The sequence below is a fragment of the Ostrinia nubilalis genome, chromosome 1 (assembly GCF_963855985.1).
Source record: "Ostrinia nubilalis chromosome 1, ilOstNubi1.1, whole genome shotgun sequence".
NCBI lineage: Eukaryota > Metazoa > Arthropoda > Insecta > Lepidoptera > Crambidae > Ostrinia > Ostrinia nubilalis.
This window is the reverse complement of record NC_087088.1, coordinates 7,752,935-7,885,859: the sequence shown is the minus strand read 5'-3', so window position 1 is coordinate 7,885,859 and position 132,925 is coordinate 7,752,935. Positions and strand designations below refer to the sequence as shown.

The following is a 132,925-nucleotide window of genomic DNA, read 5'->3' as shown; positions in this document are numbered from 1 at the left end:
CGATTAAATAATAATTGGTTTGTTTTGAAATGATTGTTTGCAGTATTCGTTAAAAATATTGTTTCCTATTAAATTATTAGAGAGATTAAAGCTGATATGGCCTAAAAAAATAAAAATTAATAATACTATTTATTCTAGTCAATTACATAACGCCCGCAGTGTATTATTAATAATTTAATATTGTGTTTATTAATGTTAAGATATTCAGTATCTTATCATAGTAATATATTTACTAAGCTATTTATAAACAATGTCACAGCAAAGTAGACGACATTAATAGAAGGTTATGAAAGCTTACGCTATATTATATGCTGTGGTCGGTATATTAATAATACTACACTGAGTAATTATGATTCTCAATTTAGATCGACATAATTAATGGTACAATTTAAATACCGCATGTTCATTTATTTGTCGCTCAAAACACAAACTGCCGATGTGCCCGTTTAATTTTCTTTTTCGTTTATTCAACCGACTTTTATTGACACATGGCAGGTATTTTGTGTGGGAATATGGGTTTGATTGACGTTCAAAAATGTACCTTTAAAAGTATTATTTTGGAGCCTTCTTTCAGATATTTTTTGTGTTACAAGGAATTTTTGTATAGTATTATTCTGAAAGCTGTGGCGGTAGACAAAGTTCCATTCTATAGGGTAATTGACACCTAGATCCCAGGCACAACTTCTGAAAAACACTCTTTCATGTCCCTATAAACCGTAAGTTTACAAAGTGTTATAAAATTAGTTCTTTTACCTCAGGGGCACATTTTGACAGGTCTTAAAAGTATGTCAATTGACTAGTGGTGTCGTATTTTGTGATCGCTCTACAAACTCTACATAGCAAAATGGTGTACAAAAAAGACCTAGAGCGATCGCGAATTCTTAATCAGTCACGAACATTACTTTATCTAAAGACCCTGGTGACTCTTTAAGAAGGATAATTATAAGTCCTAGCCAATTAAATTAAAGGCAGAAACCAAAACCATTGAAACTTTTTGCTACTTGTTAAAAAAGAGTGGCCCACTCCCACACGTTAGTCTCGTTGTGTAACTCCGCCAAGTACCTTCTTATTTTCAACTTCTCGTATTTTCCTTTAAAGTGACTCGAATTGAGCTTCCTCAATCAAACTTGTAAATTGGGTAAGTTACTTGATACTTGCTAAATAAATAAGTACCTGTTATTTTTTAACTTAATGTAAAGCAATCAGAAGTTTTTATTGCCTCTTAGCATTGTGTAGAATCGGAGATTAAGTTACAATTAAGTTATATAACATTGATATTTGTGTATGTAATCGTTAAATTAATTATTATTATGCTCAAACGCAGTATTCTCGAAACTGTCAATTCGAGGAAAACTATTGGCTAGATATTTGATATGTTAAGATTTCGTCAAACTCTGGTATCTTTTAAACCATAGCCGAATATAATAGAACTGTGCCTGTAGACAATATGCCTGTAACGTTATCGATTCGAATCGATACCGATTATTTTGTCTAAGGTCCAGAACAGACGGTGAAACGCAACTGCAACGAAACTGCAACTGCTAATAGTTACTTTTGAGTTGCATCTAAGTTTCTGCCATAGCGTCCGTTGAGAGACCACACATGTGTGGTCTCTCAACTGGTCGCGTCATGACGCCACCAGTTTGAAACTTTCAGTTTCAGTTTCATCCATCAGAATCATCACAAAGTTGCAGTTTCGTTGCAGTTGCGTTTCACCGTCTGTTCTGGGCCTAACAGGCACTGTAGAAAGTTTATACGTACACGACAAATACTATATTAATGTACATACCTACTCGTCATTCACAATTCGTATAAAGCTATGTACCAAAATACACCGGATTTAGAAACACGAACTACATTTATATACCTAATTGATAAATAATCACATTACTAGGAGATAATGCACTTAAATCTAGTCAACAATAACAGTGTATTTTTGTTTTTTAATACACTATATTTTGAATTTTACTAGTCAATACTAAATTAGGTAATTAATCATCATTAAACTATGTTAATGCACTTACTAAAGTGATGACTGTGATATACTCGTAATATAAATTATTACTTATAGAAGAGAATAATTATGCATTAGTAAAAACATAATCATTTGTTTTGTGTTTTATTATAATCCTCTTTTTGTAAATAATTGTAATCAACGAATGAATGAAAGAATGGCCAACAAAATATCTCTTATTCTAATCATGGTATAATAATTAACCTCGTTAAGAAATTAATGTTGGTAATTACTGCAGTGAAATTTTATGTTTGTGACAAACCGTTATTTTTATATCCGACAGATAAGTTTTATTTCATATCTCATTAAAATAATATTTCGAATGATTTTCAGTATAAGCCATGTTAATTTCAACATTATCAATCTCGGGAGATACATTTACAGGTTGGTACGTGAATATACGAATTGATAACGTATGTTAGTGTGATGTCCTGCATATTTTATGTAACCTACCATTCAAACGCGTTGAGTTTGTATGTAACAAGCCTTTGTAATTTATTTTTTATTATTTAATTTCGTCTTTTGTTCTGAAACTAACAGCACACTCCTGGAAGGGGATTGTCAAGTCAAAATTTGTATAGTTTTCAGTACCTGTTTCAGGATTCAACAAGCATTGAATGAATTAATTGATAATGGCTGTATAAGAATGTTTATTATAAAACTACTCAGTGTATAACTAGTTGTCTCTCTCGTAGATATCTCCACGATGTCTGATGTAGGGGATGGCAGTGCGACCGCCGGCGCCGCCGCCGCCGCCCCCGCTCCCGCGGTCGTTCCTGGAACGCTTCGGCCTGAAGTCTTCTTCTACCGAATCTTTGCCGAACACTTAACATAGATTTTAATTAATTAAATTCCATTATTACTCTCCGGATACTTAGATGTCATGTACCAGGATTTTGTAACCCATAAACACCTGATGCTCACTGAGCAACACGTATCGATACGTAATGTTAAAATCCCATTGAAGGCGGAAAACAAATCAATATTATGAATTATATCCCGTACGTGACACGTTTGTGCTTTATTTATAGGTTTTTCATTGTAATTTCACAATCCTTTGTTAAGTTAAATTTATTTTGATACAAAATTTTCTTCATGAATGAGATTGTCCTATTTTCCTACTGACAAGTTTTAAACAATGATTAATACTTACTCTCCCGGGAGTCCCGCCTAGCCCTCCTCGACAAAAACCCTGGCTTCACAGAAAAGCCTTTGTATTTCTTTTTCCTGTTCTTTTTTTCTACTGTCGAAGACGAAGACGTCAAAGATAATATTTTTGCTAACCTTAAATATAAAATATTATTTTTAACACCGCACACACTCCAAAATAATATATTCGTCACAACACTTACAATTTGTTAAGTTTTTCCTTGTTAGGACTTTTCTCGGTTGCTTTTGGATTCAGAACAACATACACTTTTGAATATGCTCCAAGATTATCCCGATTTTCATCCCTGTAATTTTTTGACTCCTCTGACCCAGCTAAACTATTAGGTACGAGTTTGTGTCTTGGTTTATCTTTATATTTTCTGTCTAGAACGTTTTGTGTTAGCAATTGTTCCAATGCTTCCTCATTATAGCGGCTGTATTGATAACGATCATCGTCATCTTTATATTTATCCTTATTTTTAACATTAGACTGATAATTGTAGAGTAGACCATCATTTAGACTGTTCTCTTCCAATTCTTTGTACAGCTCTTTATAATACTGCCCCTTACTAGACTCCTTTTTCCTTTCGTCAGAGTCTTTGTCATCATATATTTTATTATTCCACTCCTTACCCTGAGTAGCTCTATGTACGAGCTCCACAATTTCTTGACTTTTCAATGAGCCATAATGGCTGTTGGACTCCTCTCGGGAGTCTACTTCATATTTGTCATACTCATCTTGTCTGTCCTTTTGAGCATTGTGATTTTGTACCAGTTCTATAAAACTTCGGAAGTCTAGTTCTTGTACTGGGGCTGGATTGCAGTAAACTTGTAAGATATGAAATATTATTGTAATCGCTGTGGACGTAAAATGGTTGAATCAGAAATATTCTCAAAAAGTTCAAACAAGGGCATTGTTTCAACTTTAGAAAGACAGATTTAGCCGTTCGGGAGGGATGAGAAAGGAGTTACAAGTTTTGAGGCCGTTCGAACGGTTGTCTCAAGTTACAAGTATCATCAAACTGGAAATTTTATACCAACTCCTTACCATTAAATAAAACCGCTGGGCTCAACATTATCAGTTGTTCGTTACGAAGTACCGCGTAAAAGAATACGTTCCGAATCGTTATCGAAGCAGTAAAATGTGTGTACATTTTACACGGTTATTTTCATTTTTCATTTCCGCTTATCGGTTTTGGGAATCATGCCTGTTTATACAAAGTAACGATGCCTTACCAGTTGCACGCGAGAGAATTACATGAAAGTAACTATGAAATCTAATTATCGTGAAATAAGTTTTACAAACGCGAAAATCATTATTATTGAACATTTCCAAACTTACTTGAGCATTTTCAATGTTGTTTAGATTTTTCATTCTTATTTTATTCCTTTTTGCCAGTGAACTTACTTTATTGAAGTTACAAGTGTAAAGCTAATAAAACTACGATGTTAGTTTTCTGATAATAGCCCATGCATAGAAAAATGCAACATCTTCGCGTGATAAGTAATAAATGTATATTAATGACATACCTACTTACGTTTAAGCCATTTAAATTTAAACTCGACAACTTCCTAGCTTTCAAATTAAAATGAATTACGACGTCATCTTACGCTCCGGCCTACGAAGCTAAAAGAGCAGCAGAAAATTTATGTTAAGATACACTAGTTGCATTTCATCAAGGTCTCGGTGAAAGGCTGGCATTCACGTAAATTCATTTTTTCTTCCGTTTGGTACCATCTGCATTGCAGCTCTTTCATTCGGAATAAGGAGAGCTTTAGGTATTGTTCACTCTTGGGACGAGAACTGAAATCAAAATAGAAACTATATTCAGTAGTCACAAAACGTACCGCAAATAAGTAAAATGGGCTGGTATTGAAGTTCATTGAATTTATTTTTCTAGAATTTCTTTCCGCGTATGAATACTGATTGGATCTTTTCATTTATTAACGAACTGGAGGAGTATAGGTAAACTTATTATTAAATATGTACATAATGCCAAAGTTTAATTACTTTTAAAATACAATGGTTACATCCTAACTACAATCGGAAAATCTGCGCTAAGTAGTTGTTTCAGAGATTTCTATTCTACTAATTAATAAATCATCCTTCACAGAGTACTAATTATTAAGCAAACTTTACCTATCACCAGGCTTGGGACAGATGTTACACATTAACGCTAGAGTCCCAAATGAATTTATTAAGCAGGCGCTATAAAAAAACTGACTTCAAATTTCAGCTCCTGTCACTAGCTTTCATAATTAATGTGCATGTATAAGTGAAGTGAGTGATTTTATTTATGTCTACTACTACTTTTGAATTATCATTTCAGTAGACATATGATGCATCATAGAAAATGACGCTGACTGACACATTGTGTGTGATGACTCTTTGAGAATATTCCATAAAAATCTCGAATGGAATCACAAGGTCAAAATAAACAAGTTTATATCTTCCACCAATGAAATTTCCTTTTACATTTATGACTGTAAGAAATGAGGGTAAAGAAACCACAAAAATGGCGTTTTCGTACTCACATTCTCAAAATAAGAAAAGCTTTCCAAATGATTCATTTTTAGGGTTACTTACAAGTTGTGGAAAAACGGGGTCGTTCTATCAGTATGTCTGTCTAATATTTATAATTATGTTGAAAGGAAATAGGTACTTTATGGATAAACTTCCAAATATATCATAATGATCAAAAGAAGACCGTAAAAGAATAGAATTTTTCAAAAACCAAAGAACACACAAAATAAGCTTAAATTATGGCTTAAATGATGAAGATAAGTATTGAAAAGTTCTTTACCAAAGCCAGCTAAATATTTTTAACTACTAAGTACACTTTATTCTGATAATCATGTTACGAAACCTTACTTACGCTTAGGTTTCTATGAATTTTCAGAACCCTCGAGTATAACTCGCACTTGGCAGGTTTTTAACTGTATTTCACTTTAATAACCCCTAATTACAGTTTGAGCAATATTTTACTATGCCGAGCTGTTTTTGATGATCGTTGCCGATAAAGCTCGTGGATTTTGTAAAACAACGTAAAGTTTCACAGAAATGTTTCAGATAAATGATTTTATTTCCCCGCATTAATTTAACCAAAATAATAAAACCATTAACTATTATTTTGTTTCATGGTGTTATATGCAACACAGCCTCCATGGTCCTGTGATAAATTACTTTATCGGAGTTTCTGGGTTCGGAAGAACCCTTAGAAACCCTAAAACTACATAGAAACGGGGCCGTGACTTCAGTTTTTATACAGAAGAAGAAGACAGTTTTTCATCTTCCTCAATCTTTAAGCTACTAGACCTAAAATGGACTACGTTTTTCAGGTGTAAATAAGATAAATAAACGTTTTTTGAGTCTATACTGAGCCAACTTGTCACTTGTCGACCAATCCGGGGTCCTAACCAAACAGAGTAATCCAGTGTCATCCATCTTCACATGCCACAGTTTTGACTATACCATTAATTATCAGGATTTCTGATTAGTCTCGGCTATTCCAGAATGTTCTGCTTCGGCAAGTCATCCGTGTCATATCTGATACAACATTGATTCCATTGGGCCAGAGTAATTATGGATATTGTGATACACAAAATCCTCAAGGAAACTATAAGTTAACATTAATATACGCATAGAAAGCGATATTTTTAATATCGAAAATAGCTATCTCTCAAAACAAAAGACCCCGTATCATGAAAGCCACTTAAAATAACTCTATAAGAACAAGAAGGCAAAACAATTTGGTAAAAGGCTGAATAATACCAGTTTAGCTTATAAGGGGCCATATTTGAAGGTGCTTGTAATTCATATTACAGTTTCATATGTAAATAGTACGAAGGTGAAAGAAGGCAGAATGTCGCCTTGCGTGTGTGTTTAATGGCTTCTACTAAATTTGTACTAACGGTCCTCTAACACGAAAAACTTGACTGCGATTAATTGTACATACGGATATTCAACAGAGCCGAATATAATATTGATAGGCGGCAGGTGGGTGCTTGCTAAAATATTGAAACTTTGTTCTGCATACGTAACTACGTGCCAATTGTAAGGTATTGTATTGCTCCTTATTGTATTGGGCGTTCATGGTTATAATATGAACTTCTATCCTTAGAAAGTTACAGGATTTGAAAGAGCTTAATAATGGTTTTGTGTGATTGTATGTCTCAATGTCACAACTCGCCAATTATCTTTGTGTCTCTTAACACCTTTGCTGCGGCAGTAACTTTCTAATACTTTCCATTCCTTCGGTACAAGGTCAGTAAACCTGGTATTAAAACTTACATTGTGGCGGCACAAGGCTTAAAGACCTTGTAATATTTAAGACATATTAATTTTATTTTTGCCTTCATGTTAATAGATATTGTGTTTTTTTTCTTTTAATATTAATAATAATGCATTTATTGACATACACCTGAAGGCGTTCGTGAATAACTTGTTTAGTATAAAAATTATAGTTATATTCAAAATACAAGGCTTATGCACCCTGTGCCGCACTGAAGTAGGGAAGTCTGGTGGGTATTCTAGGGATGTGAAATACAAATATCGATAGTTTAAATTAAGTTTTAATAAAAATTTAAAAAAGTAACAAACAAAGATGTTTTTACAAATAAGACATACGTGCATAAATACTTAAATAAGCTATATTTAAAGAAAACATATTATTTAATAACATTTAGTTACAACTTCAAATGTTTGTCACGAAAAACATTATTTAAATTAGCAATAAATCGTGTAGCAAATAAAATTATAATCAATTTGCAGTTTTTATTTTGTTTGTTTCTCTTGACGCCATGTCGACATGTACGTTTCTTACGAATGCGAGGCAACACTGGCTGCACGAAGCTAGCGTGGGGTGCGGTACCAGGTGCGCAGGGTACAAGGTGCTTCGACCTGGTTTCGCATTGTGAAGACATTTTATTACTTCCGTGCGGTACCAGGTCTAAAAACCTGGTATTAAGGTAGGTACATCATTGGATTCTATTTTAAGAATACATCATAGATATACAGTGTGAGTCACGTTAAAGTGTACATATGAAAATAGATGAAACTAGACCTATTTTTATCGACAAAAAAGAGGTCAAAAAATTTTTGAGATTTTTTTTAAATTTTTTATCGAATTTTTTTTCTTCCAATTACTTATTGTAAAGAAAACGTAATAACTTTTAAACTAAGCGGTATATCCTGATAAAATAAAAACAGTAATAATGCTAAATAACAGGCGATACTAAAAAAATACATAAAATACACAAAAAGGCCAACAAATAATAAAAAATGATACTTTTTGAAAAAAATCTGCTTTTAAATTCGTGTTTTTTTGGTTATTTGATAAATTTCTCCAAAAAATGCCCCTATGACCGGTGGTTTTTACTGCTTTGTATTATTCTCTATCGTATTACCTTCGTAAAACCAAAAATCACATGTCTCTATCCCTATCACAACATTTGCAATGATCGTTTGAACTAAGCCTCTCCGGGCGCGCTATTCAACGCTTCGTTAACAACGAAACTGAAAATGGCTCTAGATTTGTAATTTAAATAAAGACAAGTTAAATTTCAAATAAAAACAAAAGATTTCGAAGTAAAATAAGCATTTTAGTTAAAATTAAAATTTTCTCTACCTGCAGCGGAGAATAATGTTGTGGCAGGCATTTGTTCGGACGCTCATAGTAAATGTTGTGATAGGGATAGAGACATGCGATTTTTGGTTTTACAAAGATAATACGATAGAGAATAATACAAAGTAATAAAAACCACCGGTTATAGGGGCATTTTTTGGAGAAATTTATCAAATAACCAAAAAAACACGAATTTAAAAGCAGATTTTTTTCAAAACGTATAATTTTTTATTATTTGTTGGCATTTTTGGGGTATTTTATGTATTTTTTTAGTATCGCCTGTTATTTAGAATTATTACTGTTTTTATTTTATCAGGATATACCGCTTAGTTTAAAAGTTATTACGTTTTCTTTACAATAAGTAATTGGAAGAAAAAAAATTCGATAAAAAATTTAAAAAAAATCTCAAAAAATTTTTGACCTCTTTTTTGTCGATAAAAATAAGTCTAGTTTCATCTATTTTCATATGTACACTTTAACGTGACTCACACTGTATATTCATCACTTTCCTACACCGGACCCAATTGAAGTTATGCCTTTCGCACGACAAGGAAGACTATAATTTTCTTAGCCGCACGGTAAGCGAGACGTACACAAGGTCTATAGACCTGGTTTCGCACTCAACGTGTTAAAGTAATAAAAACAAAATTAGCTGTCAATTAGTGTTATGTCAACCTGTTGAGGAGGGTACCAATTAGGTAAGTAGGTACGGAAAGCACGGAAGACGTCTCGTGCGCGCTACAAATCGCGCGAGACATTACAAAGTCGTGCACTGAGGTTGACAGGAACCAGATATCGAAAGAGCCTAGAAAATATCAACGTCAAAAGGTTATGACACGACATGAACTCTCAAAGAGAGTTCCTGCGGGAATGTAAGCTACGATATCGAGATCACTCGTGCATTTCCAAGTTGCTAAGATGAAATGCAAATAAATTATGTTACATCTAGTCAAATACAAAAGTACCTAACTGTTTTCTGTACTAATTATAACCCAGATAATCTAATTATAGACCGTGTCTGAAACAGACACTCAAATTGTAAGTTTAGAATCAATCTTAGTCGGCCTTATTGATTTATAGGTAAATTTTAGTAAATTCTAGTAATTCTACCAGTCTTATTATAGAACAATTAAAAATATTAACTCTACCATCGTGTTGTAGAAAGAAAGTTTTTTGAAACTAAATCATCCAAATCATTAAAATATTATTTTACAGCTTTGATTAATTTTTTCCATACATATTTGTTATTTCATTACTTAATGGAACTTATCCATTAGGGGGAGATCCTACACGTAGGTACAACACAAAATATACAAAGCAACATCATAACATCATCAATGTAAATAACAAAGGCTTTTAGCTGCATTTGAAATAAAATGTTACTTTCGACCACTAACGAATAACGAATCGAATTTTCATGTTAACCTCGTAAACGTTATCGGTAAATTGAAAGCTAGTGAAATAATTTGGTAAAATAAAAGGTCTTTAACATCATTAGTGTATTTAACTAGGCATGATGAATCACGAACTCGCTCTATGATTATACAAAAGCTCAAATAATGTTTACTATACCCTGAAATGGAGCTCACTTCATTCAAGTCGCCCTAAGCTGTAATTAAGTCCGTGCTTAAAGTTAAGACTCGGTTCGCGCCCGAGAGCGTCAGCGTACTTACTAACTAGGTACTTAGTGCAATTTTTATGCAAACACACCGACTGAGAATAAGACTGATAAGACTTAAAAAAAGTATTTATCTTAAAACGTCGTTCGTTCTTTTCATTAGGACCATGCCACACAGCAAAAGAAACCCAGAACCTTCGAGAGTCGTCTACAATGAATACTAATATTTTTTTAAATAATCTATTTTGTCAACTAATATAGGCTGAAATTCGTAAAGGCGCGGAGCTTACCTATTCCTATTATTGTGATTTGTATAATGGGAGTCACATTCATGTAGGTATGTATTCCTACGATCGCACTGATTACCTAAGCGTAGCTCAATAGGTATGAATTGAACCTATCTTCAATCTAGAGATTAGCTAGAGCTAGATTAAAGCTAATCCACAATTTCTCTACCACTTAATAAATAATCAAATCTCATCTCAGCATTTAGCTGAAATGGTTGCGGAAATAATCTATCGAATGTAGATGGCTTAGATTTGCAGCAATTAAAAAGACAACTTCAGGCCCCAGCTGTATATTGCTTCCTCAGATTAACACCGAGCTTCCAGTTAATTTCCCGTGTTCCATTCCGGGGCGCTGAAACATCCTACCGAATATCTTAGCCGACGGGATCAGCAACTACACGAATGTATAGGCAATAAAAAGAGGACATTGCCATAGGGACCACTCCAACATACAGTAATATTCTTCATCTCTTTAAGGCGTGTTTGATATTTTGTGGGCAGCTCGCGCGCCTACATGGAAATATGAGGGTATCTCGCTCCCCTGTATTAATGGCCGCTCTTTCATTTGTTTGCTTTTGTCTCCGAGGCCCATTTACATACAATTGTTTATATGCTTTATGTTTGTGTAACTGTGATTAATGTGGCAAGCATTTAAGTTGTTTAAATTATTGTTATCAGTGCACGAACCGCGTTGGAAAATCCTGCTAAAGACGTGGAGAGTTGTTAATGACGTCTTAATGACGACGCTGGTTCCCATTCCCTTAAATACATTTACACAAGTCGAAGTGTTCTAAGCACTCTTGGATGTCGAGTTAAACCAATTTACGCAAGTCCTTAGGCGGATTATAATCGTACATATAATTTACATGAGCATATGTGAGCTAATTAGCATTAATTAATTTTCATAATCCATATCTGTAGCATAATGGATTAAGTAAGCGAGCTTTTGAGAAGAGTCACGTCTCGGCATACCTACGTAACGTAGGACTCCCCGTTTGATGGACAGACGACTTCAAGAAGATAGCTTGTACTTGTGACTGATAGGTAGTAAAGACAAAAAAATGTACTAGGGTCAAGAACAATCAAGATAAAAATGTAATGTACTCGAATGATACCGTCCATTTCTGATTTTCTGTCTATTGCTCATGTACTCTTATATGTATACGAGCTCTTAGTATTCATATTATAGGGTCTTTCGCATAGCCACAGGCATAGCTACGTTTTTATGTTGTCGAGTCTATAATATGCCGTATAAATAGCATTATCTATTCATGCCTAATGTAGATCAATTGATACAATAAGATATAACAATGTTCAATTTGTAGTAATCCGATATTAACGGCATTAGGCCTCGGATTGTGATCTCGGTCCTAAGTCAACAACCTCACTCAACTGCAAACGGTAAGCGCCTTTAATTAATTACAATCCTTTGTGCTATATCTATTAGAGAATTATAATGCACGAAGGTTCAATTTATTATGAACTGTGCCACGGTCTAGCTGAGGGTTCAAACAATAAGGTGTATAATTAATTTGTCTTTGGTGAAGTTTAGAGCTCAGTGCACACGATAAATCTATTGAAGCAATTACGAACGAATACCTAATATTTTTCCTGCTTGTATAAGCAACTTTAAAATAAGCTAAATACTGTGGCATCTTACAGAGCTGTTAGATAGACCTTACAAAAAATGTAAATCAATATATCGCCAATTCGCCAACTATACAAATCCATATTTATCTACCTTATGAAATGGAGGAAGAAAATTAATTTTAAATCAGATTCTAACGATATCCCACAAAATATAGTCAGTTTTATAATTTGGAAGCTTTGATAGTAAATTTTTCAGTAAAATTCTCTTAGCCCTGAAAATTCAGAATAATAAGAGTTTGCTAGTGTATTTTTATCATTTGTAACCACTATAAATCTCCTTTGTGGCTCTGCTGCGCTCACTTCAGTGTTACAATGATACTTAGTTATAGTTATCACCTATCCTTTCTTTCAAAACAAGTAGGCGTCTGGTTTAAAAAAGGCATTCTTCATTTTAGATTTTCAGTGATAGTATAATATTTAGTGTTTAGCTTAAATAAATGTGAACTCTATAAATTATTAATTTTGCAACAAAAAGGAAACAGGTATTTTTAAAGTAAAGTCGTATTTAAAATATTATTTGCATTTATTTAGTGATATAAAAGGAAAATTAACAACCGTATTCTTAGAAAATTTGAATTTAAAAAACTGAATCAAAAATATTCTGTGCAAACTCAAGGTTGGTAACAAACGATTAGAATTTTCCTGCTTCAAAAATACTACAAATGGTTGATTCATTAAACAATAAATTGTCATAATCTTAAAAGAACAGGATCTCCCATAATATTTTTATAAGTAAATAATTTAATGAATTGCTCTATATTTTTATGAAAAACTTATTATTTCACTCTCAATATTAATTCGTTTAGGGACCAACTACAAAATAAGTTTCTACAATAAAAGACAGATATTCATATTCGTACAAAAGTTTATTAATAGATATAAAAAATGACAAATATCAATTTTATTTTATTTTAGAAGTTTATAATTAAAATATTCTTATTAATCTTGCAAAGACTCGTATTGACTAAAATATATAATAAAAAGTAAAATGTAAAGGTATTATAAAAACTTATGAATTATTATTTTTGGGAATTCGTCAATTAATTTTGTTATTAACGTTCGGGTGCCATCAACATGTCGTCATAACCATGTCTGGCGCCGCATCTTTCACACAGCACGATGAAATTCTGTAACAATTGAATGAACAAAATTAGGCTTATAAAAGTAGTACATTAGGCGTCAAAATAATATTTCGTGACACACAAAGTGGCCAAAAAGTTGATAATACAACCTACAACCTTATTCCAATGTAGCAAAGATGTGTTGCGTAACTTGCGAACTTATTGGTTAGGTACTTTGGGTGTCATGAACTATTTAACGCTGACTGTACTTATGCTCTCGAACACACACTACAACCCTAATTTCTTCAAAGCAAGAATGAGCAGACATCTTCTGGGCAAGCTCGCTTTTCTATTATTAGATCGCATTTGCACTCTTCGGGTGATATAAAAAAAGTTCAAGCCATCTTTTAAAGTTACTATCACGAACAAAAAAATGCCTAAAAGTTACAATTAGAAAATTTATGTCTATGGCATTTAATTAATATCATGATGATAGATCATTTAATAATGATAAGTACAGGTATCAGCGCATAGGATTAGAACGCGAGTTCGTGATTGCAGTGGTAGTTTTACAATAGGTAGAAGTTGACTAAGCCGAACTCATGGGATTATGCAAGGAACTGATTTGAATTTTATCGAACAAATCTGTAATGATGTGATCCACAATAAGTATGAATCTAACAGTCATACTCTCTCATCTGTGCTAACAGCATAATGCAGTAGTTCGTAAAACACATTTCTTGAACAAAAATAAAATTTAAAATGCACGTCACACACAAAGTCTCACGAAACCCTGAAAAGTAGTAGTTACTTGGACTCTCATTAGTATCATTAGCGTAAGGATGTGACCCATTTTCGAAGAGTTTTTATTTTTGTTCCCCTTGGACTCGGATAATGAACATATTATACCTACGTATAAAAGTGTAGAGCGCTTTTTATGAACGTTTCTTTCTCTTGCATAAAACCGGATCACTCTAAGTGTAAACGCGAAATACGACATAAAGTCGTCTAGACTACATTATTGTTTTATAGCAATAGTTACGACTGTACACGTAGGTAATTAATTATAGTGATGAGCTATGCATTATTTTTGATGGTTTAATAATTGGCAACGTAATGGCAAAATTGTACCAGTGTTTTATTAGAAACTAGCGGCCGCCCGCGACTTCGTACGCGAGAATCCCGTTTTACCCCCTTCATCTAAGTATCTTACGCGATTTAGATTTTTTCATACAAATGTTTTTTCCCGCTAACTCCCGTTCCCGTAGGAATTTTGCAATATCCTGTTGTAACTAAACTTTAAGTTTACTAAGGTACCTGCATGACAAATTTCAAGCGTCTAACTTAAGCGGTTTAGATTTTTCATACAAAAGGATTTTCCCCTTAATTCCCGTTCCCGTGGGAATTCCTAAGTATACTATAACCTGCCCAGGAGTATGTAGAATATTTGTACCAAGTTTCGTTAAAATCCGTCGAGTAGTTTTTGTTTCTATAAGGAACATACAGACAGACAAAAATTTTACTGATTGCATTTTTGGCATCAGTAGGTACCTATCGATCACTAATCACCCCCTGATAGTTATTTTGAAAATATATTTCATGTACAGAATTGAGCTCTCTACAGATTTATTATAAGTATAGATATAGATTAATTCTAAATGGACAACGGTGTATTATTAATTAATATAATATACGATAAAATGCGAATTAATAATTATTATACATATACGAAATTACTTACCATGTTATACTGTAATCTCAAAAGTTCCATAGCGGTTTTGAAACTTTCAGCTACCGTCCTCCCTTTATTGGACTCTTGTTTTAACATTATCTCAACGGAGCGCCAGGCTAGCTCCTCGAGTTGGTGCAAGCTTGTGGGCTCGGCAATCCGCATCTCCTCGCGACGCCTCCCAAACCGGTGCCCCCACTGGCGGAAGCCCCGCTGAGCGCGCTCCCGACTCCTCTCACCCATTTCCCGTGCCGGCTGTTCATTCGGGCCTGGTAAGTTCACCATCACGATAATACAATAAAACACCGCACCCAAAAGTTTCTTAAATATATACGAATTCAAACAAACGCTTTTCTAATTACTTCAATACTTAATAACGATGCACTTAACAATGATCTCTCATAAACTAATCGATTACTAATTCAAATAAACTACGAGGAAAGTATGTAGGTAAGTACTATCCCCTTCCGTAATTCGCGATAGAATGATTTGAGAAGCATATTTTGTTGAAAAATTTTAAGAAACCCTAATATTACCACGTGCAAATAAAAGGGATCCAACCAACGTGTTTACAATAGAAACAAGTTTCGAAAATTACCACGGGTGAAAACAAAAGAGTGGTGTGAACTCAGGTACTTACTTGAACAATTAAACAAATGACTGCAAGTGCCTAATCCTTAAAAAGGTATTCCCAGTCTGGTATTTGAGGCAGGTAGGTGTTAGTTTCGGAGTGTCTCGGTCATTTCGAAGATGGTGCAGTTGCCTGAGGCCGCGTCCGGCGAGTCTCGCCCGAGGGTGGTGCTATTCCAGTACGACCACCACCAGGTGTTCCTCCAATACGGGCCGATGCGACTGCTGGAGCTGGAATACCTGGCGGACATGGTGGCCTTACTCTTGTCACCCTACACTACCCATGAAACTAACTTTCGTCAGACTGCAATGAATAGGTTGCGACATGAATTCAATTTAGTAAGTGTTTATTTTATTTAAGGGCTGCTTTTTCAATAGTCGGATAAGTTTTATCTGAAGAATAAGTTTAGCATATTGACAGTTTCAGTATGGGAAAAATGTCAAGTTTATTCTTCGGTTAAAAGATATCTGACGATTAAAAAATCAGCCCTAACCCAATGAAAATAGATGCACCTTTTTTTAATTTTGTTGAATTTGTATGTCTTGGACAAATAGTTGTTAGGTATGGGTATGGCGAATGAGATTAGTCCAACTTAATTTTACAAGGATCAAACTAATTTTCTCAAATAACTTACTTATTAGTGACACTTTGAGTTTTTAGTAAATATTTAAGGTTTTTATTTCCTTACAATTACAGTAAACAACACGTATTTACTTAATTTATTTCGTTTCTTGTTAAATTCTGATATCGTTAACATAGCGCTTTAATTCCAGGAGTTCAAGTTACTCTGCGATGAGTGTAATCACTCCCACTACCAGGATGAAATATCGGCTCCAGAACGATAGGTTTTTGATAGTCCTAAATGGCTTCCAGCCAAATCTGCTCTCCTAAATATTTCCAAAAAAAATATTTAAAAATATTGAAGCTGTAGTTAGAAAAACTATTCTATTATTGCAACATCCTACAGTCATATAAAACCGACTTTACATCGATAAAATAATACCTTTTAACTTTTAAAAAAAACTATAGTATCATTCTTCAATAGTTGTAATTAATAACAAATTGACCATCTAGAATTTAGGAGGTAGAAAATCAGCACCAATTATGTAAACTTAAGAACAAAATTGAGATAAACCAAAAATATACAAATTTTACCTACTTGAATGAATTTTTATTTTAACACCTTTTTGTATGGAAGTAAGTACTCGTAGGTATGTACAGTACCTCTAGTAGGAAAAACTTTATATAGGGGGCGCTGTTTAATTTTTCATACAAAATTTTTCGATGACACTTTGAATACGCAACGAAACGAACTCGAAAGTTTTTCCTACTAGAGGTACAGTACATTAATTTCTTTCATTTCAACCCCCAATTTTTAAAAGCCTACTCGTACAATACTTGTATGAGCGCAGCATTGCTTGCATAGTAGGTATTCCTATCTTGTTGTTTTCTTTATTTTTCCCTTCAAGTTAGTCTAACGGCCGAATACTGAAACACTACTCAAATCTGTCACTCAGCTGACGGGCTCCTAAATTTAAGTATCCTTCAATTTTAAATGGTATTCTCAAACGCTACTCAACGGATTTGAAGCCGTGATCAGCTAAGCAGCTCTCAAATGTTTACATAATGGCAACATTTACCAAAAAAAGTATGTTTTCATTTACACAAATGATAACTTTACGTTTTTTATCCATTACACGCAGCATCGTTTGGTTATGTATTGTCTTTTATGGAAATATTACTCAATCAACTTAACATACAACAGTTTATTTTTAGTTTCTATTATACATAAATCTCGTTTTATCATATAAAAAAATTAATGCTTGCATTTTTATTTAATTAAAAAATAATTTTAAAGGTGATACTTTTTATTGTTGAAATCTATTAAGTGGCGATCGTGGACCGAAACGTAACCACAATTGACATTTATCATTGTTGACAGACAGAGCATCAAATTGACAAATCAACAACTCTTGGAAATGCTACTATGCGATGTCCCCATATTATTCCTCAGAAATAAGCATGTTTATGTAAAGCGATTTCATAGCAGCTATTTTGGTTGTTACTTTGTGCACTATACGATGCACAGTTGGCTGTTCGATGTGGAAGATATCACCTAGTACACGTTCATAACTTCCCGTTGCGTAGAACAGTAGGGTTATAATAAGTATTTGGTCCACTGGTTGTATGGCGTTTGTTGCGGGGTTTCAAAGAGCTTCCAAATTATGAATCCAGACACAACACCGTTTCTTTAGAGATGCGGAACCTCGCTCGGAATTGCATGTCATTATAATAATATTTTTCAATAGCGTTCAGCATTATTGCGTTCCTGCGATTAGATCTAGGTATTTCCTCGAGCCTCGAAAGAAATGATAACGATGACACACATTATTTACCACTATTTAGGTCGATTTAGGTATAAGAATAGGATTTAAGATACCGCGCAAGCACTCTCAAATTTAACAGCTGCTTAAGACGATTTGACAGTTGTTTGAGTAATGCTTAGCGTTGAACGGCGTTTCAGTATGCGAAAATTCATTTAAGTGGCGTTTGAGTGCAACTTAATTTGAGAGGTGCTTAAAAATTGAGAACTGCTCAGATATTGTTTTGAGTATGCGAAATGTAAGTTTAGGAGCTGCTTAACTATTTGAGAAGCCGTCAAATATTTAAATGGCGTTTCAGTATTCGGCCGTAAGTGTCGTTGTTAAAAAATACAAAATTGATACAATGCTGCAATCGTCTATAACATCTATATACAGTGTGAGTCACGTTAAAGTGTACATGGGTATTTCGCCAAAAATGGTCAATTTTGCCTAATTTCCTTGGTACGAAATATTTTTTTGTTTTAAACTATTTTTAGTTTCCCATAGCATTAAGTAGCAAAAACTAAGCTAATATATCTAAAAGGGGTGTCATAATTCGTTTTAGAAACAAAGTTATAATGTCATGAACTTTTGGTAGCCAAGGAAATTATTATAAATATTTTTTTCTCTAAGTTTTCTTCTGTGATTTGCTTTTTTTTGTTCGACCCATTTTTGTGTACCTTCGCAAGCCAACATAGCAATAACTATTGTATCATTACGACCTTTTTACACAACTAAGGAATATAAATGCAGTAGATTGAGTTTAGAGTTAAAAACAAGTTGTTCTATATCTATTCTGATACCCATTTCTTAAAATGTCAATTTTAAACTTATTCCAGTAAAGAAATACTCAAAATTTTACTTTACGCCGAATTAAAAACGGTCTTTTATAATTTCCTAGGCCATTTTATGCCAAGGAAAACAAGGAAATTAGGGCCACAGAAATTAGATTTATGCCTAAAAGACTCCACAGACAAAAACCTATTTACCCTATGCATTTACTATTTAAATCATGGGTTTACCCCTATAGACACTACATCTGTGTAAATAAACAATAAAATTAATCCATTGTTTAGTGGCAAAAAGCCGTCCAAAGAAATTGACTTTTTAGTAAACAAAAACCCAAGGAGGGACCTACTTATGCTATTTGTCGCGAAACTGGTCAACGCAGTACTGTCCTGCCTCGATGGCCTTTTGGGACGAAATGGCCGAGTGTAACGGTGCTGTGCATTCCATTCTAAGTTCTTTCGTTTCGTTACTACAATGGTCGAAATGAAGACCCAGGGAAATTATACTTTTGACTCGGACAAGAACTTAACTTCACTTTATTTCCTTCCTTTAAGTATTTGGCATTTAATGTTTTTATTTTCCGATAGCCAAACGTTTCTCAAATATAAAGAGAGTGCTATTAGAATGAAATTACGCTTCAATTTGTTATAGTGTGCCTTCATTTTGGCAAACAACAGTAATGGACATAACAAGGAAATTAGAAAAACGACTTTTGATTAAGTTTTTCTACGCTATTATTTGTAGTATCTGCTATTGTAATAGCAAAAACAAATAAAACTTTTGATGAACTTTCCCATAAAAATAGTTTTATACGTATAGATATAAAAAAACATGTGTTCGCCTGCCTGGACACAGAAAATTTACTGTTTCGGCGAAATACCCACATATGAAAACAGATTAAAATAGACCTATTTTTATCGACAAAAAAGAGGTCAAATTTTTTTTGAGATTTTTTTTAAATTTTTTATAGAGTTCTTTTTCTTCCAATTACTTATTGTAAAAAAAACGTAATAACTTTTAAACTAAGCGGTATATCCTGATAAAATAAAAACAGTAATAATGCTAAATAACAGACGATACTGAAAAAATACATAAAATACCCAGAAAATGCCAACTGTAACACGGCGCGCCCTTTTATTTACTTCGAGCGACAAGCGCCGAGCCTGCCACTACGTCACAGCGAGGTCTACGCGCGCGCGCAGCCGGTTTACCCTGCCCCGAGACCCCGCACGCCGCCGCGTACGTCACACGCGCTCACCGGCTGGCTATAAAAGGCGTGCGAGCCGTACTAGCAGTCAGTTCGTCCGCGACGCTCCGCGCTTCCGTACCACGGAACACGATGCGTCCGCCGGATTGAACTCGCACACACCGCGATGGTAAGGTCTGCTTCCGTAACACGGAACTGGCTGGACATCGCGTTGTATCGTCCTATGCACGCTTCACGTGCTGATAGATAGATAGATCTATAGATATTTAAATGTTGCCTTGTTAATCAATTAACTTAGTTTCGCTAATTAGATGTTGCACATTATTTATATTCATGCTTGGTTCAAATGCATAATCCAATCCTGTTTTTAAGACTTAGATAATTATTCACGCTTCTTGCTATAAAATTTATTAAGTAAATGCTATTGTACTAAATATGGCCCTAATGCATACGCCGATCCTAGTTTTATGCTTTGCACATGCTTTTGTTATGAACTTTATTAATTAGACGCAATTGTTTAGTTTTCAATTAAGTTTAGATCATATGCATAAACCGATCCTTGTTTTGTGTTCTAATTGAATTACTCACGCTTTTGTAATAAAGTTTATCAAGTAAATACAATTGTATAGCTTACTATTGGATCCGGCTCAAATGCATATACCGATCCTCATGTTTCGCTTCGAATGTTTAATAAGTCAATGCAATCAAGTCATTAAGAATTGTTCATATGTACATGCCGATCCTAACTTTACTGTGATATTTTGTTTCTACCGACTACTAGCTCTGTAATTGAGAGGTTGTCTGCTTTGATCTTGTAATTTAGTCATAGGTTTGTTGGCAATAAACACGAGATAAAGCCCTATAAAATTGGTTTTGGTCATTTCTCTCTGTAGCTCAGGTTCCCCCTCTTATAAATTGGGCGTCCCAACGTGGTCCCCTCTCACAAATAGGGCGACCCAACGCGGCGCCCTCTTACAATCTGGCGTCCCAACGTGTTGCCCTCTTATAAATTGGGCGTCCCAACGTGGCGCCCTCTTACAATCTGGCGTCCCAACGTGTGGGGCCCTCTAATAAACTGGGTCCCATCGAGGCACGAACCTAAACTTATAATTTAAGACCAAAACCGCACAGACAACCTGCTCTCTAAGTTTCGCGAGTTAGGTATTAGTCGAAATAGGGTTAGGCTAATTAAGAAAGGCTAGACTCGTAACACGAGTACCTACTTTGGCAGATTCGTCATTCGTGGTAGGTACTACCACAGGCCGCCAAAGATTTGGAAGACCCTTCTATTGTCCATGAGTAACAGGTAGGGCATGCATTATTCGTTCGATATTGGTATTCGAATATTTCGAATACTTAAATTTATGGTATTCGAATACTTCGAATAAAACGATTTTTTCGAATACTGCTATTTACAATATAATGTAAATTGAAAGAAACACTTTTTTGTCTATAATCATTTTTATATGGATTAATTTGCTTAATACAATCATCTAACTTCAATAACTTTTTGAAAAAAAAAAATGCTGCTATCGAAGATAGAAAAAATACTGTTCAAACGAATGAAGCCCCACATCGGTGATCTGATACCTGAACACCAATTTGGTTTCCGGGAAAGACTCCACAACTGAACAGGTCCACAGAACCATAAACATCATCTCAGAAGCACTAGAAAAGAAACAATACTGCTCAGCTGCGTTCTTGGACATAAGTCAAGCCTTCGACAAGGTCTGGCATAAAGGGCTCTTGTACAAACTGAAAAAGAACCTCCCATGTCCGTTCTACAGGAACTACTACTAGTTCTACTTAGGTCGTATTTGAAAGACAGATGCTTTGCCCTATGCAACATAACGTCCGGTATACCCCAGGTTAGTGTCTTGGGGCCTGTGCTTTACCAATTGTTTACCGCAGACCTGCCAACAACTGCAAATACATTCACAGGAACTTTTGCTGACGACCATGTAACAATGGCAACACACGACGATCCAGTGAAAAATCTGTGCATGTTTATGTAACCTTCACTCTCAGAAGAGACTCCTGCCCACCGGTTAAACTTAACGGTATCCAAATACCTCAGGCTGAGCCGCTGAGGACGTTAGGTATCTGGGCTTGCACTTGGACCGCAGGCTAACCTGGACCAGGCTTTCTCCAAGCATATATGGATGGACAAAGAGGAAGCACCTAGATGCCAAACTAAGAAACATGATGTGGCTTGTCGTAGTCCAATCACAGCTAAATACTAGTAGCAATATGATGGTCTTCAAAACTATCCTTAAACCTATCTGGACCTACGGGATACAGCTGTGAGGAACAGCTGCCAACTCCAATCTCGACATAATCGAGCGCTTACAGACAAAAGCCATACGTTTGATTTACCAAATCCCGTGGTATATTAGCAACAGGCTCATCTATCAGGACTTGCCATTGCCCACAGTCAGAGAGGAAATAAAGAGCCACACACTCCGCTACAGGGATTAACTTATCATCCAAACTCATCAGTCCAACAACTCATGACCATTAAAGGCTTCTTATTTAGAAAACTGCAAAGAGCTAGTGTCAGGACTTCAGGAGTCTCCTTAGTAGATTCCATCCAGGACAGTTGAGAAACCATGACCACTGAGGGCAACTGAGTCACTGGACCCCTGCTGATTTACTACGAACTAAATATCTCATTACAACAGGAGATAACTACACCATAACTCTAATACCATATATGCCTGGCACTTGAACCTTTTTCGCGAATATTGGTTGGCACTTGAACGGATATCTGCGATTGCGCGCACTTGTCCATTCATCTAACCTTACCGCTAACTTCTTGCTTGCAGTTTTAATAGTTATAAGTTTTATTAAGTAGTTTGCGGTCAGATATTTTTACAAGTTTTTAATAGGAAAGGCGTATTCGTATTGTTCGAAAAGACCGAATAATTATATAGATGCAATTCGAATAATAAATGTGGCGAATATCCGAATAATATGGATATCCGGATATCCGAATTGCATGCCCTAGTAACAGGAGGAGTCCATCCAAGATATAATTTGAAAAGATGAAGGAGGAATTTGCCCTTCTACGAAATGTTTTCCTCTATGGCAACCACACTTGAATTTCAAGTCACCTCAACCTTCCATGAGTTCGGAAGTTGCAAGCGGGCTTATAGTGGTGCCGTCAGGGATGAAGGTTAATAGCAGCGTAAAGCTGAAGGAGGAATATGCCCTTCCGCGAATTGTTTCCCCTATGGTAACCACACCTGGATTTCCAAAGTCACCTCAACCTTCCATGATGAGTTCGGAAGTTGCAAGCGGGCTTACAATGGTACCAGTGTTAGGGATGAATGTTAGCAGCGAAAAACTCAAGCCCTGCTTCGATACAGGGGGAGGGAAGAAGCTCTTCGGTCACATCAGCCCTGTTTGGATACAGGGGGAGGGAGGAAATTATTCCTTGCGGGAGAAATTTGAGAACGCCCGAGGGTTTTCGTGGCAACTGTACTCAGGGCTCAGCACCAAGGCCCTATATGATGTTTCGAAGTCATGGACTAGCTCTTTGAAATTGCAGACACCAATGTTCCTGACCAGTCCCTGGGCCTGTACCACTCATCAGCGCCCCGCCTGCTCCAGAGCGCTGAGACGGCGCCTGTGCCCAGTCCAGCCGCGCCTCTCCACGAGCATGGTCAGCCAGCCCATGGTGACCACCCGAGCCACCTCCGCCGAGCCATGCGTGAGCGTGGTCGGCTGAAAAAGATGACCTCCCGAGCCACCTCCGCAGTACCATGCGTGAGCGTGGTCAACCAGAGGCCGTGCCATGCGTGAGCGTGGTCGGCTGAAGAAGATGACTTCCCGAGCCACCTCCGCCGAGCCATGCGTGAGCGTGGTCGGCTGAAGAAGATGACCTCCCGAGCCACCTCCGCCGAGCCATGCGTGAGCGTGGTCGGCTGAAGAAGATGACCTCCCGAGCCACCTCCGCCGAGCCATGCGTGAGCGTGGTCGGCTGAAGAAGATGACCTCCCGAGCCACCTCCGCCTTGCCATGCGTGAGCGTGGTCATACGAAGAAGATGACCTCCCGAGCTACCTCTGCAGTGCCATGCGTGAGCGTGGTCAACCAGAGAAGGTGGTGCCTCATACCACCTCCGCCGAGCCATGCGTGAGCGTGGTCGGCTGAAGAAGATGACTTCATGAGTCACCTCCGCCGAGCCATGCGTGAGCGTGGTCGGCTGAAGAAGATGACTTCCCGAGCCACCTCCGCAGTGCCATACGTGAGCGTGGTCGGCTGAAGAAGATGACTTCCCGAGCCACCTCCACCTTGCCATGCGTGAGCGTGGTCGGCCGAAGAAGATGACCTCCCGAGCCACCTCCGCAGTTCCATGCGTGAGCGTGGTCAACCAGAGAAGGTGGTGCCTTAAGCCCAAGCCACCTCCGCTGCGCCATGCGTGAGCATGGTCAGCCGAAGATGACTTCCCAAGCCACACTGTGTGATGGCACGCCGTCATCCACACCTGTCCTGGCTTCCTCGTCGGGACGACTTCGGAGCCAGAGGGGGAGTCTGTAACACGGCGCGCCCTTTTATTTACTTCGAGCGACAAGCGCCGAGCCTGCCACTACGTCACAGCGAGGTCTACGCGCGCGCGCAGCCGGTTTACCCTGCCCCGAGACCCCGCACGCCGCCGCGTACGTCACACGCGCTCACCGGCTGGCTATAAAAGGCGTGCGAGCCGTACTAGCAGTCAGTTCGTCCGCGACGCTCCGCGCTTCCGTACCACGGAACACGATGCGTCCGCCGGATTGAACTCGCACACACCGCGATGGTAAGGTCTGCTTCCGTAACACGGAACTGGCTGGACATCGCGTTGTATCGTCCTATGCACGCTTCACGTGCTGATAGATAGATAGATCTATAGATATTTAAATGTTGCCTTGTTAATCAATTAACTTAGTTTCGCTAATTAGATGTTGCACATTATTTATATTCATGCTTGGTTCAAATGCATAATCCAATCCTGTTTTTAAGACTTAGATAATTATTCACGCTTCTTGCTATAAAATTTATTAAGTAAATGCTATTGTACTAAATATGGCCCTAATGCATACGCCGATCCTAGTTTTATGCTTTGCACATGCTTTTGTTATGAACTTTATTAATTAGACGCAATTGTTTAGTTTTCAATTAAGTTTAGATCATATGCATAAACCGATCCTTGTTTTGTGTTCTAATTGAATTACTCACGCTTTTGTAATAAAGTTTATCAAGTAAATACAATTGTATAGCTTACTATTGGATCCGGCTCAAATGCATATACCGATCCTCATGTTTCGCTTCGAATGTTTAATAAGTCAATGCAATCAAGTCATTAAGAATTGTTCATATGTACATGCCGATCCTAACTTTACTGTGATATTTTGTTTCTACCGACTAACTATTCCGTAAGAGAGAGGTTGTCTGCTTTGATCGTGTAACTTAGTCATAGGTTGATTGGCAATAAACACGAGATAAAGCCCTATAAAATTGGTTTTGGTCATTTCTCTCTGTAGGTTAGGTTCCCCTCCTATAAATAGGGCGACCCAACGCGGCGCCCTCTTACACAACAAATAATAAAAAATGATACTTTTTGAAAAAAATCTGCTTAAAAATTCGTATTTTTTTGGTTATTTCATAAATTTCTCAAAAAAATGCCCCTATAACAGGTGGTTTTTATTACTTTGTATTATTTTCTATCGTATTATCTTTGTAAAACCAAAAATCGCATGTCTCTATCCCTATCACAACATTTGCTATGATCGTTTGAACAAAGGCCAGCCACAACATTATTCTCCGCTACAGGTAGAGACAATTTTAATTGTAACTAAAATGCTTATTTTACTTCGAAATATTTTGTTTTTATTTGAAATCTAACTTGTCTTTATCAAAATTACAAATCTAGAGCCATTTTCAGTTTCGTTGTTAACGAAGCGTTGAATGGCGCGCCCGGAGAGGCTTAGTTCAAACGATCATTGCAAACGTTGTGATAGGGATAGAGACATGCGTTTTTTGGTTTTACAAAGGTATTATGATAGAGAATAATACAAAGTAATAAAACTCCCCAGTTATAGGGGCATTATTTGGAGAAATTTATCAAATAACCAAAAAAACACGAATTTTTAAGCAGATTTTTTTCAAAAAGTATATTTTTTTATTATTTGTTGGCATTTGTTGTGTATTTTATGTATTTTTTTAGTATCGCCTGTTATTTAGCATTATTATTGTTTTTATTTTATCAGGATATACAGCTTAGTTTAAAAGTTATTACGTTTTCTTTACAATAAGTAATTGGAAGAAAAAAAATTCTATAAAAAATTAAAAAAAAATCTTAAAAATTTTTTGACCTCTTTTTTGTCGACAAAAATAGGTCTAGTTTCATCTATTTTCATATGTACACTTTAACGTGACTCACACTGTATATAAAAGAAAGTCGTGTTAGTTACACCACTTATAACTCAAGAACGGCTGAACCGATTTAGCTGAAAATTGTCAGGGAGGTAGCTTAGAGCCAGGAGAAGGACATAGGATACTTTTTATCCCGTTCGAAATTAAAAAAAAGTCTGCTTATTTATTGCCATTAAGGCGGAACAAAGTTCGCCGGGTCAGCTAGTTGTCTATAATAAAGATTTGCTATAATTCTTTCAATAAATTTACCTACTGTGATGAAAGAAAAGATGTCAATACCTTTTGTTTAGTTTTAGTCAAGAAATACCACAAAAATTTGAGTGAGAAAGTCAGTGTTGGGGCTCTACAATAAAGGATAAAATAAAAAAAGTATAGGCAAATGTTAAGATTACCCGGGACGACTGACAAAGACGGATTTGAACCACAAAGAGGCGGCATTACGCCGGAGCCGCCGTAAGCCGGGCAGAGGCGGCAATTAAAATACTTATCCCGCCGGTCATAGTGATATGCTGAGTCGATTTTTCATTGAATCGACTTGGTAACTTGTGGAGAGAAGAATCTGGCTCAACGCTCCGAATACGTTCTTAGTAAAAGAGTGAGTAAGTACCTACTTATAAAAACCTTCTTGGAACTGAATCTAGAGTCCTACATTTATGGCGACCCGGCCTGGCTGCACACGGGGTAATTAAGAGACAAAAAAGAGGTGATTTTTCGTGAAAAAATGTTTAAATGGTTTGGGTCCAACAGATTTTAGTGTAGGTAATCCTACATAAGTGTACTAGTACGCATTTATTTTGTTCTGACCTAGTAATACTTATTTAACCATTAAAAAGTTTCAAATTGTTAAGTAGGTATATTTCGATACAAAATTGCTAAAACCCATTAGCTAACAATTTTATTATAAGTTAGGTAGGATCATTTTATCGAATTCATGAGTCATCATCACTAAAATATCGCCGTAGAGAAGTATTTAAACCAATCCCAAATTGTGGCGCCCTTCCAGAATAAGTACAGTCGATTGCTATATTCGCTGAATATTTTGAGAGCAAAGGTAGGTAGGCTACATGTTTTTGTTTAATTTATTTCATGAATTATTTAAATACCACGGAAATCCATATTATTGTTTAGAAACGTCTTTAAATAGTTCTTTAAACGTAAATAACATAATATTTTGAATGTTTATAAGTATTAAATAATTTTTGTATCTGTGAATTCATCTCTTATCGCTTCAATAAACAAATATTATGACCGGACAGAAAAACGTTCACTGAACTCATTTTTCCGTATCCCGTAACACAAAATCCGTAAACTTGCCAAAAATCTGAGAACCTTTACAATTGTCGTATTCCATTCAGAAAGAGTGATCACAGTCCAATAAAATAAGCAATAATATACTGGTAGAGTAAGTAAAGGTTAGTTAGCTGTGCCCGCGACTTCGTATCGAAAATAGTTAGAATAATATTTCCAGTTTTTGCAAAATTTATTTACTGCTCCGCATCTATTGGCTGTAGGATGAAGTCAAATAGGCTATTGGCGTAGTTATGAGATTAGCGTGTTCAAGCAAACAAACTCTTCAGCTTTTTCGGGTGGAAACGATAAATGATCTCATTCGATTAATTTCTATACTCATCTATCAAAAAAAATTAATGTTTCTAACTGAAATAGATCCAGTTTATTCTGTTACGGTGTATGTTCTGTGTGTGTAAATTGATACCGTTTGATAGAGCTCGATAAGCACTTCTGGATCAGTAACCAATTTTTCGATATTTTGTATAGTTCAGAAATAATCGAATGAGATCTTAATAGGTATCGTTTCCCACCCTGTAGATGTATAAACCCCTCCCCATACAGGCTGCCCGAGATAAAGCCTGTCGTGCGGCCCCAAATTGAATGAATCTGTTTGCTTGGGAAGTTAGTTACGGGTTCAAGTAAAATATTGACATTATCCGGAAGTTCAGCAGGACACCGATACTCCGATAAGCTAATGAAATTCCTCCAAACAAGTTACTTATAGAACTGATAATGGACTTAGTTTATTATTGTATCAGTTCGGAGAGTAATTGATTAACTAATAAACGTGGTACCTAATAACTTACCGTTGTTGTGATCTACTATAACTTTGTGTTATTTTGTGGATGAAAAAATAGTATAATTTAATGAAAATTATTCTTGTACGTATTACAGAGAGGGTCGAATAAATAAGTAGTCAATGTAAAAAATCGAATAGGTAAGTAGGTAAGTTACGGTTTTACTATTTTTACCCAATCACCGAAAAAGGTATAAGATACGTTAAAGCATAAAATATTCACAATAATTACTATTAATTACTTTAAGCATCTTCATATTAGAAGCTTGTTACATAACGACCTTGCTGGGAAATATCGTTAACGTAAATAATATTTCAATCAAAGCTTCCATGCATATTGCCGTTTGGTTCGAATCCTCTCGTTTGGCCTCGGCCTAATAAACTTTTGAATTGTTTTAATTAAACCTTCTTGCTTCGCGAAATATTAAAGCTTCCAGTTAGATTAAATTCTGCACAAGATTTCTATTATTTTGTTAAGATAAAATTGACTGACATTTATAATGAGTAAAGTTAAATAATTACTTATCATAATGCATTTTTTTGCCGTAGAATTAAAACGCTGGCAGCTATTTCGATATGATTATTGATTTCGATATGATTTAATAACCTATCTTTTTGATTATTTTTCTCAATCAAAAGATATGTAATCGGTACGATGGCGATTTAGATAAATATTAGCCAATTGTAGTCATCAAAACAAACTAATTTTAGAACGTAATTAAAAAAATATTTTAATGATGAATAGTAGGTATGGCAAGAAACACGTTATCTGCAAGATTTCACGTTCCTAGATCCTAACGACTGCTCACGCAAATGACGAAATAAATGCAAATTCTTGCCAATCCACTTATACTTACTCAAGTCTGACATCGTATAATCATATAATCTTTGTTACTCATAGGCATGCCCTCGGTCGATTCTGTGACGAGCATGAATATCCATATATCATCTTCTATCTTATCAACAACGTGACGCATGTGTTACGAAAAACCTTAGTCACCTTATTTTCGGTTACGAATTATCTGAACATTCTTGCTTGATAACTGCATCCGTAGATTCATAAGTTAGCAATAAGAGATTAGGCATATTATACAAATGTAAAAAAAAAACTATACTTGATCATAAAGGTTCTGGTAAATTAGAAGAGCTTTCAAGAAAATGTTTGAGAAAAAGCATTATTTTGCTACTAATGTTTCAGCATTTGATAAGCTTGGATATTACCTACACATAATAAAGAATTGTATAAGAAGATAAGAAACATAGGTTACGTATTATTTCAAAATAAGTCTTGGATAAAACATTAGGTAGGTAATAACAAAAAGTTCTTAAGAGCGTTGTAGCAAAAAGTTGGCGTTCGAATTTTAGGTTTTTATTGCTCGACGTCGCGTAGTGAGTGCGCAAACTGCATTTATCTGTACCTCTAGTAGGAAAAACTTTCGAGTTCGTTTCGTTGCGTATTCAAAGTGTCATCGAAAAATTTTGTATGAAAAATTAAACAGCGCCCCCTAGGGCGGCTATAATATAGGGGGCGCTGTTTAATTTTTCATACAAAATTTTTCGATGACACTTTGAATACGCAACGAAACGAACTCGAAAGTTTTTCCTACTAGAGGTACTGTACAATTTCAACGCTGCGTCGACTAAACGATCTTAATCCGTAGTTGTGTCGTACCTAAGACAGTACATCATACTAATAATAAAGAAATTATGTATAATTTACCTATTTGATTTTTTCTCAGATCAGACTTTTAGCAAAATCAAGTTACGTAATTAATGTATGTTTTACACTAGTAAATCCCGCGACAAGTTTTTAATCTTTAAATTGAGTAAAGTAATAAGTTGATGGGTTAGAAAGAATTTATGTTTTATTATATTCTTTTTACAGCATCAAAAGCTTGTTTATGAAAAATATTTACTATTTAAATTTTACTTTTGACTTTTTAGTTTTTATGATGCGGGATGGAAAAATTAAAATTTATTCTGATTCTGTGACGTTTCCGCACATAAATATGGATAGGTTAAATAAATAGAATGAAATGTATGAAAACGAGCGTGCCATTTTTTAAACGTTATCTATAATATCTGTGTCCATCAAAGAGCTCGTAACTAAACATCGTAAGCGCCATTCACATTATAATCTAAAAGTTAATAATAAATATTTAGTTTTTGTAAATCTAAACAAGTCAGGAACAAGTTTAAACACTCAATGTTTAAATAATTTAAATTGAAATGTTTCTCAGGAAGTGAATTATTGTTAATTCTTATGAGAAATAAAGTTCTTAAACCGTAAACCGTCAGGAAATCAAAGAGGTAAATACTGATATCATTGTGATTTTATAGAATTTATTATTATAAACCACGGTCGTATAATGCTAAAAAATCAGAGGTAACTTTAAGATTTTTATCCATAGAGCAAAATTTATCTAATCGTGTTTTTAAACAGTTATCCCATTAGGTACACATGCGTTCTGTAATACAAACCCATCAAAAACAATACTTGTCAAAAAACCAAGTCTCACTACTCAGTTGTTCTACGGTAAAAAGTTGTGAGATCCATGTAATACCAAGTCCAGTCCAGGAAATCATTAACGTTTTACATAAATATATTGACTTGGCCATCGCATGAAAACACGTGTAATTTATTTAGTGCGAAATGAAACGAAATTTTGCATGCCTGTGTAGACATGCAAAATTTCAGCTCAATGGGAAAACGGGAAGTAAGTAAATTTTAAGTTGCAAGATTTTACAACTCCAGATGTCAAAGAAAATAAAAGCTTGTAGATAGCTTTACAAAGAAAAGAAAGATTTATGAAGAAAATAAAAAGTACTGTCTACGATACATTTGTTAGGCCGTGTTGCACCGTCTTACTTTAACATTGACATCAAAATTTTGGATGTCAAAAATCTGTCTAACATAAAACACCGGTTATTGTCAGTTAGGGTCAAAGTTAGGTGGTGCATCTCAGCCTTAGTGTATTTTAATTAAATTTAATACAAATAAGGATGACGAAAATAATCGATAAGTGATCTCACTCGAATATTTCTTATACACTTGCGAGCAAAAATATGGAATCACTTACATGAAGTTGTTTCCACGCGATCTTGTGTACTAACCAATTTGTTAGTAACAAAAAAAGTAGCACCATTTTAAAGATTACACTTTTAACTTTAAATTGATACCAAACTCATTTAAATCACACCAGTATTTAAAAAGATATCCCGGCTGATGTGAAGAAGTAACGAAAAAGACATTTATCAACTGTTTGATACGTCGCGAGTTGCGGCCTATTTACCCCCCATAAAAGCAAGTGTTTTCGGATTTTTGCTTTCACACGTTGATCCATACACATCTCCGCTTCTTTTGACACTTTACCTGGGATTCTACACCTTCAGAAGCAGCACAAATCGTTGCACTATTGCAAGAAGGGCTCAGCCAGCGGGCTGTCGCACGTCAGCTCCACATAAGCCAGTCCTGGGTTTCGAAAGTTTGAAGACGCTTTCGGGATACCGGTGGCTTTATCCTGAGACCAAGTTCTGAACATTGCCGGTGCACATCGCAGAGGGAAAACCGTTTTTTCATGTCAACTTCTCTACGAAATCGTCATTTGACTGGTATCGACGTGCAGCAAGAGCTCAGAAATGTTCGAAGGATAGCTGTTAGCAAGTGGACAGTTTGTCTAAGATATAAACAATATAATTTGACTCCAAAAAGGCCTGCCACAGGCTTGAAACTGACGGCAGGTCACCGATAAGCACGCTTTCAATTTGCTCCTACACATCTCGATGGGAAGTCGAGCAAGCCACCCCCATAAGCCAATGTTTTAGCGAACCAGCACTGCACAAATCGCTCCCCAGGCCGTCTATAGACCCGACCTCTTCGACTGCTGCACTGCAAAAACAGTCTGCATTCATCGGAGAACAAAACTCGCCTCCATTACTCGCTTTCCGAGTGCGACCTAATTGAAAGCGTGCTTGTCGGTGACCTGCCGTCAATTTCCAGCTTGTGGCAGGCCTTTTTGGAGTCAAATTTTATTGCTCATATCTTAGACGAACTGTCCACTCGCTAACAGCTATCCTACGAACATTTCTGAGCTCTTGCTGCACGTCGATACCAGTCAAATGACGATTGCGTAGAGAAGTTGACATGAAAAAACGGTTTTCCCTCTGCGATGTGCACCGGCAATGTTCAGAACTTGGTCTCAGGATAAAGCCACCTGTATCCCGAAAGCGTCTTCAAACTTTCGAAATCCAGGACTGGCTTATGTGGAGCTGACGTGCGACAGCCCGCTGGCTGAGCCTTCTTGCAATAGTGCAACGATTTGTGCTGCTTCTGAAGGTGTAGAATCCCAGGTAAAGTGTCAAAAGAAGCGGAGATGTGTATGGATCAACGTGTGAAAGCAAAAATCCGAAAACACTTGCTTTTATTGGGGGTAAATAGGCCGCAACTCGCGACGTATCAAACAGTTGATACATGTCTTTTTCGTTACTTCTTCACATCAGCCGGGATATCTTTTTAAATACTGGTGTGATTTAAATGAATTTGGTATCAATTTAAAGTAAAAAGTTTAATCTTTAAAATGGTCTACTTTTTTTGTTACTAACAAATTGGTTAGTACACAAGATCGCGTGGAAACAACTTCATGTAAGTGATTCCATACTTTTGCTCGCGAGTGTAGTAGGTATACAAGATGTCGAACAAATGGTTACTTACTGAAAAAGTGCTTCATGAGACCTAGCAAACGGCATCAATAATATGTTTAAGAACGAACTGAATCTAATCAAAAAACCTATATTTCCAGCTTTCATACATTTAATACAGTTACAAACAAACACGAAATCAATGGTTTCTGAGAATTCTGAGTGCCTTAATGCCGTCCCCTTTATCTGTTTATTTAGTATTTATTAATTAGTATCTCTTGATGATATTGTAGCAAGTTAAACCTAAAATCATGTTTTCCGTAAATAATTTAAATAAGAATGCAATTTACGAGTTTGTTGTTTGATTATTATATATTACTTAATTAAAAATTTAAATTTAAAAAATTAACACTTCTAATATGGTAGGTATGGCTGGCGGCATACATTTAGTATGAAATTCGGAAACATTTAATTTTCGCATAGATCTAGTTTATTCTTTGACCTATTTATTGTTATTGTTTTAAAGAGCTCATGAAGCACTTACAGGAACAGTAAACAGTTTCTCGATATCTTGTATAATTAAAAATCAAGTGAAATCACTTATCGTTTCCACCCTGTACCTATACTTTTAAAAATAAACTCATTTTATACGTTCATTTGTATAAGTATCTACAATACAAATACCTAACCAACTTAGTTGACGTTTTATAAAACTATTTGTCTAAGTGTCATCGATCGACCGCTGGTCGATTTGCCATTTACCTGACCTACCCCTTTATTACTAAACGTTTAATATCAGATGAATAGTTACGCACCAATTTCTTTCATTCAGTCGTCAGTAATTGAACTTTCGGAAAAACATGACGAAGCATTGTGTGACCATACAGACGCTATTCAACTTTTATTAGTAAGGAAGAGTATATTTTATGTTTGTAGAAACACAATAGCATAGACTAATGTTTTGACACCCTGTTAAAATTTTTATTAGTCATTTATTTTTTCCTGACCAAACAGATACCTACCGTAATAATATCTTTTGTCTATTCTACCCATATTCTGTAAGTAAAATAATAAAAAGTTTGAAAAGAAAGAAATTACAAGTCCGATTTACCTAAACAAATAAATTAAAAATACTTGCGGATTAAAAGTACTCAATCATACTACAATTTACGAAAAAATCACGCGTGACGCATATACGTCAGTGGGCAGCCAACTGACATAGACCCGGCGTCTACGAGTGCCAAAGCACGACTGATTTATGCCATTTGATGCACCCGATTTTATAGTATTTTCAAATTAATTTTTCATTTGAAGATTGAAGATAGATATTTTTTCTTTTTCACACAATAATAGTACTATGTTTCTTCTTAAGTATAAAGTAGTTTATGTTGCCAAATGACTTTTAGATTATGAGATGTGACCTGTTTTCTTGCTGTAATTTTCTCGAATTTTTACTATCTTAGACATGATAAAAATGCATTTTAATGAATTAAACATCAAAATTTTCTCAATACACTTTCTTCTTCAGGGTATGCTTATTCTAATGAATACATTCTATCTTCTTACTTAGAAATAAATTTGTGGTAATATTAGTTCAAAGTTGTGCCTTCGCGAGTTACCTGGAAATCGGGCTTTCGAAATTCGCTGTTTTCGTAGGCAAAAATCCAATTTGAACGAGATTTTGTCAATAGACATTCCGTAAAAACGTATGATAATTACGATGATATAAGTCAAAAGAAGCTATAACAATAAATTATATGACTAAAATCATTTCGAAATCTGCCAAATTCTCGATTTCTGCATGAAAAATGTGACAACGCTCTTAACTTATCAAATATCCTACTTATTATCTTATAATTCAATCATGAAATCTGAAACCTCACTGCGTCGGCCTGATAGATTGATCGATATATATTTATGTATATTTATAAATATCGATCAATCTATCTAACTAATGAGTTAGGTACATAGGTACGTCCTGCTACCACCTAACCTAATGTAGGTATGTAGGTAGATAAAATATGTCTTATTTAATTATGATAAAAATCCATTTATTTACAATACAAATTCTAAATGTAGCATTAACGTAGAGTTAGATCATCCTACTACGCCTTCTTCATTTCACAAACATTTGTGGGAATCGAATCTGCGACCATATTTTGTAAATAGTTTTTTTGACACTATCAGATCAATCTTTTCCTATGCACCTAGGTAGTAAGTAATTTAGCAACTTTGATCGCCGGAAAAGCCTATTCAGCGGTTAGCCTATTCTTGTAAAAATCAACGAAGCGTGGCCTGTAAATCGTTAGGCACATAAAATTATTGATAGACCAACCTACCTGCCAACCATAAGGTCGTAACTTGCACAATAAATGGTAAGGTATCCTATTATTTTATGACCGAGGTAAAATATTTAACGCTTGTCATAGCAACATGCTCTTATGTAATAAAAACTACCGATAATATTTCGGTGAAACCCTATTCACGCGCCCGGGGAATATCTAAAAAGGTCCATGTCCATATTTCAATAAACTTCAATCCATATTTTAAGTATTCAATGCTTTTTCATTGAACATCTTATTAATTTTGAATAAGTGAATGGTTCCTATAAAATAGGTACAACTTCAAACGTGCAATTCAAATTCAAATGCCTATAGGTAGATATGATTGCAAAATTAAAAGAAAATAAATATTTTTAAACCTTTTGGAACTTTTGATTTTCATTTCAAATTCTGCACACTCAGGAAATACCTAGTGTGTATTGAGGCAAAGGTTTGTTTGAGATCATTAAACAGATCATCAATAAGTAGTCAGCAGGAAATGTTAAACCTTTTTTAAAACATGAAAGCCGCGTGTAAGTAAACTGTAAATTCAGTTAATAATCTGCAGAGACATAATGCGTATTTTCGGACAAGATTTGTATTTGATATTCAAACTTTTCTGTTCGATTCGATTCATCACTGCGCCATCGAGCCGTACAAACTTAGACTTAGTACTATTTTCAGTAAGTTAGTTACTTACTTAGTCGCTACAATTTCTCAAAGTGTCGCTAAGTAAGAGGTACTACCAGGAAGTAGGCAAGTAGGTAGGCTTTTAACGTCTGTTGTTCCTTTTCCGATTGTTCGGAAATAAATGATGAATAGTTAAATCGCTAAAGGCTACCTACTTGATTGTTCAAATTAACAAAAAACTTCTTTTGTTTGTTTTGTCAGTCTACCTAGTCGGGTGTGGCTTTCATAGAAAGAAATAAGTAGGTACTGTTCTTACATCATTGTTTGTGTGGTGAGAACTTTGGTAATTTACCCACAGATCGTGGAAAGAAAAGAACATAGTTATTGGATACCTACCTGTACCTACCTATGGAAATGGGACCTAGATACTTGCCTACCAGGACCGGTAATGTTTTCAATCTTAGGACCTTAGGAAGGTTATTTCTTTGGAATAGGATCTAGCAAAATCATAAATTAATGCAGTACAGTCACAGAGTACAGTAATATAGATCCCACCAAAAACATTCTGTAAAAAACTAGCCAAGTCTCGATGGAGCTGCTTGTTTATCTCTAAAAAGTAATGAAATCTAGACAAAGTCGTGCCAAGTCTATGGTTCCTTACTGCGATTTCTTTATTATTATAGTTAATGTTGTGTGACTTGGCCGTTGAAGGGTGACAAAACCAGGTGCTCCATGACACCATTGCACCAATCTGTCGTCAGAACCGCTACCCATTGACGATGGAAAATTGCCACTTGGAAAACGTTGATTCAACAATAACCAGTCAATTGTAGCTTTAGTAAAGCTGCGTATTTATAATACTTATGTATGATTATCTTAATAAAGATTGTTCAACGGCCAAGTCACACAACATTAACTATAATAATAAAGAAATCGCAGTAAGGAACCATAGACTTGGCACGACTTTGTCTAGATTTCATTACTTTTTAGAGATAAACAAGCAGCTCCATCGAGACTTGGCTAGTTTTTTACAGAATGTTTTTGGTGGGATTTCACTTCTTTTTGTAGAACGTGGCAAAATTATTTAACGTCGTCGTTTTATCGACATTTTTTTTACGATATTAAACACAAATAAACTCAACGACCTTTAAAATGGACAACGAATCAGAATTGTTTTAATAACATAACCTTAGCGAACCTTACAATATAATAAACGAAATCAACGAAATGCAAATTACACAACATTCAACTTAATTGACGACTTTCTCTAGAAAGGAAAAAAATCTGGACACCGTTTGCTAGTGCTAGCGCCATCTAGCGGTGAGCGATACAGGCGAACACCACGGTGCCGGAGTAGTATTGATTATGAATGTGGTGTTACTACAGATCTTCGATTTTCCTAGTTTTTATAGTTTTCCCTTTATGTGGCCATTAAACCCTAACTCTGTACCAAATTTCAGCTCTCTGAGTTTATGGGAAGTACTAGTTCTATTTTGATGATCATCAGTGAGTGAGTGAGTGAGTGAGTGTCGTAAATGCGAAACTTTGCTTTCGCTTAACTTCGGAACTAAATGACCTACAGACTTGAAATTTTGGATTTTAAGTATGTGATTATAGCTTACTAGATGACGAAAATTTCTGTGTTCTGGTCTTATCCAGAGGTTCTCAAATTGGGGCCTGAAAATGCGGCGAAATGGTTCCAGTAAAGGATGGTACGGCAGTGTTTGCTTCGCGCTCGACTTGGCGGGGGCACTGCCGTGCCCCCAGATGACCCACGCTGAACTGTCCCACCAAACTCAATGACAGGGGGCGCCACCATTGTTCACCTGTACAAGGTTTCCCAAAAAGTACTGTCAAGCCGAAGCCCAGAGGTAGAGTATCACTAGGGCTACCCGAATACTCGATTTTTTCAAGTTATTTATAATTTTCAGATGATATGATAATGATGAAAATCTTTATCATATTTCAAAAACTGGGATAAAATCTATCCTACGTCCTTTCCCGGGACTCAACCATCTCTATGCCAAATTTCATCAAAATCGGTTCAGTGGTTTAGGCGTGAAAGCAAGACAAAGTTACTTTCACATTTATAATATTAGTATAGATGCAATGTTTTTGCCTCGATTAAATAAAACATTGTGATCAAAATAAAAACTTATTATCAAAATTTATTTTATAGGTTATTATTAGGTACTCAATACAGAAATCAGCCGGCTCCTAGTCTAAAATTCTTATAATCGAAATTAAATGATTTAAACTACAAATAAAAATGATTCAAACAGTACTAGTTTTTAGGTTCAAATTCGACTGCTCTAGTGGACGCACGGAACGGCAACGTCGCAGTCGACCCATATTATTTGAATTATTTGGCGGGAAAATAGTTTTTGGCTTTTAATTCTGAAACTAAGAGGCCTAGAGATTTGAAATTATGTCTCGTGTGTACTTTAATTATAACGAATTATTTGATCTTTAAAACGCAACTCTAACTTATACGGTTTTAATAATCCACCGTGTGTTACGTGTCACCAGCTTACACATACGTATCGGTTCGTAGTTCGAAAACGGTTCGAAATAAAGCTTTGAAAGAATTGAAGTCGGGTTTTTTTATTCGACTTTAATTTATGAGATATAAAACATTGATGTAGCTTAAATATTTACGAAGATACAGATGTGTAAGCTGGAGACACGGTACTCCAGCTCGCACATAGTTTTTTGATCGTGGTTTTAACAGTATTTGAGCTAAAGTCTTGAAAAGTGGAAAGCCTACTATTTGGATTCGACTGTAATTTTTGAGGTATAATACATTATCGTAGCATAAATATTTACGAAGATACAGATGTGTCAGCTGGAGACACGTGTCCTCAGCTTACACATAGAAAACAACTCATAGTTATGAAGTTCTAATGGCTCTAATTGAATGACTGAGAGGTTTGATGACTCTAATTAGGCTTTTATTGATGGTATACTTGGAATTGCTCTAGGGCCAATGAGGAAGTTGGAGACATTCAGGTAAAATCGGAACCAGCGATCCGGTATTGACGGTGGCGCCCCACTGTCAATGTCATCGATAGGACAGTCCAGTATTTTGCAACTATACTCGTAAGTACCCGGGAATTTTTTTTCGCAAGCTATTTCTTGGGGGTCGATTCTTGATGGCTAGCTGAATGTTATCCTTGAACTAGAAACTGAATATACAGGGTGTTTGGCGCATCGTGTGCCAAAATGATTTGGCAGATAGAATGGGTCATTTCCTATATTTTCAGCCCCCATAACACGTTCCATGCCGGGCGGCTACTTTTATATTAATTTTTTTAGTAATTTCACCAAAATACCCAAATCGCATCATTTAATTTCGATTTAAAAAAAAACTACTAGGCGTAGCCTCAAAGTAAATATTTTGTTTTGACGTGCATTGATGTAGGGTTGCATCAAATCTAAATTTACTGGCAAATATCATCTAGTTTTTTTTTAATTCAGTTTTGAAGTTTTTCTAAAAGTTAAAAATGGACTGAACATTTAAGTTTACATGGCTATAAAAAAATAAATAAAAGAGATAGCGATCTTCGGATTTTATCAAAACTTCTCTAGTCTATCCCCATTTAAACGGTATACTAATCTTGTTTAAATAATAACAATAACTTTACAAATTCCTTAAATTAGTGCATTGACTCTACTCGGACTGATTTGCGAAATTTGTGTTTATAGCCCCTTTTGTGTGAATAGCACGTTATTAAACACCTAACAGGTAAAAAATATTTATCTTATGCAATGTAAGAACCTTTTCCCTATCGTTTTTCAATGTGGATTTCTTGAATTTAAGGACGAAAATAATTATTTAGATCGTTTATTAATTATTACAAATTTTGTTCAAAATATCCGCCTCGGCAACGTATACACTCACGACATCTTCTTCTAATTTCGACTGTTGTCGTATGCAGCCACATTTCTCTTTTTATTACTACAAAGGCGTTTTCTACTCGTGGATTGGAAGAGATGGCCCTATACAGTGGCCTGCACGTTCCCCAGACCTAATTCCGTTAGATTTTTACGTCTGGGGACGAGCTAAAGAACTGGTGTACGTAACGGATTCAAACAATAGAAGAACTACAACAACGAATAGAAAACGCCTTTGTAGTAATAAAAAGAGAAATGTGGCTGCATACGACAACAGTCGAAATTAGAAGAAGATGTCGTGAGTGTATACGTTGCCGTGAGTGTATAAAAAAAAACTGGATGATATTTGCCAGTAAATTTAGATTTGATGCAACCCTACATCAATGCACGTCAAAACAAAATATTTACTTTGAGGCTACGCCTAGTAGTTTTTTTTTAAATCGAAATTAAATGATGCGATTTGGGTATTTTGGTGAAATTACTAAAAAAATTAATATAAAAGTAGCCGCCTGACATGGAACGTGTTATGGGGGCTGAAAATATAGGAAATGACCCATTCTATCCGCCAAATCATTTTGGCACACGATGCGCCAAACATCCTGTAGAATCACGAGATAATATTTTCAATATTTCTTCAAAGTAAATCAATTATTTTAGTAATGATGAACAAATATTATCATTTAATAAAGGAATATTAAATGATAGAGCATAAAAATTCACATAAATTACAAAAAGTACTGTACTGTTTTCAAACGAAATTAAAATTTGTCTTTTGTATATTCCAATAAAGTAAGTGATTGACATGCATGGTATGATAAAGAAAGTCTATTGCACAATCTGTGGTCTATTGTATTTGGTACTGACTTACTGAGTGACTGACTATACAGGGTGGAATTTTGTAATGCCACCTAGAGGGAAAGTACTCTTAATACTGTAGATAGAAAAATTTACTCAAAGGAAACATTGTTTCATTTTTTAAAAGGAAAAGAATTGCATTCAAAGATTTCCGGTAATTTTTCTAAAATTCACCATCACCAATAGCATACATCTGTAAATAATTAAAATAATTTAAGATTTCATGGTTGTTCCGAACCCATTTTAGCGCCATCTACCTATATTAGTATAAAACAAATGTTTGTAAAGCGCCATCTATAATTCATCTTGCTTTATAAGAACTAACAATACAATTAACAGTTTACGAAATGATTTAAACAAGGAATCATAGATGGCGCTACGCGCGTCCGTCCGTGCTGTGCACGAGTGCGACCATTGTACCACTCTCTCTCGAACCAATGTAAAAGCAACATCTACTGCGTGTAGTACAAATACAACTTTACCAAACCGGCTCCAGAGTTTTTCTCCGCAACAATGGTTTTCCTTTCATTTAATTTGTTAAGTTTGTTAGAGAGATTTCATCCTTATACTTAACACTAACGATCGATGCAATAAAAATACAGGGTGTAATTTTAACAGATTTTAGTTGGTTCGATTCCCGGGTGTGGCAAGCAAATGTTTGGAAAACTTTGAATGCAGTTCTATTTCTTTTCAAAAATAAAGGAATGTTTTCTTTGAGTAAAATTTTCTACAGTATTCCAACTCGGTCATATTTTTGAAATAAATGTCAACAGCCCCGCTGTACGTCACAGTATGACAACTTGCGATAGGGCTGCTCACCTTCAGTACCCATTCTAATTACATCTGTCTACTTAGAATTTCTATCTAGTTTTGTGATTGTAATTTTTGTGAATGGAATAGGATAAAAATGCGTGTTGTTTTGTGATTAGTAGATTTAATTTAAAAAGATATACTAAAATAATTTTGAATCTACTAATCTGTTACTTTAATTTCAGGCGGGCGAAATCGTTGACAAAAGGTGGTTTTATACAATACCAGCTTTCCGCCCGCGGCTTCGCCCGCGTGAAATTTTGTCTGTAACAGTTTCTCTGTTACATACAGACAAAATTTCATCGCGCTCGTCATTGTTTCAAAAACCGGGATAAAACTATCCTATGTCCTTTCCCGGAACTCAAACTGTCTCTATGCCAAATTTTATCAAAATCGGTTCAGTGGTTTAGGCGTGAAAGCGAGACAGACAGACATAGTTACTTTCGCATTTATTTATTATTAGTATAGATATAATTTTCATTTCAAATCAAACTAACTGAAAATTACCATTTCTGACAGTTAATGACTAGTTTTTGACAAATTTGACCGTAAATGACGGTCAGTCAAATTCAATCACCTTAGTCATTTTCAACACTAGGCCATCGACGTCCGTTCGGCACATTCGCGACACCCCTAATTCTTTCATCTCGACCACATCCCGAGAGAAAGCTCGCGTTTCGTCGGTTTATATGAAGTTACAATACTGTGTGATTTTATTACCGTGGTATTATGAATACTTTCCCTCCAGGTGGCATTTCAAAATTCCATCCTGTATAGTGACTTGTTGAGACTCACAGAATCGGCGTCTTTCATAATATTTCTTATCTGTAATGTGTACATACTCTGTATCCGTCATCGTCAACTGTCAAATTGACTTTTGTGATGGTACGACGACGACAGCTCATCGCTTTTATTTTTGATTCGATTGATGGTTTACATTAAAGTGCATTTTGATACCAATTCGCCTTAAAATCATATAAAAAGTTATAGCACAATGTGGGATCCAACTCATGTTCAAGTGACTATACAAAGGGCTCGAGGACTTCTAATAAAAGGTAAAAACGGTACCAATAACTGCTTTGTGACCATCGCCCTGGGTAAAGAAAAATTCCAAACTTCCGTCAAACACAAAGCAACTGAGAACGTCGAATGGTTGGAAGAATGTGAGCTACGCATACCTACGCAAGGAAACACTGCAGAGATTGTATTGAAAGTGTATGATGAGGATTTTGTAAAGGACCATTTACTAGGTCAAGTATCGATTCCGTTAAAAGACCTCGATGTTTACGAGCGCCCCAGAAACCGTTGGTATGTCCTGCAAGGAAAATCAGGTAAAGAAAACGACAAGAAAAGAGGAGAACTTGAAGTCAAAATCGGTTTTACAGTCAAGGAAGGCAGTCTCACTGACCTCAGTAAGAAAGATAAACATCGATCATCTTTGTCGAGTATCGCTCAAAATGTCGGTGGTAGCCTCATGAGCATTGGAAGCATTGAGAAACGTAAAGGTCTGAAAAAATTCGCCAAAAATCTTGGCTCTAAAATGAACCTTAGCAAAAAGGACAAGAAGAGTGACTCATCATCTCTCAGTGGCAGCATAGGCAATCTAAAAAGTTCAGCACTTTCCACCCCTGAACATTCCACCCCTAAGAGGCTATCTGGTGATGCAGACCCTGGAGTTATCAGTGAAGATGAAGATGAGTTTGCTTTTGATGATTTGTCCCATAAAAGTTCAGGTAGTTCCTTGAATGTAAACACTTTACCTCGTGGACATAAATACACTCCATCTCCTATGAATGCTTCTCTAGAAAACCTTGGGGGTGGTGAAATTTTGAGAAGATCCACAAGCAGCAACTTGGCTAATTTAGACAAGGCCGCTCCACATAAACCTGTGCGCCTGAGCCTCAACTTGTTCACTCCACCACAATTACCCTCTCAAGTGGTCAACAAGGATGACGAGTGGTCCCAAAAATTATACTCAAAACCAAAGTCAAACAGTCAAACAACCATTGACAGAGAAAAGTCTTCAAGCCTTGAGAGAAACAACAAACTCGACAGTCCTAGCTCATTCAAAGAAAAACCCAGCCCAAAATTTTTCAAGAAGTTTGGAAATAACAACAAACAGAAGAAACTATTAGAAGAACGCATAATTGTTGGTGAAGAAAACATTGTTGAAGAAGATTCTGTAAACCCTGCCTACAGTAACATCCCTAAAAGTGTGGTTGAACAGTTTGATGGGAAATCCAGAGAAGATCTGATTGTTATGATTTACAATTTGCAAAAAGATGCTGAATCAGAGAAAAAGAAAAACAAAGACTTGGAAAACTATTTGGATGAGTTGTTACTCAGAGTAATGGAAACTACTCCAAGAATTCTACAAAATCCTTATGTAAGAAACAACAGCATGCATATTAGAAACAAATAAAATGGTCTGGTTTTGGTACCTGACAAATTTAATCAAAAAATCCTTTTAGCATGTTTTACTTGTAAACTTGTTATCATTGTTATTTTTGTCTTGCATTATCTTATATCAAAAGTGTATGTATCTATACTTGTTCTATTTTCAATATTGTTTTCTCATTACAGTAGACCCATGGTAATCTGACAAATGCTTTGCAAGTCGGTGACGGATTGTCAAGTTTTCCGGATTATCGAGTGCTACCCCTTAAAGTCAGCAACTTATGGGAATGAAGTACCTTTTTAATCCGACAAAAATTACTAAAATGGTGAGATTGAATCATTATGTCAATACCTATTCCATCCATAGTCACCACACTGAAATGACACATCATTTATTTTAGAATCATTCTATTAACATTATGACTGGCAGTTAAGGAAACTGAATACACTAACAAAATATATTTTTACTTAGTAGCTACTAAATTTATATATGGCATGTCGGATTACAAGGGTGCCAAACTAGCCGGGGGCTGGATTACTGCGGGTCTAGTTAAGAATATTATTTAATCTTGTCACATCTGAACTTAGTGCCTTAATAATGTAGTCTGTGATAAAATTGAAGTGTATAAAAAGACAAATATGATTGATTGTAGTATCAAATACACTGAACTGTTCATCAACATTTATACAAAAAAGTCTGCCACTTATCAAAATATTTATCTATAGCATCTAAAGATTGTTGTTTCGAAATCACTAATAATATTAAGTGCCAAAGTTTTATCTTTTATCCAGTTAATGTTTTAAGCAGTTTATTATATTTGTATTAAACTTGTATGGGGTTTATTAAGATTTGTAGAGTACGTAATTTTATAATGCATATACTATAACACTGCTTTAGATAATTTTTCTTTTAATTTTAAAAGTGCTTAATTTCGGGCATTACACAAAGAACTGCATTATTAATTAGGTTAACAAAATAAAGATATTAACAGAAACTGTCAGAATTTGATCCATCCAAAATAAGAGTGAGAATGATGTTTTATAACATAAGAATCTATGCTATAAAACTATGATAAGGATTAGCTTTAGTAACTGTTTAGGTACTTACTAATCATTTCTAACTTTACGTCTTTTAAGCGCCTATTAGATAGCATGATTGATTTCAAAATTAATTTTAAATGGATCCCTAATCAATATCACTTGGAGAGTGCTTTATTTTTAATGATTACATTCTCAACATTGATATTAACATCATTATTTAAATTTTGTTATTATTAAGTTAAAAAAGCTAACTACCTACCTGATTTTAGAAATTTGTTTTACCTAACAATGCCATTGTGCAATATGATAATAGTAGATAAGTCTATTGTATTTCAATTTCCATTAAAATAATCTTAGATGATATTAGGAATATACATTATAGGAATGTTATATTGTAAGTGAATTGTGTAAGATATTTTCTTTGAATTTATTGAACAGGGAATGATCTGAATGATTGGATATTTAGTAATTTATGTGTCATATGAATGATTAACAAAAACAGTATAAATGTATGCCAAGTATTAAAGGTATTTTGTTAATTTTCATTATAGTAAAAACGTATTCTTTTACCTAGACTAAAGCAAAGCAATGTTCAAACAGTAAATAGAAGAACAAAGTAAAGTAGGTTGTATGTTTAATGTTATTTACTGATTTACAATAAGCTTAATTTAGAAGATTTCAAGTTAACAGGTACATAAGTTAATACTTGCAGTTTTAATTTAACAATTACAATATCTGCTTCCTTTTTATTATGCTGTTTTTAACCTTATCAAAAGTACCTAATGCATGCGTGTGAGCAGTAAGTCAATTGTTTAAAAATGTTTAAAACCTTATTGTTTGAATTATATTATGTATTCTGAAAACTATGTAACTACTCACAATGAATATAAACTACTTCCTCTTTGTAATTTAGTTTAAAATATTCTAAGGCATAAGAGAAAGTTAAGTTTATTTACATTTATATCATTTAATCATACTTGTGATGAATGAATAAGTAAACAAATTATAAATAAATAAACCTTATAATTTATTGTTTTAAAGTGATTGAATTTAAATAAATATATTTTTTAAACACCTTGTTTCCTAATATAAACCTGCCCAATACATATAATATGCATTATTCCACTGAAAAGTTAATCTGTTTGCCATTAATTAAAACAAAATATAAAATAAAGTATAAGAAATTTATTGTGACAATGATAATTTCATTTTATTCAGTAGGTACATGAAATTACTTGTGACGACGACTCTTGACGGGTGCTGCCGCTGGCACTGTAGTGCTGTAAGTTTTCTGTGATAACTTATTCATGTAATAAATAGTTATCAATGAAAATATCAAGCTGAAACAAAAGAAAAGTTTTTTATAGCTAATTTTAAATTAATATCAGGAGCATCTTGACTTCACATTATGAGTGACACGTGTTTTATGATTTATTTATTTATTCACTCCAATGATAGTCTCTGTGTTCATTCTGTCGCATTTTAGGAATCTGAACAAAGTTAGTGTTAATTAGTTTCGCTGCCAAGGTTTCGTGGTAGAAGTGTGCTACTGGTGTTAATGTTCACAAATAATTTGTAAAAAATGGCGCACGAGTTATTTTTGCGCAACGACGTACCCAACCAGCCGACTATACGTTTTTACAGTAGACTTAAACTAAATTGGCTCGCAAACAGCCTGAATCTGAACATTTGAATTTTAAGTAAAGACTAAATAATAATACTAAACATGCACTTGCCACCTTATTTGAACACACAAAAAATACTTTCTGGGTGGTAAAATAATTATATTTTATTATTTAAAAGGTAAAAAGTTTTTGCATAAAAGTTAAAATAATTTTCAATCAAAACACATTACAGCACTAGTGAGGTAATCAGCAAAGCACAGATGTTTAATGAGCCTCAATATAGATGTAAAAAACTATTGCTCAATAGAATTCCCACCATTATAGTGCTAATAATTATTAATTGTGTATTAGCAATTATTTTAAAAACACAATGTTAGAAAAATCTTCTACTGTTGGAAACAGTAGAAGTAGAAGTGGAACTAGCAAAAACATCAATCATATTTTTTATTCAACTGCTAAAGATTATATTTATTGCTAGTTTTTACAACCTATTATTTTAACTAATTGACATTTAAAAACCAAATAAACATACATATTTTTAATTACTTTTTTGAGTAACAAATATTTTAGTGACAGACAATGGGAATGTTAAATTACTATGTTTTCAGAACGTACCATGTTGTGAAACAAATTCTATGCACCATACCAGCTGCAACTAATGACACTCCCATGGACAGTACGATTTCTGGAAGCTTCAATTGGAAGTTTTTGCCGAATAATGTGGCTTCTAAATTACCAACGGCCTGTGACATGCTAAGGAAATTATGTGAAACACCCAATTAATTAAGTTTACATAACATAATGTTTGGTAAGATTTAATAGCATTATTACTTAAATTGTAATTGCTCAAGTGTTGTATTTTTTGTTAACTAAAAAGATTATGTAAGCATATATGAATCAAGTCTGCTATATTACTACTAGCCAAACACCCTTAAAAATACACAGAAACATATTTTACTTGGTGGTCCATTTTATCTAATTGGACTCAAACAATTCAAAAGCCAAAAATTTAAGTTTCCTTAGGGCACATCATAAGGTATAGTTACAGAAAGTTACACAGTGTAACATTCTCTTCCAAACAAGCAAACCTCTTTTTTTACAAATTGTTTTGCTACGAATACTTTGATCAATATAATCTTGGTACAGCATTTAATTCCATCTCATTACTGATTAGCTGTTAGCTGCACCATAAGAGTAGGCGCACTGTTGATTTTTAGTTGGCCGATAGTTGTGCCCGATTTTAATTTGTATAAAGAATCGGCCAAATCGAATCGGCGTAATGTGCGCACTCCCATACATGCCCATACTGATCAACTGCCCGACTAAACTATCGGCCGACGAAAAATCAACGGTGTGCGCCTACTCTTAGAACCAGGATTTCTTTTTAAAAAAGGATACAGTTACGAAAAACATAAACATCACCGATCCGAGGTAACCTCCAAATATAATCATTATTGGAGATTTTACAATCAGTGGTTTGTACATTTGCATTCCAGAGAATATCAGTAAAGCTAAAATAGACGATAATATGAAGGAAGTCGCACTATTCACCGCTGAAACAGAAAGTAAGGCTGGTTTAATAAATTATTATTTTTAATACAATGAAAGTTATCGATCAGCCAAGTCTCTTAGCCATAATATAAATAAGTTTTACCCATTTTTATGTAGTTTTAATTAAGGTTTTGTTTGTAAGATAAAGGTGTCAGAATATAGGATTAATCTTGGTTTTTGAGAACAGAAACAGTAAAACACAGTTAAACAGCAACACGTAAGCCGGCAACTGTAAATGTCAAAGTGACAATTTTGACAGTCTGACGTAGTGAATTATATCCTCTTTGGTCTAACTGACCTTTTTTTTTTAATGATGAAAGTAATTTACTGACTGCCACTATGTTAAAGTCGTGAATCGAAAATCGAATCCGTTTGCGGATCGATTTACAAAAAACGACGGTGCGTTAATTAAAGCCTTTCGACCGTCTATCGATATTACGAATAATCTGTGCAGCCCCCCTAGACAAGCGGCACATTTTGAGCGAATCGAAAATCGAATCCGTCAAAACTCCATACAAAAAAAGGCTTTTCGAACATCTTTCGACAGGTCTGCGATTTTAACTCAAGAGAACATTACTGACAATGACAATCCAACTGAATTCGAGTTTACTGAATGAAAATTTATTTATCAACAATTAAAAATTAATGTCCGCCTTCTATTTGTTCTTTGTCAAAATATCTACCGTTTCGATGCTCAACTCGAATTAATTTGAGCTAGCTAACCTTAATCTCAATACTCAATACGTTTATTTAATTTAATCTAAGGCCAGCCAATGCCAACGCAAGTTAACTCGATTAGTAAATCGAGTATAATACACTTAACATCACTAAATATGACTGACGACGTTTGACGCACGGGTTTTTGACGTTCGTTTCTTTGATTCGATGGCTGATAACTCGTCGTTATCAGTAACAATACAACTTTGAAAAACATGAAATAGTGAGATAACATCCGCGCGAATTAGACTTATTATTATCTTACCATAATTGGATGTCTCTAAGATAAAGTTACAATGAATTTCATCAGTAAGAATTCAAAATTGGCCCGGAATATTTTATTCAGCCGGAACTTGGTAAGTATATTTCAAAACTTTGTATGTTAGGTTTACGTAAACTAAATTGACTTTATTAGATTTATTCAAAAGTTAAAAACTCATTACGCAATGTTATTTAAAAGAAAGAAAGCTGACTATTATTTATTAGCTGATCAGTGCTGTTTTACACTAAAGCTATAATTATTAGTCAGTCATCGCCGAAGTCGGTGTCGAAGACTTCATCGTTAAAGTAAAATATTATTAGTATTCCACAAAGCTACCGGAGTCTTATGTGCATTTCTGAATGTCTATTGAATAGTATTTTTTTAGTGTAATTAGAATTGTAAATTTTTTAGTAGTGGCACAACAAAAAAGGCATACAAAATAAATAGTATTGTGATAAATCAAATTTATTTCCTATTTCAGAGTTCTTCTACATCTCAAATAAGAATTTATGAAGTAGGCCCAAGGGACGGCCTACAAAATGAATCTAAACTTGTGCCGACAGAAGTGAAAGTGGAATTAATTCATAAGTTGGCTGAAGCTGGCCTAAAGGATATTGAGTCTGCTAGGTGAGCCTTTTGTATGTCCTCAAGATTTGGTCAACTTTATTATTTTCCTACATCCTTTACATACTTTTTTTACAGTTTGCCTTATTTTATGTGTAACCAACACTTAAATAGAGGAATTTTAAACTGCATTGCTGGTTATAAATTGTTATAGCTAAGCATAATCTTTATTTTTCATATGATTAGGTACTTTACCAAGATCACAAGCTTAATACCTATTTCAAGCTTATGGTGCAACTTCTCAACAAAAATGTAAAGTCTGATCTGCTGTTGATTTGGTAAATAATTAATTACTGTTATGTATTTGGTTAATAATATTAATTATATTTGATAAGCAGTTTCATGACTTGCTTCATTCACTTGTATGGACAATTATACAGCCTTTCTATAGTATTCCTACTTATTTCAATTCACACATATTGTTTTTGTTTCAGTTTCGTCAGCCCAAAATGGGTTAAGCAAATGGCTGATGGAAAAGATGTTATGAACACTATCAAAAGAGTTCCTGGAGTCAATTACCCTGTTCTTGTGCCAAACCTTAAAGGCTACAGTATAGCTGTAAGTAAAAAGGAATAAAATTTTTCATAATTAAATAATGTTATGTACTTTTGTTAATAATCAGTTCATCATATCAAATACTCACTCTTTTTAACCAAGACAAGGTGAAAATGAAGTCCTATTTTGAACCCTATTCAGTGGAATTCAAATTAAGTGATGTAAATCTGTAAATATACATGTAAATAATTTGGAACTAATTTAATATAATTTTTATTTTACATTAATGCCAACTTACTCTACGTAGAATCTAAAAAACTTAGTATTGTTACCTCAATGTCCATTTTTTTTATTTCTCTATTCATTTCCCTTAGAGAGAATGCAATGTAGAAGAAGTGGCGATATTTCCAGCAGGATCTGAGGGATTTTCACATAAGAACCTGAACTGTTCTGTGGAAGAAGGTCTTAGACGATTCAAGGAAGTTGCTGTGCAGGCAGTAAAAGATAGACTGCGTGTCAGGGGATACGTTTCCTGCGTGGTCGGCTGCCCTTATGATGGTCCAGTTAGTCCTAAAGCTATTGCCAAGGTAAATCATTAAAAGATCCTGGTTGGGGTAGTAAAAATATGTAATAGTATAAATTTTCTCTTTGTTTCTTACTTAATTGAGACAGGTGAGACATTCAAAAATTACCTGTAAGAAAGCTTATTTACTACAGAGGTTTAAAAATTATTATTAATGAATATTTACAAATCATTATTATTTTAATAGACTTTTAAATACATAGTTACAATATTAATATTTATTTAATTAAGTAAAATAAGACAAATATGTATTAATTAATTTATTAACATAAGACAAGGCAAACATCACTAATGACCCTGGCCTGCATATTTGGATGTTCATTGCACATTTTAGAAAAAAAAAACATTATGCTCTAAAGCAGTGGTTCTTAACCGGTGGTCCGCGGACCACTGGTGGACCCTGGAGGCATTCCAAGTGGTCCACGAGGACATCGTAATAAACAAGTGACGTGACGTGATGAGTCGAGTCAACACAACGCATTCGGCGCACAGTGGGCGAGAAATCGACCTCCCCTTTCATAGGATTTTGAAAAAAAAAGTGGTCCCTGACAAGACAGAAATTTGGTAAAATGGTCCCTCGTGACTTAAAGGTTAAGAACCACTGCTCTAAAGAGTTCAACTCTCTTTATTCCGAGCGGGTTCGTCACCGGACTGAATATAAACCGGCTGAACACAACGCCCTTATGATATGCTGATGAGTTTTGTTTAGATAACCGAGGAGCTTTTATCCATGGGGTGCTATGAGGTGTCCCTGGGCGACACCATCGGCGTCGGCACCGCGGGCTCCGTGCGGCGGCTGCTGCGAGAGGTGCTGACGGTGGCGAAGCCCCAGCAGTTAGCTTTGCACTTCCACGACACATATGGCCAGGGCTTGTCCAATTTGCTCGCTGGATTGGAGGTAAGGACGACTTAGAAAGTTTCCACTATTCCATTTAGGGCCCTTGCCCACGGCGACTTTTGCGACAGCATCGCTGCTAACGCGCGTTAGTCGCATTTGGAACGCACTACAGAAGTGATGCCAACGCACTACTGACGCGCTAAAACAGCGCGACTGCATCGCTACAAAAAGTCGCCGTGGGCGAGAGCCCTTAATCTTAAGACGACAATAGCTCATCGTAGTAGGGGAGCCCACGATGCTGAATGGGGATTCTAGAGCGTCGTAGACACCTATGGGCTGCGAGGTATCCCCCCCTGTGTCTTTATCTGCCGCGCTTTAGTAAATCTAAAAATCACCGCTTGAGTCGGTGACTATTTTATATCGGTGTCAAAGTCAATTGTCGGGCTACCGATTGGAGGGTCGGTAGTTCAACAATTTCCGCCATCTGCTGGACTATTGTTGTGAATCGACTCCTAACACAAACATAATATCTAGAAAGAATATTATTTAACGATAATAGTACTCTTTCTAAACTCATTCAGCAAAAGATGTGCCTGTCTCATTACATGATGACACAAGTTAAATGAATTCCAAGGGTCATAAATGATACTTTCGTTTTAGTTTTGTCAATCCAATTAGTTTCCAATTATTATCTGTCTTTTTAGATTTTTAGTTCCATTTAGAGTAGGCGCACACCGTTGATTTTTAGTTGGCCGATAGTTGTGCCAGATTTCAAATTGTATGAAGAATCGGCAAAATCGAATCGGCGTAGTGTGCGCATTCCCATACATGCCCATACTGATCAACTGCCCGACTAAACTATCGGCCGACGAAAAATCAACTGTGTGCGCCTAGCCTTAGAGTCTCCGCTAAAATTCGCGCGACCGCACGGTGGGCTGATATTAGAGCTTCATAGACTTAGCGTCGCTCAAAAATCAAGTGCCGAATTTTGAAAAAATAAATATGCCAATGTGTTCCTTTACCAAAAAGGAATATTTTATGTTATGTAACGTTTCTTGATAAAGTTATTATTTAATAAGTTATTGACAATTTCCTTTTTTTTTGTATGGAGCTCAACATTTATTTTTATTTTATTCGTTATTCTTAAGCTTTCTTAAGAAATTGACTTTTGTATTATGTAATGCAACATATAAGCTATATTATCACCAAGTGTCGCATTTCGGAAATCTTCGGAACATTGTCATTTTGGACTTTAAAATAAAAAAAAATTAAAAAAATTAAATAACTGCCAAATTTTGTAAACATAACTACGCCAATGTGTTCCTTTGCCAAAAAGAAATATTTTATGTTATGTAACTTTTCTTGATAAAGTTATTATTTAATAAATTATTGACAATAATTACTTTTTTTGTATGGAGCTCAACATTTATTTTTATTTTATTCGTTATTCTTAAGCTTTCTTAAGAAATTGCTTTTTGTATTATGTAATGCATCATATAAGCTATATTATCACCAAGGGATGAATCCCGGAAACCCTCGGAACATTGTCATATTCGACTTTAAAATAAAAAAAATAAACGAAAAAAAAAATTACTGCAATGTTATGTACTTTCTTCCGTACTACCCTAACGAGGTGAAGAACTAAGCACGTTTTTTTATAGTGGTGTTTCCAGGAGGCCTAATCCACTTGTAAGATTATTAAAATATGTTTTATGGAAATTAAGCCAGTGTGAAGTTAAGTTTATTGGTTATTCAGAGTCAGTTTCTGAACCGTGAAATAGGCTAATGTCCACAAAAGTAAAGCTTTCTTTCAGTATCAGTATCAGCCTCATCATCAAATCGATCATTTATTAATTAACTTTTTGCTGCTGTTGATAAAACTTTGTGTTTTCTATGAAGTTTATATTATTAATTATCTATATCTGAGAATCAGATTTTAAAAATAAATTGTGTAAAATATCTTCATTAGTTGCTCTCCTGCAAAATTCGAGCGTGGTGTAGTACTTTCTGATTAGAAGTAAATATCTTTTCCGTGAGCAATAATTTTGTATGCTTGCAGGCATGTACGTATGTAGAGCTTCATGTACGTAGTATAGTTTGGTCTGCGAAACAAAATTTGCGAAAATGATGATTCTAGCGTTTTAGGGCAACTTGTAAGTGCCTAAATGAACGTTCGGTTTGATGTCTCCAGATAAAATGGATACGGGAAAATAAGGTTTCTAGCTCCACTTTTTACTATCGACTCATTTCTTTTTCAAATTTATGAAGGAGACCCATTTTTTTTTATTCAAAATAAGCTGCATTTAATTTATTGTCGACCTATTTTAATGTTAACAATGAAAAAAACTTAATGGACGCGGAAATTGAAAATTTAATAGATCGTAATAAAATTCTGGAAGCAAAACAATCTCGTAATAACTGATTCTCACTTGATAGATAGAAAAATAATATCGTTGATAAATGGCACAAGCAGCGATGTGATATTTGTAAAGCCATATCAACACAAATGAATAATTTAGACGTAATTGCCATCAAGAAAGGTTTTCAACACCACCAAAAAGTCCACTATAAATGATCAATTTCATGTCTAGGCTGATACTGAGAAAGAAAGCTTTACTTTTGTAGATTCAGAAAGTGGCGCTTGAGTCTAACCAATAAATTTAACTTCAAACTGGCTTAATTTCCATAAAACAAATATTATATGTATTATAGTAACCTTAGTAATCATGTGGATTAGGCCTCCTGGGAACACCACTATAAAAAACGTGCTTAGTTCTTCACCTCGTTAGAATAGTACGGAAGAAAGTACATAACATTGCAGTTTTCTTTTTATTTTTTTTTATTTTAAAGTCGAAAATGACAATGTTCCGAGGGTTTCCGGGATTCGTCCCTTGGTGATAATATAGCTTATATGATGCATTACATAATACAAAAAGCATTTTCTTAAGAAAGCTTAAGAATAACGAATAAAATAAAAATAAATGTTGAGCTCCATACAAAAAAAAAGTAATTATTGTCAATAACTTATTAAATAATAACTTTATCAAAAAAAGTTACATAACATAAAATATTTCTTTTTGGCAAAGGAACACATTGGCGTAGTTATATTTACAAAATTTGGCAGTTATTTATTTTTTTATTTTTTTTTATTTTAAAGTCCAAAATGACAATGTTCCGAAGATTTCCGAAATGCGACACTTGGTGATAACATAGCTTATATGTTGCATTACATAATACAAAAGTTAATTTCTTAAGAAAGCTTAAGAATAACGAATAAAATAAAAATAAATGTTGAGCTCCATACAAAAAAAAAGGAAATTGTCAATAACTTATTAAATAATAACTTTATCAAGAAACGTTACATAACATAAAATATTCCTTTTTGGTAAAGGAACACATTGGCATATTTATTTTTTCAAAATTCGGCACTTGATTTTTGAGCGACGCTAAGTCTATGAAGCTCTAATATCAGCCCACCGTGGACCGCACGCGCGAGTTTTTGTCAATTTGACACTATTGATCAAGAGTTCTATAGTTCCAAAATACTGGACTGTCCTGTCGATGACATTGACAGTGGGGCGCCACCGTCAATACCGGATCGCTGGTTCAGATTTTTGCCATGTTGGAAACCATATAGTTGAACGATGATAGCGCCCCCCTGTCATTGAGTTTGGCGGGACAGTTCAGCGTGGGTCATCTATAAGATACAATTTCCTTAAAAGCACTTTATGTTAGCCTTTATGTGCTGTAAAACTTGATTTTAGTAGCTTTGAAATTAATACTAAATCTATGAGAGTTTGACGTTTTAACTTACGTCAATTAACTATTGGTGTCAACAACCGTATTTCCTGGTGGTGTCAACGACCGATGCTTCCTACCACCATACCAATATAGCAATATAAAGTAAGCAAATCTTGTAGATGCGATAAATAACTATCACCGTTACCTTAAACATTATGACTACGAGAAACATCATAATCGTCACACTTATCATTTAAAACCCTACGAGATTCAAACCATAACCACGGCCATAACCGTACCCAACCGCCACTCAGCTCACATAACTTTTGTAAAACCACGAATTTAGTTTTTAATTCATTTATCTACTTACGAATGTTAAGAAAAATAAATGGTTTAAAATTATGTAATAATGGTTCGTGGGTGAACCATTATCTCATATTTTTATCAAAATAGTAGGTACCTACTGTTTGTTGACATTGCTGAAATCTCGTGTTGGTAATCCAAACATGGCTCTCAGCAAATACAGATATTACTATCGGTTGATACGGTCCCTTATCTTTCGAATAAAGTAAATTCTTCATTGTGAATATAATGAATGCCAAAAACAATCGCGCGAAAATTGCCTGCGATACGATATATCACACGCCCATGTTGTTTTCATGACGTCATCGCTTTTTTGTACAACAAAACTTATTTTTGCAGTTCGATATTACGACTGTGGACTCGTCTATCTCCGGCTTAGGAGGATGCCCGTACGCGAGGGGAGCCAGCGGCAATCTGGCTACAGAGGACTTGGTTTATTTCCTCTACGGACTGGGCGTCAACACCCACCTGGACCTAATGAAACTCGTCGAGGCGGGCCGCTACATATCCAACTTCCTAGGCAAACCCACCGAGTCCAAAGTGAACCGAGCACTCAGCGACAAGTTCAAAAACCACAAAGACGTCGCCCGGATGGCCTCCTGCGCCGTTTGAACTTTAAACGCGTAATAATGAAATATGAAACATTACCGCGATAAATACGTACCTACGCAATTTATGTAAATACATGTAAATATGAAACATCTGTTGTTGTGTCTACTTAAATAAAGTTTTATACGACGCCAATGGTCCGCTTATTTGTGTTTACGAGTCGCGGGTGTGTGCGTGGTCACAGCGTCGGCCGGCATACTGGTTTTTTATCAATTATCATGCGAGCGGGTACCGCGCCTCGGCCGGCCGCACTAGTGCTGCGGGCGCGATCCCAACAGCTCGCTTTATATTGAATTGACCTTATTTACTCAATCTGATCTTGAGCGAGGTCGATAAACCCTCGTATTGCGAGTGACAGTCCCTTTATTAAGCTCGCTCCGTGTCCACGATCAGTTTCGTTTTGTTTGTGTCTATGGAATACGTGCATCAACTGTGAAGATGGTCGAAGTTACGATTAGAGGCAACATTAAAGTTGGCGGCAACAATCCCTGTTTTATAATTGCGGAAGTTGGACAAAACCACCAAGGTGACATTGAAATCGCGAAAAAGTTGATAAAGGCAGCGAAGGTGAGCACCGACTTACAATACATTTCTTTTCTTTGTTACATAGAAACGACGTTGTAGTAGGAAGCAAAACAATGAAAGTGCATTTGCGAATTGCCTCACGACTCGATGTAATGAGAGAATTATGCACAGACTTGTAACTCATTGCATAGCGTCGTGGAACGCTTAAATAATAATACCGATACGTACTTATAAACATACCAAATCAATGTAGGTACCTACTTTAAACAAACATTGCTGATTAAAGTCTCTGTTAGTTTGGTATGTTGAAGTATTGAATGTAACACATGAATCACTTGTATCAGCGCAATAAAAGAGATTTGAAGGATAATCTTATCTTCAGAATATACTCAACGTCGTTAGTTTATACTAAACTGCATAAAGAATTTTCATTGGTATCTTTCTAAAATGTGTGTAAATGCTGGATATTGTATTTCTGGTTTCAGGATGCGGGTGCTAACTGTGTCAAATTCCAAAAGACTTGCCTCAAAGATAGATTTACGAAGAAATACTTAGAGAGACCGTATGAAAACCCGAATTCATGGGGGAAAACGTACGGGGAACATAAAGACCACTTAGAATTTAATGAAAGTCAATTTAGAGAGCTGTTGAAATATGCGAATGAGGTTGGGATTCCGCTTGCGGCCTCTGCAATGGACATGGTAAGATCAGTCACTTGTGTGATGATTATCATTATAATACTCTTCTAGATATACTTAACAAACTATAATATTATTAAAGATTATCTAACATGTAACTAAACCAGTACATAATACATTATTAAGTACTTTATTAAAAACGCGAAAGTTAGTATGGATGGATGTTTTTGTTACTTTTTATGCAAGAACTACGTAATATATTAAGAAAATACATATAAAAGTAAAATACTAAATACATCAAAATATACTCACTCCAAACCAGTCCACTCTCGCCTTCTACTTGGCGAAACTCAATGACTTTTTGGGTTAAAAATGTAATGAAGGTAGAAAATAACTAACTTTTGTAAATTTTTAAAATTCCAAGTTACATAAGCTCGAAAAAGTTATAATATCCAGCTAACCGTTAATTTGACGATATTAATTATTTTTTTCAGGTGTCATTCGATTTCCTGGTCAACAACAAAGCGCCATTCATAAAAATAAGTTCTGGGGACTCCAACAACCCTTTATTCTTGAAGTACGCAGCTTCAAAGAACGTTCCTCTCATCGTATCAACGGGGATGGTGGACAAAAAGGCCGTAAAAGCCATTTACGACATCATATCGCCTTACCACAAGCAGTTCTGTTTGCTGCACTGCATCTCAGCGTACCCTGTTCCTTACGAGGACTGCAACTTGGCGGTTTTGCAAGACTACGAGAAGACGTTTGATGTGCCCATTGGATATTCGGGTCACGAAGTCGGGACGGCAGTTGCATTGGCTGCTGTTGCTTTGGGGGCTAAGGTATGACTTATTTTACATACATAATTATTATGAGATAAGAAAATACAATAAATATGTACCCAAACGTAGGTAGGTATTTATGCGGTGCCGATAAAGACTATTTTTGATTAAGGACCACATTAAAATACATTTAAGGTTGGTAAAGTACCTCCATGTGTTGAATCCTAATTTTTATGCCACGATGCGCGTGCGCCTATAATGTTACTTTAAAGAGATCAAAGTTAAGAATGTATTATTAATATTGAAACATTTTTTTCTATCTGATCCGGTTATCTTCAGCCACTTAAGTGTTTTATGGCCTTTTGTCTTGATAATAAATTTTATATTTATCTTGGAGTGTCATGGCCGTTTACCATTGCTAACTGTCCAATCAATTTATCAGTCAATAATTTGTATTGTTATATCTTCAACTAACTGTCTCTACAGTCACATAATGGACTCAAACATCACTATCAATGAGGATAATAAATATTATTCCGAGAAACAGTAAAAGATAATAAATAATGTATTTACACACTTGACTTTGACCACTGTACCTACTGAGCGCATCGCTATGAACTGCCACGGAATTACTTTTGCTCATCGTCTTTGCATCTTTGTGTATTTCGAGACAAAATGATGCATTATGTGTTTTTATGTCCCAGGACAAGTACTATATTAATTTATCCTTATTATTTCAGGTTCTAGAGAAGCACATAACGCTAGATAGGAGCCTCAAAGGCACCGACCACGTGTGCTCACTGACCCCGTCCGAATTCCAGCAGCTAGTACGAGATGTGAGGATCATAGAGACCGCGCTAGGAACGCCCGTCAAGAAAGTCGTCACGTCAGGTTTGTAATGAACAATGAAACTTATTTTCAAAGCATGAGAATGTCAATTCGTTTGCGGAAGAACACAAATAGATTTCGAAATCCTACAGGTACGATTTGTGCAATTCGTATGCAAATTGAAATTCTAATGCTCTTTACAAAATGTCGTTTAGGCTACTTCATAAGTGTTGAAATCATGGTTATTGCAACGTACAACAATATTTCAAGTACTTTAAGACCATACATAGATGGCCACACATTCCTAGAAAAGTTCTGTAACGGTTATCTCTTCATAAATATTTTCAGAATTGAAGCCTTTTTTACAATATCGACTTTGAAAATTAACAACCATTACTTACTTCATAACTATTTCTACTCCTGTTTACAGAAATCCCTTGCATCGACAAGCTACAGAAGTCGCTAGTGATGGGCAGCACTAAAAACAAGGGTGAGATCCTCTACCCTGGAGACGTCAAAATTAAGGTGGCAGAGCCGAAAGGTCTCAACGCACTGCACTTCGAAGAAGTCATCTACAAAACCCTCATCTACGATAAGAAAGAAGATGAACCTCTTAATGAGGGCGACTTCTGCTAAAACCTCCTTTAATTTAGGTGAGGTACAGTCAATGGCGCATCAGACTAAATATGGTAGTTGCAAAATAGCTTCTATTACAACTGGATAAAAATTCATGTTTGATGCGCTATTGTCTGTACAATCAGGCAGAGTTCACACAATGTGCCATGAAGATCACAAAGACTTTTTGCTTTATGGCCATTACAATGAATTAATAAGAAGAATGTGCGAATAATTTAAAGTAAATTGGCTCCAACACAAGAAGTCGAACTAAAATGTATGTATTTTATATGTATCGTAAATGTAACAGAATATGAAATATTGTCACAAACAGCTCAGTATAATAAAATAGATTTCTGATACAAGTTTGTATGTAATGTTGAGTGCTAGCCAAAATAAACAACTGTATCAGTAACTTGTGTGAACATAAACAGATACCTAATAATGTCACTTTACAACAACATGCATTTTAAAGTAGGTACATTCCTATGTAGACACGAACACGAGCAGTTATACAGTAATATAAAGTGTGATGTAGATTTGAATACAAAAGGCAAAAGGTCGATTCTTAGTCATACTTAGTAGGTCTCAAGACTTGAGATTTGATAAACCTTAACATCGTTTCACATACTGAGCTACGCATAAATATTAGTTACCTACTACTCCTCTTGTCATATAAAAGGTATGATCTGGGCCATCATACCTACATCAGATAGTCTGCCCTTTTTAATAATTTTCATTGTAAGATTTTTACTCGTATTAATTACATAATTATTGCATAATAACATTTTGTTGAGCTCAATGACGATAGGTATTAAGAATTATTGTATAAATAAGGTATATTGTTCAAATGGTTGTTTGTAAGAAAATACTCCGTCACTTAAGATGTTTTAAAATGTACAATACACAAATGTATCAAACGTAATTGTTGTACTTATTTCAATCCCCTTCACGATCTGAATCCACTGTAAATTTTAAAATTCACAGAGCAGAACCTAAGAATGTCCAGAGATCGTCCGAGGAACGTTAAGATCGTCGCAGATATTCATATTTACAGAAGAATTTGCCACGTTACGCACTTCGACGTCAACGCCCATTCATAAAGATTGTGATGACGCGTGCCGAATTATTTGTAGAGGTATTTCTCATCCGCCGAGCGTCACAGGAGAGCTGCGCAGCGGCATATTGTCCAACGTCGGGGCGGCAGGCTGCGCGGCCGACGCCGGGCCACCCCGACGTGGTTTATTAGACTGGGTTTTATTTTTATTGTGGATCAGGATTGTGTGCGTGGTCGCGGGCGGTGGTGTAATAGAGCACTCGTGCCAGCGGGCAGTGTTGGCGGGCTGCCCGCGTCAGTCCCCGGAGCGCCGGCCCGCAGCCGCCCGCCTGCCGCCGCCCAGAGCCGCCCGCCCGCGCTCTGTCGAGTGAGGAGCACCCGTCGCCGCCTGCGCCGGTACCCGCTTTCGCCGAGAACTAGTGTTCGCGTTTACGCGGCTAGAAAGTCCGACAACACTCAGTAACTCGGTCTGAGCTTCCGATTTAGGTCGCCCGGTTCGGTGCTAGCAGCGGGATATTTTTATTGCCACCGTTGGGTGCAGACGTCCGACGCCACGGGCGCGCCGCCGGTTAAATAAATTATTATTTATAGAGTAGAATCGTAAAGCTCATTCCATAAACGTTAACATTTGTGCATTCGATCCTAGTTTTCTCGTCGGGCGGAATGCGGTGCCAAGACGCGCGTGCACGGTAGGAGCAGTAGTGAAGGCCGTGGAATGCGTTGAGTGAAGGAGTCGGAGTCGGTGGCATTTAGGTGTAATCGTTGACATTTGTGAAGTGCATTTCGTTGTGTTAGTGTGTGAGCCCGTGAAGGATGCACCACCTGTACCCGCTGGCGAAGGGCGACCCGCTGTGCCCGCTGGGCTTCCACCCGCAGGTGCGCTGGCCGACGCGCTGCAAGCGCTGCTTCCGCGACTACAAGGAGCACGGCGGCGGCCGCAAGAAGGAGGACGACTTCACCGCCTCCACGCCCAGCCTTTCTTCTTGGAACTCACCGGCGTCACGGTTAGTCACTCTGACTGACTTCCCTCTCTCTCTCACTTGACTCTAATAAGCCGTCGCGTGCAGGTTTAGGTTTTTGCGTTGCGCCTATACGAGCATATTAGCCAAAACTCATTCCAATCATTAGATTTCTGTCGCTGCATTTCCTGAGTACCTAACATTTACTAGGTTCTTACTTGCTCGTGACTATAACTTGAGTAAACAGACCTGAAATAAAATTTACAAAAAGAAAAAAGGAGTTGAAAGCTTAAGACCGACCAGGACTTAAGATTTTGGAGGACAAAACTGATGGAATAACTAAATAACACCAACCGATTACCGAAACTTTGCTAACATCAGATATTATTCATTGCCTAACGGGACACCAACGAATGGTATCCTCGATATTACTGTAAACCTGCTAAGCTCCTTTCACTTGATGCAAAACACAAAATTGTTCAAAACTGGCCTACTTCTGCATAAAATTGACACAAATAGATCAAAGGAATAGTCAGTCCTTTCTAGTTTGAAAGAAGGGAAAAGCATAATTTTATGATGATACAAATATAGCCTGATATCTAAACGTTTAACAATAAAGCAATAATAATTGAGAACCTATTTGTAAATATCAATGTATGCGTCTAGTAAGCATCAACAATAACAATCAACATCATTTGACGACATTCTTCGAAGATACCGGCAGTTTTGGCCGAGTTCCTAATCCTAAAGGATGATACGGTTTCGATTTGTTCAATTAAACTATATCGACCTTCGTTATGATAAGATGACTTTATTATTCTGGAATTAGTGAAACAATAATTGAATTTCAAAAATAAATTGAATTCCTCTGATGAACCACATTACTTTTGGCTTGATTTCCATGGATGAAGCTGGGTCTTTATTGAACCAAATAAGTTGTTAGAATATGTTAAACATGTAGAGACACATTGCATTGATAGGTCCATGGACACATTGTATATTTATTTGGTTTCCGTTTTTGTTGCTGATACATTCATTACTTATGTTTATGTAGGTTTCTATAGCATTTTTAGAAATCCTTTTATACCAAATATGTAATACGTAATATCAATTCCAGACTACGAATGTCCATAGCTCAGTAGTAAAGAGCATTCATGGCAAGCGAAAGGTCGTGGGTTCTTTTATCTAACTCAAACGACTCTGAATGAAAAGTCAAGTCCATAATATTCAATCATTTCCAAAACTCACACAAAAGTGTAAAACAGGAATCTGTAAAGAATCGTGGCACAATTCCAAAAATCCCAAGCGATTTAGCGAATTGTTTGTACTTCGTGATGCAGCACTGATGGATTGACGCAACCGCCTTCGTTACAGCGATACACGCCCGGCCATGTTGCCGGCACTGATTCACTATCGCTTCAAACAACTGGCCTGCAGAGAGATTAAGAGCGAGTCTCTGATACAGAAATACAATGGAATTTAGGAATGCGCTATGTTACAATGTCAACAAAACTCACGCAACAGATTTGCTGCTGTAAATCTTGTAGGTGAAAAAACAAACACTTAGAACGGGATGATTATTGAATTAATTAAGATGATTTGACAGTGATTGGATAACATATTGAAAAATACCTGGCTACTTCGGCATTGTAATCAGCATGTTTGGTTGCTGGCTCTTTTCAATAATTTCTACGGGTGAGCTATAATTTGGTCGGTTTTTTTGCGCTCACATTGTTTTAAAACTGGGAATGTTGGTGTCTCCTCCAGTTTCCTCCAAAATTATCAAACTTGGCCTTCACTGATTGTATTTTTATTGGCGGCCTATCAAGATATCTAGAGGCTACACAGTAGTTACAGGGGGTGGAAACTAGAGTTCCCATTCTGGTTGGTGTGTTGAAACTGAAAACAGGCACTAACCATTTGACTAACAACACACTACAACCACTCCTGGTCCCTGAGGTTCAAGTGCTTAGGTAAGTACTTTGTGTTCGATTCTATGCACTATGAAAATCCGAACATTTGATCACTTTGGATACGATGACATTCTATGATTTAATTTAATTAATAGTATCAGGCGTTACTTTGCGAAAATCCATAATTAGTTATTTCACTAAGCGGAAATTTTAAGCTAAGTAATTTTATCTTTTTAATCTAGTTCTATGATTGTTACAGAAGTCGTGATGAAGATAATGGTGCAGAAGTGGAGAAGACAGGCCGCGGTTGGGCGTCCAGCACCAACCTCAGTTCCATCGACCCTTCCAAGAAAGACGCCTTCTCCACAGGTACTGCTGCACCACATTATGAGTCCTTCATCATCATCACCATTTCAGTCACACTATCCACTTTAAACATATTAGTAGGTGTCCAAATGATTTAAAGATTATTTGGATAATAGTAGTTAGTATGCATTAAGTGCCTTCCTTTATAAGGTGTCCACCTAATAGACGGACGTCCATAAACTATTCATCATCATCATCATCAAGGGACCTCAATTAAACCTTGAACCTCTTGGCAAATCATCACGCCCTTGTGTTAAAAGGCGATCGAATGTGTTTCTTACTTGCATTTGTGGAACATGCATTTTATAAACGTGGGCGCAAACGATAGGATCAGTTGATTCCACAGGGGCACAAAAATGTAATCATTGGTGAATTCAAATGTATAAGATCGACCAAGTTCTATTTCTATAATAATGAATTTTCGTTAACTAACTTTTCACAAACCTACTCATCATGAGTGACTCATGAAAACATTGTTCATGTGAAAAAACTTTTTCCAATTTGTGATTTCTTCCGTGTTTTCTTAGTTGTAATCATGAATTAAACTGACATTAAGACTTTCCAAATGGTTATCTATCCCTGCTTTTTAATTTTCTCATATTTTTCCTTCGTAAGTAAAAAATAGGCCACGAATCGAAAGAATAGGGACAACGACACGACGGAAACATCGTCAGGTTTTTTTAGGTAGGCTACTACTCGTCTGGTAGAATGAGCCTTACATTACCCTCTGTTCCTTGCCCTTGGAGTATTGGGTATGACTATGCAATTCAAAGCATAGACGAAAAAAAGATCTGCCTGGAAGACAATTGCTTATAAAACTCCGAACTGCAGTATGCCCTCAAACCATAATCTTTCAGTAGGGTTCAGCAGAACCAGTGCCTCGTCGACGTCGACGCCGGACTGGGGGGCCAACTTAACACTGAACTACAGTATTGTGAAATACAGTATGCCCTCAAACCATAGACTTCCATTTAACACTGAACTACAGTATGCCCTCAAACCATAATCTTCCAGCAGGGTTCAGCAGAACCAGTGCCTCGTGGACGTCGACGCCGGACTTGGGGGCCAACGACGCCGACGCCACGCACGCCGTCACCGTCAGCCTCAAGCTGCCCAAGCGCAGGCTCACCGGCCCGCTGCCGACCTTGGACACGGGGCAGAAAGATACCACCACCACCACTACTACAGGTAGAAAACCTCGAACGGGTCTGATGCAGAATGCAACTTCGCAAAATGCACACTTTTCTCATACTAATATTATCAATCTTTTCAGCTTTTGTATAGAAAAGTGCGCATTTTGCGAAGTGCACATTCTCTGCATCAAAGAGCCCCTCGAACTCCCTCCTATGTTCTTCTGATTAATTTCGTTGCGGGTCCAATGACAGTTATTAACTTTCCCTCGGGACAAACTTGACCTTCACTGGTTGGGTTTTTATTGTTGGTCAAGCTGTAGATCCTCGTTCTCACTTCTGCTGCAACTCCTGCTACACAGGGGTTGGTGGGAACGGGAGGTGGAAATAGGCCCGTACTATAGGTTTGATGAGATGTTTTTCCTAGCCACATAAAATTCAGTTCAAGATCAAGCATATTTTATTTTGAGAATGGGTTATTTTATTAAAATTGATTGAAACATAGTCTGGTATCTATGTTTCATCATCATCATTCTCAGCCATAGGACGTCCACAGTCACTGCCGATCATAGGCCTCGGGGTCTCCTCCCTATCTAAGTACCATTGAATTGAGTTGCATCGTTTTGAAATACACGACCTCTGCTAAGAACAAATGAGACATTTCACTGTTTTTTCCTACGTAATAGTAACATTGAATCCCCTTATGAAGAACTAGCTGACTTATTTCACGTGAAATTTCACGTTGGGGCTTAAAATACTTTGTTCTTAAGAGTTTTCTCATTATGTTACAGTAGTCCCTTGTTCCTATCGTCAAGCGTACCTAATGGGAATGTCTACTACATTGAAAGCCCCGACATCCCATACCACCCATGTGCCAAGTCCATAAATCTTGCCTTTTCAACGAAACGGACATCTATAATGGACGTTCGTGTAATTCACAGTCGCTGTTAGGAACAGTTGATTCACTTCAGGGAGTAGTAAACTTCATAATAAACATTAATCAAGTCTATTTTTTTGATTTGTTAAAAATATGCTTATTATTTGAGCGATAAAGTTGTATTTATAATGTGCAGACACTGTGACGCTGCGGCGGCCGTCGCCTTCGCCGCCGCCGGTGTCGGCGCAGATCACCATCTCGAAGAACGACTCGCTAGCGGAGCGCGTGCGCAAGGTAAACAATCCGGGCGCACGTAAACACGCCCCATTTATTTTACGCACGGAACAGAACGGCATAACATCGATTAATTGTGTTGCGCAACACCAAAACAAATTCTGAAAGCATCTTTACTTTATAGGAACACTGACTTGTTTGTTTTCTATCCTGCATTTTTAGAAGTTGCGCGTAAAAGCAAAGTAGGTACTGGTTTTAAAATAGGTACTTATTGTAGTAACAGATACTTACGCCGTATTCACAAACATTACTATGAGGTCCCACAGTGCGTGTGAACGCGTGACATACGAACCAATCACAGAGCTCTTTTCGTCGCTGTGCGTTCAATTTGGTGCTTCTTAAGCAAGCATCGTTTGTGAATACGGGCGTTAGGTACTTTATAACAATAGATACTTAAATCACGTTGTACTCTTACCTACCTACTTACATCTGAGTCATCAGAGTAAAAGATTCTCTAATAACAAATAATTAAGTTCTTTTGATGTTCCGATACACAAATTAATTATGTTAGATAGAAATTAGTATACTATGATGGAATCAAAGGTACCAACGTATGATAGCCTAATAATAGCATAGGGTGCATCGTTGAACAGTGAACCGGCCTTTTTTCTAAATGCTCTAATTAGCTGGAAAATGAAGCTAGAAATGTCATTATGGTCTTATCAGTCAGGTCATTTAATAAGGTTTTTAATTTTTAGGCTTAAAATTAGCCTCAGCAATAAAAAGGTAACTTAAATTAGGTTTTAAAAAAAAATGAAATTTGGCTCACTGTGTACTACGGGTAGTTTTCACTGAACCACCCATATTTCAACAGTGAACCATAAAGTTAATTACGAGTAAAAATTATGATTTTGGAAAATAAACAACATAATTTTAGATAATCAGCTTTTATTTTTACAACACAAAAATCAAATGGAAATAAAAATGATTATTTCAACAAACAGTCTTCATAAAAAATCACAAAATCCAAAAATAACAACGAAACTCACAAAAAACCCAAATGAAAAGAAAAATGCTTCTTTTAACAAAAATAACTAAACATTGTCTAATAAAGCCTTCAAGTAATCAATAATCAACCTTTTTGGTGGTAAACAAACAGTCTTCATTTAAAAAATCACAGAAAACAAAAATAAAACAAGACAAAAAAATTTTCTTGAAAAGAAAAATCCTTCTTTAAACAAAAATAACTGAAAATTGCCTCTGAAAGGCTTTAGGTAATTAATCAACCGTTTGGTGGTTAAATAAAAAAACAGTCAACCGGTTCACTGTGTACTTTGAAAACCTGGTTCACTGTTCAAAACATACACTATTCAACTTATGAGTTCACAAACAATAAGAAGTACGCGGAATGGTCATCACGGAATGTGCTCATTATACAGATAAAACTACAATAATTTTGATACCAAATAGATTTCGTACTTAATATAAATAGCAAAATATACAAAAATCGTAAAGCATAACTAAAAAAACTATCTTTTGTCGTCGAGAAACAAAGAATTCGCAGCCACACTTCACACCTTAGCCACAGTCGCCGGCGCACTACGGGAGAGGGTAAGGGCATCCACGAGACACGTAGTGACTCGTTCGGTAGAACTGGCAACGTCATACTTTTTGAAATATGGCGGTGGTTCAGCGTATCTGGTTGGTTCACTGTTCGACTACCCACCCTACACAATAGAACTACGCATTAATTACATGCCCACACGCGGCACTATTAATACATTTACAAGGAAAGGTTTAACGCAACAGGATGGAAATATTTACACTTCTCACCTTGAATGTTTAGAAAAACATCAAGAAATAATTTAAGTGGGTCACGCCGATAGAACTGTCCGCGGATTGCTCTCGCGTTTGTGGTGCGTGGCCCGAAATAAACATAAAAGGTCGCCATCAACTTAGCTGGCAGTGCGCGAGACGTTATAATTAATTGAGGAAATGACCTGCTACTATTCCGCTTTACTTGCAGTTACGCAGACGTAATATATTACGCTAATCATACTTATGATCATTTATGAAGACAACTGCATAAACTGAAAGTTGTTTGGCCACTTAGGTGCAATGTTTTGACAAATATTTTGTAATCAATCGTACGCTTTGCGAAACGTGTTTCGCTACAGGCCAATTTGGGATTTCCTTCACAGAAATCATTTAGGGCGGTTGCTGATTTGTGCTATAAATGGCTGTGTGTAACTGAAAGCACATGGCCAGGATATTGTTACGCTTACATGGTTATATTTAGACCATACTTACGTATACATTCATTGTAGGTAATTTATTTAATGTTGCTGGAAATAAAGACTGGAAAACCATACATAGAATTGTCGGAAAAAACGTCTAACTTATCTAGATCAAGTTGTTATTAGCATTAGTAATCCACATACATTCTTTAACTGTATGCTAATCTATTACCCTTCTTCATTGTGAAATTAAGCAAATCTTGTTGATTAATCGTAATAATTTAAACGTTTCAGATGAACCTAATAAAGAGTCAAAACAGTTTTGAAAAAGAATCCAGTATAGAGAAAGAAAGAGAAAAGCGAAGTGTATCTAGAAGTAGAGAAGAAAAGAGCAAAGAAGAAGAAAAACCGGCGAGGCTAAAAGAAGACAGACCATCCAAAGATGACGTTAACTTTATGATGCAGGTATGGCGTTTATTTTATTAAAATTATTCATGTATGAATGTGTGAAAGTGTCAATCTCGCTATGAGTGAGAAACTTGGATAGAATACATAAAGACATATTAAACCGAAAATATGTCCTTTTCTTTGGTTAACTCATCTACACAAATCAGCAAAGTCAGTACCTTTGCAAAGTAAAAATATGTCGATGAACATTTTTCGATCGCAAGATCGTGTTGAGACCATGCTGAGGCAAGCCTTGTGTAAATTATAATATTTTCCAGATATGTAGGTAAAGTGATGTGTTGCGGAACCTCACTAGCAAAAGCTAGTTGTTGTTAGAATCCGAACATAGGGTAAAGTGGTGCCTATTGGGATCCCTCAAAAGGCAATTTAGTCCTATGCATAGTAGTCTCATATAAGTTAATGACATGAGATGTTCAATAAATTGTATATGAAATACATTTAAATGCCTAAATTTCTCTTTTCTGTTCCAGGTGAAAAGTTCGAGAGGGACGTCAACAAATTCCAAACCCCCGATGAGGGGCGGCCCCTCTCGAGACAAAGAGGAATCAGACGACGACACGAGTACCGCCGGCACAGTTACTACGGAAACTACGCTGGTGGACGCTAATGTAAAGGATTACCAGGTAAATGCCCAAAAAAGTAATTACGTTCGTTTCAGCCAATGATTTCCACAATGACCGGTCCCGCTAAGTTTTTTTATCAAAACAAAAATAAATCTCTATCTAATCTAATCTTTTCCTTTGAATAAAAGACCTAAAGAAAAGCAAAAAAAGTCATAAACAACGCTTGATACAAAATCTTAGACTAAATATAAGTACCTATTTTTCTTTTTTCTTTTATGAATGTACGGAATCGTTTATCGCTATTTCCCTGTTTTTTCCCATACAAATACTTTCGGATGTAATGGGCAGCAGATTGAAGTTATCAAAAACGTTTATCCACACGTTTGACTAAGTACTGCCATGTAAGATCTGATTTTCACTTTTAAAAGTACGTAGGTAGACCATGTACCTACACAATTTTGTAGAATACCAAAGCCCTTTCAACTTCAAGTAACTTATGCCTTATGTAGGTAGGTATACTTCATTAGAAAAACTGTTTTATTTCCAGGAGCAAGTCGAAAGTCTGAAGCAAGAGGTAGACACACTTAGAAAGCGTTGCGAGCGGGTCGAAAAGGAAAAGAGTGACATACTGCTAAGACGGCTGGCGAACATCGACACTGCCAATAAGTACACCTCAGGCCGCTCGTCGGAGGTCCTCAAACTGCAGCAGAAGGTCAACGAACTGACCTCCCAGAATGAGGATCTTAGGGATGAGAAGAAACACCTTTCGTTGAGGGTGAAAGAGATCGAGTGTGAATTGGAGGTGCGTATTATACTTACCCCTGGGCTACACACATCGCGATAACATTCGGGCCACAGCGGAGCGAAGTCTTGCGACTATACAAGAAAATACCTAAGTATACGCGAATACTTGGCCGCACACCTCGCGTTAGTGCGAATCTTCAGGTTATCTCGTAGTGTGTGGCCCAGGGGTTATAATGATAAAGAGTTATAGATAGTATTCATATGAGAATCCGATAACTTTTATTAAAGACGAAACATCGTACCCAGATACATATAAAGAAAGGTATAATAATGAAGTAAATCAGCATGTATATCACGCAAGGCAACATTCTATCTGCGTACCAAACCAATCTCTTTCACCCACTTAAAATATTTCTATAGCAAATGATAACTTTAGGTGCATTTATAATAATAACAATTAATGGTCGTATACTTTCTTAGCAACCTTGTTTGATTGTAGTCTTAGTAGCATAATTGACTACCATTTTTCATAAAAAACCACTTGCATTAACTGTATTTTTGTTTTTACATTTCAGGCACGACCATCAGTAGAATCGCAAACGCGACAGATTGAGCAGTTACGAGCGAAGTTACTGGCAGCCGAGACTCTTTGCGAGGAGCTGATGGACGAGAATGAGGACATGAAGAAAGAACTTCGGGACCTCGAGGAAGAAATTGAGGAGATGCAGGACAATTTCAGGTCATTTTTGTAACTAATTCTAAATTAAAAAAAATCTCATACTTAAACTTAAAAGTCATATGTAAGTGCAAATAGACTTTAATAAAGCATTTTTACCCTTATAACCTTTATGTTTTAGAGAGGATCAAGCAGACGAATACTCGTCACTTCGAAGAGAGTTGGAACAAACAATCAAGAACTGTCGAGTTTTATCGTTTAAGTTAAAAAAGACTGAAAGGAAAGCGGACCAGCTCGAGCAGGAGAAAGCGGACCAAGAAAAGAAACTTCTAGAGGTAAATACTAGACTTTACAAATGTTTCTTTTTTATTACTGCTTTGAGCTCTTCGCTCTGCTTCGTTCCGCTCCGCCTTGGTGAAAAGCTCATGTATACGTTGAACCTGAAAATGCGTAGAAACTAGATATTATACGCCTCAGAATGAGGTGCGCTTTATTTCCGACGAATAAATACCTACCATAACTAAATATACCAAATGTTATCCACTACTTCTAATGACCTATCTATATTATCTATAGATTGCGAAAGAGTGCTAAATAAGAAAATGTTAAATTGTGGCTTAATTATAGGTAATCTATGCTTGCATTAAAAGGTAAACATGGTTGCAGAAAGTTCGGGAATCAGTGACTTAATTTAATGTGTCTTGCAGATAGTCGGCGGCAAAGATGGTCTTCAGCGAGAGAACCGCATCAAGGAGTTGGAACAAGAGTTGTCGCGCTCCAACGAGGTGGCGCTGCGGTTGCAGAGAGAGCTTGCGGACGCCGTAGCTAAGTTGGGGGCGCCACCTGCCAACCTGAAGAAACAGACGCCACCTGCCGATGGGGTACGTGATTAACTGTTCCATGTTCCATGGTAATCATCCTCAGCGTATAGCAGTCCACTGCTTAACAAATGCCTCCCCTAATACGAGACAGTTTATCCTGTCTTCGGCTTGTTGCATTGAGTTTTTTCTCCACTTTACCTATAGTCTGGTCTGCGAGCACGTAGAATTTTCGCACGCACACTCACTGCGGGCGCCCGTCACACAGTCACGACAGCAACATAATTACGCGCGAACGATAAGGATGGGTAGCTTGGGGTCATTGGACAAAATTCTACGTGCTGGCAGACCGGGCTTTAGTGTCTTTTTCCCTTAATTGCATTCACCAGTTGGCGCCACTGGCAACTTCTTCTTCTCACCTTACCCAACAGTGGCGCCAACCTGGGAATTGAGAATGCGATATTCCTCCTATCGTTTCAACGCCCACCAGTTGGCGCCCCCTGTCTCAGCCACGAGCATGTAGACTGTGGCACCAACTGATGAGTGCAATAAAATAAAAGAAACGCTCATTGAATTGTTATTGTTAGAACCCACTCCATAACAAATGTTAAAAAAACGTAAAACATGTTCTGTTTGTTGATATGGTAAAACCTGTAATAGCTCCAAAATTCAAGTTGTGGGAAGTGAGCCCCTTCTAATAAATACACATCAGAGGAATGCAGCTGTGCATAGCCACCTGTACAAGATTTGCTTACTTTAGAACTAGATGGCGCTGTAGGTATAATCTAAATATAATATAAAAGGAGAAACTGACTGACTGACTGACTAACATATCAACGCACAGCCTAAACGGCTACACGTAGGCACTTGAAATTTGGAAGGGACGTAGCTTAGGTACCGTAGAGGTGCACTAAGAAAGGAATTCCCGAAATTCCCACGGGAACGGGAAATAGCGGGAAAATCCTTTTGCATGAAAAATCTAAACCGCTTAAGTTAGACGCTTGAAATTTGGCATGCAGGTACCTTAGTAAACTTAAAGCTTAGTTACAACAGGATATTGCAAAATTCCCACGGGAACGGGAGTTAGCGGGAAAAAACATTTGTATGAAAAAATCTAAACCGCGTAAGATAGATGAAGGGGGTAAAACGGAATCCACGCGTACGAAGTCGCGGGCGGCCGCTAGTATGATATATGATATTAATCTTGTTGTGTTTTACCAGCAAAAGGTGTCCCGCTCGTCTCTAACGCGCGGCGGCAGCCAGGAGGACCCGGCGCAGCTGCTGCGCGACCTGCAGGACTCGCTGGAGCGCGAGGCCGACCTGCGCGAGCAACTGCGCAACGCCGAGGAGGAGGTAAAACAACTTCAACCTTGTTACAAGCGGATAGAGTTCAAAATCTATGTTTGACTTCACTCCTCATTCAAGTTGAACTTTGTTATTAGTGCTATCGTGCTATGGCTCATATTCATTTATGTAGATATGCTGCGCGAGCAGCTGCGCAACGCAGAGGAGGAGATAAATACTTTTATTGGACTTGAACTTTGTTACCAACGGATAGGGCTCAAAATGATGTTTGACTTCAGTTCTCACTAAAGTTGAACTTTGTTATTAGTGAATAATGCCCGTTTTTACCATCAACCCCTAATTTTTAAGTGACCCCTTTAAAAACAAAATTGCTGTTGTGTGTTTGTTACCATAGAAGTCACTTAAAAATTAGGGACTGATGGTGAAAACGGGCATAAGGCTTATGAGCCTTATGCCGCGCAGCGCCTCTGCATAGATTATGATCTATGCAGAGGTGCTGCGCGAAAAGCTGCGCAACGCGAATCGCGTCCACTTTGTGGATAAAAAATATGCATACATGCAGAGTTAATTCAGGATTCATTCATTGGTATTTGCATATTTTCGTAGAAAAAATACTTTCTCCAAAGCAAAAATAAAGGAATTAAAAAAAATCCAATCATTGGCAAAAACAATAATTAAATAAAACAAACAAATATCTTTTTCGTTGCATGCGTTTATTTTCGATTTCTTCATCCTTATTCTAAAATAGCTCTAGTAAGCATGGTTGGCATCTTGTCAGAAAGTTCAACTGAATCTGACCCTGCACCTTACACGATGAGCGCCTATGAGACGTAAATAAATATGAAGGCAGACTTTTAAGTGGATGCAATTTACAACGCCACAAATAGAAGTAGTAAATCAGCACTGGTTAATAGCTTCACGACAATTACAATTATTTCTCCAATTACTTAGTTTTACTAGAGAACAATTGCATTTAATAGGGCATTAGCTCTCGGCGGCCGCCAGATGGCACCCTGCCAGCGCCCGCTGACTCATCGCGCGACACAAATATACAACCCATAAATAATGAATGATACCCAACAAGATATTATTATCTTTAAAGAACTTTATTTGCCGTCCCGCCAACCCACTGCCGAATGCAACAAGTTTATACAATATTATTTTCGAACAGGCGAACCGATATCGGCAACGCTTCGGAGGCCGCAGAATTCCTCCGCCGCCGAAACTTCCTTCACCTTTCCATCCTGACCTCATACCACCTCAGTCCGCTGACGAAAGTTACGACAAAGATAAAGAACTCGAAGAAAGTACTACTCGAAGAATTATGGAGATGCAATTAGCATTAGAAAAAGGGTTATCATCTCTAGAAGTTAATCATATATCAATCGGAGTCAATGAAATAGCTCAGTCGCCTCAAGATCTAATACTCCGTTATGCCCAAGGTTGTCAGACTGACCTCATAATGGTCCACGACGTTGCTACAGAGACTAAAAAGATTACATTAGATTCCTCAATACAGAGCGATAATAACTCCCTAGAAATGTATACTCAGACGGAAATAGCTTTCATGAAGAACAAAAACGTGCAGACTGGTTTCATGAGAACGAACGGCTTCACGCAAACAGAGAAACCTAAACAGAGAAGTGCTAGTGTTCAAACACCTAATAAACTTTACAGCGACAAATGCCAACAAATTTTAAGATCTAGTATTGAATATATTGAAACCAGCACACAAACAGATGTAATAACTGATATGTATAATCAAGGAACTTCTATGGAAATCGAATTAAATGGAGAAAATGGGCAGTTTGTTGATAACCTTAGTTTAGAATCGGTAGTACGAAAAGAAAAGTCTGAGAGTCCACCACTCAGCCGCGACAGAGAAGTAGCGGGTTCCTCATCCCCGCTCATGTTCCCTTTCGTATCATTGTTCAACCCACTGGCAGTAAGATTGCCGAACATAGGTACATAATATCAATTTTCCCAAATATTTTACATGTTTATCCCATAAAAAATAACGTGTCCGTAACAAAATCTCAAATAATACTGTAATTAGTTTAAAGTGTCCAATAATAATAACTAACGAATATTTTCAGGCAAATAATTTACGTAAAACTGCGTCACGGGTCGAAGATGACAATGAGTCCTTGCTTCTACAGCTGAAGAAAATGGCTACCAAAGCCAGAAGTACGTCAACATAAATGTTTTTAAAATTCTTTTAGTTATTTTATTCAAACCATGATGCATATCCGTATGTAAACATTATTAATTAAGATCATAACATTCCACATCCTTTAACCTACTATCTTTGCTGATGTTTTATTACCTGCCACCTTTCAAAATTACTAACCCGCTTTTTAAGTTCAGTCGCAGGAGGCGTATCAATGGTAGCCATTTTCTCCGGTTATGTTGAAATATATGTTGTACATAAACAAAGGAAATGTATAATTTTACCATCACGGTGCTTGATTGGGCTAAATTAAAACCCGCGATGATTTGCGGCATATAATCCTACTAATATTTCCTAAATGATATAACCACTAATTACATCGTATTCTAATTTTACCCGAACGATTGTTTTGTGATTGGTTTTTGTTCTTGTAATAAATTAATAAGTCTATATTATGTGTAAGAATGTGGTGATTTTGTTCAGGTCGTAAACTGTCACCAACGCCTCCAACTAATAGACTGTCAATTGAAGCACCCAACGAAAAAGATGAAGGAATATCCGATGAAGAGGATCCAGCGGAATTGCGGTTGCTTCTAGAACTTAATGAACAGGTATTAAACACATAATCATTTTTATAAAGGCTAAGTTTATTGTGGTAACTAATTAATATATTTCATATTATTTGCAACAGGAGGCTGCAGTTTTACGACGAAAAGTAGAAGAACTAGAACAAGACAGAGATTCACTGAAGAAACAAGTCAAAGAACTTACCGATAAAATAGCTAACACAAATTCCAAAACTCTCACAAATTCCACTACTACTGTTAGGCGTAACACAACAAAAAGTAATAATTTAGCTGAAGAAAAAGTTAAGGTGCGTTTATTCCTTATTTAATAAAAAAAAAACTAAAGTTAAAAGTACCTAATGTTCCCCAAACTTATAATTTTGTTTGCTTTCAGGTATTAGAAGATGAAATAGACGAGTTGAGAAAGAAACTCATAGAAAAGGAAAGAGACTGTGAAAGATTACATGCTGAATTAAGCTTAGCACAGAAGAAACCGAAGGCATCCCTTAGCAAAAGCAAGTTAGTAAATTATAATCATATTAAAGTAAATAGGTACTCTTCTAATCTGAATTCGCTGACTTTACTTAACTAAATATTTCTCTTTCATTAGATCTCTGGATAGTAATAGTGAACAACAGAATGTCGACCTTAAGCGGCAACTGCAAGTAATTGAGCAAGAAGCTAGCGTACTAAGAGCTAAGACACAAAGTCTTGAATCAGATAACGAAAAACTCCAAGCTGAAAATAAGAAGTTACTGGTAAGTTAATATATCTTCGTAATCATATTACAACTTTTACGATATTATGCTAACCTTTTGCTTAAATTTTAGTTGTTGAAGAATACTAAAACATTACGATCCGACAAAGCTGTTGAACAAAATGCTGTTAAAGTGACTCAACTAGAAAATGAACTAAAAGAAGCACTGGCCAAAATCAAAGAATATGAAAGTAATAAAGACAAAGATGAAAAAATAGAAAAGAAAGTAAGATTTGGAGGAGAACTTACCAAGAAAGATGCCGACACTCTTAAAGCCAAACAAGATGAATTAGACAGACTAAAACTAAACTTCACTAAGGTAAGCAAACCGTTGTTTAAACTTAAGATTATTCAAAAACACGTTGTGATTAAAATATTTATTTTCTAGCTGGAAAAAGAAAATGCAAAACTACAAGCAACATTGAAAGCATTAAAGGAAGATGCAATGAAATCATTTAAACCACGTACGCCTAAAAAACTGACTGATCTCACAACTAAATTACAAATGAAAAGGATGGTAGAAGACTTAGAAAGTGAAATTGGTATTTATTACGTTTTATTTGAAATTTTAAACTCTACAAAGTATTTACTTCCGTGTCTATGCTAATCTTATAATGGTCGTATCTGTTGAACAGGGGAATTATACGTGGTAATGAAAAATGCTGGCTTATCTTCCAACGAAATCAACGCTAAGGCTCAACTAGAAAAAGACATTGAGGAGATTAGAGCAAAGCTGTCCAAAAATGAATCTGAATTCACCAATGAAAAGAATAAATTACAAACAGAAATTGCAAAGTTAAAAGATCTCAATAGTAAATTAGAAGGTGATAAAAGTAAAGTCACTGATAAATGCAAAAGTTTAGAAACTGAAAAAGATAAATCACTCAATGAATTGAAGGCATTGAAAGATGAAAAGAAAAGCCTTGAAGCTCAAATCACGAAACTGAATGCAGATCTCAGTAAGAATTTATTATTAATATTCCTTGCTTAAGTGATAATTTCAGAATGTTCAGACTACAAAATATCTTAATTAATTTTCAGAAAATTCTAGCTCTCAACAGACAGCGATGGCTGATTGTATGAAGAAGATAGAAGATCTTAAAAAGGAAATGGATGCAAAGGACAAAGAAGTTGATAAGTTGAAGAAGCAAATAGAAAATATAAATAAATTGGAACAAGACAAAAACAAATTGCTCAAAGAGGTATGTAAAACAAGGATATAACTTTTACTTCATGGATGACGCAGCTTTTATATGGGTGATCAAAAGCTTAGTACAAATTTTTTCTTTCCAGGTTGGAGATAAAACTAAGAAAATAGGAGAGTTAGAAAAGAAATTCAAGGAATCAGAAGAAAAGTGTAAGCGCATTGAAAAGCAACTTTTAACACGAAAGGATCGGGTAGCTAAATTAGAAATAGAAGTAAGTTCCACTTATTTTTATTTATCATGCATTTAAGTGTCATAAACAATACTAAACATTTATTCATATTAGCTCTCAGAGGAAAAGGAGCAAGCTGAAGCGCTGGCTAATTCTCATAGGCGGCTTTCTGTTGAATTTACTTCAGAGAAGGACGAAATTCATACAAAACTCATTAAATCTGAAAGCAAACTCATAACATTAGAGACAGAAATGAGAGAACTGAAGACTGATTACGAAAGTAAAATAACTAACTTGGAATCGACTATAGCAGCTAAAGACATTCATATTAAACAACTGGTACAAATAAGTTACGGTTATGGCGTGGAATTACAGACCACTGCATGCCCCCTTCATTTTACCCTTTGACTTTTATGCACCTTTGAAATAGTCACCCTTAGCGTAGGCAGTGTGTGAACTTGTTAGAAATCCACACAATATGCATGTCACATATTCCCATTGCAACTAGTAAATACACCAAATTTTTCAGAGTTAGCACTACTTGTATTATAAACTTTGGAAACCCATTTTGCGGACATAATAGATTCGTTATATTTTAGGAGGACGCTTTAAGAGAGACGTCAAATCAAAAATACGATGAAGCCATATCGTCAGTAGAAATGGCACAAATGCAAGATAAATTGGAAAAAACAATAAGAGATCTTCAAGAAAAAGAAGAAGAATTATCTACTGCTAAACAAGAACTGAGTAAAACAGAAAAAGAACTGTCTTCATTGCAAACGGAAACGTCAAGAATAAAGTCTGATCTTAGTAAGCTAGAAAATGAAAAGAAGGAGCTGGAAAACAAATTACAGACTGAGAAGAAAGAGTCAGGTTACTGGGAAAGTAAGGCGTCAGAACTTGAGACTGATCTACAGGTAAGTAGTAATAATAGGATTGTTCCATTATAACATGTATATGAAATTGAATAGAAATTGTGTGATGACAATGATAATATTTTGTATTCTTCTGTTGCACTCCTCATATCACAAATACTCATTTCCACTGTGCGATTTTCCGGTAAAAATTGTACTACTTTTCAACTAAATTTCATAAGTAATTGTAAACCAATTTTTAAACCTGTGACTTATCCCTTACCTAAACAGGCAGAGAGAAAGAAACTGGAGCGTATGCGCATCGCACACGACAAGGATGTAAAGAACAAGGAGGCTGAACTAGCCACTTTGAAGGGCAAACTGAAGGTCCTGGAACAGAGCACTGGCGCAGGGGTCAAGAGGATTGCTGACCTTAAACAGGAATACGAAGAAACTGTTAAAAGTAAGTTATGTTAATTTTACCCGAATGCGCCAGAAGGAGGGTGTTATTTGTTGTAGTGTTTTAATTGGGATTATTTAATTTCAGAGTTAGAGCACTCGCTAGCAGTAGAAAAAGCAGAGTACGAAGAATTGACAGGCAAATATGAGATATTGGAAGAGGAACATGTTGTCACTAAAGCTCGACTGACTGTTGAGAAGGAGCAAGCTCAAGGGTTAGTGATGCAGATAAATATTTAAATATTATTTTTTTCCTTATGCCACTTTATAACATTATGATTGGACGTTTGTACATTTCAGGGAATTAATACACGTGCAAAAAGAATTGACTGCAGCATTAGCCGAAATAAAGAGTCACCAAGACTCCTACGAATCACAGTCTTCAGCGTGGCACAAAGAAAAAATGGAACTGCAGGTACGAAATTGATCTTCCCACTTGAGTGTAGTAACACTCAACACTCTTACTTTAGAATCCTGAATTTGATCCTCAGGGTTTAAATCACCTGAATCTCCTTTTATAAAATCACGTTAGTTACAAATGAACTGATCACAAAGGGGTGAATAAATATCGTCTAGAACTCTAGGCATTTGCGTCCAATTTGTCAAAGTAATACCAAGACGTAATAGTGCTTTTTAAAAGCCTTTTTGCAGTAAATTCGCTGCCTACTGCTGTCTTTCCCGAACATTGAAATCCGGGCCTTTTCAAGGCGAGAGTGAAAGGAATTTACAGGGCAGATATGTACCATCCTAGACTGCATATCACTCAACACCAGGTGCAATTGCGGTCAAATACCTGCTGTTATGCAATGAAAAATACTTTTATAACTTTTTTAACATCTGTTTATTTATTTATTACAGACCGAAATATCGTCCCTTCAAGAACGGCTGTGCGGCGGCGGCTGGGAGGTGGAGAAGGCGCGGCTGACGGCCCGTCTGGATCAGCGCGAGAAAGAGCTGCGCTCCGCCACCGACCAGTTCAATGTGGTGACGCATCACCATGAACAGGCCAAGAAAGAGGTACTACTAAATGCTTCTTTTTTATAGATCGTTTCATCCACGGAGACGCGCCCCACCACTCCGCTGTCGAGGGAAGCGCAGGATGCGGGGAGCCTGATCCGACCAATCCGAGCGTCATCATTGTAGTGTGCGCGTGCACTCACGGACAACTAAAGCCCGGTCTGTGAGCACGTAGAATTTTGTCCAATGACCCCTAGCTACCCATCCTTATCGCTCGCGCGTAATTATATTGCTGTGGCGACTGTGCGACTGGCACCCGCAGTGAGTGTGCGAGCGCGATAGCAACATAATTACGCGCGAGCGATAAGGATGGGTAGCTTGGGGTCATTGGACAAAATTCTACGTGCTCACAGACCAGACTATATCCAATTGCAACGCTGCCAATGCCAACAATGACGCTCGGATTGGTCGGATCAAACTCCCGCACCCCGCGCTTCCCCCGACCAAAAAGTGGTGGGACGCTCCTAGAGCATGAAACGATCTATACCTTCATCTCTATTCTAGATAGTGTCAATGAACGTGCTACCACCAGTGCAGCCCCATTAGATAAGTAGCAAAATATGACAGTTGTAATTTTGAAACCACTTCACAAAGCGAAGTAACAACACACAAAAAACGCCGTAGCGAAGGGATTTCGAAATTACAACTGTCACTTTTGCCACTTGTATAAGGGGACTGATTCGGTCCCCGTTGCGTTCTTTAATAGTGTCTGAAGAAATCCTAAACCAATCTTACCATACTTCCAGGTCTGAAGTGTCAGGCTTTGTAACTCAAATTGAGCGAATCTAATTCGTGTCTGTCATACATTATTTGACTGTATTATTTTATTTCATTTAGCTGGAAGAAATCAGGCAGAAACTGGAAGACTACGAACGAGTGTCCAAGATCCAAAGGAACTTGACTTCTGAGAACGCCGAGTTGGAGCGAGAGGTGGCCGCTGTGAACGCGCGCCTCGACCAAGCAGAGAAAGCTAGAAAGCTCGAGCTCACCGACACCAAGATGAGATACGAGGGACAGATGAACAGCATGCGGGATGAACTGAAGTCTTTGCACAACCAGGTAACTGGCACGAAACGTCTGCAACAGTAATTGTTTTATAAAACAGCGCAGAGTAGGACGTCCACTCACAAGGTAGACCGACGACCCCATAAAGGTAGCAGGAAGGTGCTTGATGCGGGCCGCTACCAAGAGGTCATTATGGGAATCATTGGGGGAAGGCTATGTTGAGCAGTGGACGTCCAATGGCTGAAATGATGATGATGACGCTTTACCAGTATTTTCTTCCACATATATTGTACACACGGCCACACTGTTAACTATCCATTTCGTTCGTTCGTTTTTGCTCTCGCTCTAATCAAATGGCGATTCTTTGCGATAGAACGAGATGACATGACTGGCAATGGGCAGTTAACACTGTTGCCGATAGTACATAGCATAGCGCTTTGTAATTATTTTCCTCATTGGCAAAAAAGAATGGAATAATAACGCTTGACATGATTGTTTTAGGTGTCCAGGTTCAGACGAGAGAGAGATAACTACAAACAAATGCTTGACGCCGCCCAAAAGACAATGGCGGAAATAAAGAACGGCGACAAAAACACCAGAACGCCGAGGACTTCCATATCGAGCACTGATGAGGTTAGATTACATGATTGATTATACTGATCTTCTGTCATATAGGTGTTATTTTTAAGGCTTAGCAAAAAACCAATAACTGTAATTGGTAAAGGCTATGTTGGACTACTTGTACTACTAATCTGACCAAAATACGACTGCCGACAATGCTAATTTCAAGGCAATTAAACTGATGACTTCAAGACGTTACTTTTGAGTAAAAAATCTACTCAAGCGTGACGTAACGCGCCATTTCAACTCGATGTAGCACTTATTATTTAATTATGAAAGAAATTAAAAAATATGAGTCTGATATTAAAATTTTCTAATTATCTGTCTGACGGACAAATAATTGAAATTTTGTTCTAGCCTATTGAATTATAAATTATACTTAACACCACTTTTCTAAACGTGTGCCATAGAGCTTATCTTAGTATCAAGTGATGTAGGGTATCTTATAGTCCCCTCTCGTACTATTAGTTTAACAAAAATTTTACCTCTTCCTAGGAGGAATACCGCAACAAAGTGGCCACACTTGAACAGCAGACGGCGTGCCTTGAAGACGAATTATGTGAGGCGCGGCTGCTGGCCTCCAAGCTCAAGACCGAGCTCGTCAGCGAGAAGTCCGCCGCTGAAGTGCGCATCGCTGAGATGCAGTCCCGGCTCAATGAGGTAAGGCTAGCAAGTGGCAACTATTCCGCATCGAACACAAATAGGATCACGTAAATCGGATCAGAAATCTCGTATCTAATGGGTGTAAATACATAGAAAAAAAACCAATCGAATTGAGAACCTCCTCCTTTTGTTAGTCTGTTAATAAAAGAACACATTTGACAGTTACATTACGAAATTTTTAAATTTTAATTTCGTTTAAACTCGACGACGTAACAACCGCTCTATGACTCGAGGGGTGAGGGAAGGGATGGTGCAGAGTGGGAGACAAACCATAAGACTCAGCCGCTAGCAATTCCCAAAGTTAACACAAATTATCGCCTCAACTCTTTTTTTATTCGTGCGAGTAAATGTTTTAACGATATATCAAAAAAATATAGTGATCTAGAATTATTTCGAACGAAACCCACTACTATAAATAAATTATTCAATTCAAACTTTTTCGACTCCCACTCTAGCGGCGCTTAAAAAGTACTGTTCACTGTTAAGTTTTTACTTGTAAATTCTATAAATGTCTGCTAAGTATGGCATATGGTCTATTTGCATCTTAACTTCCATTTGCGATTACCTATAAATGGCTAAGCAGATACATAATTTAAGGTCCCATTATTTGTATTGTATTGCTGTTGGTTTTCCGAATAAAATAAAATAAAGTTAATATTCCTCCTATGAGGCAAACTAGCACGTAGCGAGCTCAGTTTGCTTCGTTTAATTATTACTCTGACAAAAAAAAACAACAAATTGAATATCTGTGTACCTAGTTAATTAATCTTTAGTGTTTTTGCAAATAAAATGAGTGATTATTTTCTGTGTTTTAATAGTGGCTTTAAAAATCCTAAACGTTCTTTACTGATTTAAAAATCTTTGTTCCACCCAGTACGAAGAGGAGCGGCTTCTGTCTTCTGGCAGGGCGCGAGTGGCAGGACTCGCCACTCGAATGGAGCTGGCGTGGCACAAGGAGCGCGACGAACAGCAACGACTGTTGCAAGAAACCTCCACGCTCGCGCGTGACTTGCGACAGACGCTCTTTGAGGTGAGTTTTTTAAATACAATTGATTTTGTTTTTTACTTTTTCAATATTTGCATGACTAATTAAGTCAACATGTGGACATGACAATTGTAATCATATATTGTAAAAAAACATGGTTAAAAGCAAATAAAGAATCAGAATTAGAAAGACACCGTGTCTCGGGACAATAATGTAAGTCAGTGTTGAGAAGCAGCTCAAGAAAATCAGACACTATTCTCATCTTCTTTTCCAATCTAATTAAATATTTTGTAATGGTACTGTTTAGAGTACTTAAGTACACAGATTAAGTTTAGTGTCCAATTTATTTATTTAATTCCCTTTTGGCACCTTTTGGGTTGGATCACTAAAAGTAGACAACTATAACTTGTTTTTTTTACAGGTGGAACGCGAGAGAGATAAGGAAAGGTTAGACATGAAGAGAAGAATAGAACAACTAAAGAGAACGACCGAAGAGGAAACTGAAGAAGCTAAAAAGAAGGTATGTAATTATCTTCATGGACACTAATGTTTTCTAGCTTATATTTAGCGGGTATGTAAGATTTCAATTTCGATTTTAAACTTCTACAGCCTTATCCTATTACATTTTATGACTATTATCCCGTGTCAGGTATCGGAGCTACAGTGCGACCTGCTAGAACTTCGTGACGCGCACGCTAAACTGCGCACGGCCAACGAGAAGCTGCGGCGCGACAAGGAACGCAACGACCGCGATCGTGACCAGAACAAGTTGCTGGTTGCCTCGCTGAAGCGCGCGCAGCAGGTAACAAGCTATTTACACCTTTAAGTCAATGCCCTAGATCCTTTATTCCTGTTGTTTGCCTATAAACTCTGTGACGCGCATGCTAAACTTCGTACGGCCAATGAGAAGCTGCGGCGCGACAAGGAACGCAACGACCGCGACCGCGACCAGAACAAGTTGCTGGTTGCCTCGCTGAAGCGCGCGCAACAGGTAACACGCTATTTACACCTTTAAGTCAATGCCCTAGATCCTTTATTCCCGTTGTGTGCCTATAACTCCGTGACGCGGACGCTAAACTTCGTACGGCCAACGAGAAGCTGCGGCGCGATAAGGAGCGCAACGACCGCGACCGCGACCAAAACACTCGTGACCTCGCTAAAGCGCGCGCAACAGGTATCCTTTCTTTACCATATACCACCTTTTTCGCCAAAAGACCTCTTCTGAGGTCGATTTCCTGAATGCGAATGGGCAAACAGAGTACAAAAATCTGTCGTAAAAAAGAATACTAATGTCCGTGTGTCTTATTCCTAGAAAAAAAAAGAATTTTCGTAAATTTTTAGTTACATAGTTCGCATACATACTGACTGGTTTTTAACTACAATGGTATTCATATACGTAAACTATTCACATAATAATGAAATGCATAATTCCCACAACAGGAAGACGACAGGATCATAGCGCAGCTGCTGGAGACGATCGAGGACCTGATGAAGCAGAGCCCCGAGCTGTTCCGCAGCGAGCCCGCCGTCAAGCCCGAGAAGAGCTTGCTCACGCCCACTCCGCCCAGGAGAAACAGGGTAAGTTACACATTATTCTTCAGACTCCATTTTTATCATTTGTCACCCAATTCAATGATTTTTAAGCGTCAACAATTTTTTATACTTTTGGATCGCTACGCTAGAAAAACATAGTTTATGATGAGCCTAAGCAGTAGGAGGAATGCCAAACTACGTCTTTCGGCTCGTGGTCGCCACTCGAGAACGTTTCTACCCTAATGGCCACGGCCATCAGTTCTACAAGCTATATTATGGGCTCCGCCCACTTCCACTTTTAGTTTGGCAATTCCTGACACATTGTTACCATAATAAAAACCCGTGAAAGTACTTTTAGAAAGGCTTTTAAAAGCTTATTGCAAAAATTATTTTTAATTAACGGCTTCGTTTGCTCCCAGTCATCGAAGTCCCGGTCCCGATCCGCGACTCCCGAGAGCGCGGAGACCAGCGGCGCGGACGCGGCCGCCACCGCCGCGCGCCTGCGCCGCCTCACCGACGAGCTGCGCGCCTCGCGTATTGCGGAGCGCGCGCGCAGGCATAACGCTACCGCTCGACGGTAAGTGGCTTCATTGAGTCATCTTTACAGAGAAGTCTATTGCTCCCAGTCATTGAAGTCCCGATCCTGCTCGGCCACACCTGAGAGCGCAGCGACCTCGCGTATTGCAGAGCGCGCGCGCAGGCATAACGCTACTGCTCGACGGTAAGAGATATCGCCGAGTCATCTTTTCAGCCTGTAGAAATCTATTTGCCTTCAGTCATCGAAGTCCCGGTCCCGATCCGCGACTCCCGAGAGCGCAGAGACCAGCGGTGCAGACGCGGCCGCCACCGCCGCGCGCCTGCGCCGCCTCACCGACCCCATAACGCTACTGCTCGACGGTAAGTGGCTCGAGGCATCATTTCAGCTTATAGAAGTATATTTGCCTTCAACCATCGAAGTCCCGATCCTGCTCGGCCACACCGAGAGCAGCGGCACGAGGCTTCGTGAATTGCCGAACGCGAGCGCAGACATTAAGCAACTGCTCGTCGGCAAGTGACAATACTGAGCAATCTTTTTAGTGTGTAAAAGTCTATAGCTCCAGTCGTCAAAGTCCCGCTCCCGATCGGCCACACCCGAGAGCGCAGAGACCACGCGCCTGCGCCGCCTCACCGACGAGCTGCGCGCCTCGCGTATTGCGGAGCGCGCGCGCAGGCATAACGCTACTGCTCGACGGTAAGTGGCTTTACTAAGTCATCTTTACAGCCTGTAGAAGTCTATTGCTCCCAGTCATTGAAGTCCCGATCCTGCTCGGCCACACCTGAGAGCGCAGAGACCTCGCGTATTGCGGAGCGCGCGCGTAGGCATAACGCTACTGCTCGACGGTAAGAGATATCGCATCGCCGAGTCATCTTTTCAGCTTATAGAAGTCTATTTGCCTTCAACCATCGAAGTCCCGATCCTGCTCGGCCACACCGAGAGTAGCGGCACGAGGCCTCGTGAATTGCCGAACGCGAGCGCAGACATAAAGCAACTGCTCGTCGGCAAGTGACAATACTGAGAAATCTTTTTAGTGTGTAAAAGTCTATAGCTCCAGTCGTCTAAGTCCCGCTTCCGATCAGCGACTCCCGAGAGCGCAGAAACCACCGCCGCGCGCCTGCGCCGCCTCACCGACGAGCTGCGCGCCTCGCGTATTGCGGAGCGCGCGCGCAGGCATAACGCTACTGCTCGACGGTAAGTGGCTTCATTGAGTCATCTTTATAGCCTGTAGAAGTCTATTGCTCCCAGTCATCGAAGTCCCGCTCCCGATCCGCGACGTCTGAGAGTGCAGACTAGCGGCGCGCGCCTGCGCCGCCTCACCGACGAGCTGCGCGCCTCGCGTATTGCGGAGCGCGCGCGCAGACATCATAACGCTACCACTCGACGGTAAGTGGCTTCATTGAGTTATCTTTACAGCCTGTAGAAGTCTATTGCTATCAGTCATCGAAATCCCGATCCCGCTCGGCCACGCCTGAGAGCGCAGAGACCAGCGGTGCGGACGCGGCCGCCACCGCCGCGCGCCTGCGCCGCCTCACCGACGAGCTGCGCGCCTCGCGTATCGCGGAGCGCGCGCGTAGGCATAACGCTACCGCTCGACGGTGAGTGGCTTCATTGAGTCATCTTTACAGCCTGTAGAAGTGTTATATTGCTCCCAGTCGTCAAATTCCCGATCCCGATCCCGATCCGCGACGCTTGAGACCGCAGAGACAAGCGGCGCGCGCCTGCGCCGCCTCACCGACGAGCTGCTTGCATCTCGTATTGCGGAACGCTCGCGCAGGTGAGTGGCTTTACTGAGTCGTCTTTACAGCCCATAGTAGTGTTATATAGCACTCACTCATCGAAATCCCGTTCCCGATCCGCGATTCCCGAGAGCGCAAGAGACCACGCGCCTGCGCCGCCTCACCGACGAGCTGCGCGGCTCGCGTATCGCGGAGCGCGCGCGCAGGCATAACGCTATCGCTCGACGGTAAGAGATATCGCCGAGTCATCTTTTCAGCTTATAGAAGTGTTATATAGCACCCACTCATTGAAATCCCGTTCCCGATCCGCGACTCCCGAGAGCGCAGAAACCAGCGGCGCGGATGCCGCCGCCACCGCCGCGCGCCTGCGCCGCCTCACCGACCTCATAACGCTACTGCTCGACGGTAAGTGGCTTGAGGCATCATTTCAGCTTATAGAAGTCTATTTGCCTTCAACCATCGAAGTCCCGATCCTGCTCGGCCACACCGAGAGTAGCGGCACGAGGCCTCGTGAATTGCCGAACGCGAGCGCAGACATAAAGCAACTGCTCGTCGGCAAGTGACAATATACTGTGAAATCTTTTTAGTGTGTAAAAGTCTATAGCTCCAGTCGTCTGAGTCCCGCTCCCGATCAGCGACTCCCGAGAGCGCAGAGACCAGCGGCGCGGACGCGGCCGCCACCGCCGCGCGCCTGCGCCGCCTCACCGACGAGCTGCGCGCCTCGCGTATCGCGGAGCGCGCGCGTAGGCATAACGCTACTGCTCGACGGTGAGTGGCTTCATTGAGTCATCTTTACAGCCTGTAGAAGTCTATTGCTCCCAGTCATTGAAGTCCCGATCCTGCTCGGCCACACCTGAGAGCACAGAAACCAGCGGCGCGGATGCCGCCGCCACCGCCGCGCGCCTGCGCCGCCTCACCGACCCTATAACGCTACTGCTCGACGGTAAGTGGTTCGAGGCATCATTTCAGCTTATAGAAGTCTATTTGCCTTCAACCATCGAAGTCCCGATCCTGCTCGGCCACACCGAGAGCAGCGGCACGAGGCTTCGTGAATTGCCGAACGCGAGCGCAGACATAAAGCAACTGCTCGTCGGCAAGTGACAATACTGAGAAATATTTTTAGTGTGTAAAAGTCTATAGCTCCAGTCGTCTAAGTCCCGCTCCCGATCCGCGACTCCCGAGAGCGCAGAAACCAGCGGCGCGCGCCTGCGCCGCCTCACCGACGAGCTGCGCGCCTCGCGTATTGCGGAGCGCGCGCGCAGGCATAACGCTACTGCTCGACGGTAAGTGGCTTCATCGAGTCATCTTTACAGCCTGTAGAAGTCTATTGCTCCCAGTCATCGAACTCCCGGTCCCAATCCGCGACACACCGGAGTACAGCGGCACGAGGCCTCGTGATTCTCGTGAATTGCCGAACGCGAGCGCAGACATAAATCAACTGCTCGTCGGCAAGTGACAATACTGAGAAATCTTTTTAGTGTATAAAAGTCTATAGCTCCAGTCGTCAGTCCCGATCCCGCTTGGCCACGCCCGAGAGCGCAGAGACCACGCGCCTGCGCCGCCCCACTGACAAACTACGTGCTTCGGGTATTGCGGAGCGCGCGCGCAGGCATAATGCTAGAATGCTACCGCTCGACGGTTAGTGACTTGAGCCATCATTTCAGCATAATTATGGCAGTCCTGTCGACGTGAGCCTTCTCCAACGTCTATCTCAGGTGCTCGTATAAAAATTTAATTCTAACCCATTTAACATAAATATTTAAACTACGTTAAGTAATTCAAAGTTGGAAATATGTCTCCACCAATACTCGCCCCCCATCTCGATTGTTATTTCGCGACTATGGCGACTAAACGTGTTACGGGTTCGATGGGGTCTTGACTCCATCGCCTAGCAGTCCTGCGACAAATTTGATCAGACAAATCACGTCTTCTTTAGGTTGTATAAATTACCTACTTTCGAAATCCCTGAAAACACATTCTGCTTAAATTATTGCAGTGCAATGTCGACGGAGCCGCGCGATACGCTCTCAGTGGCACCAGCTACACGGACACCATCGCGCGCTCCTTCTCTCAAGAAACGATCCGTTTCCTTGGAACAGACTACTAAGGACCAGGTATGTACTGCATATTACTTATACTTATTAATAATGATTGCTACAGGTTATCTGAATTAAGCGAAACTAAAAATTCATTTATTGTACACACAGAGCGTAATTTGGAAGACGGTGGATGACAGCAGCGTCTCTTCAATGCAATCCTTGGATGGAGACAACGACGTTCGCTTGTTCACGATGCAACGCGACACTAGTATGGACAGGTATTTACTAAATATGTACATACAAAAAAAATCTATTTTGTTTTTAAGTCCAGTACGAAATAGGTCTATGATATTTATCTCATTTCAGTCGACTTTCTGGTGGGTCGGCCCAGAGTGACGTGCTCCCAACAGATAAGAAGAAAAAGAAGAGCATTTTCAACAAGCTGAAAAAGCTAACCAAATCGCGATCTATAGATGACCAAGTGGACTCCGATACTGTTGATTTCAGGCCAATCGGCACAGTATCACAGGTAATATACAGGATGTCCCGTAATGTAACGTCAAGCCGGAACTGGGTGTTGAGGCAAGTTATGCTGGTTATCAGAAAAATATAAAAAAAAATCTATGTGGCATTTTGTCAAAATAATAGGCATTTTAAAAAAAACAAAAAAATCTACTCCCGGTGACGGTCTTTTTACTCGTGTTGCCACAAATCTTCACTTTTTCCAATTTTTTTTTTGTTATGTAACCCTGAATAATGCTTCTCTAAATTGTTATCAAAATTACAAAACCAGCTGCTCCAGCTTGGATGAAAAAAATACATTATTCCCAAAAAAATTTTCAAAATAAAAATTTTGCCTAGTTTAAACTGACTGTACTGAAAAAAAATTGTACTACGCGAGTGTGGCAAGTGACGTCATAATTTGGCGCATTTAGTAAGGATTCCAAAATGGTATAACACTTGGTAAATTCTTGCTGTGATTGTCGACAATTTTTGGTTTTTTGGAAATAATCCCGTTTTTAACATTATCTACCTTGGTTAAAAATTATTGTTCTAATGTGCCCAAAATTCACACAAGTTCACACTCACATTCACAAAAGTCACAGAAACTTTTGTCATCATGACAGTAATTAGTAGTTGACATACTGTGACAAAAGTCACCCGTGCGCGCGCGCCTTTACTACCTGCTCTGCCTGCACTTGTACTTGGTAACAGGGATAATAAGGATATGAAGTTTCGGTTATGGATGCGGTTACGGATATAAGAATAATATTATATCAGTTTCGGTTACGGTCACGGATATGAAATCATTTCAGATTATCCGAAAGTTTCGGATAATTTCGGTTACGGAATTATTAGAATTTCAAAAATGTAGGTATAATTCAAATAGCAAGATGCTGCGTGAGCGTGACCCACATAGCTACTTTATGTACCAACTAAGACGACACCTATGTATGATAAAGGTAAAACAGTCTGGCATATTAGATGGTGCCAGGGAATGCCAGATAAGTTGGTAATAAATATTAAGATTTAAGGAACAATTCCAAGACGTGCCGCAACCGCAAACTGCAAAACTCTATGAAATCGGCAGCGCGGCATTGCAGCTGCGGCGTGTATACTGCAGATTTCATAGAGTTTTGCAGTTTGGAATTGTACCCTTGAGACTCCGCCTTTATCCGAAACTATCCGTAAGTTTTGAATCAGTTTCGGTTACGGTAATGGATATTTTTTTATTTCGGATATCCATAACATCCCTGCTTGGTAAAATGGCCCTCTCCGTCCCGCTCATACCTTTTAAAATGGTTTCTTCACCTCACTTAAGCCAGAAACTTGAATTTTGGGCACATTAGAATAATAATTTTTAACCAAGGTACATAAAGTAAAAAACGGGATTATTTCCAAAAAACCAAAAATTGACGAGAATTACAGCAAGAATTTAAAAGTGTTATACCATTTTGGAATCCTTACTAAATGCGCCAAATTATGACGTCACTTGCCACACTCGCGTAGTACAATTTTTTTTCAGTACAGTCAGTTTAAACTAGGCAAAATTTTTATTTTGAAATTTTTTTTGGGAATAATGTATTTTTTTCATCCAAGCTGGAGCAGCTGGTTTTGTAATTTTGATAACAATTTAGAGAAGCATTATTCAGGGTTACATAACAAAAAAAAAATTTGGAAAAAGTGAAGATTTGTGGCAACACGAGTAAAAAGACCGTCACCGGGAGTAGATTTTTTTGTTTTTTTTTTAAATGCCTATTATTTTGACAAAATGCCACATAGATTTTTTTTATATTTTTCTGATAACCAGCATAACTTGCCTCAACACCCAGTTTCGGCTTGATGTTACATTACGGGACACCCTGTATAACAGATCTCGTTCGGGTGTAAAATTGTTAAGTAAATGAAACTGTAACAATGTTTTTGTACCAGGGTTCGGATTCGGACATGAGTGCAGCAGGCAGCAAACGAGATTTACGTGGTCGACTGTCAGACATGTTCAGTAGGAAAGGGCAAGCGTCTCGAGGCAACAGGTAACATACTAGTGAATGACGTTTCTTCTTCGCTGATGTATGTACTTACTAATCGAAATATTTTCTGGGATATACCTACTATAAAGTTGAAATATTTTCGTGAATGTGTCTGGTTTAAAGCTAAAAATGTATAAGATTTTAATGATTTGTTTCTCAGCAAAGAGAAGAGCCCGGAGCGGCCGGCCAGCGCGATGGCGAGCGTGGGGTCCCGGCCCATGCTACGTAACTCCAGCAATTCGCTGTTACCGCGCGCCTCGCCCGCCAAAGCCGTATGTATCGATCACACCTGCTAGTAGTGGCTTATTCCACTATTCCCCGTTAACGCCAATTGGAGCTTATAATGGGGAATAATGAACTAAAAAGTTCATTAGACCCCGTTATATTAGGATTTTATTTTGAACGTAATTAATGAACTTTTTAGTTCATTATTCCCCATTATAAGTTCCAATTTAACGTTAACGGGGAAAAGTGAACAAAAAGTTCACATAGTGGAATAAGCCCTAGTAGTCTAGTTTTGAATTTGACAATTTATTTTCACTAATTTTTGCCCACGCCCGCGTAAATTCAGGTTGTCGCAGATCGTTATAACTGCTATCTTTTTCTGATATTTAAACAATAATACTGTATATCATCAAAATCCGTTCAGTAGTTTTTGCGTGTAAGATTAACATTCTTACTTTTATGATGATAAGATCCTTAATTACTTTAAATTGTGACGTGAATCTATAATTACTTACGTAGTTTTTTCTCCAGATTGAAAGTTTGTTGTATTTTGTGTGCTCCGCAGAACGAAGTGCCGAGCTCAAGGGCATCCAGTGCGACTCCCGCCGCGAAGAGAAAAGGGAAATAACTAATACTATTCGTGTTTCGCTTCATTATTGTGTATTTATCCATTCTCCTATGACTTCCACATAGCATGTAATATCACAATACATATCAATCTGTATAACTATCGACGACGCGGTGCCGTAGAATTTTTCTAAATATTTTTAGCAAAGCAAATTATAACTCTCTTGACATACAACGCGGTACAGTAAAATTAATTTTACTTATTCCTAAAACAGAACGATAATAATCGTCGAGTAGAATGAGGTTCTCGTCCGACCTTTCCATCAAATAAAAGCTTGTAAAATATCAGTCGTAAATTTTTAACTAGAATCTGCAGTATTTAAACGATTATTCTACTATCTTCTAAATGCACTGGTGACAAATTTTTAATTGAACTCTAATTTTACATTAAGTACAGTCGTTAAAGACGAACACTTTTAATAAACGTAGCCAGACCAGGTCGATAGTTATGCAAGGCTAGTCTTACATTAGTCACAATATATTTCTACAGTGACGGCCTAAATATTCCTTATTCCTACGTCCTCTCTTTAGTGAACATCGCAAGGATTCCGACGTGTCTGTACGTCGGGAAGTTCAGTAGCAACGTTTGTAGTTATGTAATTGTAATTTTTTAATAAAATTGTTGATCGAAATTTTGATTTGTCATTTACAAAGTAAGATTTTTAACTTTCACGTTCCATTTCAATTACAATAGAGAAACACATTGTAACTCATATTTAAATGTCGTTTTTCTCTAATTTATTACAAAGTGCCTCCGTAAGATAGCGTTTGTAATATCTAGAAAAAACACTAAAACCTGTCACGACTCGATCGGATCTCGCAGAGGCCCTAACCAAACTAAATAAAATGAAAATAAATGTTGTATCATCTGTCTATTTCGAATGTTTTTACAATATAAGCCAGATGAGTGAGTACCGGTTCGTATAGAAACCAAACAACGAAATAAACTAAAGTAAATGTGAGGAGGCGTAGGAGGTGCGCGCGCGGCTAGCGCTAGCTCTGGTCCATGAGGTTGGCGTCCACGCCGCCGCCGCTGGCGTCCTTCAGGATCGCCTCGAAGATGGGCTGCAGGTCCGGGAACGACTTGATCTGCGTCACGAAGTCCATCAGGTGAGGGTTCTTTTCTGTGAATTAAAAGATCGTTACATAAAATCTGCCCTCTAGTCAAAGTATCATTCCTGAGTCCATAAGAGATACTAAAAACGCGGAGCGAAGCGATTTATTACAACTGTACTCAAGCTTGTAACTTTGTCTAAAGACCGGTCGCTAAGCACATAGAATTTCGTCCAATGACCCCAAGCTACCCATCCTTATCGCGTTATTCAAACTCATCCTTATTCTATCGGATCTAAAAAGCGACTGTGCGAGCGCGACAGCAATATAATTACGTCCGCCACAGTGCATTGTTTGTATGTGTGCTAAAAGTTTAAATAAATAAATAAGTTTTTTTATTTATTATTTATTTATTATTATTAAGGACTAGCGGCCGCCCGCGACTTCGTACGTGTGGATCCCGTTTTACCCCCTTCATCTATCTTACGCGGTTTAGATTTTTTCATACAAATGTTTTTTCCCGCTAACTCCCGTTCCTGTGGGAATTTTGCAATATCCTGTTGTAAGTAAGGTTTAAGTTTACTAAGGTACCTGCATGCCAAATTTCAAGCATCTAACTTAAGCGGTTTAGATTTTTCCGCTAATTCCCGTTCCCGTGGGAATTTCGGGAATTCCATATTGTAACTAAGCTTTAAGTTTCAAGCGTCTAACTTAAGTGGTTTAGATTTTTCATACAAAAGAATTTTCCCGCTAATTTCCGTTCCCGTAGGAATTTCATTTATTACTTGTTGTAACTAAGCTTTAAGTTTACTAAGGTACCTACATGCCAAATTTCAAGCGTCTAACTTAAGTGGTTTAGATTTTTCATACAAAGGGATTTTCCCGCTAATTCCTGTTCCCGTGGGAATTCCTAAGTATACTATAACCTGCCCAGGAGTATGAAGAATAATTGTACCAAGTTTCGTTAAAATCCGTCGAGTAGTTTTTGTTTCTATAAGGAACATACAGACGGACAGACAGACAGACAGACAAAAATTTTACTGATTGCATTTTTGGCATCAGTATCGATCACTAATCACCCCCTGATAGTTATTTTGAAAATATATTTCATGTACAGAATTGACCTCTCTACAGATATAAGTATAGATGGGTAGCTTGGGGTCATTGGACGAAATTCTGTCTGCTCGGCGACCGGACTTTAGGCACCCTGGTTTTTTAAATCCGATAGAATAAGGATGAGTTTTGAAATAAACCTTAAAATTATTATACTTATAATAATAACCTTAATATACTTCAATCGAACTGAAAAGAGCCGATGCCTTAAAATCAGATAATTTTTAAGCTATTTTTCCTGCATGACAGATAAGAGAGAGATAAGATAGATAAGGCTTAAACCTTTTTCTGGTGGTGACAGGAATTGATGCCACCATAATTTTAACTTTAGATTAATAACATAAGGTTCAAAACCAATGAAAAATATCTTCCTTACCGGCTTCGGGTATCTGCAGCAGCGCCGCGGCCGCCCGCAGTGCGGAGCGCTTGAGCTCGTCCTGCTTCTCGTACTCCTGCTTCACCGAGTTGGCCTTCACCTTCATCGTGCACGTCGCCCTAAGAGGCTCCACTAAGCTTTCTAGCCCTGAGAAAAGATATTATTATAAGTAGAAAGAATAAAAAGGCACGTGGCATGTTTATGTGCTTGAAGATAGCTTCTCGAATTGATAAAATACGTCTCCTAGTGCACAAGGGTTCAAAAATGTAAAAAGAGTCCTATTACGCGAGGCGGTAAAATGAGACGCCCAGTATGTCCCAAGGCGTAAAATATAAGTCGCCTAGTCGTTCGAAATGAGTTCCCACTAATCTCCTAGTCTTGATCTTCAAGCGTGGCGTCTACTAGAGTACCTGAGAGTGTATTCTAAGTACGCGAGAGCAGGGTTCGAGGATATATATCAAGGGATATATATATCGGATATATATCCGATATATATCAAGCCGGTTTTGATGATATATATCAACTTTTAAAATTTGTCACTGTATTTGTACTTTTTGACATAAGATTTTTATTTTTTTAGTTGATTTTGCCGTATTTAAAAGAATATTTTATGTTTTTGCTTTATTTGTCTGATTTTAAGGTTTAAAAACATTAAAAACATGTTTATGTAGCACATATGCAATAGTATTCATGAATAATACAATAAAATAATAATACGGCTTTCATACAAAATTGATATATATCAAAGTTGATATATTATTATATCGGATATATATCATAAATATCCGATATTTTGCTATTTATAATAAATATCGGATATTTTCGAACCCTGCGCGAGAGTGTATTCTAAGTACCGGAGAGTGTATTCTAAGTACCCGATAGTGTATTCTAAGTACCCGATAGTGTATTCTAAGTACCCGTGTGTATTCTACTCACTCTGCAGCACGACAGCGGGGCACAGCTGAGCCAGCCGCGCGCACATGAGGTAGGTGAGCATCTTGATGTCGTAGTGGTCGCGCAGGCCGTCCTCCACGTGGCGCAGGAACTCGAACACGTCGAGGCGGTCCAGGCAGCTGCCGAGCAGTGTGTACATGCACTCGAAGGCTGCCTTGCGTAAGTCCAGACCGTCGTCGACCGAGTGCTTGAATGGACCCATTTCTACTTCGCGGATGAGCTCTTTCTGTTATGAATAGAGAATGGGATTATTAGACTAATCGCGGGCAATCTTTAGGTATAGTAACTTAGCACAACTGTTTTTCTTATGTCGATGTGGAAACAACGGTGACGTGTTTACAACTAATCTTTACAGGGCCCACGTCATCTGAAGACGTCAGACTAAACGTTGGCTTTTTCTGGAGCAAGCATATAGCTTCATGGCAGCAGCAGGTTGGAGATGAGCAAAGACTTCAAGGTGAGGTGGAGGGAACACGTCAGATTGAACTAATGCTTCAGTAGGTACCACTTTGGACTCTTTCTGACGTTTTCTAAATGAGATAGCATACCTTGACTTTGGTCTTGCTGTAGATGGTGGGCAGCTGGTCGTAGATGAGCGGATGTTGTGCGTAGCGGAGTTGAACGCCGTAAGCTTCTTCATGTCACCAACTTTGCAAATGCCTTGTCAGCAATCGATAAGATACCATACCTTGACTTAGGTCTCGCTGTACCCAGGAGGTGGGCAGCAGGACCCGGACAAGCGAGATTCCATGCTGAATATAAGGCACACATTAAAATTAACTTTCGACTTTTTCTAGAATGACGTGTTAGTTGTGGAAGAGTTCCCGTACCTTGACTTTGGTCTCGCTGTAGATGGTGGGCAGCACGCTGGGCAGCAGGTCGCGGATGAGCGAGGGCTTATAGTGCGCGGTAGAATTGAATGCCACGTCAGAAACATGGCCTTTTCTTTAGCTTTTTAATGTTTCCAACTTTGGCAAAAATCTGTAATTTGTGGAAGAGTTGTCGTACCTTGACTTTAGTCAAGCTGTAGATGGTGGGCAGCACGCTGGGCAGCAGGTCGCGGATGAGCGAGGGCTTATAGTGCGCGGTAGAATTGAATGCCACGTCAGAAACATGGCCTTTTCTTTAGCTTTTTAATGTTTCCAACTTTGGCAAAAATCTGTAATTTGTGGAAGAGTTGTCGTACCTTGACTTTGGTCTCGCTGTAGATGGTGGGCAGCACGCTGGGCAGAAGGTCTCGTATGAGGGAGGTCTTTTACGCTGAATAAAAGGCACACGTCGGATTTTTCTGGAGCATGTTGTAGAAGAATCCTCGTACCTTGACTTTGGTCTCGCTGTAGTGGGTGGGCAGCACGCTAGTCAGCAGATGGCGGATGTCGAATACGCGGCTCACGTCAAACTGAATTTAATTAGCTTTTTAGAGCTACTAGTACAGCGCTTGGAAGCTGTCAAACTGTCTAAGAAGTTTCTGTACCTTGACTTTGGTTTCGCTGTAGTTAATTGGTGGGTAGCATGCTAGGCTATTAGATCGCTGATAAGCGATGTCTAAGGCGGAGTGGAGAGCACACGGCAGATTGAAGTTAGGATTCTTAAAGCTCCTTCATGTTCCCAACTTTGCAAGGACCTTGAAAGCTGTGAATAATACGCACCTTGACTTTGGTCTCGCTGTAGATGGTGGGCAGCACGCTGGGCAGAATGTCTCGTATGAGGGAGGTCTTTTACGCTGAATAAAAGGTACACGTCGGATTTTTCTGGAGCATGTTGTAGAAGAATCCTCGTACCTTGACTTTGGTCTCGCTGTAGATGGTGGGCAGCACGCTAGTCAGCAGATGGCGGATGTCGAATACGCGGCTCACGTCAAACTGAATTTAATTAGCTTTTTAGAGCTACTAGTACAGCGCTTGGAAGCTGTCCAACTGTCTAAGAAGTTTCTGTACCTTGACTTTGGTTTCGCTGTAGTTAATTGGTGGGTAGCATGCTAGGTTATTAGATCGCGGATAAGCGATGTCTTCAAGGCGGAGTGGAGAGCACACGGCAGATTGAAGTTAAGATTCTTCAAGCTCCTTCATGTTCCCAATGTTGCAAGGACATTGGGAGCTGTGAATAATACCATACCTTGACTTTGGTCTCGCTGTAGATGGTGGGCAGCACGCTGGGCAGCAGGTCGCGGATGAGCGAGGGCTTGTTGTGCGCGGCGGAGTTGAAGGCCACCAGCGCCACGCGCCGCACGCCCAGCGCCGGGTCGCGCAGCGGCACTAACAGCTCGGCCATGCACGCGCGGAGCAAAGGGTCGATGGCTTGCGGCTGTGTAACACGAGAACGGACGTTAACGTCATTGAACGTTTACTCTATTCATATTTACATAATAGGCTATTTGATAATAGACTTAAGATATGCTCATATTGGGAGCATACGCTGACAAACTTTTAGCTTTTATAAAATGACGTACCTAGGTCTGGCGTTCACTAGCTCTCGCAACCAGTCGCCGCTACCAACAAAATGTATACAGCTTTGCGCAACCAAACGGACAACAGGTGAGTAACTCTCTATAGAGCTGTATACATTTTGTTAGTAGCGGCGACTGGTTGCGCCGCCATGCGTGGCCATGGCACGAACAAGAAAATGATGCTCAAATATGAATGAAAGCTACCGTATTTGCGATATTTTTTTCATCATCATTAATCATAGCGTCAGTCTTAGCCACTAGCAAGCGACAGGAGCTTACTCGCCTTGCTCCCAGAGGACAATCACATTTGCACTCACTGGGTAGATGCAGTTATGTGTGTGTAAAAAATGTAATTGAAATACACAATGATAATGATTTGGCAAATATAAATAGATATAGCGTTTTAACTATAGCTTTTTGTAAACTTGACAAACGCTAAGTGAATTAAATTATAGCAGAAGGCTTTAGTATACATTGGTACAGTGTGATAGGAACAATAAACGTATGGTGGTTATTGGTGGTGCAAAATATTTAAATAAAATTTATCAGTTTTAAGTATTTCTATGTAGTTTAAACCACAAATAATACAACCCAGTCACAGTTCCCTTACCTGATCCGAGATAGTGAATTTGACGGCAGTTACAGCGGTTGTTCTAGTCAGTGGCTCGGGCGATTTTAGGAACTCTTTCAAATGCGGCAATAAGTCTTGGGGTTCTAACAAGCATAATTTTCCTAAGCATTCGGCAACCTTGAAAAGAAATACATGTTATTTTATGACCCACAATATTCATTTTATATTACTAAATTGAAATAATACTTACAACATTCCGGGATCCCTCTTCGGCACATTGACAATGTTTAGATAGTTGCACCCAGATTTCAGGGATAAATGGTCTAAGCGCTTCTACACCTTCAGGTGTGCAAGATTCACATGAAATTATCTGTAACAATAAACAGGTGAGGTTAGCAAGATACAATTTTAATCATGTCACTTTTTTCTCAAAATATGTTACATTTTAATATTGCTAAGTAATATGCATGGGGCATGCTTCTTTTTATAAGCCATACGGCCCAAGCATGTTACGTAGTATGAAGAATATGCTGGAAGCAGGAAGGTGCTGGATGCAGATCGCTACCAACCGGTCAATATGGAAATCATTGGGGGAGACCTATTCTCAGCAGTGGACGTCCTGTAGCTGAAATAATAATGATGATGATGATATGGATCAGCCTTGAGTTAAGCTTATACAGCGTGGTTTTGTAAAACAACGCCCATCTCAGGGGTGGTAGTATACACGATTCCAAAAAAAAATATTTCATGAAAACAATCCGGGAAATGGTATTATTAAGCAGGCAAGCTATCGGTCAGTCCCCCCGCTCTCCCGGGGCGGCGGCCGCATGTGCTCGGTGGTGTAGCGGGGTACGCGGGGGTGGTGCGGGCGGTAACAAGCGCCGACTCGAAAGTTTTAGGAGACGTTTGAACAAGATTTTTTACTAATTAAGTAATAGTTAAAATTTTCGGAAACGTGGCCTCTCACTATAGGCCTTATACAGAAGCTTAAAGTTGCACAGCGTGCTATGGAGAAGGCTATGCTTGGTGTTTCTTTGCGAGATCGAATCAGAAATGAGGAAATCCGTAAACGAACTAAAGTTGCTGACATAGCCCGACGGATTAGCAAGCTGAAGTGGCAATGGGCAGGGCATATAGTACGCAGAACTGACGACCGATGGGGTAGCAAGGTTCTGGAATGGAGGCCGCGTCCCGGAAAACGCAGCGTGGGACGTCCACCTACAAGGTGGACCGACGACATCGTAAAGGTAACAGGGAAGCACTGGACGCAGGCCGCTACCAATTGATCAACGTGGAAAGCATTGGGGGAGGCCTATGTTCAGCAGTGGACGTCCTGTGGCTGAAATGATGATGATGATGATGAGTTAAAATGTTATTAATAATTTTCTTGTAATTACTTTCATGTGTACCATCCCTGAGATGGGCGTTGTTTTACAAAACCACACCCTGTATTATTGCAGCCGACTTCTCTTTCACGTTACCTCTCTCAGCGAGTGCAGCAGGAGGTACTGCCGCTTGGGCTGCGCCTCGATCTCGCGCAGGATGAAGGGCAGGAACTCGGGCAGGTTGCCCACCGCCACCGAGCCCAGCGCGTAGCTCGCGGCGGACTTCACCTCCTCGGAGGAGGGAGTGAACGAGTTCAGCAGCACCTCCTTCAGGTTCGGGATCGAGCTTAGATCTCTGGGGAGGGAAAGCAATAATGTTAAAGTAGAATGAATTAACGGTATTGTCTCGTGGCGTGTGCTGCAAGAGTTTGTGATTTGTATGAAACAACAACAGGGCTATATGCACCGGTCGTCGTTTTAAATCTTTTTGAAAGGAAAAGAAGAAATTGACATAAAATTAGCAGGGTTACTCAATAACGACACTTACGTAGTTTCGGGTCTATATTATATCGCTGTCGCTTATGCTGGCTCTCACTTTGCACGAGAGGGATAGAAACATTAGAAACTTTAAATAACGTTTTTGGGACAAGCCTTGCTGTACATTTCCAGAACTGTGACTCAAGTTTCTTACTTGTCGGGTTAACTTATAACTGCCAACTCATAAAAGCCTAAGGCGTTCATAAGCGCGTGAGCAATATGCTTTCACCTATCTTATGCCTATGTAGCTGTCATAGGAGTTTCAACAAGATGTAGGAATATTCTAACTCGTTGTCGTTGACTACAGCCAGTCAGCCACCACCACGGCCGCCACGCACTTGCCAGCGAGTGTAGGTACTCACAAGTGCCGCCCTATCTCAGCCAGCGCCAGCAGCGCGAACATATGCGTGGGGTCGCTGGGCGGGTGCGCGGCGTCGCGCAGGAAGCCGCGCACCACCTCCAGCGCCTCCGCCTGCCCGCCCGCCACCACCACGGCCGCCACGCACTTGCCAGCGAGTGTAGGTACTCACAAGTGCCGCCCAATCTCAGCGAGTGCGAGCAGTGCAAACATATGTGTAGGGTCGCTGGGCGGGTGCGCGGCGTCGCGCAGGAAGCCGCGCACCACCTCCAGCGCCTCCGCCTGCCCGCCCGCCACCACCACGGCCGCCACGCACTTGGCCAGCGAGTGGAACGCCTGGAAATAACACACGTTTTTAAATACTGTAAGGAATTCAAGTACGCGAATCAAGATGCGTGACTGTAAACTTATGATCGCTTTAATGAGGGTTTTCGCGAATGAAAGATCCGCTAGATGGCGGGACGTGGATGTGGGGTCTGACTCCTGCTTGATTGGTGGATTTTGACATATCTGTCAATGTCATGTCAAAAATAACCAATCATGCAGCATTTGGACCTCGCGTCTACGTATTGCCATCTGGCGGATTTTTCATTCGCGAAAACCCTCATAGAATCTGTCACATGCTACTTTATCTACATGCATGCTTTTATCGCCGGTGGTGGAGTAGAGCCTCTAAGACTCTACGTCACCTGAGAGACATATCCCACCACACTTCCACCGCTGTAACTCCTATGTAGCCAGGATCTACATCTTGGCCTACAATAAAACCCAACCACTGCAGTTCCTCCACCAGCACGCTCAGCATCGCCTGCGGGCGCCGCCTGCACTACTGTGCGTCACCTGCTTGATGTGGTGCGCGGTGGCGTTGTGGTCGTGCACGCGGTGCACGGGCGCCACCAGCGCGCTCAGCACGCTCAGCATCGCCTGCGCTACTGTGCGTCACCTGCTTGATGTGGTGCGCGGTGGCGTTGTGGTCGTGCACGCGGTGCACGGGCGCCACCAGCGCGCTCAGCACGCTCAGCATCGCCTGCGCTACTGTGCGTCACCTGCTTGATGTGGTGCGCGGTGGCGTTGTGGTCGTGCACGCGGTGCACGGGCGCCACCAGCGCGCTCAGCACGCTCAGCATCGCCTGCGCTACTGTGCGTCACCTGCTTGATGTGGTGCGCGGTGGCGTTGTGGTCGTGCACGCGGTGCACGGGCGCCACCAGCGCGCTCAGCACGCTCAGCATCGCCTGCGCTACTGTGCGTCACCTGCTTGATGTGGTGCGCGGTGGCGTTGTGGTCGTGCACGCGGTGCACGGGCGCCACCAGCGCGCTCAGCACGCTCAGCATCGCCTGCGCTACTGTGCGTCACCTGCTTGATGTGGTGCGCGGTGGCGTTGTGGTCGTGCACGCGGTGCACGGGCGCCACCAGCAGCGCCAGCAGCTCGCGGCGCGAGCAGCCCGCCACGTCCGCTGCCACCAGCGCGCTCAGCACGCTCAGCATCGCCTTCAGGGCGCCGCCTGAATAACGAACAAAATGGTTAATCTCAATATCAAATGACATGTAATATTAATCATAATTTTTAAGTTTCCAAAAAACCCTTAGAATTTGCGTAACTCCATAACCAGACCTTGAAAATGGTTATTGCCAGGTAGAAATTAACTTCAGAAATCAACGAACCAATATGAATTTGTCATGGATAAAATTGTCTGCAAATCAAGACTATGCTTTCAGGGTTTGTTAGTGCCCCTTAGCAAAAGACACATAAAATATCTGTTTATATCTCAACAAAACGATTATGTATATCTTGATGACATTATAAAAGTGTGTCAAGCTCTTGGTGAGCATTTTGTTGAGCATAGCTTTCTGGAAACGGTTTGAAATCAGCTTTAAATAATAAGTTCATAAAATACCATACATTAGCGAGAGTTATCTTTGCCTACGACTAGACTAGAGAAGGACTGGCTGTGACATCAAACTCGCGCTTTGAAGATCTACAGTGGGACCTGTAAGCGAATAGAAATATACCTTGCAGCAGCGGTGACTTGGCTAGCGCGAGGATATTGGGCGTGAGCGCCTGGCGGGCATCGGCCGTAAGCGCGGCAGGACAGCGGACGCATGCGCCTCGAACTAAAGCGAGCGCTGTTTGCGCGCAGTGTAGATCCGACTCGCACACAAGCGGCGGGACCTCCATTAGCACCTGTATAAAAATCAAATTACATTTTAGACATGCTTATAGCCTTAGCCATGAGGGAATATTTTTGCTTAACTACCAAGTCGCCACCGGATTTAAATCAATAGTCTCATAATTCGTTTAGAGCGCTTTATATTGATCCAAAGCAACAGGGCGCCTAAATTAGCTACATTATGCATGTTCCATGCCGCTCATTGTTCTACGGTTCTCTTCAGTGCTAAGTGCATACAGTTAAACATCATTATTATGAGAAAAATTAAAAAATATACAATGTTCGACATACCTTACTAAGTAATTCTATACTGATATCATTACTGTAATTTTGGACTAGTGTGTCCAACAACACCAAGGTAGATAATTTCAGAGCTCGTTGGTTCTTTCTCAGGAAAGAGCCAAGGATTGGCACCACATCAGACTACAACAAACAAGTTATTATTAAAATTAATATACAAGACATACATAAATATGTAAAGTAAAAGACGTGATATCATAATACGTACCAAAATAGGTCGTAAATCGATGCGTAAAGGTGATGAAGCTATTTTAGTAAGAGCCTTAACAGTAGTTAGGCGTGTGATTTCGTTGCGCAGTCGCTCTAAGAATATTGGAAGGCACACTGGAAGTTCGTTCTGTAAACAAAGAAAGATATTTTAATAATTTAAACATAAGTGTCCTATAAATTCACGAAGTGCTAAATAAGGTCTAATTTTGAATCATAGCACCCACACTTCACGGGTGATATCACGATTGTATTTCATAATCTCAAGGTTCAATAACAAAATAAATCAATTAATGCAAGTCACGAAATAATGTCTTTTTAGTTGCAAGTCATTAATAGTTGGTCAAATGAGTTGGGGTCGCGTATTAGCCCGCGGCCGATTCAATTTTTTGAATAGTTCGAACTCCATCGCCGCAGGACTATGAAACGATGGATTTTTTCTCCACTCCTAACACAAGTACATGTATATTTTAGCTTCGCTGGAAATGGAAAGTTAATGGGACTTCTACCCGCACTAACCTGCAAGTAGTCCCCAAAGTGGCAGATGAGCTGTCCGCAAGTAGCGATGGCGCGTTCCTTGACCTCTTGGTCCATATCGGTGGCGCGCAGACGCACTAAAGTACACTCGTACATGGCCGGGATGAACTGCTGCAGCTCTTCGGGCGGCGGCTCCACGTGGACCTCGTCGGAGCCCTCGATCATTTCGATGTTATCTGTGGAATACAGAGACTTGTGAAGATTCATACCTAAGACTAGCTTCAGTGGAATCATTTGAGCAGAGATTTGTACTGAGAGGGACGGAGCGGAGCGGGAACGAAGAAATCTCTCACATCTCTATTCCTTTTTGCTTTGGTGGAGATACTCTATTCCCTTTTCCTTTGGTGGAGATATCTACCCACTATGTCGAGCGACATAATCTAAGTCCTCCTCCTTCTCGATGCTCATCTGCAGCACGATCCTTAACCAGAGGTGGAATTGTGTAAAGCAATCGTAATCATTTGACAGTTCATAACGTATAATAAAGTCAGTTAAACAAAGCGTTTGACAGAATAATCGTACGTTATGAACTGTCAAATGATTACGATTGCTTTACACAATTCCACCTCTGGACTTCGTACTAGACGATTTAGTTTCCCTGAAGTGTAATCTCCCATTTTCCTCTTGGTTTTCCTGGGTTTAGTTTTTATCATGATTTCGGGTGTGAATAATCTGACTTTAAAAACATAAGTGATAGGCGGGAATATATTTGACACACCAGCAGCGCGCTAGGTAAGCTGCATTATCTTCACTCACCCAGTGGACGGATGACCTTGACCAGCGTCTGCAGCACGCGCAGCGCCTCGGCGGTGACCTTGTAGAAGGGGTCGTGCACGCACGCCAGCACCGCCGGCGTCAGCGCCGCCACGTGCGCCCGCAGCAGGCACACCACGAACACCAGAGTATCTTCATGGAGGATGCTGTGCGTTTGTCGCTCACTCACCCAGCGGACGGATGACCTTGACCAGCGTCTGCAGCACGCGCAGCGCCTCGGCCGTGACCTTGTAGAAGGGGTCGTGCACGCACGCCAGCACCGCCGGCGTCAGCGCCGCCACGTGCGCCCGCAGCAGGCACACCACGAACACCAGAGTATCTTCATGGAGGATGCTGTGCGTTTGTCGCTCACTCACCCAGCGGCCGGATGACCTTGACCAGCGTCTGCAGCACGCGCAGCGCCTCGGCCGTGACCTTGTAGAAGGGGTCGTGCACGCACGCCAGCACCGCCGGCGTCAGCGCCGCCACGTGCGCCCGCATGGCGCCCGCCGCGTGCCCGCGGAGCAGGCACACAACGAAAACCAGCGTCTCGATCTTCATGGACGATGCTGTGCTTTTGTCGCTGCAAAGACAATGAAAGCGCTTTCACATTTGGGCGACTTTAGCAGCTCGACAAACGCGCGACAGACGCGCTGCCGATAATCTCATACTATATGACAGCGGATGCCTGCCTTCACATTACAAAAACGCCGCTGCCGCGCTGCTGTCGCGCTTCTTACGCCCTAATGTGAAAGCGGCCTGAAATTCAAATTCTTTATTGCTCCATGTTGGTATACAAAGGTTCTTCCATAATAGACATAGACCCAAAGATCAAATATCATTCTTTATATTGGGAGCCATAATTTTACATTGAATCAGCCTCAGGACCTGTTAAGAAAACCTTAGAGAAACTCAATGTGCAACGTGTGACGATTATCAATCTGGATTGTTTGTTCAGCAGTGAACATCTTACGGCCGATAATGAATGACACTATTTCCTCGAGTATAGATGACTCAGGCGACCCGACTGCCGGACCGGTTGAGCCGAAACGTTCGCCGTATAACTTAACGCAACCATACGTTTGTGTTGATATTTTATTTGCGCACTACCCACTAATTGCCACATATTGTATCTATTTGCTTCCTTTCTTCATAAAAGCTATGCAAAAAAATAATTTTATATTTTATGATGTTCAGTCTAATTTATAATTAGCAACAATTTAGGTAGGATACTTTACATGTAGCTAAATCGACATCTTAAGCCGATTAGTTTATAAGTGTTTAAATTCAACGTAGCTATTGTGTTGTTTCTTTTTTTATGATTTAAATTGAATGATTATGTTGCATGTTTTATAAAGACGTACTATTAAGTCTATAAAAAACGCTAGCTTTTAAGTTATCATGTACTAACTAAACATGTATGTATGTCAATTATGCAAATAAAGAAATTCCAAAATCAATCAATCAATGAATGACAATGATGAATTCTAAAGATAAATACATTCCAGACTCGTAAGCGCGTATCTTCCCCACCGTAGAGCTTGGTTTGATTTCCTCATACGCTTACGCTACGAATCAACGGCAAGAATCGCACCAGTCGCTGACGATGGCTTCGCAATGCATTAGATTCTTTTCACTTCATGTTGCATTTATTCGAACGCTCGCCTGACGTGACGTCACACTAAAAGGAACGCCTTACACTATAGACTAAGAACTAGTGAATGCCAGACCTACGTCATTTTATAAAAGCTGAAAGTTTGTCAGCGTATGCTCCCAATATAGGATATAATGTTAGTGAATTATGAAATTTGGGTCATCGTGGCTTTGAGAGCTACCCTAAAAAAACTGTCTGACAAGGAGCTGGAACTGGCAAAACTGTCTGGCTGTTGGGGATCATACGCTGACAAACTTTCAGCTTTTATAAAATGACGTAGGTCTGGCGTTCACTAGCTCTTAGTCTACTAGTTTGATGCAGTACGTACGTAAGCGCAGGTGTCAAAGCGCGCACGACGCGAGCGGCGTGGTCGGCGAGGCACCCAGGCGCGGCAGCGAGCAGTTCACGCAGCAAGGCTAGCGCGCAGCCTCGAGCGCGCACGCTGCGCCCGCGAATCACGCGCAGGGCGCCACGCACTACGCCGGGAACCTGCAGAAGTAAAAAAGTAAGGCCGGGTTCCCACTATGCCGGACCGGCATTTCTGCCGGAAACCGGACACCGGACAAGGGTGTTCACATTACACCGGATCACCGGATCCGAAATCCGAGCCGAATGAAGTGCGGGGAGCACGGGCGGGGCGGGGCGGGAAGCACGGGCGCGGCGGGGTGGGCCGCAACTCGTTCACATTACTCCGGTCCGGTGATTTTGCCGGCATTTTGTAGCGACAAAACGCTCGGTAAAAATGCCGGGCTCGGCGAAAAAGCCGGATCCGGGATAATGTGAACAGCTTCATACAATTTGTACCGCCGCTAGGCCTTCCGGCGATTTTACCGGACCGGGAGATCTGCCGGTCCGGCATAGTGGGAACCCGGCCTAACCAACTTATGAAAATGAACAAGTGGGTATTTGTTGACACCATAACACAACTTCCTTAAAGTTCAATCTTTCTCAGAAAAACGAAGTTAGTTTTCAGCTGTAAAATTTGATTTTTTAACAGCTTTGAAACCAGTAAACCAAATCTATACAATCACATTTTGATAGCTCATAAACAGTATGTCTATTTACTAGGGCAGGGCTTCCTAAACGGTTCCCGACGATTACTCGCGATGGCAGGGACACAGGTGCCCTTGGGATTCCCAAGGGCGTCACAGTAAAATCAAGTTTGGAAAGTCCTGGACTAAAAAGAAAGAAAAGTCTGTCTGTCAACTTAGAACTTTTAAACTAGGTACGTCGAAATCAAGAGTGATTCAAGAGAAAGGTGTATACTACATTGTACCCGTGCGAATTCGGGAGCTAATAAAGTTAATAAAAAGTGGATCTCACCCTCTGGATCAACAGTGCTTGCGGGGAGTCGGCAGCAGGCGCCATGTTCATCTGCAGCGCGGGCGGGGGCCGCGTGGCGCGCAGCAGAGCGGTGTAAGCGCTCAGGATGTCGCACTTCACATTCTCCTCGCGCTCTAATAAAACATTCGTACATAAATTACTAGTGTATTGACTGTATAAATGTATCGGGAGATTCTCTTGTCTTTGCTAGATTCATATGAGCCTCTTGTCGTAAAATTTTTATTCTAAAAATCTTCACATAAATAGGAAAAATTGTATAAAAGAAACATTAAACTTGCAATCTTACCTTTGAATCTCGCAATCAAAGCTGGGGATACAGATTGATACATTTCCGATAAAAGCTCATGGCGCGTTGCAATGACAGACTCTAAACACTTGGCAGCCGCGCGTCTCACCTGTTGGGTAGATTATTCTTTTTTATTAAATAAATAAAAAATAGCAGACTAGTTTTAGACAGTTTATTAACTTATCAACCATACTTTTTTAGCTTCAAGCAAATGTACCATTTTATTTTGATAAGTTATAAAACTTATCTGTCTAGTCTTAGCAAACCAAAACATTTTTATCTAAAGTTTTTTTTAGAATATGACACATTTTTTTAACATTGTGACATATTCATAAAGCAATAAAATCTATTTTATTTTATTACCTTCCAAGACATGTCATCGTCATCAGAATATTCTTCAGAATCGGACTCGGGTTCAGCGTCTGGAGCAAAAGATTCATCCTCCATCTCTTCATCCTCACCACCACCATCTTCTTCCTCATCCTCATAGTTGTAGTTTGGATCGTATGTGATCATTTTCAAGCATAGATCAATAATCTGCATAATGAAATCTAGAGTTAGTAACATAAAACAGTAAAATAATAACAAAAAACATATAATAATGTTTCAATAAGTTCATGACTCATTACCGTTGGAATATGAGGTTGCACTTCTTTGGGGCATTTCAAAACAAACGCCTCCAGGGCTTGAAGACAGTGCTCACGCAGCTCCTCATCAGCATCGTTAGAATGTTCCAGAACTTGTGGAGCGACACGCCACAGTTGCTCTCCAAATCTATGACCTGCTTGACGACTACAAAACAAATTTGGATAAACATTTTGTAGACCATAATAAAAAATATACCAATAAAATTTCAGACAATTTTCACATAAATTAAATGGTTATTAGATATTTCTTACCATACTGAAGCAATGCATTGTATGTGTGTACGACTGACACTGGAAGACGTAGAGGATCCCAGTCCTTCCAGAAGATGATCAATGAGTTTATTGTACAGAGATGCATTACAGGACATGACCAAGTGGGACAATGCAACTATTGTGCGTTTACGTACAGCCTGAGGAGGACACATTGATTATTGCTTTATACATCATTCTATAATTAATAATAATTTTAGTTATGGTTAGGGTTAAACATAATAGGTAGTAAAATGGGTTACTTGAGAGTTAATCTCTTGCAATGAGGGTTCTCACAAACTTAATGCTACACATAGTTAAAATACGACAAGTTCTCTCACACTATCCAAATACCAGTTTAAGTTTGTAAGAAAAAATAAAATTCACATAACTCAAGGTTTCACTGTATATCATATAACAACAAAAACAATGTAGGTGATGGTTTTTTATAGACAGGAACAGAAAAATCTAATGTTTCTAGTTACTATACATACTTGGCGAGGAGAAGCAAGTTGAGGCAGTAGGGAGTTTAGCAACAATGGATGGAAAGATATGAGCAGTCCACCAAATCTGCTCAACAGGTCAGCTAGGATGTCTAATGCTTCCAGTTGGACCGACACATCCTCTTGCTGAAATAAAAGGAGTACCTATTTACTAAATAAAATAACTTGTTACAGAAATGGTAATTAATTTTCAGCTTTTTTTTAAGAAGATTGTCTTAGCCAATTAATGAATGTGTTGCATCTACATATAGTAGGTGCACTTGCACTCATAATACAACAGATATTTAATTTGAGGAAGTCTATGCTTCGTTACAAATTCACCCAAGAAGTACTTACTATATTTTATGAATTTAAATATTTATTTACCTTCTCAATAGCACTACTCAGTCGTCCAGTAATTTTCTTACAAACATTAGCAGCTAAAGTATTAGAGCCTAAAGGAAGCTCTGAAATTACAGTTTTTAATCCAATGCTACTGATGTCACGTAGTTGTTCCGTATCTGAGAGCATATTAGCACAGAGAGTTTCGACAATGCTTTCTACTTGATATTCCTTTACTTTGTTTACAAGAGGACCAAGGCTGTAACAAAACAACATTCAAACGCAGCAGAATTAATCATGAGAAATCACCAATATTAATACAACACTTGTGGATGCTGTAACTTTTAATGCATACCATTTCACTGCTAAATTTTGGACTTCACCATTCTTGTCTTCCAGTAAACGTAACAGCATCTTTACTACCTTTCTTTCAGAATCATCATCAAGTTTGATGCTGTCCTTTTGTAACTCAGTCATCAAGTCATTAGTAGCCATGAACCTGAAGTCTTTATCGCTAGATGTCATCTGCCGAAAAACAATTTTGATTATATTGCTAAGTGCTCTGAGAAGTGAAGTTTCAACGAAAACAAAGAAAAAGAAAAGTTAACGCCGGCTCACCTTCTCGAGAAGATTTGCAATTTGATACGAGACACTAGCCATTTTGAGAATTGTTATGGCTATGATAACCAGAAATCAAACAATCACTGTTTTACAACACATAAAACTACACAATTTTTACAAAATGCTGGTGTCGAATGAACATCTGAATGATTACCCACTGGAATAATCAACCCAGGAGGCACCAGCACAACCATCAACGACCGAAAAAATAAATTCATCAATTTGCGACTGACATGACCAAAGAGCATAAAAGAGTAAGAGACGGCACTCCATAGATATTTTTTGAGCTCACGCACACATATGCATTTTAGAGAACGACCCGCAAATCTTTACCAACCGCACAAACTACAGGCGGAGCTACCAACATAATGCCTTATTTTCTGACAGTATTAGTGACGTTCGTAATAACTTATCGATTATCGATACTTTGCTAGGGTTGTAATTGCATATCGATATCTAGTATAGGAACCTTCAATATTTTAATGATTACTATTTTTATTTTATACTATGTGTAAGTAAAACGAAGTTTTGTAACGTAAATTATTTATTTCGAAATAAAATTGGTATATTACAATAAGTATTGAACATGACATAGCAGTTGTAGGCATGAGGAATTATTGAAAATTATAACAAAGTACAGAAATGATAATTTTGTAAACTTTTATTTTCACAACTTTTTCTAAGAAAAAATAGGATTTTTATTTATAAACATCTTTAATTTTCTTATCAGCTGATCGAACCTCAGCCCTAAGATTACTTTTCAATGCTTTGTTGCTGTGCTTTTTTACTTTTGTCAGCAAAATTGTTTTCACTTTTTATGAAGCTGTCATTAATGATTTTACAACTTTTTCTTAGAAAAAGGTAACTTAATATTTTAAACATCTTATCATAAATTTCTTTATTATGTTGTTGACATTTAAACCAACTAAAATTACAATTTGTACTCAACATTAAGAAAATGAATTTTCCAACATTTTCCATATATATCTGGTCGGCAATATGGTCATGATAAAATTGTTTAGCTTCATTTACGGTGGTACATAATTGAATTGTTGGATAAACGAGACTTTTTTTATCATGCCACCATTCGCGAAGAGATATATATGCATACAAATCATTGTCAACAGGAGTTTTCACGCTCAAACACTCTTCACAAATTAAACAAGAACTGTTCTGTAATAGTTTGGCAGCTAAATACCCGCTTACATATACTACTGGTTGGTTTTCAAGGCTACACAAATTTTCAATGGGCTGTTCTAAGTTTTCAGGGTCCGGGATAGACAACACAGGATAAAATTCAGTGTCTGTGGAATTTTGAACATTAATTTTTATTTCTGTTGCTTTTAAATTAGTTTTTAAAATGTCTTTATATTCCAGCATATGTTTATTGTTGTCTGCTTCACAATTAGCACTTCTGCTATGAGGCACTTTCAGCCCAGTAACCATGCTTGTTTTAAGCGCTGCAGTAAAGTGCGTGATAGTGGGATTTCTATTGGTTACACTGTGTTGCCTAATGATTCCAAATAAGTTTTCCAGAGAGTCTTGGTTAAACTGTCTAAGGTTCATATATTTAAACCCTTCATTCTTTAACTTATCCCAAATATCGTTTAAGGATTTGATAGATATTTGATATCCCTTTACGCATTTAACATTTTTTAGTATCGTGTTTTCTGCTGTTATAAATTTTATGGTTTTTAACTTATCAGTATAAAAGGTCCAAGACTCAATGTGATTACTTGATGTGGAAACATTTTCCCGGATCCCTTTCTTTACGTCATTTAAAGATGATGGACCATTTGTACAATCAAATAGTTTATCTAACTGTTCAATCACAAATGCTGTATCATTGCAATCAGAAACTTCTTTCCATGCCATCATTTTTAAAATAGCTGCCACGGTATTACTCAGAGCATGCGCAGCATACTTCACCCTCATCTTAGTTTTGAATGTTGAATTTACAATGGTACTATTCAGTTTTTTAAAATTTAAAAAATTTCTGTTGTGTTTTTCTGCAACTACCAAATGCCTCCATTGTGCAATTTTTCCATCGAAAGACATATTTCCACTTTTAAAGAAATTGTTTCGTAATGATTTGAACAAGTGAGGGATGTCATAGATTATAAAAATTTTGTCATTATTTACAGAGAAAAAGTTGCTATCTATGCCTTGTCCACAGTTTCTTTTTAACATGTTAAGAGCTCCTATATTTGTAGATCCCTGATCACAAACTGTTGTTAGAACCACAAATCCGATTTCTTTTAATTTTTTGATGATGTCCGATATAATTTTTGCCAGTTTTGCTGTTGATATTGTGCCTTCCACAAAATAGTGCGCAATATATTGTTTGTATTTATGTTTAGCACCCTGTATCATAAACACTAACGCATGGTCTGCAATTTTATTTTCTCGTCCCATGTTCTCGCCCTCTCCATAATCCACGTAGCCATCCACTTTATCAGCAATTTCGTTATAAATTATCCGTTTCTTTAACGCCATCTCGTCAAATATTAACGAGCAATATTTATTTTCCTTTGGCATACTTGATGCTTTTGCCTCTAACATATCAATTATATTTTTATTTATACCAGGCTCCATTGGTATATTTTTTAAAATCCTTTGGAGCGTTTTAGTGCTTGGTAGCGTAAACAGCTTTTGCATATAGCGGTATGCTTTAGGGGACCGTTTAAATATAGCCAAAGCATATATTTTGTTGGCTAAAGTCCACCTTTTTCCTTGTGACTTTTTTTTGTTATTCTGCACTACATCCTTTACTAACGATGTCAGCACTTCCGAATCTAACTTGTCTAAATTCACTCTTGACTTCGCTATATTCCTTATTGTTTTTTTTGCATTTTGTAACTGTCGCCAAAGCCTCTTCTCTTTAATTGTAAATGTTGATGAAGTGTCTGTAATAAAAACATATCCATTAGTAAAAAAACAACATTAAAGCAAATTGAATTGAAGATTGGTTAATTAATCAGCAATTTTACTTAGTTTTTTAAATTAGGTATGTTTTATCTTACCTTTCATTTCAATGTTTTTCTTAGGTCTTTTATAACTGTGGACTAATATTTCTGCCTGTGCATCTTGATGGCAAATGTTTTTATCATCTGAAATATTATAAATATGCTAATTAGTTTAAAATTTATTTAGTTGTTTTATGAAACATATTATTTCCAAATCAATCAATCATTATCAAGTTTTAAAAAAATGCAAAGACAGGATAATGATAGCTCTTCTCATAAAATATGAAGCGTGGGCCCACCTTCAATAACAATGACATAATATTAAATTAAAGGCATTTAGAGGTTTTAATGTTCTGCATTCTGGATGCGGTCTGCGGGTATGTCAAGACAATCTGTAAGTGGTCGTGATAAGGCAATCAGTCACGTGTGCTTTGCGTTCTTTGTTCGTATCCGCACGGTCAAATCGCATTAATATAAAATGTACAGAGACCTAGAATGTTGTACATATAAGTTCATTTTGACCTGACTGCAGACTGCAGAACGCATCCAGGGTGGCATTCTTTAGTTTGAGGGAAGGCATATTTTAGAAGGTAAATAATTAGTTTGTACACTTACCATGAGTAATTGGTTTATAGGTCATATGTTCTGGTGCATTGGAAGTAGAAGGAAGAGGTTCAAAAGTTGTTTTCGCAGAAATACCAGAATCTGGTATATCCACAGCTCCCAAACATGTTGAATTTAGTTGTTTGGTTGTAGTTGTAAGGGGAACTGAAAGCAGAAAATGAAATGTGAATTGGGTAATAAAATGTCATGTTCTTACCCAACTTTAGGGTACAATCAGTCTAGTACATGTCTTGCTCACATTAAAAATTACTAGCTTAAAAATATTATTAAACTAGCTGACCTGGCTAATTAATGTAGAATGCCTAAAATTTTTCAAATTGGTCCGGTAGTTTTTTTGAAGAATTTGTATTACACAAATTACTAAAGTCCCTCTAACTCAACACCTCATTCTAAGCTAAATTGTGTTACGAGTGGGTTTACTACAATATTCAAGCTGTGGGGTTCTAACCCGCACTTTAGGCTATCTTGGCTTCGAGTTACGGAGCCGATCAAATACAAACAAACAATTAAATATTTCCTTTTTATATTATTAGTATAATTTTAGATAAACATACCTCGTTCAACTGGATTTGACTTCTTTGGAATGCAATATGAATGATCATAAAGAACTGTAAAGGTCTGACGACTGTAGAGGTACGATCTGGTAAAGGTCGCGGTAAGAGCCTGGATGCGGGCAGCGCAGGACCGTTCATTGTGGAAAACCTTGGGGGAGGCCTTTGTCCAGCAGTGGACGTCATTTGGCTGAAACGAACGAAAGAACTGTAACAAAGTATAGATATAATTAATAATTGAAATTATATATTATTTATTGATAAGCATACAACACATGTTTGTGTTTACAAAGAAAGAACCTTGTTAAATTGCATTCGGTTGGTTTGTTTTGGAAACCAAAGAAAATTAATTAAGACATCTAAATAATTCAGAAAAATTGATAGATAGTAAATTACATTTAAAAAAAATAATTGAAGTCATCATCATACCTGTCTTGAGGTTTTCTTTATTGGAGTCTTTTACATGAAGAGGAAACTCTGTCAAAACTTCATCTGGCAAGATGGGATTGCTCAATTCCAGTGTTGGAATAGCTGAGTTCTTCAGCCGAGTTCCTTTGGCATTGAAGGATTCAGGAGTGAAGTGCCCACCACAAACAAACTTAAGTTGGTGTAACTTTTCAATAGGTACATATGCTAAGTCTTCTATGCCAGCATTTTTAACCCACATTCGACAACTGAAATAAGAAATACCTATTAGAAAAGAAAAAGAATAACAAACTGAAATTTATTCATCAACTAATTTCTTTTAGTATTGTTATGCAATGCATTTACAGAGTACGAAACAAAATACTGAAATTAAAAATTGGTTATGGTTATTTACTGTATGATTAAAAATATTAATCCCAGCCTTTAAGTTTACACAATCATTAAAATTATCTTGTAATAAATGAGTGTTATTAGAAACTTACCGGTCAGAATCCAGAGGAAACCTACTCAAAAGTAAGGGTGATCCACCACGACTTCGCCTCTTATTACAAATAACGCACTTCTTGTTGTTTCTACTCTCCATTATCAGTAGAAGCCTAAAATGAAATAGGTATTAATTAAACAAAGCCTATAATTTCTCTCCAACCAGTGTCAATGCCCTGGTTCATGCATTTACCAGTTTTGAAAGTACATTTACATTTTCATCACATAGGGTTGTTTTTAATGAAAAATAGATTTGTAATAGATCTAATATTTCAAGTAAGTAGATAACATACCCATTAAACAGAAAAGTAAATAAGAGTTTAAACTTCTGTAGAAGTTGAAACACAGCTTATTTAAAAGAGTCTCTATCTCACAAAAAACAAAACACTGAACAGCAAACTTTATCACGCCCGATACGGAAGAACTTAATCAACTCAACGTAAACGACAGAAAAGTTTATTTACAGTAATATTGCACCAAATCTGAGAAAATAACTTCACACGAATCAATTCGCCGGTTAAAAACTCAAACTCAATCATAGATAAGAATATGAACTCAATTGACAGACATTTTTTTTCATTTGTCAAACTAACAATACTACCAACATTAAGAACACTAACAATTATTTTTAGTATGGTGGTATTGATCCGCGGGTTCCCCTGCTATATTGAAATCAATCCAAAATGCACTTTATTGCTTAAGGGATAAGGTTGTATATCAATTGCTACATATAGAGACTAGTTTTTGTATGAGAAGTGTCTACCCACTGGACATGACATGACATATGACATCCACACAATTCGATGCTCTATAATCTGTTGTTTTCAACGAGCCATTGACTGTATAAATAATGAGATTGAGCACCCAATTTAAATACACGCAAGTCATGGTTTTATGCATGGGCCATGTTTAATGTATACATTTTTCACTTTAAATTACACTCACTGAACAAAAAATGAACATTACCGAGAAATTGTACATTGTAAACACGGATTGCAGAGGCATCATTTAATGAGGATCAGTACTGTTGTAGAAAATTCAATAAAACTAGTATCTACGTTAATCTTTAAGACATAAGAAAGATATATCTTTTTGAATTATCCAAATCGGACCATTACTTACGAAGATATTAAGTAATAAACATAGGCCGTTTTTGCCGCTAAAAGTCAACGTACGCAAGGCCGCGTGACGTCATTATATCAGAATCGAGCGTAGCCGGCGTACTATTGGGATGGAAAATATTTTTTTCCAGCTAAACTATCAGTTTTAGAAAAAAACTTTTGATAACATTTATTCATCAAAATAAAGTAACCTATCAACCAGTAATTTTAAAAAATAAAAATTGTGAAAAATAAGTATCGCTATGTCCAAAAACCACATTTTCATAGGATTCGATGCAATGCGGAGACGCGGTTGGGGTGAGTGTAACTTAATGATTGTTTGTATTGAACATAATAATACATAATATGATGCTAATACCAAGTTTCTGGCCTGGGGGGGGGGGGGATAAGTCATACCCAGCTTTAGCCTGGGGGGAGGGGCAAGCCTTACCTAGCTTCTGGCCTTGATGGGAGGGGGGGAGAGGCAAGTCATACCCAGTTTCTGGCCTGGGGGGGGGGGGTTAAATCATACCCAGCTTCTGGCCGAGGGGGAGTCATACCTAGCTTATGCTTATGGACTGGGGGAAGGGGCTAGCCTTACCCAGCTTCTGGCCTGGGGGGAGGGGGGGGGGGGGTCAAGTTATACCCAGTTTCTGGCCTGGGGGGGGGGTATGTAATACCCAGCTTCTGGCCGAGGGGGAGTCATACCCAGCTTATGCTTATGGGCTGGGGAGGGGCTAGCCTTACCCAGCTTCTGGCCTGGGGGAGGGGGGGAGGGTCAAGTCATACCCAGTTTCTGGCATGGGGGGGGGGGGTGTCATACCCAGCTTCTGGCCGAAGGGGAGTCATATCCAGCTTATGCTTATGGCCTGGGGGGAGGGGCAAGCCTTACCCAGCTTCTGGCCGAGGGGGAGGGGTCAAGTCATACCCAGTTTCGGGCGGGGGGGGGGGGGGGGGTAAATCATACCCAACTTCTGGCCGAGGGGGAAGTCAGGCCCAGCTTATGACCTGGGGAGAGGAGGGGGGCGGGGGAGTCATACCCAGCTTCTAAGCTAAAATTAAATAGATTTCCAGGAGCTGTCCTTTCCTGCACAGCTGGCCCGCCCATGGGAACGGCGAATAGATAGGTAGGTACGTAGGTTTAACTCAGAAAAACTAAATAACAGGTAGGTATTGCGTGTACATCGAAATGATCTTCATAGCAATGTCTTGTACCCTAGGCAGAGTGTATCTGCCTCAGCTATACCTTATTGTTAGAAGTAAATAAATTAATACTTAAACATTTTTATATTTTACTTGGAAGAAGATATGACTCTAACAACACTTATGAACACTTTATTTGAATAAATCGCCAAATATACCACCGCGGAGACCCCAATCGCGTCTCTGCGTTCCATTGAATCGTATGAGCGTATGGATTTTTTGCGTTATTTTTCACAATTTCTATTTATAAAAATTACCTATCGATAGCTTACTTTATTCTGATGAATAAATGTCATTACAAGTTTTTCTCTAAAACTGATAGTTTGGCTAGAAAAAAATATTTTCTATCCACGCAGTACGCCGGCAGCGTTCGGATCGGATATAATGACGTCATCGTCCCCGCGCCGGGCGGTCAGTGAACTTTTTTAGTAATTTGGCCATAACTTCGTCAATTTTTGTCGTAGAACAAAAATTTTTGGACTGTGTATTAAGGATTTCTTAGACCTATAAATCTGCATTCACAGCTAAAAATCGAAATGATCCTCATTCTGTATGATTCAGATTGGCTGGCAATGATTATGATTTGGCCATATTAAATTTTCCAAAGCATTGCTTTTTATAAAAAAAATACGTCATTCATTCATTCGTTCGACGAACTCACGTCAAAAATATAACCTACAAAAAACACATGTAATTTGTTTTAAAACTTATTTATTCAGTTGAATAAAATTTTATTTAATTCAGCCTCAACTGAATGCTTCTGCACTATCTACAAATTTTAGTTGTTTCATATAAAATATTATAAATCCGCTGTAATTGAATCACTATTACGTGCTCTGTGATTGAATCGAATAACGAAATTGGGAGTTATGGATTTATTTGTTATTAACAGGTATTATTCATGAATATTAAGTGATTATAAGGCTAATTAGCGATTATTCTTACTTATAACTATTTATTTCATAATCAGATATAGAGAGGATGAGGACAATAATATTGTCAACCAGGAAACAAAACATTTGGAGAAATTGAAAAAAGATATAGAAGAAAGAAGAAAATTGTATGCCAGCACACACACTTTAGATGTAAATGTAAAGTCTAGTAAACCATCAAGCGAAACAAAACAAAGCAATGTTGTTAAAGTTGTTGAGAAAGTTTTAAAAGATGAAATTCAGGTGCAAACTTCACCTATCGAAGTTGACCTGAAACCCCATAGGCAAGATAAAATAACACATGAATTTAAAGTATTAGGGGGAAACGATTTTGAACAGAAGCCCAAGGTAAGACTATAAATTCAATTAATAATAGGTACAAGAAATTATAGTAGTCATTTTAATAGGTAACATTTCTAATGTTGCTAACATATTTTTGTTGTATTTCCTACTGTTTTACCATATTTGTGAAAAATAAAAATAAGTAATTTTCTGTAGTTTTGAGAACAATAATATTTTTTTTAGGTTCATAGGATTTTACCATATTGGCTATCACATCCATATAGTGTGTCCAGGAACTTGCAAAATAAATTGCATGCCATTGCTGATCAGACTTGGTTACACAGTACCCTAAAATCAACTTTAGAAAGTGATGGTATATCCCATTTGTTTCCTGTTCAAGCCGAAGTAATTCCTTTCATTCTTCAAGAGCATGAGTTGCCACAACCTCTTTGGCCACATGATATCTGTGTTTCTGCACCTACAGGCAGTGGAAAAACATTATCTTTTGCAATCCCAATTATACAGGTAAGTGTCACATTGCCTAACATTCAATTCAATGAATAAAATTTTATTTCAACCGCACTTTGTGATTGACTTTACTTTTCTTGGCAGGTGTTGATGAAGGATGTAGGACATCATATCAGAGCCATGGTGGTATTGCCTGTACAAGAACTAGCTGCTCAAATTTTTAAAGTGTTTAAAAAATACTGCCAGAGAACTGGGTTAAAAGTGGCTTTGCTGAGTGGTTCCATCCCACTGCATCAAGAACAGCAACAGATTGTTCGTTATAGTGAGTAATTTTTGATATTAAATATGTAGGTACATAAAAATATACTGACCCCAATTCTTAGGCATAGTTCATTTAAATTTTATTAACTTTATTGGAGCTAACTATAACTTATTATGAACTTCTTGTTTCAGCTGAATCACATGGTTGGATCAGCGAAGTTGACATCATAGTCTGTACAGCTGGTCGCCTGGTGGAGCATATTCAAAACACCAATGGCTTCTCTCTGAAGCATTTAAAATTTTTAGTAATAGATGAAGCAGACAGAATCATGGAAAACATACAAAATGACTGGCTCTACCACATGGATAAACACATAAAATTAGAAAACGAGCTTTTGTCTGGAAAAGTACCAAACCTAAATTGGGACTGCCTCATACGACATAAAGCTCCTCCTCACAAGCTGCTATTTTCAGCTACTTTATCTCAAGATCCTGAAAAACTAGAACAGTGGGGATTATTCCAGCCCAAATTATTTTCAGCTGCACAAGTTAATAAATTTGAAGATGAAGATCACATAAGAAAGTATACAACTCCAGATGAGTTGAAAGAAAACTTTGTCGTTTGTAGTGCGGAACATAAACCCCTCTTACTTTACCATTTTCTGCTTGAAAAAGACTGGGACAAAGTGCTTTGTTTCACAAACGCAGCTCAGTCTGCTCATAGACTCACAGTACTTTTGAATACTTGGGGTAAGGGAAAAATTAAAGTTGCCGAGTTATCTGCTGCTTTAGATAGAACCACAAGAGATGATGTTTTAAGGAAATTCACCCAATCTGAAATAAATGTGTGAGTACAGTAATCATTAAAACAATTTAAAAACATCAAATAATAGAATTAATATTTTAAAAAGAAAGTTATTGCGTTTTATAAAATGTTGTAATGCTGCTTTTACACTGCGCGGAAATTAGCCAAGTTTAGTAAAAAAAACAGTGGGGTGGGGATGAAAAATGAATGAATTTCGTCCCCACTTCTCTGTTTTTTTTACTTGACTCGGCTAATTTCCGCATAGTGTAAATCCAGCATTACATTGTATTACATACCTACCTACACAAAGCGCCATCTATATTTTATTTAGTGCATGATTTGATCACCAATGAAGAAATTAATGTGAATTTTATTTTCAGTCTAATTGGAACAGATGCTTTGGCACGAGGGATTGATATTCCTGACTGTAATTATGTGATATCATATGACCCACCAAGAAATATAAAAACATACATACATCGCGTCGGCAGAACCGGTCGTGCGGGCCGCATAGGACATGCTGTCATAATGCTGTTACCCAACCAGACCAATTTATTTACGGTATTTACAGTTTTTTTAAATGTATTAAACTTTTCAATTTGTGGCACTACTTTTTTGATTTGTGGAAGTAATACCTACTATTTATAAAAATAAATGGCAACAGGTTAAAGATTTGTAGTTAAGCTATATTTTTATTTTATTGCAGGAGGTATTGAAATCTGGTGGAAAGTCTGAAATACCTGCAATGAATGTACATCCTGATGTATTTAGTAGATTAAATGGAAGTTACGAGAAGGCTATTGAAGAAACTAAAAATTTAATTAATTCTGAAATCCATCTCAAAGTTGAGAAATCAATTGAATTAAAAAGAGGATTTAAATCCAGAAAACGTAAGGCACAATAAAATTGTTTTTAATATGAGATTAATTGTTTATTTGTTCATTTATCCACCACATAAGTAGGTACTCCTGACGTATTTAAAAATTGCTGAGTGGAACCCCATCAGTAGCCGGTTGTTTCCAGTCGTCGCCACGAGCGTCATTCCCACTGGCAAGGGCTCGCGCGCTCGGGTGACTTGTCGCCGGCACTTTTTTGTCATCTTCATACATCTGTATGGAGGGTCAATAAGGCCTGGTTTCCACCAAGGCACAGTGGAGCAGAGCGGAGAAGTGTCATGTGGACTAATTTTTTCTATAGATTTCGACGGCGGCGGCGCGCGGCGTGGCGCGGAGCGGAGCAAAGAGGAGAAGTGTAAATAATGAAATCTGGTTGGTTATTTAAAACACTTTTCCGCTCTGCTCCACCTTAGTGGAAACCGAGCCTAGTTTCTGCCACTGTCAAGTTGCTACGTACGGGCCAGTACGGGCATCGGTTGCCAAAATAATGTGTTAAGTTGCCAGTTGGTGATGAATTTATATTGTTTTTCTTTATTCAGTAAACCACAGCTATTATTATTACAAACAGGTATTTTTAATGAATGAGATGAAAACATCCCATTGGAACTACCTACTGCTGAACTGATTTTGAAAATTATTTTACCAGTAGAAAGTCACCTTTGTTGCAAGTCCTATAGATTATTATCAACCCGAAGAAAAATCAACTTTCTGTGACAACGAACGCGGGCGAAGCCGCGGGTATGGTAAAAGCTATAATAGTACAAAATGAGAAGTCGGTCGTTCACCTGAATGTCTCCAACTTCCTCATTGGCCCTAGAGCAATTCCAAGTATACCATCAATAAAAGCCTAATTAGAGTCATCAAACCTCTCAGTCATTCAATTAGAGCCATTAGAACTTCATAACTATGAGTTGTTTTCTGTGTGTAAGCTGAGGACACGTGTCCCCAGCTGACACATCTGTATCTTCGTAAATATTTATGCTACGTTAATGTATTATACCTCAAAAATTACAGTCGAATCCAAATAGTAGGCTTTCCAATTTTCAAGACTTTAGCTCAAATGGTCATTCCACAAAAATATGTCAACTCTTAGTCCGCGCCACATTTCACATGGAATATTTGTTAATATTTTATTCCAAAATAGTTAAATAACAGCTCGCAATGTGTTTTATTCATCACCCATTTATATTTTTTAAAACTATTTTTAAAACATCTTAAATTCCTTTTCAATGACCTAAAACGTCATTCCCTAGACATGTCCGTACTCCAAAAGTTTGTGTCTTGGAACCCATATTTATAGAAACATCAATTTGATCCTTTGTTTTAATTAACGAATAATTTATTTAAATGTATATTACACCAAATTCTATTAATATTTTGCGGTTTCAATAAACAATAATTTGATTTTCTGTACTTGAAAAAGAGTCCACAGCTTTTAGCGTCATTCCCTCGCCACGCACTGGTTTTATAATTTTGCGCTTCAATATGTATTTAGAGTGAATGACATTTAGTTGAGTTTAAAGTACGATACGAAGTCATCCTCAGACCATACTGGCTTTGCGGCAGCCGTTTTTTGAATTAGTGCAAACGTGCCTGTTGTTGCGGAAACATGTGTTCATCCAGGAACTTCGTCAGTCCCTAGTTGAGTAGCTTTATTGATTACAATAGGAAATTGTATATAATTTAATCGTATTTACGTGTGGTTTTTCGAATATTTTCGGCACATCGTATAAAGCATCTTATAATATAAAGTTAATCTGCATTTGTGTTAAGTTTTACTCCAAATTGTCAGTCCCTAGACCGTCAGGCCCTAGCTTTAAACGGCGTTAGTGACTAAATTACTAGTGAGGGAATGACGTTTTTTATATAGTGATAATAACAAAACAACCACATTAAGGCTTGGTATTTCTGCCAAAGTAGGTATTTCGCGCTGTCAAAATCTGCGCGCGCAATACTTCGCCGAAGACAGCGCGCCAAAGAGCTCTTGCGGCTACACAGTATAGAAATACGCAGTTGGTTAGGTTAGGTTGACTTCCTTCCGTTCAAGCGTCATACTCACAGCACTTTCTAATACAAATCATATCCAAGTGATACAAAATAAAACAACTTTCAAAATTTTTGGGAATATATTTTAGAATCGAATAAAATTAAATATAGAATATAACTGCCAAAGTAAATACGGTTCAAAGAGGCGTGGCGTCACCCGACCTTCCGGAAGTTCCGCGCCGGCTAAAAGAATTTCAAGATTACGTCACCCGACCTATCGGTAGATCCTCGGGAGCTTGAGCGATTGGAAAAACATTTTATGATCAGTTACTCGTAGTAGCGATTATTTAGAGCTTGGATAATAAATTATAGTTGTTGCAATTCACAAAGCTTTGCATGTGGTTAATTACATTAATCAGTACACGCATCAATTTTGTTCAGTCTTTTTGTTTATTAATAAATAAAAATATCATACTAAAATTGCATACATATTTGTTTGTATTGGTCTGGGTGTTTTCTTTCCATAATTTATGTATAACGTATGTACGGGGCTCTGTATCGAAAATCACTATGCGCAATAAGCATCACACACGGTTACCTGGAGTGCATTACCGCAGCAAAAAGCTTGCCATCTTAAATGAACGGTAGAATATCGAGGTTTCGTCAGTACAGTTGCGAACAAAGGTGTTTGTGTAGTGTAGTTGAGTTGAGAGGTCAGATTATTGAAATAATAAAACGAACATTTTATTTCTTAAATACATTTTAAAAATAATTTACATTACAGATAACAATGAGAGGATGACATTGCAAGGTGGTGCCAGTCCAGTCTTAAATCCGTTGATATATGCTGCATCTGCCATGTTTTTGGCTAAAAGATTCTTCTATCTTGCAGTTTAGACTTTTATTACAGACCTCAGACAGTATTTTTGGAAAACTTTTACGCATGGTGGAGGAAGGGACGCTCTAGAGACTCAAGTCTAGAAGGAGTCACATGAACTCCAAGTTTTAAATCCGTTGACATCTGCTGCATCTGCCATCTTTTTGGTTAGAAGATTCTTCCATCTTGCAGCGTAGACCTTTAGCTACAGACCTTAGACAGTATTTTTGTGAAAATTCTTACGCATGGTGGAGGAAGGGACGCTCTAGACACTCAAGTCTACAAGGAGTCACATGCACTCCAGTTTTAAATCCGTTGACATCTGCTGCATCTGCCATCTTTTTGGCTAGAAGATTCTTCTATCTTGCAGCTTAGACCTTTAGCTACAGACCTTAGACAGTATTTTTGTGAAAATTCTTACGCATGGTGGAGGAAGGGACGCTCTAGAGACTCAAGTCTACAAGGAGTCATATGAACTCCAGTTTTAAATCCGTTGACATCTGCTGCATCTGCAATCTTTTTGGCTAGAAGATTCTTCTATCTTACAGCTTAGACCTTTAGCTACAGACCTTAGACAGTATTTTTTATTATTTATTTGTGTCAGTGTGCTCTTCTAAAGAGTGTAAGACGATTGTATGTAAGGACTATTAAAATGTAATTTTAACTCATTGGTTTTGTCTCATATTTGAGGAATGTACTATGTATCATGAGTAGAGTCTTCGTTTAAAAGGATGCGAACGATTTAAATTTCAATAGGTAGACAAAATTGATAATTTTTAATTATCAAAAATTTAAGCTTTCTCCAGTAACACTGATATTATTATACTGTGTGGCAACACTACCGCTAACAGCTGATTTGAACTTGTCCCAATTTATTTACTGATTTTTATTTAATTTAATATCATAAAAGGTCTCTAAACTCATCACTGTTACTGTTTTATGTAATTATAAGTGAAATAACGTTTAAATCTGTGTATTGCATTGTGTTTATAGTGAAAATTGTGCAAATACTTAGGACCGATTTGACAGTGCAATTACGAAAATATTACGTTGGATTTTGTTAACATTGTTCTATCTTTCGAAACAGGTACCTATTTGTTTTATATTTACAACAGTAGTGCATATTTTAGAAACGAAATAGGTACTATTATTGTGACCTTATACTGTCACCCGCGTAAGAGGTTATATTTACCTACATTTTTGTCAACCTCCAATTATTGATCAATTGATCCTTTGGCATTTACATTTTAATACTTTATTATTTACCAAAAGAAACAATGCTTACACGTAAAGCCTTTGCTCGCCGGGAGGAGTCCCAACTCCAACTGGCTTTGAGAGATTTGAAGGCAGCCAAAGACTTGATTGAGCAATTAAATAGGGAAAGAGAGGACAATGAGAGGGAGCTGATGGATGTGTGGGATAAAAACAAGCATTTAAAGAAAGAGATGGCTGAGCTGCACACCAACTATGAGACAATTGTAGAGGAACGGAATAGGCTACAATTAATCATTGACGGGTTTGGTGAGTGCAATGAAGAGTACGTACACAACCTCAGACGTATGACCATCATGAAACAAGACCTTTATGATGCTCACAGCCATATCGAATTAATGGAAGCTGAAAGAGAAGCCTGCACAGCCACCAAAACCCAAATCATGTTTGACGAGTTAGTCGGTAGTGCGCCCAGCCTGACCCAAACTGTATCTGACAAACAATTAATTACCATAGACCTAACTTGTGATAATACTTTAAACAATACTCCTGTATGTGGTAAGATTGTCAGATGCAGTAAAAATAAATTTAAAAAGTATGTAAAAATTAGTAATTATATTAAAAAAACAAATAAGTTGATTAAAAAACAAAAATGCTTATATAACAAAGTAAACTATATAAATGAGAGACAGCGTCTAAAGAATGAGCTTGACATATGTTCCACAATGTTAGAGAATAGTGTACTGAAATATGAACATGATGTCGAAAACCTAGAATATAAATTATGTAATCTTAAGAAATCTTTGAACACAATGTCTGAACGGTATCAATGTACAAAAAAAGAGTGTGATGAACATTTCCAGGCTTTGAAAAAATTTATATCTAATTGCAACTGTCAAAATTCTATCCTATTGGATGAATCTTGTACAGATAGTTTTCAGTCTGGTTGTGAGTCACCACCTACTCTAAACACCCTAAACAAAGACTACTGTCCTAGGATATCACACACATTTACCAGCGGCTCCCCAACTAAAAATATTGAAAAAACCAACATAGTAATGTTCAGTGATGAGTTAGGCAAAAATATGGGCCAACTTATTAATAGTTACTTGGGACAAAGTGTAATCAACCATTGTTTACCGGGTGCTTCCTATTTACAAATTATGAGAAAAATAACAAATTATTCGTTCTCAATAAATACCACATTAGTAATTTTAATAGGAAATAGGGGCAATGTAGGCAAAAAAGACCTACTAAATATTTTTGATAGCTTATGTTTACTTAATGTAGATAAAATAATTTTGTTCACATTCCCCTACAGTAGAAGCTTGCCACAGGAGGAAAATAATTTAAGATATAAATTGAATTTGACATTGAATACACTGACATATAATCAATGCAAATTCCATGTAATTGACATTAACAATTATTTAAAAAATAAATGTTTATTGACAATAGATAAATATAATTATCTAAATAAATATTGTAAAAGACGAATAGCGAATTCGCTATCATATTTTATTAAATATTTAGCCATTAATTTGGCTAGCCAAACTGCTTTTATTGAGCAGAACATGGATGTTCGACCCTTGGAATCTGTTCCAAATCATAATTTAAATTACATCGTAAGACAATAGAGGATAACTCTGGCATACAAAATTCGGGTACAAAGAAATTTAACGGTTTTAATTTAGTGCATCAAAATGTACAAGGCTTCTTCGGCAAAGACTTGGAAATTGAGTTATTTATCCAAGAATTGAATATTCATGTCTTATGTTTAACGGAACATTGGCTCAGGCAATATGAACTAATGCTGAGCATTAATAATTATAAGCTTATTAGTTCATTCACTAGAGAGTTAGCTATTCGTGGAGGGTCACTAATATTAATCAATGATAAATTAAAATGTAAAGAGCGTAAAGATATTGTATCTCTCTCTGTCGAGCGAACTATTGAGCTGTCATGTGCAGAACTGGACGACTATGTTATTGTATGTGTATATAGACCCCCATCTAGTAACTATGAATTATTTGAAACCACAATGGAAGAGGTACTTAGAAGAGTGTGTAATAGTTCAAAGAAAGTAGTTGTATGTGGAGACTTTAATATTAATATAATAGAAGATTCCTCTCTTTCAATACGGTTTTTAAATTTATTCAAATCTTTTAACTTGTTAAATCTTTTCTCTGAACCAACTAGGGTGACTCCAACATCAGCTACTTGCTTAGACAATATATTCTGTAACTGCTTAGTGCTAGAGAAATCAATAATAAATTTTGTTAATTCTGATCATTGCGGTCAAATAGTGTCATTTCAACACCATTTTGTGCCATCGAGCAAGGAAATAGAATATAGACCAGTCACTGCATCCCAGAAAGACAAATTTAAATCTCAAATATCTAATAAGGTCCCACTTTTGCATTATTTTAACTGTAGTATAAATATTTTATATGAGCAATTATTTGAATTAATTAAAAATGAGTTCAATAAAACTTTTCCTAAGAAAACAATTATTATTAAAAATAATAAAACTAAATTCAGTGACTGGGCTACAGTAGGTATTTATATTAGTAGGAAAAAAATGTTTGAATTATATGGTAGAAAAGCCTATAGTAGCGACCCGGACTTTATAGAATATGTAAAAAAATACTCAAAAGTTTTTAAACAAGTTTGTACCATGGCAAAATCTATTTACATACGTGACAAAATTAAAAACTCTGGCAACAAAATTAAAGCTACTTGGAATTGTATTAATAAAGAAACTTGTAGAATTATATCTCGGGATGACACATTCGCATTAAAAATTGATAATAAGTATATTAAATGCAATGATAAGGTAGCAAACGCATTCGAAGGTTACTTCTCAAATGTACCAATCATAACAACAAGCAATCTTAATTCATGTTCATATCAGGCAATGTCTCTTCTCGAGGGTTGTGTTGATGTTTGCAATAGCCCATTAAAATTTAGACAAATAGACCCCATAGTTATTATAAAAACTTTCAAAGAACTAAATATAAAAAAGACAGAGGATATATGGGGCATATCAACAGACATAATAAAACCCATCATTCCTCTTATAGCTCCCCATTTAGCTCATATCTTTAATGAATGTATTAACGAAGGTCAGTTCCCTACCCTGATGAAACATAGTAAAATCATACCATTATTTAAAGCAGGAGACAAAAGTGACCCATCCAACTTTAGACCTATATCGATACTACCTGCGCTCAGTAAAATATTTGAAAAAAATATTTTCAATCAACTACTGTCTCATTTTAACTTAAATAAACTGTTTCATGAAAAACAATATGGGTTCACAAAAGGGAAAAGTACGACCGATGCAGGGGTTGCTCTTATCAAACACATTTTCGATGCTTGGCAGGAGAAAAAGGATGCTATTGGTGTATTTTGTGACTTATCGAAGGCGTTTGACTGTGTTGATCATCAAACTCTGTTATTTAAGCTAGAACATTATGGCGTATCAGGCAAGGCCTTAAGCCTATTACACTCTTACCTCTCAGACAGATTACAAAAAGTAAATATTCACGGAACTAACTCTTCGGGCGCCCCCCTAAAAATGGGAGTGCCCCAAGGCTCAATACTGGGACCATTGCTCTTTCTGATTTATATAAATGATCTACCTTTTTATTCAAAGGACCTTTGTGAGATAGTATTATTTGCTGATGACACTTCTTTAATTTTTAAAACTGACAGGCGTCAGGAAATATTTGACGACGTGAATAATGCTCTTTCCAAAGTATTAGACTGGTTTACAACTAATAATTTGCTATTAAACGCAAAAAAAACTAAATGTTTAAAATTCACTATGCCTAATGTCAAACAAGTTAATACTAATATTACAGTAAATAATGAACGCATTAAACTGATAAACTCTACTGTCTTTCTAGGTATTACCCTAGACTGTAAATTACAATGGGGCCCCCATATTGCTGCCTTGGCGGGAAGACTTAGTTCAGCTGCCTTTGCGGTGAGAAAGATCAGAAACTTGACTGATGTTGAAACAGCAAGGCTTGTATATTTTAGTTATTTTCATAGTATTATGTCTTATGGTCTTTTACTGTGGGGCTCAGCAGCAGACATAGAATCAATTTTCATTTTACAGAAAAGAGCTGTTCGGGCAATAATACGGTCTTAAACCACGTGACTCGCTTAGAGAAGTTTTTAAAGAAATCAATATATTGACTGTGGCTTCGCAATACATATTTGATAACATTATGTATGTCCGTAAACATATACATTTATTTACTAAGAAAAGTGACGTCCACTCATTTAACACGAGACATAAGAATAAACTTGCTGTTCCATCATTTAGGTTGCATAAGATAGGTAATTCATTCTTGGGGAAATGTATTACCATATTTAACAAAATACCACACAACCTTGTCGAATTGCCAATAAACAAATTTAAGATACATATAAAAAATACCCTTATGTCCAAAGGGTACTACAAGGTTCGAGACTATATTGATGACAAGGATGCGTGGTCAGTTCAGTCTGCACATATTTGATGTACTTAAATTTGACTATTCTTACCGTTAGATAATTCCTGGCAATAAGTGGTGACTGAGTTTGTTCCGGCGTTTCTTCTCAGCACTTGCCATATGTTTGTCTCGAAGCGCTGGTAGGGCCCAAAAGATAAGGAGACATGTAAAGTGCCCCATAAGGGCTACCTTTTCTTTTTTTATTATTTTCTATTGACGTTCATAAGTGCCACTTGTGGTCTAAACTGAATAAATATTTTTTGATTTTGATTTTTGATTTTGATTTTTTGTGACTCATCAAAGTCATCATTGTCAAAAATATTGACAAATCGCGAACTGTCACGGCCAAAAAACTGACACGCGTCCGTCCTCCGTAAGCGCCACCGCGCGACTGATTGAGATTGTCCAAGCCGTCATGGACGATTTTTTCCACATTTTTTAACATTGTAACTAAATAAGACGCAATATAAAAATTTCATCCGTTAAAAGCCCTCAAGTTATTTCTGAACTTTAGTTTAGTAAAAGATTTAGAATCTCAAATCGCTTATTTTAAAAATAAAACCATAAATAGAAAACGAATAGAGGTAACTTTGGGAATTTATTCTATCGAGTCAACTTCATCAAATCGTGTTTCCATCCGTTAATAGCCCTAGAAAATATCCTCAACTATGCCCAATAAAAATCTTAGCCTTTAATTTTACTGTTTAGTACCTCAAAAATGAAAAATGAAAACCTCATTTTCGCCATTTTCTCTGCTACCCGGCCTTAAGTATATTAACTTATCTATAAATGTTAAAGTTGTAAGTTTTATACTTTATTAAAAGTCATATAGGAGTAATGTAGTATGAAAAAAATGAAAATTATAATTTCTTCTAAAATAAAGCATAAAGTGACTGGCCCTTTTAGACATAACATAATTAACAAATAAACTATAATTTACATTAATCAAGTATTCAAAAGCATCTAAAAAATGTTTAGGACAAAATGACGTCGAAAATATACAGATTTTCATGGAATGACCCAAATACTGTTAAAACCACGATCAAAAAACTATGTGCGAGCTGGAGTACCGTGTCTCCAGCTTACACATCTGTATCTTTGTAAATATTTAAGCTACATCAATGTTTTATATCTCATAAATTAAAGTCGAATAAAAAAACCCGACTTCAAATCTTTCAAAGCTTTATCTCGAACCGTTTTCGAACTACGAACCGATATGTATGTGTAAGCTGGTGACACGTAACACACGGTGGATTATTAAAACCGTATAAGTTAGAGTTGCGTTTTAAAGATCAAATAATTCGTTATAATTAAAGTACACACGAGACATAATTTCAAATCTCTAGGCCTCTTAGTTTCAGAATTAAAAGCCAAAAACTATTTTCCCGCCAAATAATTCAAATAATGTGGGTCGACTGCGACGTTGCCGTTCCGTGCGTCCACTAGAGCAGTCGAATTTGAACCTAAAAACTAGTAACGTTTGAATCATTTTTATTTGTAGTTTAAATCATTTAATTTCGATTATAAGAATTTTAGACTAGGAGCCGGCTGATTTGTGTATTGAGTACCTAATAACCTATATTTTATAAATAAATAATAATAAATAATGGTTGAGTCCCGGGAAAGGACGTAGGATAGATTTTATCCCGGTTTTTGAAATATGATAAAGATTTTCATCATCATCATAAATCATCTGAAAATTATAAATAACTTGAAAAAATCGAGTATTCGGGTAGCCCTAGTGATACTCTACCTCTAGGCTTCGGCTTGACAGTACTTTTTGGGAAACCTTGTATACATAATTATGTCGTTATGTTCGCTTATTCTTGTAGTTAATTTTTTTTTTATTTGATTCTTCAACAAAAGAAGAAGAATTCAATGAGGGTTTTCGCGATTGGAAAATCCGCCAGATGGCAATACGTAGACGCGAGGTCCAAATGCTGCATGATTGGTTATTTTTGACATGACAT

General features: G+C 37.9%; 8 protein-coding genes and 1 long non-coding RNA gene across 12 annotated transcripts; 5 read left to right on the top strand and 4 right to left on the bottom strand.

Annotated features, from left to right (window-relative positions):
* Positions 1-2,644: 2,644 nt before the first annotated feature.
* LOC135075443 (uncharacterized) lies at positions 2,645-4,283 on the bottom strand. The gene is made up of 4 exons (XM_063969886.1): positions 4,212-4,283; positions 3,367-4,021; positions 3,168-3,298; positions 2,645-2,839 (listed from the first exon to the last, which is right to left on the bottom strand). The coding sequence occupies exons 1-4, from the start codon at positions 4,237-4,239 to the stop codon at positions 2,691-2,693; spliced, it is 963 nt and encodes a 320-aa protein (XP_063825956.1). The 5' UTR covers positions 4,240-4,283; the 3' UTR covers positions 2,645-2,690.
* A 38,355-nt stretch (positions 4,284-42,638) lies between these two features.
* Positions 42,639-46,279, top strand: LOC135088523 (rab11 family-interacting protein 2). Its single transcript, XM_063983362.1, has 2 exons — positions 42,639-44,155; positions 44,353-46,279. Exons 1-2 carry the CDS (start codon positions 42,764-42,766, stop codon positions 44,353-44,355), a joined length of 1,395 nt encoding a protein of 464 aa, XP_063839432.1. The 5' UTR covers positions 42,639-42,763; the 3' UTR covers positions 44,356-46,279.
* A 93-nt stretch (positions 46,280-46,372) lies between these two features.
* On the bottom strand, positions 46,373-48,625 carry LOC135088553 (protein KRTCAP2 homolog). Its single transcript, XM_063983394.1, has 4 exons — positions 48,487-48,625; positions 48,231-48,385; positions 47,448-47,575; positions 46,373-46,547 (listed from the first exon to the last, which is right to left on the bottom strand). Exons 1-4 carry the CDS (start codon positions 48,488-48,490, stop codon positions 46,439-46,441), a joined length of 396 nt encoding a protein of 131 aa, XP_063839464.1. The 5' UTR covers positions 48,491-48,625; the 3' UTR covers positions 46,373-46,438.
* A 621-nt stretch (positions 48,626-49,246) lies between these two features.
* On the top strand, positions 49,247-56,750 carry LOC135088543 (hydroxymethylglutaryl-CoA lyase, mitochondrial). Its single transcript, XM_063983383.1, has 6 exons — positions 49,247-49,456; positions 49,844-49,989; positions 50,421-50,544; positions 50,856-51,068; positions 51,774-51,962; positions 56,346-56,750. The coding sequence occupies exons 1-6, from the start codon at positions 49,397-49,399 to the stop codon at positions 56,616-56,618; spliced, it is 1,005 nt and encodes a 334-aa protein (XP_063839453.1). The 5' UTR covers positions 49,247-49,396; the 3' UTR covers positions 56,619-56,750.
* Positions 56,751-56,851: 101 nt separating this feature from the next.
* LOC135088530 (sialic acid synthase) lies at positions 56,852-60,928 on the top strand. Its single transcript, XM_063983374.1, has 5 exons — positions 56,852-57,182; positions 57,626-57,841; positions 58,273-58,620; positions 59,301-59,451; positions 59,819-60,928. Exons 1-5 carry the CDS (start codon positions 57,054-57,056, stop codon positions 60,022-60,024), a joined length of 1,050 nt encoding a protein of 349 aa, XP_063839444.1. The 5' UTR covers positions 56,852-57,053; the 3' UTR covers positions 60,025-60,928.
* A 441-nt stretch (positions 60,929-61,369) lies between these two features.
* On the top strand, positions 61,370-93,685 carry LOC135088497 (uncharacterized). 4 transcript variants are annotated; one of them, XM_063983334.1, is made up of 41 exons: positions 61,370-62,064; positions 64,192-64,301; positions 65,316-65,486; positions 66,502-66,599; positions 69,071-69,241; positions 69,715-69,867; positions 70,355-70,609; positions 71,127-71,290; positions 71,409-71,562; positions 71,935-72,108; positions 73,267-73,398; positions 74,522-75,314; positions 76,004-76,131; positions 76,212-76,394; positions 76,481-76,605; positions 76,697-76,844; positions 76,917-77,162; positions 77,232-77,385; positions 77,479-77,802; positions 77,885-78,045; positions 78,137-78,262; positions 78,335-78,559; positions 78,820-79,137; positions 79,366-79,537; positions 79,622-79,748; positions 79,834-79,948; positions 80,392-80,550; positions 81,388-81,609; positions 82,057-82,188; positions 82,672-82,836; positions 83,714-83,869; positions 84,246-84,344; positions 84,474-84,626; positions 85,265-85,402; positions 85,777-85,934; positions 89,628-89,745; positions 89,839-89,948; positions 90,037-90,199; positions 92,104-92,204; positions 92,362-92,473; positions 92,992-93,685. In XM_063983334.1, exons 1-41 carry the CDS (start codon positions 61,874-61,876, stop codon positions 93,052-93,054), a joined length of 7,167 nt encoding a protein of 2,388 aa, XP_063839404.1. In that variant the 5' UTR covers positions 61,370-61,873; the 3' UTR covers positions 93,055-93,685. The 4 variants fall into 4 exon arrangements, with proteins under 4 accessions (XP_063839404.1, XP_063839395.1, XP_063839411.1 ...); XM_063983325.1 differs by having other exon boundaries at positions 65,313-65,486; XM_063983350.1 differs by lacking the exon at positions 74,522-75,314 and adding an exon at positions 75,447-75,537 and having other exon boundaries at positions 61,372-62,064; positions 65,313-65,486.
* A 223-nt stretch (positions 93,686-93,908) lies between these two features.
* Positions 93,909-111,610, bottom strand: LOC135080218 (cullin-associated NEDD8-dissociated protein 1). The gene is made up of 26 exons (XM_063978161.1): positions 111,376-111,610; positions 111,113-111,282; positions 110,803-111,016; positions 110,428-110,562; positions 109,937-110,094; positions 109,667-109,829; positions 109,401-109,574; positions 109,038-109,146; positions 108,731-108,864; positions 107,736-107,896; positions 106,131-106,336; positions 105,944-106,093; positions 104,983-105,176; positions 104,465-104,593; positions 104,248-104,379; positions 103,799-103,970; positions 103,029-103,290; positions 102,627-102,720; positions 101,959-102,122; positions 101,048-101,246; positions 99,817-99,936; positions 99,606-99,743; positions 98,665-98,853; positions 96,532-96,775; positions 95,596-95,742; positions 93,909-94,177 (listed from the first exon to the last, which is right to left on the bottom strand). Exons 1-26 carry the CDS (start codon positions 111,415-111,417, stop codon positions 94,047-94,049), a joined length of 4,131 nt encoding a protein of 1,376 aa, XP_063834231.1. The 5' UTR covers positions 111,418-111,610; the 3' UTR covers positions 93,909-94,046.
* Positions 111,611-111,945: 335 nt separating this feature from the next.
* Positions 111,946-116,960, bottom strand: LOC135075437 (uncharacterized). Its single transcript, XR_010258024.1, has 6 exons — positions 116,428-116,960; positions 115,949-116,193; positions 115,523-115,576; positions 114,960-115,112; positions 114,402-114,488; positions 111,946-114,284 (listed from the first exon to the last, which is right to left on the bottom strand). It is a non-coding gene; the product is annotated as an uncharacterized LOC135075437 (long non-coding RNA).
* A 2,426-nt stretch (positions 116,961-119,386) lies between these two features.
* Positions 119,387-122,402, top strand: LOC135088487 (probable ATP-dependent RNA helicase Dbp73D). The gene is made up of 7 exons (XM_063983315.1): positions 119,387-119,623; positions 119,702-120,011; positions 120,189-120,470; positions 120,558-120,735; positions 120,867-121,521; positions 121,860-122,040; positions 122,186-122,402. Exons 1-7 carry the CDS (start codon positions 119,601-119,603, stop codon positions 122,381-122,383), a joined length of 1,827 nt encoding a protein of 608 aa, XP_063839385.1. The 5' UTR covers positions 119,387-119,600; the 3' UTR covers positions 122,384-122,402.
* The last annotated feature ends 10,523 nt before the right edge of the window (positions 122,403-132,925 follow it).

What these genes read in the sequence shown, in the direction of transcription:
- LOC135075443 (XM_063969886.1), bottom strand. Translation starts at nt 4,239, where the DNA reads ATGTTGAGCCCAGCGGTTTTATTTAATG. An exon ending in AAGGAAAAACTTAACAAATT is followed by an intron (nt 3,299 to 3,366) that starts GTAAGTGTTGTG and finishes TTTATATTTAAG; the next exon opens with GTTAGCAAAAATATTATCTT. An exon ending in TAGGCGGGACTCCCGGGAGA is followed by an intron (nt 2,840 to 3,167) that starts GTAAGTATTAAT and finishes ATCTATGTTAAG; the next exon opens with TGTTCGGCAAAGATTCGGTA.
- LOC135088523 (XM_063983362.1), top strand. Translation starts at nt 42,764, where the DNA reads ATGTGGGATCCAACTCATGTTCAAGTGACTATACAAAGGGCTCGAGGA.
- LOC135088553 (XM_063983394.1), bottom strand. An exon ending in TGTTTATGTTTTTCGTAACT is followed by an intron (nt 47,576 to 48,230) that starts GTATCCTTTTTT and finishes AGCATGTCACAG; the next exon opens with GCCGTTGGTAATTTAGAAGC. An exon ending in AGAATTTGTTTCACAACATG is followed by an intron (nt 46,548 to 47,447) that starts GTACGTTCTGAA and finishes CTTTTGTTTCAG; the next exon opens with CTTGATATTTTCATTGATAA.
- LOC135088543 (XM_063983383.1), top strand. Translation starts at nt 49,397, where the DNA reads ATGAATTTCATCAGTAAGAATTCAAAATTGGCCCGGAATATTTTATTC. An exon ending in GTCCTAAAGCTATTGCCAAG is followed by an intron (nt 51,069 to 51,773) that starts GTAAATCATTAA and finishes AGTTTTGTTTAG; the next exon opens with ATAACCGAGGAGCTTTTATC. An exon ending in ATTTGCTCGCTGGATTGGAG is followed by an intron (nt 51,963 to 56,345) that starts GTAAGGACGACT and finishes TTATTTTTGCAG; the next exon opens with TTCGATATTACGACTGTGGA.
- LOC135088530 (XM_063983374.1), top strand. Translation starts at nt 57,054, where the DNA reads ATGGTCGAAGTTACGATTAGAGGCAACATTAAAGTTGGCGGCAACAAT. An exon ending in CGGCCTCTGCAATGGACATG is followed by an intron (nt 57,842 to 58,272) that starts GTAAGATCAGTC and finishes TATTTTTTTCAG; the next exon opens with GTGTCATTCGATTTCCTGGT. An exon ending in CTGTTGCTTTGGGGGCTAAG is followed by an intron (nt 58,621 to 59,300) that starts GTATGACTTATT and finishes TTATTATTTCAG; the next exon opens with GTTCTAGAGAAGCACATAAC.
- LOC135088497 (XM_063983325.1), top strand. Translation starts at nt 61,874, where the DNA reads ATGCACCACCTGTACCCGCTGGCGAAGGGCGACCCGCTGTGCCCGCTG. An exon ending in TGGAACTCACCGGCGTCACG is followed by an intron (nt 62,065 to 64,191) that starts GTTAGTCACTCT and finishes TGATTGTTACAG; the next exon opens with AAGTCGTGATGAAGATAATG. An exon ending in GCGCCTCGCCCGCCAAAGCC is followed by an intron (nt 92,474 to 92,991) that starts GTATGTATCGAT and finishes TGTGCTCCGCAG; the next exon opens with AACGAAGTGCCGAGCTCAAG.
- LOC135080218 (XM_063978161.1), bottom strand. Translation starts at nt 111,417, where the DNA reads ATGGCTAGTGTCTCGTATCAAATTGCAAATCTTCTCGAGAAG. An exon ending in GCTTTGACACCTGCGCTTAC is followed by an intron (nt 106,337 to 107,735) that starts GTACGTACTGCA and finishes TTGTCTTTGCAG; the next exon opens with CGACAAAAGCACAGCATCGT. An exon ending in GCTGCAGATACCCGAAGCCG is followed by an intron (nt 94,178 to 95,595) that starts GTAAGGAAGATA and finishes TTTAATTCACAG; the next exon opens with AAAAGAACCCTCACCTGATG.
- LOC135088487 (XM_063983315.1), top strand. Translation starts at nt 119,601, where the DNA reads ATGGATTTATTTGTTATTAACAG. An exon ending in GATTTATTTGTTATTAACAG is followed by an intron (nt 119,624 to 119,701) that starts GTATTATTCATG and finishes TTTCATAATCAG; the next exon opens with ATATAGAGAGGATGAGGACA. An exon ending in ATTTTGAACAGAAGCCCAAG is followed by an intron (nt 120,012 to 120,188) that starts GTAAGACTATAA and finishes TATTTTTTTTAG; the next exon opens with GTTCATAGGATTTTACCATA.